The sequence below is a fragment of the Salmo salar genome, chromosome ssa23 (assembly GCF_905237065.1).
Source record: "Salmo salar chromosome ssa23, Ssal_v3.1, whole genome shotgun sequence".
Taxonomy (NCBI): domain Eukaryota; kingdom Metazoa; phylum Chordata; class Actinopteri; order Salmoniformes; family Salmonidae; genus Salmo; species Salmo salar.
In genome coordinates this window covers 13,784,254-13,898,474 of record NC_059464.1, presented here as the reverse complement: position 1 = coordinate 13,898,474, position 114,221 = coordinate 13,784,254, and the positions used below count along the sequence as shown (strand labels likewise).

General features: G+C 42.9%; 3 protein-coding genes and 1 long non-coding RNA gene across 8 annotated transcripts; 2 read left to right on the top strand and 2 right to left on the bottom strand.

The window, feature by feature from the left end:
• The first annotated feature begins 9,490 nt into the window (after positions 1-9,490).
• Positions 9,491-25,340, top strand: LOC100136418 (GDP-L-fucose synthase). Its single transcript, XM_014169198.2, has 10 exons — positions 9,491-9,791; positions 18,601-18,761; positions 18,908-19,022; positions 19,363-19,491; positions 19,597-19,670; positions 21,546-21,679; positions 22,243-22,374; positions 22,470-22,549; positions 22,694-22,793; positions 23,016-25,340. The coding sequence occupies exons 2-10, from the start codon at positions 18,601-18,603 to the stop codon at positions 23,069-23,071; spliced, it is 981 nt and encodes a 326-aa protein (XP_014024673.1). The 5' UTR covers positions 9,491-9,791; the 3' UTR covers positions 23,072-25,340.
• An 11,518-nt stretch (positions 25,341-36,858) lies between these two features.
• Positions 36,859-41,511, bottom strand: LOC123729863 (uncharacterized). Its single transcript, XR_006761543.1, has 3 exons — positions 41,133-41,511; positions 37,664-37,842; positions 36,859-37,215 (listed from the first exon to the last, which is right to left on the bottom strand). It is a non-coding gene; the product is annotated as an uncharacterized lncRNA (long non-coding RNA).
• A 14,821-nt stretch (positions 41,512-56,332) lies between these two features.
• Positions 56,333-68,404, top strand: LOC106584198 (elongation factor 1-delta). Of its 5 annotated transcripts, XM_014169201.2 has the most exons (11): positions 56,531-56,639; positions 57,149-57,158; positions 59,317-60,683; positions 61,164-61,284; positions 61,502-61,573; positions 62,148-62,204; positions 62,916-63,000; positions 65,561-65,670; positions 67,417-67,623; positions 67,807-68,001; positions 68,158-68,404. In XM_014169201.2, the coding sequence occupies exons 3-11, from the start codon at positions 59,317-59,319 to the stop codon at positions 68,194-68,196; spliced, it is 2,253 nt and encodes a 750-aa protein (XP_014024676.1). In that variant the 5' UTR covers positions 56,531-56,639; positions 57,149-57,158; the 3' UTR covers positions 68,197-68,404. The 5 variants fall into 5 exon arrangements, with proteins under 5 accessions (XP_014024679.1, XP_014024680.1, XP_014024676.1 ...); XM_014169205.2 differs by lacking the exons at positions 59,317-60,683; positions 62,148-62,204 and having other exon boundaries at positions 56,527-56,639; XM_014169204.2 differs by lacking the exons at positions 57,149-57,158; positions 59,317-60,683; positions 62,148-62,204 and having other exon boundaries at positions 56,333-56,639.
• Positions 68,405-76,668: 8,264 nt separating this feature from the next.
• Positions 76,669-93,304, bottom strand: LOC106584200 (leukocyte elastase inhibitor). The gene is made up of 8 exons (XM_014169210.2): positions 93,080-93,304; positions 89,648-89,686; positions 87,773-87,955; positions 86,493-86,630; positions 86,068-86,185; positions 81,746-81,888; positions 81,272-81,439; positions 76,669-77,255 (listed from the first exon to the last, which is right to left on the bottom strand). The coding sequence occupies exons 1-8, from the start codon at positions 93,128-93,130 to the stop codon at positions 76,848-76,850; spliced, it is 1,248 nt and encodes a 415-aa protein (XP_014024685.1). The 5' UTR covers positions 93,131-93,304; the 3' UTR covers positions 76,669-76,847.
• Positions 93,305-114,221: the final 20,917 nt, after the last annotated feature.

Genomic DNA, 114,221 nt, shown 5'->3' with positions numbered 1-114,221 from the left:
AATCTGACCAGCAATTGCATGGTTAATACTGATGACAGCAAGGCCACTAAGGCGTTCCTGTGACATGGTGGACCTGAGGTAGGATTTGATGAGCTTCAGCTTTGAAAAACTCCTCTCTGCTTCAGCTACGGTCACTGGAAGAGTAAGACAAATTCTGAGAACAGTCCACAAATTTGGATACATTTCTGAGAGCTCCCTTTCGTGTATAAATATCAGCAGCTCAAGTAGGGTCATGGTCTTCGATGGAAAGTCAGTTCTTCAGTTCCTGTGCAAGCTCTCTGCCATCCAAGTCGGAGTGTTCTTTATAGTGCAGTGTCATACTAAGGGCCTCACAATGTTCTGTCAGCTCCTCATTTGAGAGACTTTGGAGGCAAGCTGAACAGTTACTCTTGCGAGCTCGATACTGAGTGTATGAACAAGGCGACAAGGCCAGTAAACTCCTTGCACGTCAGATCCGTAAATCTGAGGCCTCACGTTTAATCCCACAAATAAGGACCCTGTCTGGTGCCACCACAGTTACACATAAAGAGATCAAGATCAATTCAAAAATTTTACTCTGCGCTATACACCTCTGAATCTCATCAAGACCCTTTTCTGAATGATTCATTCTTTAATGGTCTGAATATGCCTTCAATTGATACAGACTCCCATGACTGTTTAGAAGAAAAATTGACACCTGAGGAGATTGCAACAGCAGTGTCCACAATGAAAAGTGGTAAATCACCGAGTCTGGATGGTTTCCCAACCAGATTTTACAGGACGTTTTCTGGTCTGCTTTGCCCATTCTTGTCTCGATTATTTACAGAGTGCCTTAATACCTCAAAGCTACCGCCTAGTCTTGAAATCTTCAATTTCATTACTATTAAAGAAAAACAAAGACCCCCTGAAATGTGGATCCTATCGCCCAATCTCGCTTTTAAACTGTGATTACAAAATCCTAGCCAAGCTCTTAGCCATCTATATGGAAGACTTGCTGCACCAAGTAAGACACTCTGACCAGACTGGCTTTGTGAGAAATAGGCATTTGTTTTTCAATATTAGACGCCTTATGAATATACTGTACTCCCCAGCGTCGGGGGACCCGGAGGTGGTGGTCTCGCTCGATGCGGAAAAAGCTTTTGACCTTGTTGAGTGGGACTACCTAACAGCTGCCCTTTATAGATTTGGCTTTGGCCCCAAATTCATCGCGTGGATAAAGATTCTTTATTTTTCTCCCATGGCTTCGGTACAGACTAACAACTTGTCCTCTGACTATTTTCCCTTGCACTGCGGATCCAGACAGGGTTGTCCACTCTCCCCCTTGGTGTTTGCTTTGTTAATCGAGCCCCTCGCCATCACACTATGCTCTAATGATGCCATTCAAGGTATAATCAGGACGGGCTTGGAGCAGAAAGTCTTGCTATATGCTGACGACCTCCTTTTGTTTATCTCCAACCCTGATTACCTCATTGCCACATGCCTTATCTCTTCTTAAAAAAGTTTGGATCAATCTCAGGGTACAAGCTGAATCTAGGCAAGAGTGAGCTTTTTCCTGTAAATAAGGCTGCTTTAAAGTGCTCTTTTACAAGTTTTCAGTTTAGTATTGTCCGGGATCAATTCACCTACTTGGGATTAAAGTGACAAGGAAATATTCAAATTTGTTTCAGGAAAACATCAGACAGTTTGAAACGATCATTTACTTTTTGGAATTAGCTACCTTTTTCTTGTATGGGAAGGATTAATGTCATTAAAATGTATGTGTTGCCCAAATTTTTATATTTATTTCAATGTTTACTTATTTTTATTCCAAAATCTTTTTTTAATTCACTGGATCAAACATTCATGTATTTTATTTGGGATGGCAAGGTACCACGGATTGGTAGAACATATTTACAGAAGCCTAAAGCATCAGGTGGTTTAGCTCTACTTTCAGACTTAATATTGGGCTGCAAATTTCAGAGCCCTTTTGTACTGGCTGCAGACTGATCCTACTGGCCCTAGACCACTCTGGGTCCAGATGGAGTCTGAATCGTGTAAACCTGCTGCACTTTCTTCTGTGTTGTGCTCGTCTCTCCCAGTGTCCCTAGGCAAAAGGTGTGTCAACCCAATTGTAAAGCAGTTTCTTAACATTTTGAATCAGTTCCGTTTAGCCTTTAGCCTCTGAGGCTTTTCTCTATCAGGCCCAATCAATCAGAACATTGTATTTCCTCCATCTTTAAATGACGGGGCTTTTGGCATCTGGCACTCACTAGGCCTCTCCTCACTTGCCCAATTATTCTTTGATGATACATTTTCCTCTTTTGCTACAGGAAAAGTTTGAAATCCCCCAATCCCACTTTTTCCGCTATCTCCAGACTAGGAACTTTGTCAGAGCTAACACACCTGAATTTCCCCATAGGTCTGCGAATAAAGCTATAGAGAGCATCTTTGAGCTAAACAAGCTTCCCAGGAGCGCAATTTCAGATGTATATGCAATCATTAATGAATTACAGAACCCTTCTTTGGAGCCTTTAAAGACTCGATGGGAAAAGGATTTGGGGGAGGAACTTGGGGAAGACACCTGGGAATCTGTGCTGCACAGGGTGCATTCGTCCTCTTTTAGCACTAGACACAGCCTCATTCAATTCAAGGTGGTTCACTGTATCCATTGGTCCGGGGCCAAACTTGGAAGAATATTCTCTGATTTTGATCCTACCTGTGTCCGATATAAAACGGAACCAGCCACACTGTATCATATGTTTTGGGGCTGTCGTAAACTGTCAGGTTTCTGGGAATTAATATTAAAATGTGTCTCTGATATATATGACACTGTTATAGATCCGTCTTCCCTTACAGCTCTTTTTGGAGTACTGCCCATAGATACCCCCCTGTCAAGAATTCAGTTGGACACTGTTGCTTATACAACTCTTTTAGCTAGACGGCTAATACTACAGAACTGGAAGATGGCAGCTCCCCCATCTTATAAATATTGGGTGAGAGATGTGTTGTGCTCTCTGAAACTAGAAAAAATGTAATTCAATACACGTGGGAACCCCAAACTGTTTTATGAGGCTTGGGCTCCATTCCGGTCTTACTTTAAACAGGCCATCCTCTGATGGCATTCATATTAAAACAAAAATAAGTCTGTATTTGACTCCCCTGTGACTTAAGGGCTGGATGAGCATTGCTCTGTGTTTTTCTTTTGTGGGGGGCATTAAGGTTGATGATGTGGCTATTGTGACCTGCGGATGCCTTGTTCAACATCTCGCTTATTTATATTTTTTTAAGCATTGTAAACTTTATTTTTGGTCGAGCGGATGGTTGGTCTGTGGCCATGACTGTCTGTGAGTGGTTGCATTTCTCCACCCCCATCCCTTGTCTGTTTACAGGATCAATGGTGAGGTGTCTGCTCTGTCCCTATACTACAGATTGCCCTTTAACCTTGGTAGCCTTCTGCCCGGTGTGTTTAACTTGTCCAAAGTACGGTATCTTTAAAGCTATTCCTTTTTATTTGTATTTTTTCTAGTTGAGTATATTATTTATATTGTTTTGTGTTGTCTTGTGTGTAAAACTGAAAAAACAGAGTGTTCAACAAAAAAGATGTCTTACCACACCACTGTACAGATGCTGAAGCGGTATTATCCCACCTCCTCTGTGTAAGGGCTGTCGTCGGAAGAAGACCAAGGTGCAGCGGAGTTAGTGTTCATCATTGAATATTTAATAAAGAAAGAACACTATACAAACAAAACAAGAAAACCGACAGCCAAAACAGTCCTGTCAGGTGCAAAACACTAACAGAAACAATTACCCACAAAACCCAAAGGAAAAACATGCTCCTTATGTGTGACTCCCAATCAGCAACAACGAGCTTCAGCTGTGCCTGATTGGGAGCCACACACGGCCCAAAACAAAGAAATACAAAAACATAGAAAAAGGAACATAGAACGCCCACCCAATGTAACACCCTGGCCTAACCAAAATAAAGAACAAAAACCCCTCTCTATGGCCAGGGCGTTACAGTACCCCCCCCAAGGTGCGGACTCCGGCCGCAAAACCTGACACTGAAGGGGACGGTCCGGGTGGGCCTTCTTACGGCGGCGGCTCATGTGCGGGACGTGGCCTCTGTTCCACCCTTGGCGTCGCCCTCTTAGGTGGTGCACCTGGCCGCGCCGAAGGTCTGGTGGGCGACCCTGACTGCGCCCGGCTGGCGGGCGTCCCTGGCTGCGCCCGGCTGGTGGGCGTCCCTGGCGGCTCCGGCGGCACTAACCCAGGATTCACCAGGCTGGGGAGATATGAAGGAGGCCTGGCCCTGGGCGCAGGCACAGGACTCACCAGTCTGGCGGGCGGCTCTGGCGGCTCCGGCGGCTCCGGGCTGGCGGGCGGCTCTGGCCCAGGATTCACCAGGCTGGGGAGACATGAAGGAGGCCTGGCCCTGGGCACAGGCACAGGACTCACCAGGCTGGGGAGACATGAAAGCGGCCTGGCCCTACGCGTAGGCACAGGACTCACCGGGCTGGCGGGCGGCTCTGACTGCTCTGGACAGGCGGGCGGCTCTGGCGGCTCCGGACAGGCGGGCGGCTCTGGCGGCTCCGGACAGGCGGGCGGCTCTGGCGGCTCCCGGACAGGCGTGCGGCTCTGGCGGCTCCCGGACAGGCGGGCGGCTCTGGCGGCTCCGGACAGGCGGGCGGCTCTGGCGGCTCCCGACAGGCGGGCGGCTCTGGGGCCCGGACAGGCGGGCGGCTCTGGCGGCTCCCGGACAGGCGGGCGGCTCTGGCGGCTCCCGGACTGGCGGGCGGCTCTGGCGGCTCCTGACTGGCGGGCGGCTCTGGCGGCTCCTGACTGGCGGGCGGCTCTGGCGGCTCCTGACTGGCGGGCGGCTCTGGCGGCTCCGGACTGGCGGGCGGCTCTGGCGGCTCCGGACTGGCGGGCAGCTCTGGCGGCTCCGGACTGGCGGGCAGCTCTGGCGGCTCTGTACTGGCGGGCAGCTCTGGCGGCTCCGGACTGGTGAGACCCACTGGAGGCCTAGTCCTGGGAGGTGGCACAGGACAGACCAGGATGGGGAGACCCACTGGAGGCCTAGTCCTGGGAGGTGGCACAGGACGGACCAGGATGGGGAGACCCACTGGAGGCCTAGTCCTGGGAGGTGGCACAGGACGGACCAGGATGGGGAGATCCACTGGAGGCCTGGTCCGAGGAGGAGGCACAGGATAAACCGGGCTGTGGGGGAGCACTGGAGTTCTGGTACGGACGCTCTTTACCCACACTCCAGGCTGAATGCCCACTTTGGCCCGGCACGGGCGGAGAGCAGGCATTGTGCGAACTGGACCCTCCCAGCACTCTGGAGACACAGTGCGCAACGCCGGCGCAGGATAACCTGTACCGAGGAGGCGCACTGGAGACCAGACGCGCTGAGCTGGCACCATCTGCCCTGGCTCGATGCCTGCACTCGCATGGCACTTGCGGGGGGCTGGTATGTAGCACACCGAGCTTTGAACGCGCACTGGGGACACCGTACGCTCCACAGCATAACACGGTGTCTTACCAGTACCACGCTGCTTCCGGTAACCACGGGGAGTTGGCTCAGGTCTACCGCCTGACTCCGCCAATCTCCCCGTATGCCCCCCCCCCCAAAAAAAATTGGGGGCTGCCTCTCGTGTCTGCTGCGCTCCCTTTCCTCATACCAGCGCCTCTCAGCTCTCGCCGCCTCGATCTCCCACTGCGGGCGGCGATAATCCCCAGCTTGAGCCCATGGTCCACCTTCGTCCAGTAATTCCCCCCATCTCCAGGAATCCTGAACGATCCTCTCCATTTTCTCCAAAGTCCATGAGTCCTTCTCCTGGTGCCTCTCCTTCCCCCGCTGCTTGGTCCGTTTTTGGTGAGTAATTCTGTAAGGGCTGTCGTCGGAAGAAGACCAAGGTGCAGCGGAGTTAGTGTTCATCATTGAATATTTAATAAAGAAAGAACACTATACAAACAAAACAAGAAAACCAACAGCCAAAACAGTCCTGTCAGGTGCAAAACACTAACAGAAACAATTACCCACAAAACCCAAAGGAAAAACATGCTCCTTATGTGTGACTCCCAATCAGCAACAACGAGCTTCAGCTGTGCCTGATTGGGAGCCACACACAGCCCAAAACAAAGAAATACAAAAACATTGAAAAAGGAACATAGAACGCCCACCCAATGTAACAGCCTGGCCTAACCAAAGAACAAAAACCCCTCTCTATGGCCAGGGCGTTACACTCTGACAAGGACTGGACCTCAATCTTCATCACAGGGTCTTTGGTTTGATCCCTCACCTCAATCAGTGCCTCTCTCACCACTGCTGCCTGATACCTCAGTGGCTCGACACTCTTAACTTTACTTTCCCACCTTGTCTCAGTCCACATCTTCAAAGTGATGTCCACATGTTTTTTCAGGATGGCCCATTGCTGTCTGGAGGCTGAGAACAAGGTGTACAGTTTGTGTTAGATGCCAAAGTAATCTGTGGCATCGACAGACTTTTTAGCAGCATCAGCCACAACCAGGTTCAATGTGTGAGCCCCACATGGCACAAATAGAGCTCTTGGATTCATTTCCAGGAGTCTGGCTTGGACACCTTTCTTTTTGCCTCATTATCCTAAGACTGTCCTCTGCAGTCCTCAAAATGAATTTTTAGCTCCTCTAATCTTTTGAGAATCAGGGATGCCAAATGTTGGCCCGTGGTCTCCTCTGCCTCCAAAAACCCCATAAATTATTCCTTTATGTGGGGCTCCTCCTTCAGTGACACAATTCTAATCACAACTGACAAATGTTCCGTGTGGCTGACATCTGAGGTGCAATCTAGAATGATAGAGTAGAATTTTGCCAGTTTGATGTCACTCACCATTATTGAAATGACCTTGCTGCTCAACAAATCAATGAGTTCATTCTGTATTTGGTGGCCAAGGTAGCTGGTGGTGTGACTCGAGGTCCCTTTTTGAACACGGTTAACCTGTTTAGGATAGGGGGCAGTATTTTCACGGCCGGATAAAAAATGTACCCGATTTAATCTGGTTATTACTCCTGCCCAGAAACTAGAATATGCCTCTTTATCGAAAATACAGGATCTCTGCTGTAACGTGACATTTTCTAAGGCTCCCATAGGCTCTTAGAAGGCGGCAGAATGTGGAATGATAACTCTGCAGTCCCTGGGCAAAAAACAGTAGGGGTTTTGGAAAGTGGTCATTCTGAGAACAATGACACTGGTGCGCGCGTGCATGTGACGACTCCATTTTCTATTTTCAGTGTTTGAACGGATCCAATGTCTCCCGGTTGGAATATTATCGCTATTTTACGAGAAAAATCGCATAAAAATTGATTTTAAACAGCGTTTGACATGCTTCGAAGTACGGTAATGGAATATTTTGAATTTTTTTGTCACGAAACATGCATGTATTGTATAACATAATGTCCTAGGAGTATCATCTGATGAAGATCATCAAAGGTTAGTGCTGCATTTAGCTGTGGTTTTGGTTTTTGTGACATATATGCTAGCTTGAAAAATGGGTGTGTGATTATTTCTGGCTGGGTACTCTCCTGACATAATCTAATGTTTTGCTTTCGTTGTAAAGCCTTTTTGAAATCGGACAATGTGGTTAGATAAAGGAGAGTCTTGTCTTTAAAATGGTGTAAAATAGTCATATGTTTGAAAAATGGAAGTTTTTGCATTTTTGAGATATTTGTAATTCGCGCCACTCTGTACCATTGGATATTGGTGAGGCGTTCCGCTAGCGGAACGTCTAGATGTAAGAGGTTTAAGGTGCTCTTTCATGACTGGATCAAATTATGCCATCAGTTCAACCTCTGAGGAAATTTCCATTTGATGGAGAGTACAGTGTTTGTGTGTGTCCCCTTAGTGCCAGATTTCTAATTGCCAGAGACTGCACAATAGCAGTCAGACATGCCAACACTTCTCTTCATCTTATCCTCTCAGCCTCCGTTAGTGTCATCTCATGCTTATCAATTTTTTCCCATTTTTTGATCCTCATTGCCAGTTCTTTCCATGTTTTCATGCAGTTTTGGTGTTCTGGACTGCTGCCGTGTGAAGTCAGCAAAGAACGTGCGTGTTTCCAGTCTGTCAGTCCTGAGTTTGCTAAATTAATTTTCTTCTTAGAAAAGAGTTTGCAGCAGTAGCAGAAGAGGCTGTTGTTTCTTTCAGAATACACCAACCAACTACAATATGGAAATGTAAAACTTTGCAAAAGGGGAATTATCTATTTTGTTTATGTTATGCAGGGATGCACACATAAACACGTGTGCGTGTACCCACACACACACACACACACACACACACACACACACACACACACACACACACACACACACACACACACACACACACACACACACACACACACACACACACACACACACACACACCTGAAGAATCCTGCTGGGCAGAAGTGGAAACAAATGGGTCTTCATCCTCATCCTCAGACAACATTTGTGAAGACACCTGTGTGGTTGAGGAGGTGGATGGCTCCTCTTCCTGAGGCTCCGAGATCATTTCTGAAGAGGCCTGTGTGGCTGAGGAGGTAGATGGCTCCTCATCCTGGCCAGTGCCAGAGGGTGCTCCAAAATATTTCAGAAGTGCCCCTGAATTTGCATTGAAATACAGTATATGTGTCTGCAACTCTAAATGCATTTGTTGCACAATTAAATATACATGTCATTATGCACAATTGATCAAACTTTCAGAATAGGAACCAAATGAACCATACAACCTCCTTGGCTAATTCTAGGCATAAGACACCCCAAAAGACTCAATATATCACAAAATATACAAAATACCAGCATAATATAGACGTCTTTTAAGTTAGCCTACAGCATTGGAAATTCTCTTTACTGAGCTCAGGACCTGCAGGCTACACACATTATCATGATGAAAATGTGTTAAATTATATCCAATGTTATGTAAGCTAGTTGGACAGAAAACGGTATATTGTCACCCGATGTAAGCAACATAGCAACATAGGCTAACAAACATACGTGTTATACTAGCCTATTTCATTAAATGCGTAATATTATACTCATAAAGAGATAACATAGCTGTGTACCTTTATCTTTTTCTAATTTCTCTTCTTCTTTCCTCTTTTTCCTAAACTGGGAAACTGATGACTTAGACCTTTTCCTGGCCCTTTGTGTTGATTTGGCACTCGAGCATCAATACATTACTCATACCCAAACACTGTCAACCAAGAGTCAAGACTAAACCAATTCACCCTGGTGGTGTGCAGACTGGTTTTATATTATTCTTAACGATTTCGCACAAACCAGAAAAAAAATGCAACAATATGTCTGTGAAACTATATATTCGCAGTATTATGAATGAATTGTTGTTTATTTGGTAGCATTTCGTAGTGTTACTGATTTTACTAGTTGCGTTAGTACTGTACAAAGTTAGAGGTGCGCTATTTGAACGATTCCCCCGCTTCCCCTACCTCGGGCTTCCAGTGAGGAGACCTGAGGTCAACCTACCCCCACCCCGCTCTCCTCCCACACGGTAACGTGATGTTATTGACGTGACGTGCAAATGAGCGATAGAAAACCGATCGCGCAAATTTGTTTATGTATTTATTTATTCAAGCAGAGTATAAGAGAGTTGTACTCCAGTCTAGTAGGGGGCGGTAATACAACATCTAACAGATGCCAACATCCCTTAAACCTCATCGAAGAAGAAGAAGAAGAAGAAGAAGAAGAGACGTTCTTCCTTGAGACTGGTAGAGGGTTGACTGTTCAGAATCACAATTACATTTAATAGAAGCATCTAACTTCATAGCTAGAAGAAGAATCAAGCTCTGGAGTAACTGGTAAGTAAAACACGTTTTATGTAACTGTAGCTAGCTACCAGTAATAATTGTAGTTTCGATTACAAAGGTTGCTATGTAAAATGTACATTTGTTTGCTTTTCCTTCGAAAGCCGTTCGTGTCTAACTAACTATGTTAGCTAGCTAAGCATTCTCTTGCTGACACACAAGACAATAACATTGGTTCAGTTCAACCCGCTGAGAAAACGTTATAGCAAGATAACATTTTCTCTTAAATTGCAAAGGCTAGCTAACTATAACATTATGTTCCTCTATGGTCCATGCTATACAGAATCCTTGGGACGTCCTAGCCCAATACTGGACTAAAGGAGCCTAGGGGTTACTCCTTATTAGTCCAAGGACCTTACACGTTCTGTTTAAAGGGATAATAGAGCCCCACAGTTGAGGTGTCATAATCCCCATAAAACCCAGCTGTCAAACAGGGATATAGTATCAATCGAAATAGTTTTACCACCATTCATTTTTTTCCCCCCCATAGGGTATTTTAGACACTTAGCTATACTGAACAAAAATATCAACGCAACATGGAAAGTGTCCATCCCATGTTTCATGAGCTGAAATAAAAGATTCCAGAAATGTTCCATATGCACAAAAAGCTAATTTCTCTCAAATGTTTTGCACAAATGTGTTTACATCCCTGTTAGTGAGCATTTCTCCTTTGCCAAGATAATCCATCCACCTGACTGGTGTGGTATATCAAGAAGCTGATTAAACAGCATGATCATTATACAGGTGCCCCTTGTGCTGGGGACAATAAAAGGCCACTCTAAAATGTGCAGTTTTGTCACTCAACACAATGCCACAGATGTCTCAAGTTTTGAGTTAGTGTGCAATTGGAATTCTGACCAGGAAAGTCCACCAGAGCTGTTGCCAGAAAATTAAAGGTTCATTTCTTTACCATAAGCTGCCTCCAACATTGTTTCAGAGAATTTGGCAGTATGTCCAATCGGCCTCACAACTGCAGACAGTGTGTATGGAGTAGGGCTGGATGATATGGCCAAAATATAATATTATGTTATTCTTCAAATTTTTTATGGTGTTATGTTTTTTAATAATAAGTTCTAAATATATTTTGAGTAGTGTGCGTGACCCTCCGGTGGCAACACACTCTAAGTGATTTCAATGGGTCATAATCCATTCTGAATGTTTTTTGGTTGAATTGAACAGTATAAAACAATTTTCAGCATTTTTATAAATTTCTGCATTTCCTGCACTCATTTGAGATAATTTCCACACTGCAGCGTAGGGCTGCACGATATGGGCCAACAATAACCATATGTTGCGATTTGACTTACGATCTAGAGCAAAACACTTGGATGAACAGTTGGAATCATGTAAATATAATTGTTATTTAAATTCTGTAGTTAGAAAATAGTGGTGTAAAAATACTTGAAAGTACTACTTAAGTAGCTTTTTGGGGTATCTGTACTTTACTATTTATATTTTTAACAACTTTTACTTTTACTTCACTACATTTCTAAAGAAAATAATGTACTTTTTACTCTACCCTGACACCCAAAAGTACTCATTACATTTTGTATTATGTAACCACTCTCTCTCTCTTCAAATCAGTTTTGATTGGAAAAAGCTGTTCCAAAGCGGTCTTGAAGGTGTCTCTTTGTCCGTACAATGTAGAACACCTTGCACTGTGGACATTCCAATCTGTAGATGACATGCGTGGTTTTGCAGTTAATTAAATGCTTGACTTGATACTCCATTTTAGAAGCTGTGTCAACAAAATACTTTTTCTGTGCAATAAATGGTTGCACTGATTGCATTTCAAATCCAACTTTATTTGCCACATGAGCCGAATACAAGTGTAGACTTTACCGTGAAATGCTTACTTACAAGCCCTTAACCAACAGTGCAGTTCAAGAAGAAAATATTTACCAAGTAGGCTAAAATAAAAAGTAACAATAACGAGGCTATATACAAGGGGCACCGGTACCGAGTCAGTGTGCAGGGGTACAGGCTAGTTGAGGTAATCTGTACATGTAGTTGGGGGTGAAGTGACTATGCATAGGTAACAAACAGCGAGTAGCAGCAGTGTACGGGGGGGGTGTCAATGTAAATTGTCCGTTGGCGATTTTTATGAATTGTTCAGCAGTCTAATGACTTTGGGGTAGAAGCTGTTGAGGAGCTTTTTGGTCCTAGACTTGGCGCTCCGGTACCGCTTGCCGTGCGGTAGCAGAGAAAACAGTCTAACTTGGGTGACTGGAGTCTCTGACAATTTTATGGGCTTTCCTCTGACACCGCCTATTATATAGGTCCTGGATGGCAGGAAGCTTGGCTCGCACTACCCTCTGTAGTGCCTTACTGTCCATTGCCATACCAGGCGGTGATGCAACCGGTCAGCATGCTCTTGATGGTGCAGCTGTAGAACCTTTTGAGGATCTGGGGACCATGCCAAATCTTTTCAGTCTCCTGAGTGGGAAAAGGTTTTGTCGTGCCCTCTTCACGACTGTTATGGTACGTTTGGACCATGATAGTTTGATGGTTCGTATGAGGCCATAGCGGGATTTCTTATAAACGTCCGGATTAGTCTCCCGCTCCTTGAAAGCTACAGCTCTAGCCTTTAGCTCGATGCGGATGTTGCCTGTAATCCATGGCTTCTGGTTGGGATATGTACGTACACTCACTGTGGCGATGACATCATCGATGCACTTATTGATGAAGCCGATGACTGAGGTGGTGTATTCCTCAATGCCATTGGCTGAATCCTGGAACATATTCCAGTCTGTGCTAGCAAAACAGTCCTGTAGTGTAGCATCCGCGTCATCTGACCACTTCCGTATTGAGCGAGTCATTTAAAAGAGCCCCTGGGTTTGTGGTCTAGCCAAGTTTTTGAGTCAGCAGTAAGATAGCTGTAGACTAATTTGTAATTTAGGGTAGGACTTCTCTTAAACCTTATGACTGGTGGCTCTGGGAACACTTTACGTAGTAGCGTATCACTTTGGATGATTCCCCAATTCTTTTAAATTATTATTTTAATGTTCTCTGCTTCAGTGCTGTATTTTGTAACAAATTACACTCTCTGGTGCATCATGAGGCACTCCCCTTCGCAACAAGTCGTCCAGCCCTTATACCTGCATCTTTCAGGAACTGAGCTCTGTAGCCCCGATTTCAAGAAGCAATTCAACAGATTTGACACTGTAGTCTGTTTCCTGATCGCAAATTCTGCCGACACTGTGGAATTGGCCATATGGAATATTTTATTTTAGCTTCCACCCCAAAAGGCTATCTGCCCTCAGAATGGTATTCCCATCTGTAGGCTTCCTAAAGATTGATGTGTACAAACAATCTTGGTCATTTTTACTGATGTCAAGGTCCAAAAAATGATTATCCTTGCTGTACTCCATAGTTAGTTTGATTGGATTAATGCTGTTAAGGTATTGGTGGAAGCAAATAAGTTCTTGTGAGCCATACCAGAACAGGTAAACATCATCAATATAGCGTCCCCACCTTATAATCCGGTCAAATCATTTTTTAAAATTTTTTTTAAGAAGGATACATAATGAAGTCATTTTCCAATTTACCTACGTACAAACCAGTGTAGAAAAGGCTGTAGCAAGCTCCCATGGCACGTCCTTTGACTTGTTTAAAAATATGGTCCTGAAAGACAAAGATGTTATTATTGAGAGTCCATTCAGTCAGTGAGACAATGAATTCTGTGTGAGGCATCCATCTCAGGCCGGTTACTCAAGAAATGGTACATAGCTGCCAATCCTTGTTCATGTTCAATGGTGGTGTATAGAGACTCCACATCCATGGTGACTAAAAAGGAAGCTGTACCTATATTGTTAAATTCCTTAATTCTGTTCAATACATCTATGGTATCTTGAAGATGGGCTGGGAGTGACGGCAGAAAAGGCGTAATAGTAAAGTAATCAATGTACGTGGAGATTGGTTCTGTCAGACCTTTAATACCACTAATGAATGGTCTGACTGGGGGTTTTTCAAGATTTTTGTGGACTTTTGGAAGAAGATAAAATGAAGCCATATGCGGCCTGCCATTGAAAATAAATCTGAACTCATTGTCTGAAATGTAGCCATTCTCCTTTCTGTGAGGAACCCTTTCAATTCTGTTTTTAGGTCCTCTGTAGGATTGAGTGTAAGAGATTGGTAGAATTCATCGTTGTCTAATTGACGGTAGTGGATTTCTATTAAGCAGCGAACTGAAAACTGCATCGTCATCAACGTTGTTGCTTGTGCTGCATTGACCATGCAGACTGAAAGCAAGTGTCTCGTGGTCAAGCAACAACAAATGCGCTCCTTGAGTGACAGAGGGCGGGGCTAGGTCTGTGTGGAAATCTGCATGGAGAGGGAACTCCAGTAGTGGAGTAAACTATTTTAAAAAGTGCCATTACACACGGTGTATCGCATTTAAAAAACCAAACATTCAAGTACAGTTAGAAGGTAAAGTAAAAACTCAAACCGGTCCATGCATCTATACCGGTATATCCTAAAATACGGTATACCGCCCAGCCGTAGTATGGAGTTGTGTGGGCGAGCGGTTTGCTGATGTCAACGTTGTGAACAGAGTTCACCATGGTGGGGTTATGGTATGGACAGGCATAAGCTACGGACATAAAACACAATTGCATTTTATCGATTACAATTTGAATGCACAGAGATACCGTGACGAGATCCTGAGGCCCATTGTCGTGCCATTCATCCGCCGCCATCACCTCGTGTTTCAGCCTAATAATGCACGGCCCCATGTCGCAAGAATCTGTACACAATTCCTGGATGCTGAAAAAGTCCCAGTTCTTCCATGGCCTGCAGACTCACCAGAAATGTCACCCGTTGAGCATGTTGGGATGCTCTGGATCGACGCGTACAACAGCTTGTTACAGTTCCCGCCAATATTCAGCAACTTCTCACAGCCATTGAAGACGAGTGGGACAACATCCCACAGGCCATAATCAACAGCATGATGTGGCAAATGGTGGTCACACAAGATAGACTGGCTTCCTCATCCACACCCCTACTTTGATTTTATTAAGGTACTGTATATATGACCAACAGATGCATATCTGTATTCCCAGTCGTGAAATCCATAGATTAGGGCCTCAATTATTTATTTCAATTGAATGATTTTCTTATGAACTGTAACTCGAAGTATTTAGAAATTGTTGAATGCTGTGTTTACAGTATACATAACATAAAATGTATATTGTCTAGTTGTTGATTTTGGAAAATATTTAATTTGAAATCTACATGTCATTGACCCAAATACATGTATACAATTTTGAGGCACAGTCTTAAAGCCCAATTAGTTCTTTCGTTTGGGAAAGTCCAATCCAACAACATTGAGAAACAGAAAACCCATTGTCAGTGTTGTCTGCTTCCTCTTTCCTTCATTGCATTGTAGACTATTGGCTAATTCTTGAAACTAGAATAGGACCTTGGATCTAGAGACAAGATAAAGGACATGGTGTACTTTCCACTTAGGCTAAATCTTATCAGATACAATTTTACTTTTGTGGTTTGTTTGCTTTTGAAATTACATCCTTGAAGTTACATCCTCTACCTCTTCCAGTAAAAAGCCTAGGTTAATAGCCTATATTCAACCTAGTAAAAATCTACCCAGATCTATATAAATACTATTGTGTACTCTATTGCTGTCGTTGGCCATCCAAACATGACAATGAGTGACAGGGAGTTGTGATAGCACAAACAGACTGTTTGTTTAGTCCACTCCCTCTTGGATTCTTTCTTGGTGACTAAAGGAATTGAATATGTCATTTTAAAATGCTGGGACAATGCATCATCGTGTCTCACTACGTGTCCCGGAACCTGTAAGTGTAGGCAGGCGTATGTATCACACACCCACCCTTTGACAAACTGTAGATCATATTGCACCTTGAGTTCATGTTTTTTTTTCTATACTGTGTGTATACCTCGTCCCCAGGCTTCACAGAAAGAAAGAGCCGGCTGTTGGAGATTAGTCTGTTAGTGACTCTTGTATAATTGATTCTTGATTCCTATTTCACTAAATTCATCAATCAATTTGGGATAAGTAATTTCCCTGCCATTTGTATGAAATAACTTTGTAGCCTTCTTCCAAAGTACAGTTGAAGTCGGTAGTTTACATACACTTAGGTTGGAGTCATTAGAACTCGTTTTTCAACCAGTCCACAAATTTCTTGTTAACAAACTATAGTTTTGGCAAGTTGGTTAGGACCTCTACTTTGTGCATGACACAAGTAATTTTTCCAACAATTGTTTACAGACAGATTATTTCACTTATAATTCACTGTAGCACAATTCCAGTGGGTCAGAAGTTTACATACAGTCGTGGCCAAAAGTTTTGAGAATGACACAAATATTAATTTCCACAAAGTTTGCTGCTTCAGTGTCTTTAGATATATTTGTCAGATGTTACTATGGAATACTGAAGTATTATTACAAGCATTTCATAAGTGTCAAAGGCTTTTATTGACAATTACATGAAGTTGATGCAGAGTCAATATTTGCAGTGTTGACCCTTCTTTTTCAAGACCTCTGCAATCCGCCTTGGCATGCTGTCAATTAACTTCTGGGCCACATCCTGACTGATGGCAGCCCATTCTTGCATAATCAATGCTTGGAGTTTGTCAGAATTTGTGGGTTTTTGTTCGTCCACCCACCTCTTGAGGATTGACCACAGGTTTCCTGGCCATGGACCCAAAATACCAATGTTTTGTTTCCTGAGCCACTTAGTTATCACTTTTGCCTTATGGCAAGGTGCTCCATCATTCTGGAAAAGGCATTGTTCGCCACAACTGTTCCTGGATGGTTGGGAGACGTTACTCTCGGAGGATGTGTTGGCACCATTCTTTATTCACGGCTGTGTTCTTAGGCAAATTTGAATGGTCTCAGGATGCTTTACTGTTGGCATGACACAGGACTGATGGTAGCGCTCACCTTGTCTTCTCTGGACAAGCTTTTTTCCGGATGCCCCAAACAATCAGAAAGGGGATTCATCAGAGAAAATGACTTTAACCCATTCCTCAGCAGTCCAATCCCTGTACCTTTTGCAGAATATCAGTCTGTCCCTGATGTTTTTCCTGGAGAGAAGTGGCTTCTTTGCTGCCCTTCTTGACACCAGGCCATCCTCCAAAAGTCTTCGCCTCACTGTGCGTGCACATGCACTCACACCTGCCTGCTGCCATTCCTGAGCAAGCTCTGTACTGGTGGTGCCCCGATCCCGCAACTTTAGGAGACGGTCCTGGCGCTTGCTGGACTTTCTTGGGCTTTGCAATTCATCTGATCAATCTTCATAACATTCTGGAGTATATGCAAATTGCCATCATATAACCTGAGGCAGCAGACTTTGAAAATTAATATTTGTGTCATTCTCAAAACTTTTGGCCACGACTGTACACTAAGTTGACTGCCTTCAAACAGCTTGGAAAATTCCAGAAAATGATGTAATTGCTTTAGAAGCTTCTGATAGGCTAATTGACATCATTTGAGTCAACTGGAGGTGTACCTGTGGATGTATTTCAAGGCGTATCTTCAAACTCAAGTAAAGACTTGACATAATGGAAAATCAAAAGAAATCAGCCAAGACCTCAGAAAAAAAATTGTAGACCTCCACACACGTTCATCTGTACAAACAATAGTACGCAAGTATAAACACCATGGGACCAAGCAGCCGTCATACCGCTTAGGAAGGAGACGCGTTCGGTCTCCTAGAGATGAATGTACTTTGGTGCAAATCAATCCCAGAACAACAGCAATGGACCTTGTGAAGATGCTGGAGGAAACGAGTACAAAAGTATCTCTATCCACAGTAAAATTAGTCCTATATCACCATAACCTGAAAGGCTGCTCAGCAAGGAAGAAGCCACTGCTCCAGAAACACCATAAAAAAGCCAGACTGCGGTTTGCAACTGCACATGGAGACAAAGATTGTACTCTTTGGAGAAATGTCCTCTGGTCTGGTGAAACAAAAATGGCACTGTTTGGCAATAATGACCACCGTTATGTTTGGAGGGAAAGGGGGGGATGCTCGCAAGCCAAAGAACACCATCCCAACCGTGAAGCACGGGGGTGGCAGCATCATGTTGTGGGGGTGCTTTGCTGCAGGAGGGACTGGTGCACTTCACAAAATAGATGGCATCATGAGGGTGGAAAATGATGTGGATATATTGAAGCAACATCTCAAGACATCAGTCAGGAAGTTAAAGCTTGGTAGCAAATGGGTCTTCCAAATGCACAATGACCCCAAGCATACTTCCAAAGTTGTGGCAAAATGGCTTAAGGACAACAAAGTCAAGGTATTGGAGTGGCCATCAAAGCCCTGACCTCAATCCTATAGAAAATGTGTGGGCAGAACTGAAAAAGTGTGTGCGAGCGAGGAGGCCTACAAACCTGACTCAGTAACACCAGCTCTGTCAGGAGGAATGGGTCAAAATTCACCCAACTTATTGTGGAAGGCTACCCAAAACGTTTGACCCAAGTTAAACAATTTAAAGGCAATGCTACCAAATACTAATTGAGTGTATGTAAATGTCTGACCCACTGGGAATGTGATGAAAGAAATCCTTCTCTCTACTATTATTCTGACATTTCACATTCTTAAAATAAAGTGGTGATCCTAACTGACCTAAGACAGGGAATTTTTACTAGGATTAAATGTCAGAAATTGTGAGACTGAGTTTAAATGTATTCGGCTAAGGTGTATGTAAACTTCCGACTTCAAATATAGATTACCTCGAACTTCACTGATCTACAGATTGTAAGCAATTCACTGTTTCTCGCTCCCCTCCCCTGATTTCTCTCTCTGTGTGTGCGTGCGCAGATGGGAGATCGTACAGTGGATCAAAATGGTCCTATGCGGGTGTTGGTGACTGGGGGAACTGGTCTGGTGGGCAGGGCCATAGAACATGTGGTCAAAGAGGAGGGAGGGGCCAGGGAGGGAGAGGAGTGGATCTTCCTCTCGTCTAAGGATGCAAACCTCATGTGAGAGCTACACACACACACACCTGACCCAACATTCCCTCGCCTGCCTCAGTCCTTGCTCTGGGTGGCTTTGTAGCCCAGCCTCTGAGTTCCTGTGTCTTTGAAAAGTCAAGCTAACTTGTGTGTGTGTGTGTGTGCTCCCTCAGGGACATGGGTGAGACACGGGCAGTGTTTCAGAAGCACCAGCCCACCCATATCATCCACCTGGCAGCCATGGTGGGAGGGCTCTTCAAGAACATGAGGGCCAACCTAGACTTCTGGGTAAGTGGTTCAGGAGTTGTGATGAAACGGGCTGCATCCCGATTCTCCACACTGTTCCCGAAGTGTGCACTTGCACAATTTTCTCACATTACTTTTACAATGGTGGAAACTTTTACCAATCCTATGTCTTAAAATCCATGATGGGGAGTGTGCAAGTTGACACATCCCTATTGGCACCCTAATCACTAACTATAGTCCCTGGTCAGAAGTAGTACACTATAGTATATCGTGAATAGGGTACCAATGGGGACTCAAACTTATCCATCCATGTGTGATTTTGATCATGTATATTTACCAATGTATTCATCCATCCATCCATCCATCCATCCATGTTCTCCAGAGGAACAATATCTACATCAATGACAACGTTCTTCAGGCAGCACACGAGGTAGATGCTGTCAGGGTGGTCTCTTGTCTCTCCACCTGCATCTTCCCTGACAAGACCACCTACCCCATCGACGAGACCATGGTAACTGTGTGTGTGTGTGTGTGTGTGTGTGTGTGTAGTGACCATGGTAACGGCGTGTGTGTGTGTGTGTAGTCAACTACCATCATGTCTCTCTTTTTTTTCCAGATCCACAACGGCCCTCCTCATGAGTCTAACTATGGTTACGCCTACGCTAAGAGAATGATCGATGTCCACAATAGGTGTGTTCTTGTTTTATTTAAAGAGATTCTCCGGTACTTTTGTGTACTTTTTAGCCAGTTATGAAACTAGCGCTCACGAGACAAAAGTGGTCCCCGAAATGTGCGTACTATGTCACATGTGCAGATATGTGCACCACGTTGTTGCGATTTCTCTCGCTCTGCTGTGTGCATCTTCCTAGCTGTCACTCAAATGGCAAGGGGCTAAAGCTAATTGGCTGGAACTCGAATTGCAAGGGGGCTGGCCCACAGTAAAACAAATTGGGGGAAATGGCGCAGCACAGCTTCTAGAAAAGTCGCTTTCAAACTAGGGATGTCGTGGCTAATTGAGGTAAGACAGTAATTCTGCTCATAGATTATGCATGTAATAACTACATTAACACATCCAGCCCAAAGCGGGAGGTTTAAAAAAAATACTTAGTAGTCACCAAAGTTCCGGAGCATGTCTTTTACCTTTATTACAAGGGAGACCAGAAGGATATACTACGATTTGAAGCTAGATCTACTCACGGTTTTCTAAAGCTAGCCAGCTTCAGTTTCCTTCGTGTTCCAGCTCTGGCTTCATCCGTACTTCGACCATGGATATTGCTTGTCCTGCTAAAGCTAGCAGGCATGTCGCACGTGGCTAGTCGAACCTGGAACTCTTCGTTGGGATAATGCTGAAACATCAATCCAAGAGTTATTGCAAATTCAGCAGGCTATGGTGTGAAATTAGGCTTGATGAAGTGCCGTCTTCATTTTATTACTTTATGCCGATTTTTGATGTTCTTATCAATGTTAGTTCTGAAGGATTTCAAACCAAGTGCTTAGTATGGCCAAAAGTATGTGGACACCCCTTCAAATTGAATTAGACTATTTCAGCCACACTCATTGCTGACCAGTGTATAAAATTGAGCACACAGCCATGCTATCTCCATACACTTTGGCAGTAGAATGCCCCGTACTGAAGAGCTCAGTGCCTTTCAACATGGCACTTTCATAGGATGCCACCTTTCCATCAAGTTTCTGCCCTGCTAGATGCTACCCCTGTCAACTGTAAGTGCTGTTATTGTGAAGTGGAAACGTCTAGGAGCAAAAACTTGTCAGCCGCCATGTGGTAGGTCACATAAGCTCTCAGAACGGGACTGCCGAGTCCTGAAGCGCGTAGCGTCACCATGCACAATGCCAAGCGTTGACTGGAGTGGTGTAAAGCATGCTGCCATTGGACTCTGGAGTTGAGGAAACGTTTTCTCTGGAGTGTTGAATCCCGCTTCACCATCTGGCAGTCCGATGGATGAATCTGGTTTTGGCGGATGCCAGGAGAACGCTACCTGCCCCAATGCATAGTGCCAACTTTAAAGTTTGGTGGAGGAGGTATAATGGTCTGGGGCTGTTTTTCATGGTTTGGGCTAGGCCCCTTAGTTTCAGTGAGGGAAATCTTAATGCTACAGCATACAATGACATTCTATAAGATTCTGTGTTTCCTGTTTTAGCATAACAATGCCCCCGTGCACAAAGCGAGGTCCATACAGAAATGGTTTGTCGATCGGTGTGTAAGAACTTGACTGGCCTGCACAGAGCCCTGACCTCAACCCCATCTAACACCTTTGGGATGAATTGGAACACCGACTGCAAGCCAGGCCTAATCGCCCAATATCAGTGCCTGACCTCAATAATGCTCTTGTGGCTGAATGGAAGCAAGTCCCTGCAGCAATGTTCCAACATCTAGTGGAAAGCCTTCCTAGAAGAGTGGATACTGTTATAGCAGCAAAAGGGGGGGGACCAACTTCATTTTAATGCCCATGATTTTGGACGGGCAGGTGTCTAAATACTTTTGGCCATGTAGTGTATATGGCTCTGTGTGCATGTTCATGGATTAGTGGGTTGTGTGTGTTGCAGGGCGTATCACCAGAAGCATGGGCGGTGCTACACAGCAGTGATACCAACAAATGTGTTTGGTCCTCATGATAACTTCAACATTGAGGATGGACATGTACTACCAGGTCTCATACACAAAGCCTACATTGCTCAGAGTAAGATAACTACACAACACTCACTAATAGCTATAACGATATCTATTTCTTTATTCTCCAGCCAACTGTAGCCTGCTATCTTTTTGGGGTCTGTATACTGCAATTTGGTTTATAGCTCTGAATGTATATGTGTATAATATTTATTAAATGTATAAAACCTTTACAGTGTACCTCCCTACATCTAATCTCTGTTAATCCAGATTTGCAGAATTTGGTCAGCTGCGTGATTTAAGTTCTGTATTCATAGTGTTAGAAATTCATAGTTCTGCCATAAACGACATCTCCACCCTCACGAAAGGAAGCTCTCAGCCAAAGAACCTATTTTCTGATCCGTGTGGGCACATGCGCGAAGCACTCGAGGCAAAGCAGTTTTAGCACCACCTTCGCCCAGTCCTAATACATCCAATTAACCAGTGATTAAAAAAAATCAAAATAACTGAACTAATGCTGCTCGGATCTCACACGTCCCATTCATCCCTGGTAGATTCTCTCTGTCTACATGCAGAATCTGCCCACGGGAAATTATATTTCTCCTAACAAGCCTTTACTCATCCGTGTGTTAGAGGAGGGCAGTCCGCTGGTGGTGTGGGGCTCAGGAACTCCCAGAAGGCAGTTCATCTACTCATTGGACCTGGCTCGTCTCTTCCTCTGGGTGCTGAGAGAGTACCATGAGGTGGACCCCATCATACTGTCTGGTGAGCGCACACACACACACGCATAAACACACACATTAAACAAAAAATTATTTTCAGGATTCAGTTTTGTCTCCCTCTCTCGCTTTGTATTTTAGTTGGTGAGGAGGATGAGGTGTCCATCAAGGAGGCAGCCGATGCCGTCGTCGAGGCGCTGGGGTTCAAAGGTCAAGTGACTGTATCCTTTCACCTGGCTGCATGGCCAGATTACAGCGCTAACACACACCACACTCCCTCTCTCTTGTACTCATTCTCTCTCTATCACACACGCACAACCTGCCAGTAGTAGTGGCAGTTTGATTCCCTAACTCATGACCTCCAGTATGACACTACCAAAGCGGACGGTCAGTTCAAGAAGACTGCCAGCAACGCCAAGCTGCTGCGGTACCATCCCAACTTCACCTTTACCCCCTTCAAACAAGGTACCTCCTTCTCCAACACCGGCAATTAGAGAAAAAAAACAAAATTGATTGGGCTGATTTTTTTACAACTTTTTTAAATTATTATTATTTTGTTTGTTTTTTGCACATTGAACCATGTTGCACACTGTAGTTCAAAAACTATATCTGTATTCGGCCATCTTTTTATTAACGTTCGCAATTGCTGATTTTCCTTGTTGTTCTTCCCTCATCCCTCTGTCACAGCTTTGAAGCAGACGTGTGATTGGTTCGTGGCCAATTACGACAATGCCCGCAAGTGAATATTCCTTCAATATGATTGAGTCATGGGTAACTGCATACATGGAGTGTGTCTGAAAGTGGGAGGATCAACAGAAGCGGGTGTATGGAAAGCGAATCAGCTAATTGGGCAGATTTGTTGCCACTCAAGACCGTTTTGCGTGGCAGATTGGGCTGCATGACGAGTTGATTGTTGACAACTGTAGCATTTTAGCTAACCCTTTTCCTAACCTACCACCAGGGTTGGGTAGGTTACATTCTAAATGTAATGTTAGGTACTAGGTACCTGTCCAAAATTGTAATCAATGTGAGTGTGTTGCTATGGAATACCTAGGATAGGATAAAGTAATCCTTCTAACCCCCCCCCCTAAAAGATTTAGATGCACTATTGTAAAGTGGTTGTTCCACTGGATATCATAAGGTGAATGCACCAATTTGTAAGTCGCTCTGGATAAGAGCGTCTGCTAAATGACTTAAATGTAAATGTTATAGTAGTAAAAGCCAAATTCAATATTTTATCCCCCCCAAAAATTGGTGATACCTACAGGGGACCTACAATTCTAAATCAAATAGCTAAATGATCCATGGTATGACCGTCTTAAAACAATTCCATATGTTAGTTTAGTAAAATCCCCCCCTGATGTTACATCCATCACTGTTGATCCACTCACTTCTTTTGAAACTCCCACTATTCAGTCACACTTAAAGTATGCAGTTACCTATACTTGATCTGATTGGCTGTCAAGCAACCAGACCCAGGAAGGCAGGAGCAGGAAGAGGGGGTCATGGGGAGTCAAACCTTCAGGAGCTGAAGGTTCTAGAACTGAAGAATGTACTAATCAGACCTCACATGAAGAACGTTATCTGCCATTACATTGTCTTGTCAGATTGATGTGGGCTCGTGCTGGAGTGAGGGGAATTGACCGTGCACAACATGGCAGTGTAGCTTGTAGTGTCTGAGTTGATCTCTCAGTTTTGTGGAATAATTATAATGTTAAATGTAGGTGGTGGCATGCACTTTACATTTGTGCGAACGCCAATAAATTAGAGAAGATGTAATGTGGTCCTGATCATGTCGCTGAAATTCCTTGAAGAATGTGAAGTTTGGGCTTGTCTGAACGTTCTAAACCGCTTTGGAGGAGTCCCAAACTGCATCATATTCCCAATATAGTACACTACTTTGGACCAGAGCCCTATGGCACTATGTAGGGAATAGGGTACCATTTGGGACGCATCCTATCAATTTATGTCTGGAGTGACCAGCAGGACTCCACTGTCTCGTCTCCCCTGTCCCCCTCGCTATAACCATGCCTACACCATAGGAATAGAATTGTCCAAAAATAAACCACAATAGGAAGGCTCTGGTGAATTCTGTTCACACTACTCTCAATTTGTCTACTTTATCATCTGATGCATGTTGGGTTTATATTTTTGTTCAATATACAACAAATTCAAAGATTTGACTGAGTTACTTCATATAAGGAAATCAGTCAATTGAAATATGTTCATTTGGTCCTAATCTATGGCATTCACATGACTGGGAATACAGATACCTTAAAAAAAAGAAAACGGGCCTCAGGATCTCATCACAGTATCTCTGTGTATTGAAATTGCCATTGATAAAATGCAATTGTGTTTATTGTCCATAGCTTATGCCTGCCCATACCATAACCCCACTGCCACCATCAGGCACTCCGTTGACATCAACAAACCACTCGCCCGCACGACTCCATATACGTGGTCTGCGGTCGTGAGGCTGGTTGGACATACTGACAAATTCTCTAAAACGACGTTTGAGGCAGCGTATGGTAGAGAAATGAACTTGAAATGATTTGGCAACAGCTCTGGTGGACATTCCTGCAGTCAGCATGCCATGTGCACGCTCCCTCAACTTCAGACATATGTGGCATTGTGGTGTGACAACTGCACATTTGATTGGTCATATGTCTCCAGCACAAGGTACACCTGTGTAATGAGCATGCTGTTTAATCAGCTTCTTGTTATGCCACATCTGTAAAGTGGAAGGATTTTTCTTGGCCAAGAAAAATGCCCACTAACGGATGTAAACAAATTTGTGCACAAGATTTGAGTGAAAAGCTTTTTGTGCGTATGGAACATTTCTGGGATCTTTTATTTCAACACTTTACATGCGTTTTATTTGTCCAGTGGAGAATACTAGGTGGTTTGAGAGGTTCTTTTATATCTTTCTTTACAAAAAAAACTAATTGTTTTAAAGGGTGCAGTATGTATATTGGTGGCGGGCTGAGAATAAATGAAGAATGTTTATTTTAACCATTAAGTCTGGGTGTCATTGTACAACTACTTTCAGTCTTGCCTTGGTGCAGAACAGTGAAGCAGTGTTGTGGCTCCTGGGTGAAGTTCTCTAGGATCAGCTTACCCTACCCCAATCCAAACCTTAACCATTAGTGGGGGAAATTCACCCCAGACCATTGAAACTTCATTCTACACCATGTGGGGTGAGGTAAGGCATGTGGAACACCTGTCTGGTTGATCAGTGGTGTATAGATTTAAATTCTTAGCTAAATCTGTTGCAATGCATAATTTCAGTGCTCTGAGACCAATGTTTTTGTTGTACAGTGGTCCCCATAAACTTAAAAAATACTTGGGAGTGACCTACCAGGGGAGTATTCATTGGTGAATTTTCCAACTTGCTAACGCGTAGAACGATGTTCCTGAGTTTCCAATTTGGGAAGTATCAGAATGAGCCAATATGAAGCTCTACATAAATTTACATTCATTTCAACACGAAGGTTCCCAGTTTCTGATGGCATGTGAATGTGGCATAATTTCAAGTTGGATTAATAATGGATTCTAGAGCCGGTTTCCCAGACACAGATTAAGGCTAGTCTTGGACTAAAGGCAAGCTCAATTTAGAATCTCCATAGTCCAGGACTAGGCTTAATCTGTGTCTGGGAAGCCATCCCCTAGTCTACTAATATAGTCAAAGCGTGTCATTGAACTTTCTTTTCACGTAATTTACTTTAAGATATAACATTTACTAATTGAATGTGGTATGCAGTGTCCTGCTCTTCCCAGATGACAAGGGCACATAGAAATGATTATACTAACTTTGCTTTTCAGGCAGAAACATTTGCATAGGTGACATTCAAACTCAAAGTACCAAAATAGTTCAGAGAAGAAAAAAATAATTCCCAACATCACAGTCCAAACCTTTAGTAAAATCAAGAGTACCTTATTAGAGCGATTTAGTGCTTTATGGGCAAATCTTAACTGCTACATTGACATCAGTACATGACTAAGGGAAAATTCAACTTCAGTGAATGTTAGAATTTGCTCCCTAGTCCTCTCCATAACTCAAATGCAAACTACAAATCTACACAACCATAAGCAAAGAGACTGGTCTATCATGCCTATTGTACACACAGGGTGCAAACAATCCTGCCTCCATAATCCCTTGTAGAATATTGTAACTTTGTTTAGTACTGTAATAAAGCTTGAGACCACAGCTTTACCACAGTACTTTCACATTTGCAGCCAGACAGAGGCAAGTATCCTCCTATACGGGATGTCACAGGCAAGCGCTTTCATCCACACAGACATACGGTTAATACTCATGACAACTGGTCATTGCTTTAGAGACGGCAACAGAGAAACCATGGTAACTAAATTGGTTAAAAGAAAAATAAGAGTAGGAGAATAGCCCAGGTACTTACTGGTCCTCCTGGGAGGATGATCACATGACGGCTGTCGAGTAGGGCACACTAGCAAACATGTTTGCAAAGGAAAACATCAGTGTTCTTATTAGGAACATTTCAGGTAGTACCTCACCACTGGTCGGGGCAGGGTTTGCATCCCAAATGGAAGGCTATTCCCATAGACTTCCACATCGCATCTGTGCCATTCTGCATCTGAGAGAAAGGCAAGCGCCATTAAGGCCGTCTCTATTTTGAAGTCAATTTTCTTCTTACTACTTCTGAGTTGGCAAACAAACAAAGGGTGCACACTGCCACCTAGAGTTTGTTAAGACGGGTATAAAGCCAAAGTTGCCGATTTACTGCCGCCTGCCGTTATGGAACATTTCCTCACAAGTATAATTCATTGGCTGATCTGTCTTTGTGACCTGAATAGAATTATGTGATCCTTCCTTAACCCATAGGAAGTCCCACCCAGTTAACTACTTTGAAATGGTGGAAGTCTTCAATGGGCTTTTGGGAACTAGAGTGTGCCCTGGTCAAAAGTAGTGCCCTATGCATGGAATAGGGTGCCATTTGGGATGCAGCCATGGTGTTGTTCAGAGGCAGTTGTAGAAGATATACCCACCCTCGTGGACATGGCAGTACCCCAGTCCCAGCACCGCCATCTTCTTACATGGCTGTCCCGTCCTGGTAGTGCCATTGCACAGCTGCCCGCCAGACACAGAGCTACCAGGGGACAGGAGGAGAGAGGAAGAGAAAATGTGCATGTTTGAGGAGATCAGTTTGAGCAAGGTAAGGCACAGAATAGCTAATCTTGATCACATAATGAGTAGTTATTTGAGATACAAAGTGATTTGTAAATCAGGGGTTCTGTGCAGCCCGGCTGTAATGAGGTCAATCTGAAACGTGCACTTTGTATGTCTGTCCCTCGGTCTTGTGCCTGTCACAATGGTGAAAATGATATTTCTATATTAAATTAACAGGAGAAAGTGGAAGATGTTTAAACTCCAGTGAGAGTGGACAATTGTTGGTCATTTAAGGAAATATGTTTTTTTGACCTCCAGAGCTGGACCAACTTGTATCAAATACCTCTGATCAAATCAGTCTACTAGCCCACCACAGTACAAGTACAACACCACAGTACAAGTAACCATTTGTTCCTCTATAAACATAGTGCATGGGGTGTGGCATAAAGTGATCTTATATGATGTCATCATTGGTAGGGCTGTGGCAGTCATTTAATTTTGTCAGACGGTTATTGTCATGCAAAAGTCTGCCGGTCTCACGGTAATTTACAGTTAATTAACAAAGTTTAGCATCTCCAGGCCTCCCTCCACTTATACAAGCCGCTGATGCGTGCTTCTGGAACATGTACATTATTTTAGTCAGGTCTAAAGAAACACATGAAGAATGAACTATGCTAATGTCCATGCCATAGGCTGTAGGCTTGTTCATTTAGCTGACAAAATATTTTGTATAAGTCCCATTCCCTTTTATATTATATGATTTTATAGTAAGAAGAATATAATTGAACTTAGCTGAATAAAATAGAAAGGATATTTATCCCATTCCGGAGCGAGTGTGCATGTGAAGTGGATATGTTGAACCTAAAAGTGATCATTTGAAACAACTCTAAATCTAGCGTAATAGACGTATTTGGCAACTTTAGTTGTGAATGATACAAATCTTAATGTATTAGAAATAAAACATATGGGCTGCATGATGTGACTATAGGCTATTGATGCGAGCGAAACAGCGCCCCTCTGTCTCTGTAGGCCGTCTATCTGATGCTGTCTCGTTGCCACCCGTAGCATTGAATGCAAGGGAAGCCAGCGAGCATTTGATCTCCCTTGATACATTTTTTTATAATATAATAGTCGATACGCGTTGCTCTACACTGAGTGAGCTCAACTGTGAATGGTCGTAGCGTACCAAAAAATAAAAGTGTCAAGGGCTTCCCTCCAATCACATCAAGAGCAATACCTCATTGACAGAAACAACTTGAATTGTTGTCCTCCGGTGGCTAGTTAGCTAGCTAAAATGGTCCCTTTCCTAAATTAGCCATTGATGGAGATCGGGATTTGAACTTGTGGTTTTACTTAATTCTCAGTGCTGGCCAATGATTAACGGTGATTCTGATCCAACCCTAAATTCATACATTGTGCCCCTGGCCTAAGAGGATGGGGGTTCAATATGTAGCTAGATGTAGAAGGCTAATGTTGAAAAAGGCTAGCTAACTTTGCCCATGAAAGGAAGTTAGGCTAGTGAGCAAGCATTTTAACCTGTTATGGATAGGGAGCAGTATTTTCACGGCCGGATAAAAAAACGTACCCGATTTAATCTGATTATTACTCCTGCCCAGAAACTAGAATATGCATATAATTATTAGCTTTGGATAGAAAACACTCCAAAGTTTCTAAAACTGTTTGAATGGTGTCTGAGTATAACAGAACTCATTTGGCAGGCCAAAACCTGAGAAGATTCCTTACAGGAAGTGCGCTCTCTGACCATTTCTTGGCCTTCTACACTCTCTTTATTGAAAACTGAGGATCTCTGCTGTAACGTGACATTTCCTACGGCTCCCATAGGCTCTCAGAAGGCGGCAAAATGCTGAATGATGTCTTTGCAGGCCCAGGCTGAAAAACAATAGCGCATTTGGATAGTGGTCGATCAGAGACTGGAGGCGCGTGCACGAGGTGACACCATGTTTTTATTCTTTAGTCTTTGAACGAAAACAACGACTCCCGGTCGGAATATTATCGCTTTTTTACGAGAAAAATAGCATAAAAATTGATTTTAAACAGCGGTGGACATGCTTCGAAGTACGGTAATGGAATATTTAGAATTTTTTTTGTCACGAAACGCGTTGGGCGCGTAACCCTTCGTCACCCTTCGGATAGTGTCTTGAACGCACGAACAAAACGCCGCTATTTGGATATAACTATGGATTATGTGGAACCAAACCAACATTTGTTATTGAAGTAGAAGTCCCGGGAGTGCATTCTGACGAAGAACATCAAAGGTAATCCAATTTTTCTTATAGTAAATCTGAGTTTGGTGAGGGACAAACTTGGTGGGTGTCAAAATAGCTAGCCTGTGATGGCGAGCTATTTACTTAGAATATTGCAAAATGTGCTTTCACCGGAAAGCTATTTTAAAATCGGACACCTCGATTGCATAAAGGAGTTCTGGATCTATAATTCTTAAAATAATTTATGTTTTTTGTGAACGTTTATCGTGAGTAATTTAGTAAATTCACCGGAAGTGTTCGGTGGGAATGCTAGTTCTGAACGTCACATGCTAATGTAAAAAGCTGGTTTTTGATATAAATATGAACTTGATTGAACAAAACATGCATGTATTGTATAACATAATGTCCTAGGTGTGTCATCTGATGAAGATCATCAAAGGTTAGTGCTGCATTTAGCTGTCTTCTGTGTTTTTGTGACATTGTATGCTAGCTTGAAAAATGGGTGTCTGATTATTTCTGGCTGGGTACTCTGCTGACATAATCTAATGTTTTGCTTTCGCTGTAAAGCCTTTTTGAAATCGGACAGTGTGGTTAGATAAAGGAGAGTCTTTAAAATTGTGTAAAATAGTCATATCTTTGAAAAATGGAAGTGTTTGGATTTTTGAGGAATTTGTAATTTGCGCCACGCCTATCATTGGATATTGGAGCAGGTGTTCCGCTAGCGGAACGTCTAGATGTAAGTTAACCAGGTAGCCTAGGACAACAAATACTAAAAGTGTGTACTGTATGAGTACAGGATGGCATTGGCGTTTCTCTACAAGTAGGGTGAGTCAACATGTTTCTTCTACTTCCACACGTGCACAAAATCAGAACTATGGACTGTTTTTCTAGCACAGACTGGAATATGTTCCGTGATTCATCCAATGGCATTGAGGAGTATACCACCTCAGTCATCGGCTTCATCAATAAGTGCATTGACGACGTCGTCCCCAGTGACCGTACGTACATATCCCAACCAGAAGCAATGGATTACAGGCAACATCCGCACCGAGCTAAACGCTAGAGGTGCCATTTTCAAGGAGTGGGACACTAATCCGGACGCTTATAAGAAATCCCGCTATGCCCTCAGATGAATTATCAAACAGGCAAAGCATCAATACAGGGCTAAGATTAGTAATCGTATTCGACGGATTACCAGGGCATGTACTCAGAGCATGCACGGACCAACTGGCAAGTGTCTTCACTGACATTTTCAACCTTTCCCTGACCAAGTCTGTAATACCCATGTTTCAAGCAGACCAACATAGTCCCTGTGCCCAATAATGCGAAGGTAACCTGCCTAAATGACTACTGCCCCATAGCACTCACATCAGCAGCCATGAAGTGCAGTTGTGAACTACAGGAAAAGGAGGGCCAAACAGGCCCCCGTTAACATCAACAGGGCTGTAGTGGAGCGTGTCGAGAGTTTCAATTTCCTTGGTGTCCACATCACTAACAAACTACAGTACCATGGTCCAAACACACCAAGCAGTCGTGAAGAGGGCACAACAACACATTTTCCCCCTCAGGAGACTGAAAAGATTTGGCATGGTCCCCAGATTCTCAAGCTTTACAGCTGCACCATCGAGAGCATCCTAACTGGTTGCATCACTGCCTGGTATGGCAACTGCACTTGACCGTAAGGCACTACAGAGGGTAGTGCGTATGGCCCAATTCATCACTGGGGCCAAGCTTCCTGCCATCCAGGAGCTATATACTAGGCAGGTCAGAGGAAGGCCCAAAAAATTGTCAAAATCGAGTCACCTAAGTCATAGACTGTTCTCTCTGCTATCGCACGGCAAGCGGAATCGGAGCGACAAGTCTAGGTCCAAAAGGCTCCCTTAACAGCTTCTTCCCCCAAGCTATAAGACTGCTGAACAATTAATGAAATGGCCACCCAGACTATTTACATTGACAAATAGCTGTACAGTGCCTTGCAAAAGTATTCATCCCCCTTGGCGTTTGTCCTATTTTGTTGCATTACAACCTGTAATTTAAATTGATTTTTTTATTTGGATTTCATGTAATGGACATACACAAAATTAGTCCAAATTGGTGAAATGAAATGAAAAAAATTACTTGCATATGCATTCACCCCCTTTGCTATGAAGCCCCTAAATAAGATCTGGTTCAACCAAGTACCTTCAGAAGTCACATTATTAGTTAGATGATCTGTCACATGATCTCAGTATATATACACCTGTTCTGAAAGGCTCAAGAGTCTGCAACATCCCTAAGCAAGGGGCACCACCAAGCAAGGAGCTCTCCTAACATGTCAGGGACAAGGTTGTGGAGAAGTACAGATCAGGGTTGGGTTATAAAAAAAATATCCAAAACTATGAACATCCCACGGAGCACAATTAAATCCATTATTAAAAAATATGGCACCACAACAAACCTGCCAAGAGAGGGCTGGCCACCAAAACTCACGGACCAGGCAAGGAGGGCATTAATCAGAGAGGCAATAAAGAGACCAAAGATAACCCTGAAGGAGCTGCAAAGCTCCACAGCAGAGATTGGAGTATCTGTCCATAGGACTACTTTAAGCCGTACACTCTACAGAGTTGGGTTTTACGGAAGAGTGGCCAGAAAAAAAAGCTATTGCTTATTAAAGAAAAAAATAAGTAAACACGTTTGGTGTTCGCCAAAAGGCATGTGGGAGACTACCCAAACATTTAGAAGAAGGTACTCTGGTTAGATGAGACTAAAATTGAGCTTTTTGGCCATTAAGGAAAACGCTATGTCTGGCGTTAACCCAACACCTCTCATCACCCCGGGAACACCATCCCCACAGTGAAGCATGGTGGTGGCAGCATCATGCTGTGGGGATGTTTTTCATCGGCAGGGACTGGGAAACTGGTCAGAATTGAAGGAATGATGGATGGTTCTAAATACAGGGAAATTCTTGAGGGAAACCTGTTTAAGTCTTAGAGATTTGAGACTGGGACGGAGCTTCACCATCCAGCGGGACAATGACCCTAAGCATACTGCTAAATCAACACTTGAGTGGTTTAAGGGGAAACATTTAAATGTCTTGGAATGGCCTAGTCAAACCCCAGACCTCAATTCAATTGAGAATCTGTGGTATGACTTAAAGATTGCTGTACACCAGTGGAACCTATCCAACTTGAAGGAGCTGGAGCAGTTTTGCCTTGAAGAATGGGCAAAAATCCCAGTGGCTAGATGTGTGAAGCTTATAGAGACATACCTCAAGAGACTTACAGCTGTAATTGCCGCAAAAGGTAGATCAACAAAGTATTGACTTTGGGGGGGTGAATAGTTATGCACGCTCAAGTTCTGTTTTGTCTTATTTCTTGTTTGTTTCACAATAAAACATATTTTGCATCTTCAAAGTGGTAGGCATGTTGTGTAAATCAAATGATACAAACCCCCCCAAGAAATCTATTTTAATTCCAGGTTGTAAGGCAACAAAATAGGAAAAATGCCAAGGGGGGTGAACACTTTCGAAAGCCACTGTATACAGATAGCCTAGTGGTTAGAGCGTTGGACTAGTAACCGAAAGGTTGCAAGATCAAATCCCCAAGCTGAGAAGTTAAAAATCTGTCGTTCTGCCCATGAACAAGGCAGTTAACCCACTGTTTCTAGGCTGTCATTGAAAATAAGAATGTTCTTAACTGACTTGCCTAGTTAAATAAAGGTTAAAAAAAATTAATTATATATATATATATATACACATTACAATAAATGTTTTACTTTATTTTGTCAATGTTTTTTTTAACTCTTGTTGGTTAAGGGCTTGCAAGTAAGTATTTCATGGCGTATTTCATGTATTTAATTTGAAAGCCACACGCTATTTAGCTTATATTGATTGGACTAAATTGTTTTTGGTATCTTTTAGTTGTCACTGTATTAGACTAAGCATAGGTGATTTTATTATGTTGAAATGATGCTGGAATAGTGGAGACAGCTCATGTTTTCTTTGTGACTTGCGGTAACTCTCTGTGGTTCGAACTCAATAGTTGTTTAGTAGTCTGAAAATGTCAAACATTAACTTTCTTGACCATGCTGTAGGTAATATATCTGTTTGTTACATGCAATATGCTTTGTGGACAACACCAGACAGAGGTTGCTCTCTGGTTTTGTGATGAAACAAAGGTGTGGTTTGTTGCTTGCACTAAGATAAGCCAGGCAGTAAAGTCATTCCTTGATCCACTATAAACATACAGTTTGTGTGGTGTGGCATACTAATGCAATCTGATATTATGCATCGGTCAAGATAAACCATGCATTAAAGTTGATTTAACGGTCCATTTCTCACAAGTAATCCCTTGTCCTTCAACCCATAACCACACCTATAAATCTTAGCCACACCTATAAACATACAGTATAGGTGTGGTGTTGTACAAATGTGATACGGTGTGTGTCATTATTGGTTTTACTAAGTCAGGGGTCAGACACACACACAAGGATCATATACATTGTATTGCACATGGAGTTGACTTGGTTACATCTGAGGTGGGGTTTAGTTAGATTACCAACCTGTTGCTGACCAGGGATTGGTTAGTGCAGGCGCTGCATGATTCACTCAGTGCATCCATCATTCCTCCTAGGTTCCTTTGGTGCAGACCTTTGAGGACAGCCTGCCAATCAGAACAAAGCATGTCAAGAATAGCCCATCAATAAGAAAACAGGACGTCTGTGACGACAGCACCAATCATAATCCGATTGTGTGTGTGTGTCTGGTTTATAACTAAGGCCGGAATTCAATCAGAATGCAGGTTGTCAAATGCGGCATATAAAGGCAATTTCCGATTGAGATGACATCTACAGCGTTCCCTGCGAAGTTGATCTCAGCGAACACGGGACATTGCCTGTAAAATCTGCATTGTCGACAACCCATGATCAGATTTAATCGTGGCCTAGGTTCATCCCTGAGTATGACGACACTAATGGCCTCATCCCTCTTTCTCAAGGAAATTCATCTTCTAAATTCATGCTCACCGCAGAGAGACTAGTCCGGCCCTTGAACCTGGGAGTAGAGTGGTTCAGTGTGCCCATAACGGGCACAAACATTGCCTCAGCCATGTGGTGTGCATGGGAGGGAGACAGTGCTGTTATGCAGGGGTCACCTTTAAATAATGAAAGAAAGCAAAAACAAGAACAATGACAATGATTTTACATTCATGTTGAGGGGAATTCTGACACAGAATACAAAACATTAAGAACACCTACTCTTTCCATGACACTGACGTCACTTGTTAAATTCTCTTCAATCAGTGTAGATGAAGGGGAGGAGACCGGTTAAAGGATGTTTAAGCTTTGAGACATGGATTGTGTATGTGTGCCATTAAGAGGGTGAATGGGTAAGACACAAGTGCCTTTGAACAGGGTATGGTAGTAGGTGCCAGGGGCACCAGTTTATGTCAAGAACTGCAATGCTGCTGGGTTTTTCATGCTCAACAGTTTCATGTGTGAATCAAGAATAGTCCACCACCCAAAGAACATCCAGCCAAATCGACAACTGTGGAATCAATATGGGGCAGCATCGCTGTGGAACACTTTCGACACCTTGCAGAGTCCGTAGCCTGACGAATTGAGGCTGTTCTGAGGGCAGGGGAAGGGGAGGGGGGGGCGGCGGCTCAATATTAGGAAGGTGTTCCTAATGTTTGGTATACTCAGTGTATAGCGCATGTTACACACCAGTCATGAAGCTGTCCTGATCCAGCAGGTCTCCTGGTTTCAAGAGCCCATCTCTGAAAGTAAGGAGGAGGTAAGTGAAACCAATACACACACACACACACACACACACACACACACACACACAGCCAGAGAGAGCATCTAACATAAAGTTAATCTTACTCAGATCTCTCATTAAAAATCGAACAGTTGAGTGATTGACGAAACAGCGAGCGATTTCTGGATAAATGTACAACAATGCATTGCGTATTAGCTTAATCACTTAAAAACAGGCCATCAGACTCGACTCATACATACCAGAAACCACGATATCATGCCAGACACCCCAGCCCCACCACACGCTGGTGTCTACCATCTTAGTCAGACTCACCTCTGTGATGTGGATGAGGATGAATTTGCAGGAGTGGGGGTGGTGGTAGTGGGGTGGGGACAGGATGGCTCTCTGGTTCCAGGGTCTTCTGTGAGGGGGGAGCAGGCTGGAGGCCTCCTTTCCTCTCATCTGAGAACACACCCACAACACTAACCAATAACCTGAGGCAAAGGCATTACATAGATCACAACAGTAATCACACCACCCATAACAGGGCTAATCATGCATATCCCTGTCAAACAGACAGCCAGTGATATGTTGTGCAAACCACACACACGTCTGTAGTATCCGGTGATGGGGCAGAAATGCACGCACACACGGGAAAATTATATCTTAAAATATATTTCAATGAATTATGAATATATTTAAATATTGCGAAAATGTATTGATCACATATATACGGTGCATTTGGAAAATACTCAGACCCCTTGACTTTTTCCACATTTTGTTACGTTAGCCTTATTCTAAAATGGATAGCATTTTTTCCCCAGCAATCTACACACAATACCCCATACTTACAAAGTGAAAACAGGTTTTTAGAAATGTATTGAAAATTAAAAACAGAAATACCTTATTTTACATAAGTATTCAGACCCTTTGCTATGAGACTTGAAATTGAGCTCAGGTGCATCCTGTTTCCATTGATGATCCTTGATGTTTCTACAACCTCAGACTGGGGCGAAGGTTCACCTTCCAACAGGACAACGACCCTAAGCACACAGCCAAGACAACGCAGGAGTGGCTTTGGGACAAGTCTCTGAATGTCCTTGAGTGGCTCAGCCAGAGCCCGGACTTGAACCCAATCGAACATCTCTGGAGAGACCTGAAAAATAGCTGTGCAGCGACACTCCCCATCCAACCTGACAGTGCTTGAGAGGATCTGCAGAGAAGAATGGGAGAAATTCTCCAAATGCAGGTGTGCCAAGCTTGTGGCGTCATACCCAAGAAGACTTGTGGCTATAAACGCTGCCAAAGGTGCTTCAACAAAGTACTGAGTAAAGGGTCTGAATACTTATGTAATAGTGATATTTATTTTTATTTATTTTTTATACATTTGCAAAAAATTGTCAATGTCATTATGGGGTATTGTGTGTAGATTGATGAGGAAAAAATCAATTTAATCAATTTTAGAATAAGGTTGTAATGTAACAAAATGTGGAAAAAGTAAAGAGGTTTGTATAACTGTTGAAATACAGTATGTGAATATGTTATTTTTACGTATAAATGCACACAGCCATGTCTATACCCAGTGAGAGTGTGAGCAGCAGCATGCTGAGGCGGGCAGGTACAAGGCAGGTTGTTGGTTGACCTCGGCCACAGCGTTGAGCGGGACAGTGAAGAGCAGCATGGCTCGGGAGAAAGCGGACCAGCTTAGTAATGTCAGTACTACCGCCCACAGCAGGAAGAACCCAGCATGCACCACACACGTCCATACTGTAGCCAGGCTCAGACCTGTAGGAGAGGAACACAGTGAGGGACAGAACAATGGCATGTCAATTCTGCAAAATGAGTGTGTACCTGATAAATGCACTGTTAACTGAAATGTTGGTTCTTATTGCAATTAAAAAAATACACATGTTGACCAATGCAGTAAAAAGGCATCTAATCTGGTCTGAATCTAGGAGTGTGTACCAATCTACCTGATCTAATTCTAAAGGTGAGTCTACTGTATGTGTGGATGGTGGAAAAAGTACCCATTTGTCATACTTGTATGATGTAAAACTCATCATACCGGCTGTATTTCTGCCTGCTTGAACAGTAATGGCTCAGATACACATGAAATGACCCCGGGAATCAACAGAACATCGCTCAAAATAATATAACATTCAAAATAGGTGAATCTATCGTTAGTAGTACTTCAAAGTATTTTTACACCATTGGTGTGTGTACATATGCATACTCTTCCAGCACAGCCCAGGTAGCCCTGGATAACATAAAGCCTCCTCTAGTTCTGCATGTTGTCAAGGTAACGCAGCATGGTTCCCAGCATTCCATTCATGTGTTCCAGTTTTCCCATTAGGTCCGTGTAGTACTGAGCAGTCCGGTTCTGATACTGCAGGAACACAGTCATATTGTGGTCTGAGGAGAAAAACTGAAATTATACAACTGATAATCCGACCCCAAAACCAGAAGTACATTTTTTGACAGCTCCTGTTAGTTACAAGGGGACAGGGTTCAAGGCTTGAAGCACAGTTGACTGCTCCTACAGTTTTGCGTTGGTACTGCAGTTTAACGGACACCAGGCCCAGAAAGACAATTCCCATATATGGCCACATACTAGGAATTTTCTATGTGAATTCTCTAAGACACTTTAGTCATAATTTTTGTGCACAAAACATTCATTGAATTATTCAAATAATTGTGGCTGAAGCAAATGTATCCCCCCATCACTCACAGACGAAGATATTAACATTTTACATTCAGCCAATGTCTGCCATGTTTTTGGATGACGTGATGACGTTGTCGCTGCTCCCTGTGCATGTGATGTTGGTCTGTATACCGGATGCAACCCGGATATAGACAGTCCATGAATCTGCGTATTTGAACGTGAGTAGACTACCTTGAAAACAACGGTCGGTGTTACTGTTAATAAAACATTTTTTTTAAAGTATTGCTACAAAGTAAAAAAATAAAAACTATAAAAAATAAATAAATACGGTCGGACATTTTGGACGCAGATTCCAGTTATTATTATAGTGGTTAATTGGTTAATTGGCTTCGCTAGAATATTTTCATCATGGCAGCAACATTAGTATCCTGGCAGCAATATTACAACGTCTGGTTTTCCAATTTTGCCTTCAAAATAAAAGAAGTCTGCTGAAAAACGCAATGTTTATGATACAAAATCAATCATTTTGGCACTTTTGCATTGTGCATAATAATAAACAGCAAGTAGCAGCAGGGGGGAGGGGGGTCAATGCAAATAGTCCGGTTGGCCATTTGATTAATTGTTCAGCAGTCTTATGCCTTGGGGGTAGAAGCTGTTAAGGAGCCTTTTGGACCTAGACTTGGCGCGCCGGTACCACTTGCCGTTCGGTAGCAGAGAGAACTGTCTATGACTTGGGTGACTGGAGTGCAAAGTTCTTGGGCCTTCCTCCTTTAGCTGGGTTTACTAGAGTTCTGTTACACTACTTTACAGTACAGACAGTAACTATCCTGGTTTCCCTTAGAAACTCACATAACAGCTAGATTACACTGCTGGTCTTACATAGTGTGTAGCCGCGGTTGTCATATTTTGTTTTTCAGACATATTTAGTTCCTGGCGCCTCTAATGTCTCAGGGTCTCCTAGTGTTGACACCCTGGTTGACTGAATGTTTCTGAACGAGTTCAGATGAAAGGAGTGTCAACCTACATCTTAACCCCTCATTCCCCCCATGCAGATGAAGACAGAACCCAAAAACTCCTCCTGAGATGGACTCCAACCTGAGAATTGGCTTCATCGGGGCAGGCAACATGGCCTACGGGATAAGGGAGTCAACAGGGTCGGAATAATCTAGTGTGTGATTTAGTGTGTGTGTCAGGGTTGGGGTCAATTCGAATTGAAGTTGGTCAGCAAGCGATTTGAATATAACAGAAAAAAAATCTGATATAAAGAGCTTCTCTTTTTAAGTTTATTGAGAAGTCCTTGAAAAGAAACAGAAAAAGAAACGTCCCTTTTTTAGGACCCTTTCTTCAAAGATAATTCGTAAAAATCCAAATAACTCCACAGATCTTCATTGTAAAGGGTTTAAACACTGTTTCCCATGCTTGTTCAATGAATCATAAACAATTAATGAACATGCACCTGTGGAACGGTCGTTAAGACACTAACAGCTTACAGACGGTAGGCAATTAAGGTCACAGCTATGAAAACTTAGGACACTAAAGAGGCCTTTCTACTGACTCTAAAAAACACAAAAAGAAAGATGCCCAGGGTCCCTGCTCATCTGCGTGAACGTGCCTTAGGCATGCTGCAAGGACGCATGAGGACTGCAGATGTGGCCAGGGCAATAAATTGCAATGTCCGTAATGTGAGACGCCTAAGACAGCGCTACATGGAGACAGGACGGACAGCTGATCATCCTCGCAGTGGCAGACCACGTGTAACAACACCTGCACAGGATCGGTACATCCGAACATCACACCTGCGGGACAGGTACAGGATGGCAACAACAACTGCCCAAGTTACACCAGGAAAGTACAATCCCTCCATCAGTGCTCAGACTGTCCGCAATAGGCTGAGAGAGGCTGGACTGAGGGCTTGAAGGCCTGTTGTAAGGCAGGTCCTCACCAGACATCACCGACAACAACGTCGCCTACCGCACAAACCCACCGTCGCTGGACCAGACAGGACTGGCAAAAAGTGCTCTTCACTGACGAGTCGCGATTTTGTCTCACCAGGGGTGATGGTCAGATTCGCACTTATCGTTGAATGAATAAGCGTTACACCGAGGCCTGTACTCTGGAGCGGGATCAATTTTGGAGGTGGAGGGTCCGTCATGGTCTGGGGCGGTGTGTCACAGCATCATCGAACTGAGCTTGTTGTCATTGCAGGCAATCTCAAAGCTGTGCGTTACAGGGAAAACATCCTCCTCCCTCATGTGGTACCCTTCCTGCAGGCTCATCCTGACATGACCCTCCAGCATGACAATGCCATCAGCCATACTGCTCGTTCTGTGGGTGATTTCCTGCAAGACAGGAATGTCAGTGTTCTGCCATGGCCAGCGAAGAGCCCGGATCTCAATCCCATTGAGCACGTCTGGGACCTGTTGGATTGGAGGGTGAGGGCTAGGGCCATTCCACCCAGAAATGTCCGGGAACTTGCAAGAGTGGGGTAACATCACACAGCAAGAACAGGCAAATCTGGTGCAGTCCATGAGGAGGAGATGCACTGCAGTAGTTAATGCAGCTGGTGGCCACACCAGGTACTGACTGTTACTTTTGATTTTGACCACCCCTTTGTTCAGGTACACATTATTCAATTTCTGTTAGTCACATGTCTGTGGACCCTGTTCAGTTTATGTCTCAGTTGTTGAATCTTATGTTCATACAAATATTTACACATGTTAAGTTTGCTGAAAATAAATGCAGTTGACAGTGAGAGGAAGTTTAGATGCCCTTTTTTCAAATATTGAATTCGAATTTCAGTTTACTTCCTGAATTGACTGCCTTCAATTGGAATTCACCCCAACCTCACATGGTGGGTGTGTCTCTGTGTGTGTGTGGCTCTTAACTTGCCTAATGTTCATTTTCTTTCTATACCGACTTCTTTTCCCCTCCACCCCCCTCAGTCGATGTCCATCACTGTATTTGCATTTGTGAATCTATTGCTCTACATATTTGTGTGTGTGCGTGTGTGTTATGCACAGTGCACAGGGCTACCATTCACCTCTGTTTTCATTGTATTCAGGAGTTGGGGGAGTCGGCCACCCACTTCAATGCAGAGCTGGTCAATAGCTGTGACCTGGTGTTCGTGGCGGTCAAACCACAACTCGTCGCGACCGTTCTCAGCGAGATCACAGACCACGTCACCTGGAAACACATCATCATCTCCGTGGCAGCAGGTGTAACCCTGGCAACGCTTGAGGGGGTGAGTCCTGAGGAGAGGGTTGTGTTTTTAAACTATTGCACAGAAATCTGAGTAACTTGAGTTGCTTGATCAGATATCTGGCGATTATAATTTTTTGGCAAACAAGAAAAAGGCAACAAAATGTAATTTGATGTATAATTGAATGTTATGTTCTCTGTCACACTCCCTCTCTCTTTTGTCCTTCCTCCTTCCCTCCATCTTTCTACCTTCATCCCTCGCCCTCTGGGTTCTGATGGGGTAGGACAGTTGAACTAAACTCATGCGGCATTTCTTGAGTTATATTCTTCAAGAATCAACGGGTACATTTCATTAATTCAGAAGTGCAAAAATGGATGAAGCAACTGCAAATTGCCACTTTAAAGTTAATTAATTGGTCTTTTAAATGTTTGTGATTAAAAACAAATTACCTACCTGCTCTAAACTGATGCCTATGACAAGAAAGGAACTAAGGGCAACAGAGGACTGGAAGTTGTGATGGGGTTTATAAAACCTACTATTATTTAGGGTTGGGTATAATTCAGTCAAATGAATTAGAATTGACCCAAACATTCTTTCATTGGTTGTGACCAGGACTGTGATGATGAGTAATGGGTTGACGATGGGATACACACTACATGGCCAAAAGTATTTGGACACCCCTTCAAATTTGTGGATTCGGCTATTTCAGCCACACCCGTTATTGATAGGTGTATAAAATCAAGCACACAGCCATGTAATCACCATAGACAAACATTGGCAGTAGAATCGCCCGCACTGAAGCGCTCAGTGCCTTTCACCATGGCACCGTCATAGGATGACACCTTTTCGAACAAGTCAGTTCATCAGATTTATGCCCTGCTAGAGCTGCCCCATTCAACTGTAAGTGCAGTTATTGTGAAGTGGCAACGTCTAGCAACAAGGCGCAAATCGGAAGGCCACACAAGCGCAGAGAATGGGACTGGCGAGTGCTGAAGCGCTTTGCTCTTAAATATCATCTGTCCTCGGATGCAACACTCACTACCGAGTTCCAAACTGCCTCTGGAAGCAATGTCAGCACAGGAACTGTTTGTCTGGAGCTTCATGAAATGCGTTTCCATGGCCAAGCAGCGACACACAAGCCTAAGATCACCAATACGCAATGCCAAGTGTCAGTTGGAGTGGTGTAAAGCTCGCCGCTATTGCACTCTGGAGCAGTGGAAACGCGTTCTCTGGTGTGATGAATCACTCTTCACCATCTGGCAGTCCGCCAGATGAATCTGGATTTGGCAGATACCAGCAGAACGCTACCTGCCTCAATGCATAGTGCCAACTGTAAAGTTTGGTGGAGGAGGAATAATGGTCTGGGCTGTTTTTCATGGTTCGGGCTAGGCCACTTAGTTCCAGTGAAGGGAAATCTTAACATACAATGACATTTTACACGATTCTGTGATTCCAACTTTGTGGCAACAGTTTGGGGAATGACCTTTCCTGTTTCATCATGACAATGCCCCCGTGCAAAAAGCGAGGTCCATACAGAAATGGTTTGTCGAGATCGAAGCAAGTCCCCGCACCAATGTTCCAACATTTAGTGGAAAGCCTTCCCAGAAGAGTGGAGGCTGTTATAGCAGCAAAGGGGGGACCAACTCCATATTAATGCCCATGATTTTGGAATGAGATGTTCGACGAGCAGGTGTCCACATACTGTACTTCTGGACATGTAGTGTTGATGGTAATTTTCCATTAAGAAAAATTGGTGGGACTTGCTTCAGCACTTTACAAGCATTTTTGTGGTAGTGGAAGAAGTTTAAATGTTTTACTTAAGCAAAGCAGTTAAATATAGTCAATGTTAAATTTAGTAAAATAATTGGTCTGATTACTTTGATAGACTACACTATTAACCTTATGACTTTGGATTGTGGGGCAGTTAGATCACATATTTCATCACAAATAACTACACTCATACTAGCGTACTACACTTTTATACACTCTTCTAATATAAAGTACAGTCCGCACTTCTTCGGAAAGTGGTCAAAACGGCAGTTGTTTCAGAAAATGTTGACGTTTTTGATGTGGTTACTGAAACAGCTGTATCGTTACATCTGTACAATATATTTATGTTCCGATTCCAGATTTGAATAGGAAGGAAGTAGACCAAGATGTCATATGCTCTAAGTGGTCAAAGTAGCTGATTTGTGCCAAAAGTTACATTGTTTATAGGGAATGTTAAAGACATGATGTCACAATGGGGAGCTTTAGAACGATGAGGAAATCCTATGAAAGTGGATCGTGGAAAAAAAGTGTAATAGTTTAAATGTAAGCAACTCAAGCCAGACCTGTCCTCACATTTTAAAGTTTGAACGGCGTTTCTATCTTAAACGGTGTAAGAGGAGTAGCCTGCAGAATAATAAGAAGAAGTATGACGAAGATTTAAAGTAGGGACTTTTGCGCTCAGAATGTTGTCGTTGATTTTGTCAGGATTACCCTCATTTGCTGATGAGCAATAAACAGAGACACTCTCATGAACACCTGTGTGTGCCATTTCAAGTGCAACGTCATGTAATTTCTCTCTCAGGTATTGCCTATGCTCTTCACTGACCAGACTATGTCTTGGTTGTAATTGTTGTCCTTGCATGCCTCTCCTAATGACTTGAATTGCCCTGACATACATTTGAAGTCAGAAGTTTACATACACCTTAGCCGAATACATTTGAACTTAGTTTTTCACAATTCCTGACATTTAATCCTAGTAAACATTTCCTGTCTTAGGTCAGTTAGGATCACCACTTTATTTTAAGAATGTGAAATGTCAGAATAATAGTAGAGAGAATTATTTATTTCTGCTTTTATTTCATTCATCACATTCCCAGTGGGTCAGAAGTTTACATACACTAAGTTAGTGTTTGGTAGCATTGCCTTTAAATTGTTTAACTTGGGTCAAACGTTTTGGGTAGCCTTCCACAAGCTTCCCACAATAAGTTGTGTGAATTTTGGCCCATTCCTCCTGACAGAGCTGGTGTAACTGAGTCAGGTTTGTAGGCCTCCTTGCTCGCACACGCTTTTTCAGTTCTGCCCACCAATTTTCTATAGGATGAGGTCAGGGCTTTGTGATGACCACTGCAATGCCTTGACTTTGTTGTCCTTAAACATTGCTCAGTTTGGCCGGGCTGCCAGCTCTAGGAAGGGTCTTGATGGTTCCAAACTTCTTCCATTAAAAATAATGGAGGTCACTGTGTTCTTGGGGACCATCAATGCTGCAGAAATGTTTTGATACCCTTCCCCAGATCTGTGCCTCGTCACAATCCTGTTTCGGAGCTCTACGGACAATTCTTTCAACCTCATGGCTTGGTTTTTGCTCTGACATGCACTGTCAGCTGTGGGACCTTTATATAGACAGGTGTGCGCCTTTCCAAATCATGTCCAATCAATTGAATTTACTACAGGTGGACTTCAATCAAGTTGCAGAAACATCTCGGGGGGGGGGCTGGTGAGCAGCAACATGTGAAGACTCGTTTTCTCAGTGCTCAGATCCAGGGCGAACAATTTACTATTAATATTTGACCAACACCTCCCCCACCGGGTTCATTTTGTAACGTTTAATTTGGAATCGAACCCAATTTACTAATCTGGCTTTTTTTGTGAAATGTTTGGCCTTTTAATCGTAAAATGTCGAGACAACAACGGCCGCGGGCCACAAAGGAGCAGGCCTCTGCTGAAGCCTCGGGCTCACCTGACACGGACTCTGATCCCACAGACCTAGCCATGGTAATGGCGGCTATCATTAAATCTGAACACTGTGCTGGATAAGGTGGAGTCATTATCCACTGACCTGTTCGCACAAATAGCTATTCACGCCACCGAGATCAACATAAAGATTGACTCCGTTAGCGAAGACTTGGCGAGACAGATGGCGCAAATGTTTACTCCGACAAAGTGGTGACACTGGAAGAGCAAGTCACCCGGCTATCATCAAAAGTCGTCAAACTCACTTCCAAGGTTGAGGACCCCGAGAACAGACAGTGCCGGGGGAACGGTCGAATTTTCGGCGTGAGAGAGGGACTCGAGACCGTAGGCAGAATGCGGCCTACCCTGTCCATAGCTAAACTGCTACAGGAAATTCTAGGCCTCGATTAAACCCCCACCCTTGACCATGCGCACAGAAGCATACAGTCCGCACCGAAGAATGGGGAGCCGCCCAGACCCATAGTAGTTAATTTCCACTACCTTCAGGAGAAGGAGGATGTCTTCCGTAAGGCAGTGCGAGTGGCTCCCATCACCCACGACGGCCAGAATATTCGCATTTACCAGGACTACACGGCGGAAGTCATGAAGAAGAGGTCAGCCTTCAACGAGGTGAGGTGGCTCCTACACCGCTGTCTGGACACCAAGTTCGGCATTCTCTACGCAGCTGTACTGAAGATCACTACTTCCTCCAGTGAGCAGATGACATTCTTAGACCCAACCAAGGCCAAAGAATACATTGTCGTGCACCTACATCCACAGGAGGACAGGCAACATAATACTAACTAGCCATTGTGGGCTCATACTGTGACCCTGCACTAGCCGTGCTAATGCGACCAAGGACCAACAAGTGAATTCATATCTTGACTAGAAACGTGCCTCCACCCTGCTGTCAAAAAATTACAATTATTTATCCAGTAATTTAACAGTAATATTAGGCCTATGAGAATAATTATATGGAGGATTTGCTGTTTGTGTGTTAATGTATATTTTGAAGTGTATGTGTATTATTTTTTTCAAGGTGGGAACTAGGAAGGCAATTATGTTGGGAGAGAGTTGAGATATTGACTAGACTGTGTGTGGGCTGGGGGGGGGGGGGTCTAGCTGAAATTTGATAAAGAGGATGTCTGTATGTTTTCAATAGTTGTTCAATTGTTAGGCTATTGGTTAAAGGTGCAACACAATATTATTTAATTACCTTTGATCTAGTTCAGTCTTATTAATCACTTAAACATATCTAATAATGATCTCTTACCTAGCTTGATGACTGTGGGCATTGTTGCTTACTTTTTGTGCTAAATAGAGATTGTGTAAAAATGCAGGAAATGAGCTTTAGATGCCCCAAAAAATTATGGGTGAGGACACCTAGACTCCCCACCAGGTTATGTCCCCCCCACTTCTAAAACCAAAGTGGCACTCCTGCTGGGAGGACTCTGGTACACAGCAGGTGGGGGGCGACACCGTGTGCCAACTAGCTAGGTAGCTAGCACACGGTGTCGCCTCCTGCTGTGTACCTAAGTAGCTGGCAGGGGCGACCGGTAGACAAAGGCTTTCGCCCCCGCCTGCCTTGCACTGTTTTCACGCAGTTCTGTTAACGAGGCTGCTGAGGGGAGAACGACTCATAATAATGGCCGGTACGGAGCAAACGGAATGGCATTAACCACATGGACCCCATATGTTTGATGCATTTGTTACCATTCCACCAATCACGCTCCAGTCTTTACCATGAGCCCATTCTCCCCAATGAAGGTGCCACCAAACTCCTGTGACGGTGAGGGCAGGTGGGAGCAAAGGACACTATCTACTGGTGTCGCCCCTTCCTCCCACTAGCTAGCAAGGTAGACTCCGGTACACAGAAGACAGGTAAAAAAAACTCTGATAATACTTTTATTTCCTTTTTTGACCCACATTCAAAAGTGTCACACAAGCATGAAGATGTCATGCTGGGGGGGGGGGCAATCATGCAGGAACCACTGGGATGCTCTGAGGGGTGGGGAGAGAGGGTTCATGAAGGAACTAATGGGATGCTCGAGGGGAGGAAGTCCTGCAGATGCAGGACTGGCCACATACAGGAACGCCTTGAATTACGGGCCGCAATCACACACTATTGTTTGAAGTAAGCATAGACATTTCTATGAGCCAACAAAAGTTTCAGGAGTCCCGAAGACAATTGTGTATTCACCCTTAGCAATTTTCTCACCCTCCATCTCACTTTGACCTGCGTATGTGGCGGCGATTCCTTGAGATTTCAGATTTTTGTTGATGGTGGTGGAGACGGTCGACGATGTCACACACAACCATTGGTTGATGCATGCAACGTCAGAGCAGGGGAACGCGACCTCAGTGTGACATGGGGAGCATTCCTCTGCCCAGGCGTTGCTGACGCATGCCAGATCTTACAACACTTGGATAGGTATTTTAAGTATGAGCTAACCACATCATATATGTTATAGCAATCAGTCATTGACATAGCGCACAACTATTGGTTGACGCATGCAACGTCTGAGTGGGGGAACACGACCATGATTTGAGGTAGACTTGCATAGCCGGCTGATCGTGCGAGCTACCATACAGTGAATTCGTTAAGTATTCAGACCCTTTGACTTTTTTCCACATTTTGTTACATTACAGCCTTATTCTAAAATGGATTATATAGTTTCCCCCCCTCATCAATCTACACACAATACCCCATAATGACAAAGCAAAAACAGGTTTTTAGAATTTTTTTGCAAGTGTATTAAAAATAAATAACTATTCAGACCCTTTACTCAGTACTTTGTTGAAGATCCTTTGGTAGTGATTACAGACTTGTGTCTTCTTGGGTATGATGCCACAAGCTTGGCACAACTGTATTTGGGGAGTTTCTCCCATTCTTCTCTGCAGATCCTCTCAAGCTCTGCCAAGTTGGATGGGGAGGTTCTCTGAACAGCTATTTTCAGATTTCTCCAGAGATGTTCGATTGGGTTCAAGTCCGGGCTCTGGCTGGGCCACTCAAGGACATTCAGAGACTTGTCCCGAAGCCACTCCTGCGTTGTCTTGGCTGTGTGGTTAGGGTCATTGTCCTGTTGGAAGGTGAACCTTCACCCCTATCTGAGGTCCTGAGTGCTCTGGAATATGTTTTCATCAAGGATCTCTCTGTACTTTGCTCCATTCATCTTTCCCTCGATCCTGACTAGTCTCCCAGTCCCTGCTGCTGCAAAACATCCCCACAGCATGATGCTGCCACCACCACGCTTCACCGTAGGGATGGTGCCAGGATGGAAAGCGGGCTGTCGTCTGCCTTTTACTGAGGAGTGGCTTCCATTTGGTGGAGTGCTACAGAGATGGTTGTCCTTCTGGAAGGTTCTCCCATCTCCACAGAGGAACTCTGGAGCTCTGTCAGAGTGACGACGGCTCAGTTTTGCCGCTCGGCCAACTCTAAGAATAGAGTCTTGGTGGTTCCAAACTTCTTCTATTTAAAAATGATGGAGGCCACTGTGTTCCTGGGGGCCTTCAATACTGCAGAATGTTTTTGGTACCCTTCCCCAGATCTGTGCCTCGACACAATCCGGCCTCGGAGCTCTACGGGCAATTCCTTCAACCTCATGGCTTGATTTTTCCACTGACATACACTGTCAACTGTGGGACCTTATGTGTGTGCCATTCCAAATCATGTCCAATCAATAAAAATTTTCACAGATGGACTCCAATCAAGTTGTAGAAACTTCTCGAGGATGATCAGGATGCAGCTGAGGTTAATTTCGAGTTTTATAGCAAAGGGTCTGAATACTTATGTAAATAAGGTATTTCTGTTTTTTAAGGCTGTAACGTAACAAAATGTGGAAAAAGTAAAGGGGTCTGAATACTTTCCGAATGCACTGTATATATATATATATATATATATATATATATATATATATTTTGCTTAACGGATACAAAGCTTCCAAGATAAGGCAGCTTTGCGAGGCTTGATCAAAGATGGTGGATAAATGAAAAAGTTCACTCAGGCCATTTACCATTGGAAAAAATTGTCAGTTCCGGTCTACTTAACTGGGTGTCTCCCATAGCAGCTGGATCTAGCATACATCGTTCAATGAGGGGATTCGATTAATCTGGGCCAGGCGCCTGGGTAAGCGTGTTTTGCACTGGGTGAAAGTTGATTGCATTTTTTGGGGAAACTTGCTGCCTCCTGGGCGTGAGACAGGTGCCCCGTTCAAAGCCCATGGTGAAGTCGGCTCAAAACAAAAGTGGCGTAGGAGCATGTGGAGTAATGATTAAGATTCTTTGTTTTCACACGCAAAAGTGATCACTTTTGATAAAAGTGCTTTATCTGCCTTCCCAATAAAAACTAGTTTGAAAATTCAAACATATATTTTATGGAAAAGCGATGTATGTTTCTGGAGTATGTATCATGCTTCCTTGTCGACAACATGGCAGAGCGGCGCAAATTACTGGTCAATTTGAGAAGGGCACTCGTCCCTCACCACTTTTGCCCATTCACGCCACGGGCCAAAGACCAGTGCCCCGTGGCTCAGCAGAATCGAATCTGCCCATTGACTTTCAAACAGCGAGGTGGGGTGTCTCGCTTCCTATTCTGTCTCTGGCTCTATTTTAGGGTTCTATATAATACTGTACGCTTTCTTGAATGTGTTCTGGATTTGGGGACTGTGAAAAGACCCCTTGTGGCATGTCTGGTGGGGTAAGTGTGTGTGTCAGAGCTGTGTGTGTATGTTGACTATGCAAACAATTTGTGATCTCCAACACATGAATGTTTCTTATAAAAATAAGTGATGCAGTCAGTCTCTCCTCAAGTCTTAGCCAACAGAGACTGGCATGCATAATATTTATATCAGCCCTCTGATTACAATGAAGAGCAAAACATACCGCTCTGTTCTGGGCCAGCTGCAGCTTAACTAGATCTTCCTTGCAGTACTGGACCACACGACTGGACAATAATCAATATTAGACTAAACTAGAGCCTGCAGAACTTGCTTTTTTGAGTGTGGTGTTAAAACATCGGAGCATCTCTTTATTACGGACAGACCTTTCCCCATCTTTACAACCATTTAATATTTTTGTTTTGACCATGACAGTTTACAATCTAAGGTAACGCCAAGTAATTTCGTCTCCTCAACTTGTTCAACAGCCACACCATTCATTACCAGATTCAGCTGAGGTCTAGAACTTAAAGAATGATTTGTACCAAATACAATGCTCTTAGTTTTAGAGATGGTCAGGCCCAGTTTATTAGTGGCCACCCATTCCAAAACAGACTGCAACTCTTTGTTAAGGGTTTCAGTGACTTCATTAGCTGTTGTTGCTGATGCGTATATGGTTGAATCATCAACATACCTGGACACACATGCTTTGTTTAATGCCAGTGGCAGGTCATTGGTAAAAATAGAAAAGAATAGAGCGCCTTGAGAGCTGCCCTGCGGTATGCCACACTTTACATGTTTGACATTAGAGAAGCTTCCATTAAAGAAAACCCTTTGAGTTAAATTAGATAGATAGCTCTGAATCCACAATATGGCAAAGGCTGAAAAGCCATAACACATATTTTTTTCAACAACAGGTTATGGTCAATAATATCAAAGGCTGCACTGAAATCAAACAGTACAGCTCCCACAATCTTCTTCTTATCAATGTATTTTAACCAATCATCAGCCATTTGTGTCAGTGCAGTACATGTTGAGTGCATGCTGAAAGTCTGTTATTAATTTGTTTACAGAGAAATAGCATTGTGTTTGGTCAACACAATTTTTTCCAACAGTTGCTAAGAGCTGGCAGCAAGCTTATAAGTCTGCTGTTAGAACCTGTAAAGTCCGCTTTACCACTCTTGGGTAGCATAATTACTTTGGCTTCCCTCCAGGCCTGAGGACAAAGACTTTCTTCTAGGCTCAGATTAAAAATGACAGATAGGAGTGGCTATAGAGTCAGCTACCATCCTCAGTAGCTTTCCATCTAAGTTGTCAATGCCAGGAGGTTTGTCATTATTGATCATAACAATTTTCCACCTCTCCCAGACTAACTTTACAAAATTCAAACTTGCAATGCTTTTCTTTCATTAGTTTTTTATGCATGAATACAATTGCTCACTGTTGGCATTTTCTGCCTAAGTTTGATTACTTCATTGGCAAAGTAGGCATTAAAATAATTGCCAACGTCAAATGGTCTTGTGATGAATAAGCCATTTGATTCTGTGAAAGAATCTTTTTCTGCCCATAATTTCATTTAAAGTACTCCAAAGTTTTTTTCCCATCATTCTTTATATCATTGATATTGGCTTCATAATACAGTTTCATCTTTTTGTTGAGTTTAGTTACAGAATTTCTCAATTTGCAGTATGTCAGCCAGTCAGATGTGCAGCCAGACTTATTAAATCAAATCAAAATGCAAATAGTCTGGGTAGCCATTTGATTACCTGTTCAGGAGTCTTATGGCTTGGGGGTAAAAGCTGTTGAGAAGCCTTTTGGACCTAGACTTGGTGCTCCAGTACCACTTGCCGTGCGGTAGTAGAGAGAACAGTCTATGACTGGGGTGTCTGGGGTCTTTGACAATTTTTAGGGCCTTCCTCTGTGTAGAGGTCCTTGATGGCAGGAAACCTGGCCCCAGTGATGTACTGGGCCGTTCGCACTACCCTCTGTAGTGCCTTGCGGTCGGAAGCCGAGCAGTTGCCGTACCAGGCAGTGATGCAACGAGTCAGGATACTCTCGATGTTGCATCTGTAGAACCTTTTTGAGGATCTGAGGACCCATGCCATACGTAACCTTCGTTATATAGCACTATATTGGATCACCCCAATATAGTACCACAGTACCAGATTAAAATCAGTAAACTAGGTAAGGGCCAGACAGAGTCCCGTAGGACTGAGCTCAAGGCAGTCATAGTTGCTATGTCCTTCTGTCCCCACTCAGGGAAGCGGAGGCAACACCCAGCACAGCCGTTCCGAACTCATTGGCGGGGGCAACAATGACTCGATAGTACCAAGAAATAGGTGTTAGATGATGCCCAACTGGCCGAGGCGCAAATGTCATTGAGGGGACCTCCTTGGTGTAGTGCCCACAATGTAGCTACGTCTCTCAAGACAATGTCCACTACATTGTTCAAGACCCCGTGGGGTATGTGCTGCTCCCAGTGATGCCAAGCGAGTCTGGGCCGACGGCAAGACATCCTGTGCCATTGGATCAGGAAATGCTGTCCTACCAGGTAAGGCTTGGCGAACCACCCTGAGCTCCAGCACATTGATTTGTTGACCACTCCATGGGGGAATCCAGCAGCCAGCTGCCTTTGAACACAGCACCTCAACCCGTCAGAGAGGCTTCAGTGCACACCAGCTTTCTGCGTTGGACTCTGATCAGGCTCACCCCCTTTAACATGAAGGAGTGGGATAGCACTTCGAAAGGGTCCTCAAACATGCACTCATCATCAACAGTTTCCGGTGTCTGTGTTGTTTTGGGTGCCGGCCGTGGGAGTTGAACCATCACTGGAGTGGCCTGATGAAGAATGCCCAGCGGAACCAACAGTGAAGCCACCGTCATAAGCAGCAGGAAGCACCTCTGGGTGACTGCAGAGTGCCACCCTTCTTAGACACAGTCCGCTGCCTGTGGCCACGGACACAGTTTCTCCCTATGGGAAGAAGAGATGGGTAGCGTACCCTGCAGTATAACAAAAGAACATGGCAACCCCAGTTACACACTGCTTAAGAGCAGCAATGTAATCTAGTTGTTATGTGAGTTTCTAAGGGAAAATAGGACAGTTACTGTCTTAACTGTAAGCACAACAGAACTGGTAACCCCAGCTACACACTGTGCAAGACCGCAGTGTAATAGCGGAAAAGTGAGTTTCCAAGGGAAACTACGGTAGTGCTGTAAAACAGAGTTTTTGTTACAATCACAATCAAGCAACTGTGAAAAAAAACACTACATTACGCTACGGTTGGGCTAACAAACTCAGCCCAATACTAGAAAATGAAGCCAACAGTGTAATATTACTGCCTCTATAGTATACACTGCACAATACTGTACGATAGTATAGAATGGCACCTACAGTATCAGCGTTAGTCTCATACGCTATCTGAAGGAGAGGAGATGTGAATGGCTGTACCTTTTCCTTGTGGAAAAAAATGAACCCAGCAGTGTAATATACTATGTTTATAGTAAACACTGCGCAATACTGTATAATAGTAAAGATTACCATGGACACAGTATCAGCCTTTGTCTCATACACAATCTGAAGGAGAGGAGACACCAATGGCTGTAGCTTTTCGTTGTGGAAAAATAATTAAGCCAACACTGTAAACTGCCTGACCGTGAGGGGGAAAGGCATTCTACCTCACACACATTTATAACTTATTTCTTGCTTTATTCGCGTGGGTGGGCTGTATCTCACGCCACGTTTATAATTTATCTCTTGCTATATATGTGGGGGTGCTGGTTGGCAGGACTTGAGAGAAAGTGTGTTTATAATCGTACTTAGTCCTGCAATGCTCTCGTTAAGCTAGCTACTTTGCATAGCTTGTTTACCACGGAACACGCAAGACAGCTGTGCCCTGTGAGAGATGAAATGTGGTGTATGGGATCAATATCATGCCAAATGTCTTCACAGATGTAAATCACCAATCCACAAATGTAAATCACCAATCCACAAATGCAATTCACTATCCACAAACAAAACACCTTTTCCTTGTATTTGTAAATCAATATATTGCATTAGAATTTTTGCAGATATGCAGATATACAGGTCATTCCAAGGGTCTTAAGTAAAATGACTGCCAGAAAGACAAAAAGTTCTCACGCAAAGAAATCAATTTGTAGTCGTAGAAAAAAAGTTGATCCCGTAAAAGTTGATCCCATTGATGCTGTTGACCCGGATCACTGGTTGCTGCGGAAAAGGAGGTCAAAGGGAGGGAGTGTAAGCGGTGTGAAATGGCTAGCTAGTTAGCGGTGCGCACTAATAGTGTTTCAATCGGTGACGTCACTCGCTCTGAGACCTTGAAATAGTGGTTTCCCTTGCACTGCAAGGACTGTGGCTTTTGTGGAGCGATAGGTAAGGATGCTTCGAGGGTGACTGTTGTCAGTGTGCGCAGAGGGTCCCTTGGATCAAGCCCAGGTTGGGGTAAGGAGAGGGACGGAAGCAATACTGTTACAAAGTCTGATCCTATATCCTACACCTCCCCTCTACCTTTTGCATGCCTCTTCTGGGGAAATGGTTAGAGGCCTCAGGAATACTTATATATCCTTAATGCTCATCGTCTGTGCAACATGAGACAGTGGATGGATTATAATTACGTACGATCACGTACATCCTTCACATTTAGTGGTGCTATCACACTGGCCAGCTTATTCAACTATTTGGGTGATGAACATGTCTACACCACAATAGTGTTGCAAATATAGAGTAATCCAGGGTTTCGATTATTTACGTTGGACATACTATAGTTACACATATGGTTAACATATTATGGTTACCATACTATAATTTCTGCAGCCTTGAAAAGCAGGCATCAACATGGCCGAACGAGAGGCTGCCACCGATTGATAGAAATCGCTTTCTATGGGTAGAAACCTTTTTTCTATGAATACAAATCGCTTTATATGCGTGATAACTTTTTTCTACCGTGATAACTTTTTTTATACGTGTGAGAATCTTTTGGTTGTGGTCCAAACACTTAAAAGACACACCCTTAAAAACAACATCAATGGAGAAGTCAACATACAAGTGTAAGCAAAAACAAATGCAAATATGTTAGAAATTGTGCTACTGATGCACATGATGGCACAAACACGTCTCGTAAAAACTACATATGTTTTTGTTTGGTTATCTTTTGGAAATTGTATAAATGAAACATTCTCCTTCAGAAGTTCCAGCTAGGCAGGCTAACGTTAGTTAGCTAATTAATTTGCTAGCTATCATACAGTAGGCGTATATTAAATTATATATTTAATATAAGCAGACATGCACTCATAATTGACTGTAGCGCATATAAACAACAAGCTACCAGTGGCTGAAAACACAATCATCGCGAGTGACAAATTTCCGTCCAAGGGTGGTCCATTTAAAAATCATTCCTTCCTCACTCGCCCCTTGTCCTGCAAGAGTACACTCGTCAGATGTCATGAAACGTCAATAGAAGGGTCCACTTAATTTGAGGGCTGAGGGGATAGGGTGTGTCTTTTAAGTGTTTGGACTGCAACCTTTGTCTTTTTCTTGTGATCAATTGTCAAATCCCTGCCAAAAGTTCGGTGACTTAAGTGCCTCCAAGTCTGCAGTCCAAACACGTAAAAGACACACCCTATGCCCTCAGGGTGTCTTTTAAGTGTTTGGACTGTAGGCCGAATATGGAGTTGCAGGTTGACCTGCATATCTGCACTTATAAAAAATATTCTAATGCAATATATCGATATACAAATCAAAAAGGTGTTTGTTTGTGGAAAGTGATTTAAATTTGTGAATATATTTGGCATGATATTGATCCCTTTTGGTGCGCCTCGCGACACCTAGCTCACTCTCAGGGGAGAACTGCAAGCCCGCTGGAGCGAAACATACGTCTCCTGATCGATCGTGCGGGGTAGGCGAGGTCCACGATCCTGAAGTCATGCAGACAACTAAGACCAACCCTCAGCGCCGCAAAACTAGTAAACTAAACCGAGTATCGCCCAAGTTAGTATACTGTCACTAGGACGAAACCCAAACGAGATGGAACAAATCACACCGAGTGGGAGGACAGCAGAGCACCCTGATGAAGAGGCTAACTGCTCCGAGCTATTGAATATCTGCGGGTATTATGCACTCCAACATACAGCTCTTATCAAGCGAATCCTCTCTGGAATGAACAGAGAAAATTAAGAGGTGGAAGTAGTGCCCCGGTACACTGGACTAATCTGAAATGACTCGGAATGTATCCTGCCGCGCGGAAGGATACCCTATTGGAGTGATGCAATATAGTGCTACATAAGTGATACAGCTAATTCAATCTAGTTTCCGTTTCCGCTGAAAACTGGATGAGGAAAGTCTGCTCAGCCGTTTTCTTTTACGCCTGCTACGATAGGTTAGTGTGGTTCAAACAACCCCAATGATTGGTTGACAAATAGTGCCTCTCACAATGCAGAAGATGGCTGCATGGTGCAGTTAGTGAGAAGCAACTACAGCGACTTCATCAAAAACGGACCTTTGATCATATGATTTATGTAAAGTGCATGCAGTTGACATGTCGTCTCAAGTCTGACAATATATTTATATAACCATAATGACGCACTTTGAAAGATGGTGACAAACGATGGTCAACGTATTCAGCCTGCTGGCGAAATAATTTATGATTTAGTTCTTGATTCTGTCATGAGCAAGTGCAGTGGGAACATACCAACCCTAAATAAAACTGATGGACAAAAATAATGAAAAATTAAATCATTAATACACTGTTCTGGACATTCATAATATGTGGATAAAAAAATACAAATTTCAGCGGTTGAGTGTAAAATAACCGGGTGTTTAAAAGAGCAGGGCCCTTTCCCCCTCCCCTTCGGTTCACTCGCATTTTATTCTCCCACTCGTCACTCTTTCTGTTCTAGACTCCCAGCTGAACAATCGCACGAGGACCACCGGCCCGGTTAACCACCGACATACAGAACAGTAAGTAACTGACAGTTCACTTTTCGAGCCGGGGATTCTCGAGAAATTAACATGTGAGTCGTTAGTCAACTTGTTTGGTGGGAGGGAGAAATAATGTGAATGGTTAAGGAAAGAGAAATGTCGTGGAGCCATGATGGGCGCCCAAGACGGGGCCGACCGGCTAAAAATGAGTGTCTACATATACTGAGAACAAATATTAAAATAATCCAACTTTTTCAGTGAATTCATTGCTAATGAATATAGATGTGTATTAAGGCTTTAATTTGTCACACCCTGCCTCGATATCTTGAGAGCGATTGAAGATGTCGACACTGCAGTGGCAGTGCGAGCTGGTGACCTGAAATAGTTACATTGTAACAGCGATCAAACAAAGGAATAGCTCCGCGGTTGATACAATGTTGCTGTTAGTCAGCTAACAACAAGCTATAATGTATTACTGTTTCTTGTCACTGTTTACAATACGACAACCTCTAATAGTATGCCTCTGTCCCCTTTTCTATGTTCTCAAGAATTGGAAAAGTGAGTATGATTGCGACGTGTAGCCTAACATTAGTAAAATGTGCTTTAGGCATTTGATTATTCCTCTAATGACATACAAATCTAAACGTTTTCGTTGCAACGATGCAGTCTTTATAGCCTTTCCCACCCCCGCATGGCCCCACTCCAAAGGCAGGCATTGAATGAATACCTTAGATTTCCTCTTTCACACGTTGCTCTTGCATGCTCCATGGGGAGGATCCAAAAGGAAGTGAAGGCACTTTAGACTAATTATGAAACTGCCACCATTTAGGCTACTGTAAGCATACTGTACACGCCTATACTGTACCCTATTCCCAAAAGTGTTGCTTTTCCGGTAGGTCTGTATGGCGTATTAGGCTATAATGTTTGTTTGTTTGTTTGTTTGTTCATGGCTGGTGGCTGCTGAATGGATGAACATTCTAATCTAATCACGACAGTTTTTGGTCTTATGCTCACCAAGGAAGGTGAGTTACGTAGGGTTTCATATAGGCCAACTATACACACACCTGTCATGCACAAAATCATTTTCTGAATGGTGAATTCATCAAGATTTGAATAATTGTAACAATAAACAAATATTTTTAAATATAATTTAAATCACATTGCTCAGCAATAGTATCCTACAGCCAAGTTTGATATTAGTAGGCCTAAAAACAATTGGGGGGGAAAAACATGGAAATCGGTATAAGGAAATGTATTTCCTGTTTCACAATGCTACTGTATGAATCATGAATGATGCATGGATCGTCCTCCTTCATCAAAACCACAGCTGCATTCCACACTGCTAATGACTGTGGCAGGTTATGTTGTGTAGACTTACTGTATAGAATCTATGATTCTCTTTCTATGCTGTGTATACAGATCACACAGGATTTGTCCCACATTGCACCCTATTCCCTTTATAGTACACTACTTTTGACTAGGGAATAGGGTGCCACTTGGTCCGCTCCACAGTGCGAGTTGGTCTTACCTGCATTAGTTCTGACTGAGCATGCCAGTGCTGTTACTGTTATCACCATTCACCACTACACAACACGTCATTCATTCACCAAGGCCGCCCAGTAACCTTGCTGAGTGATCATATTACATGTTTTGCCCTTTAAGGTTATGCAGAAACCTTTTCAGTTTGCATGCAGAATTTGCATGTTGATATATGCTGTCATTATTGGCATTTGCTTGTGATAGTCATCTTTACAGTTTCACCATTTCGAAGTAGTCAACTGGGTGGGACTTTCTATCGGTTAAGGAGGCATCACATAATTCCATCCAGGTCATCAGGAGGACTCAGCCAATGAATTATACTCCAATTGGCTCATTCATCCCCCCCTCCTCTTCCCTGTAACTATTCCCCAGGTCGTTGCTGTAAATGAGAATGCGCTCTCTCAATTTACCTGGTAAAATAAGGGTAAAACAAATACATAAAATGAGCAAGCATTACATAACTGCAGGTGGCTGTATGCACCCTTTCAGTTTGTTTACTAACTCGTAGAAGTAATAAAATAAGAAAATTGACTACTTCAAAATGGAGATGGCCTCAATGGCGCTGCCCATTTTCTCACAGACTCCATAATGGGAAAGTTACAATGTTGTGTCCTCTACCTCTGTGTAGACCTGAATAGAAGTAGTCCAGAGACATGCTGGTTAAAGGGGTGTTTATCTACTATGGGTAGCCTCCGAAGTATGAGAATCCCAAGAACTCCAGATTGTAACATTGGACATCAGGAGTTGTGTTCATAAGGCATGAAATGGGAGTCAAACTTGTGAAAGAGGCACTAGCCTCTTACTTAGTGTACACTTTGAATACTTTTTTTCTCTTGTTTGTGTTCTTCAAACACAACCAGTGAAGTGGACATCATCCATCGTTCAGTTCATTTTTCATAATCTATTGGTCTGCTTGATCTGGTTCTTTTCACATTATTTTCCGCTCTCTTCCTTTCCTGCATGCCTAAAAGCATTCTGGGATTGGTCCGTTGAATCCTCTCTTAGCTCTGTTAAACTGAGAGTTGCTTTGTAAGTAAAATTTACAAAGATACTAAAATTAGAAGATTTTTAAAAGACATATAATCTATATGGATCAATCTGTCTCTCTAAATTCCTCTCTGTGTAACTAACCCTCTAGCCTGTCCCTGTCACTCTCTTTCTCTGCTTCGGATCAAAGATGATGCCTCAGAGGAACCCCTTGTGTTCAGCAATGGATCAGTCCGATCCTGATCTCCCTTCCAGACGCTGCCAGGTGGACTGTACCACTGAGGTGGCAGCGGAGGGAGGTCAGAGGAACGGGGGTGGTGCCGCTTCGTCCTCCCCAGAGAGTAGCAGCGTGAACGGAGACGGCAATGGGAAACGCAGTGGGAAGAGGCGTCGCCGTCGTAAACGCTCCGCTCAACCCGATAACCGCCCGGCTCCTGTTGCCATGGTGACTCAGCTGCCACCACCACCACCTGGCCAGGAGAAAGGGGAGGAGCCCCAGCTTTGCCACGGGAGAAGTAGCCGCACCTCTCCCGACCCTGCTCCTGACTCCGCCGGCGCGGTCCTGCTCGGCCTGCGGTCTGAGTGTGGTTCAGTGTGGTTTGACCGCAGTGTGTATGAGCATGCTGAGAGTCTGTATCAGTGCTGGTTGGCACACTCTGCCAACGGGGCGATGACACGGCCCAGCGGCTCACCCCCAACCCTGACTACTGACAACCACCCCACCTCCCCTCAGCCCTCACTATCACCCTCACCCCAAGCCCCGAACCACCCCAGCAACCATCCACCCATAGTCGCCAAAGAGCATTGCATTGTTGCAGAGCCCCTGCAGCCAGCGGCCCCAGATTTCCTAGCCCTCCCTGCCAACAGCCCCAGCACACCAGCCACGCCAGACGAGGGGTACCTGTCCCTGGCCCAGACCCCCCAGGCAGCCTCCACATCCCCACTGACCCCGGCCCCTGGCCAGCCAGTGAATGGGCTTCCCCGTCTCCCCATGGAGCTGCTGAGGGATGTGTGGCTGGAGAAACCTCTCTACGACCGGGCCGAGGCAGCCTTCTACCAGAGCCTCTATGGAAACAACCGTTCTCCCACCGGCAACAACCTGGGTGGTGGAGCTTCCACCTCACGTACCAACCCCAACGCTCCCTCAACCTCCAGAGGTAGTGGAGACCACCCACAGAGTCTTGTTGAAGAGGAGGAGGAGGAAGAAGTGGAAGAAGAAGAAGCCGTGGTCTCACAGGGGAAGCTCGAAGTCTTCCACGCTCTGCGCACCATTCAGGAGGAGGAGGAGCCTGCTGACGTTGCAGAGGAGGAAGGCGTGGCCATGTCGATGGGAGGAGTCTGTTACTTCCTGCATCCAGACAGCGAGAGGGTTTGGCTGGACCAGAGACGCTACGAGACTGCAGAGAGCCGTTTCTACAGTTACCGCCAGATTGTACCTGCTGAGTCAACAGTAGCAGACAGAGAGGAGGGGGCTCGTGGGCAAGAAGATGCTGTGGTGTCGGCAACATTGTTACCACAACCGTCATCGGTCGCCTGCACCGGCCCTCTGAGGGACAAGTATGACCCATCCCAGGAGACTGGACCTCTACAAACACAGACAGCTTCATTTACTCTTTCTCCTTTTTCCCCCCCCTTATTTTTTCCCCTCCTTTTTAGTGTTGTCTGTGTCTTGATTTGGTTCATTTGTTTGTTTCACATAATTTATTTAACTTTGTGTTTTGCATGCTCATTTGTCTCTTTGTTGTTTTATTTGGTTTTAGATGTTATCCTTTTCCATTTATTTTTTTGCATGCTTGATTTATTTTACTCAATGTTAGTGGTTTTGAAAGATGTAGCTTACTTCTAAGGATGATGTTAGTGTGGGGGTGACTGGGAAAGAGAAGTGGTCTTGTCTGTAAATAGTGGGACACAGATGGTTAAAACAGAGGGACACAAGCTTTCTGATGGACTGAATGTTACTTTACTAACCATTTGCTATCCTCTTTCTGTCCCTCTCTCCCTCCTCTCCTCTCTGTGCCTCTCTCTCTGTCCGTGTAGCACCATGAGTTCAGCAGTAGACTACTTTGTCCAGGAGAAGATCTGGTTTGATAAGCCTCGCTATGATGATGCGGAGAGACACTTCTACGAACGCATTAACAGCAGCTCACACCCAGCACAGGTAGGTAGAGAGCGTTTCTTTTAGTTTGTGTGGTTGTGTGCCAATGCTCTCCCCCACATTGTCTGTCTTTTCCTCACACGTGTCGCCACCTGATATCGATTACTGCATTGTTGGGAAGCAAGAAAGGCGTTTCACTTTACTTAAAACTTGATACGTCTCTGGTGTGTGTGTATGCCTACATCCTGTCAGACCTGGTCTCCTGTACTGTACCCTATAGGAGCTGGGAGCCAACACCATCCTGCAGGACATAGCCCGGGCCAGAGAGAACATCCAGAAGTCCCTAGCAGGAGTGAGTATAATATAAACCCATCCGAGCCTTCATACAACCCATATATCTCACATGATCTGTTTTTAAAGCTGCACTGAAAGTAAGATACTTTATTAAATGCCATTTTACAGGGACAGTGCACATCATAACTGTAAATATGCCAGTTTTAGCCAGCCGGCTAGTTTTCTACAGCAGTCCCTGTATGTTTAGTTTCTGTTACATGGTCAAAGACACACACACAAACGTGTAAGCTAGGCTGAACCAGCTATATGTGACCACATGGCTAAGGCTACATGTCACAGGGAAACGCAAGGTATGGATACCTTGACCCTGAACTGCTGCTAAGAGCATTGAATACCCTGGGTCGTATTCATGAAGGAAGATTTCTATTTTATTTTTCGAAAACATGATTTCTTGCATTGCTGGCTAGCCCTAAATTTCTCTGAATCCTCTTTAGACCAACCCTGGGTATACTTTAACTCTGCTTGATCCTTTTTGTAGCTTTCTCTCTCTTTATGCCAGTGTCCCTTCTGCACCTCCAACCCCATTCAACTCTCTCCCTCTTTCCCTTCCCCCTTCCCTCCCCACACCCAAGCTGAAGAATTCGCTGTTACCTAGCAGAGGCTTTGATCAACCCCAGAACCCCCATCCCGTAAGTGTCCCACCCTGTGTGACAGTAGCTAGACCCCCCCCCCTACACACACACACACACACTAAGAGCAATGTCACAGACTTGTGCACACATACACTCACACAAACAAACAAACAAACCCAACCACCCTCCTTCATTCTCCCTGTACGATGGTTCTGCTTCTCTCTCTGTCTATCTGTCTCCATAGTCTGCCCTATCCTTGTCCACCCTCCACTGAGCTTCCTCTCTCTCTAGGTGGTGCAGAGATGGACACTTGTTTCTTTAGTTTTTGAAGAGTTGTGATTGGTCAACTTCAGGATTCTAATATTTGGACACCTTCATGTATAATGCCCCAGAGGGGTTACCTGGATTTCCTGAAACTTTCCTCTGATCATCACCATGACCACAGACTCTAAAGTACCTTTTATTCCAGAGTGAGACAGCTTTGCATGAGCTGCAATTGTAGCTGTCGTTGTCCAATCTGTGCCTCTAGGTGATGGTGGTTATTTATGTGTACAGGGGATATGATGTGTTACTCATTCTATTCATGTCTGCCCTGTCTCCTCAATTTAACTGGTTGTGGTGGTACCTGAGTTTAGCCACTAGAGTTCGCTGGTGATATGCTTATAGTGATATGCTGACACTCTTTCGTGTGTGTGTGTGTGTGTGTGTGTGTGTGTGTGTGTGTGTGTGTGTGTGTGTGTGTGTGTGTGTGTGTGTGTGTGTGTTCAGAGTGCAGCTAATGGGGCAGGAGATCAAGGCGAACTCATCACACGGATTAAGAGCCTGGAGCTAGAGAACCACAGTCTGAACCAAGGTGTGTGTGTATACTGAACAAAAATATAAACGCAACATTTGAAGTATTGGTCCCATGTGTCATGAGTTGAAATAAAAGATCCCCAAAAATGTTCCATACACATAAAAATGTTGTCCACAAATGTGTTTACATCCCTGTTAGTGAGCATTTCTCCTTTGCCAAGATGATCCATCCACCTGACAGGTGTGGCATATCAAGAAGCTGATTAAACAGCATGCTCATTACTAGGGATGCATGATATATCGTATCGGTGAACATATCGGAATCGACCGATATTAGCTAAAAATACCGACATCAACATCGGCCCGATGTCTAGTTTAACACCGATGTTAAAAACCGATGTCAAGGCTACTGTGCATACCTATATAACGTAGCTACATGACGTAATAACGTCAATCGAGCAGTCAACAAGTCGAGCAGTCATTTCAAAGAGTATGTTACCCTTGACAATCAACCGTTCTCTGTCGTGGGTGATGTTGGTTTTCGCTGACTGGTCGAGCACCGGTACACACTACCAAGTGCGCTATTTTTCAGATGTTGCCCTACCGGAGTTGCACAGTAATAGCATCACTGCTATTAGCTTCATGACATACATACTATGGAACGCCGTTTGGGTCTTTGCGTGTCAAAAAAGATACAGTAGCACTGTCAAAGCTGTACAAAAGTCTGCAAACAAGCAAACACCGGCCACAAATGACGTGTTTACAATACTGCGTTGGTAATAAAGCATCATTTGTTCAACCGCAACTTCTGGGATAGCTATCTTTAGCTTGGTACCTAGCTAGCACCAATATAACCAGCCTGAAAACAATGACCAGTAGAAACTGCTGTCATTTTCATTATTCTTAGCAATGATTTAGGAATCATTGTGAGTAAGTATTAGCTAGGTTGCCAGTTGTTGTTCGCCTATTGAAATTGAACTTAAGTTCATGAAAATAAATAGCTAGCCAGCTACTTAACCCTGTTGCCCAAAGCCAACGTTGTAAGCAGCCAGCTAGCTTCATCTGGCGAGTGAGGCTGGACCGGAACGGGTTATGTGTTGTGAAGCTAGCCACAATAAGGATTAGGCACAATAGTGGAATTTGCAGTTTGCCTTCAAAATAATTGTCATTGACAGTGATGCAAATGAATACAAATAGTAGAATTATGCCATATTTTTATTTTGAAGGCTAACCGCAAATTCCACTATTGTGCCTAATCCTTATTGTGGCTAGCTTCACACAGATGGGTCCGACCACCATTAATAAAATAAGAACTGTCTTATAAATTAGAGTTATTTTAGATGACACCTAGCTATATAGTTAGCTAGCTAACTATATCTACTGAAACAGATTGTTGTTACTGGACACGTCAAATAGAAACAGCACAGCAAGTAAGTGAACGAAATAGGTTTTTATTTTGTTTTACTGGTATTGGGGACATACGTAAATGCCAACAAAATTACTTTTTGGTGTGTGTGTGTGTGTGTGTGTGTGTGTGTGTGTAACCTTTATTTAACTAGGCACATCACAAACAACAAATTATTATTTACAATGACGGCCCGGACGATGCTGGACCAATTGTGCGCCGCCCTATGGGACTCCCTATCACGGTCGGATGTGATGCAGCCTGGATTAGAACCAGGGACTGTAGTGACGCCTCTTGAACTGAGATGCAGTGCCTTAGTCCACTGCATCGGTGTATGTGTGTGTGTAAACTATTTAACTGTACTAGAATGGTTAAAGGCAGCTAAAATTCTAAATATCGGATATCGTTTTTTTTGGCAAGGAAATTATTGGTTATCGGTATTGGCCAAAAATGTAGTATCGGCGCATCACTAATCATTACACGTGCACCTTGTGCTGGGGACAACAAAAGGCCACTAAAAGTGCAGTTTTGTCTCAACACAATGCCACGGATGTCTCAAGTTGAGGGAGAGTGCAATTGGCATGGCTGACTGCAGGAACGTCCACCAGGGCTGTTGCCAGAGAATGGAATGTTAATTTCTCTACCATATGCCGCCTCCAACGTCATTTTAGAGAAGTTGGCAGTACATCCAACCCGCCTCTCAACCGCAGACTGTAACCACGCCAGCCCAGGACCTCCACATTCGGCTTCTTCACCTGTGGGATTGTCTGAGACCAGCCACCCGGACAGCTGATGAAATTGAGGAGTATTTCTGACTGTAATAAAGCCCTTTTGTGGGGAAAAACGAATTCTGATTGGCTGGGCCTGGCTCCCAAGTGTGTGGGCCTATGCCCTCCCAGGCCTACCCGTGGCTGCGCCTCTGCCCAGTCATGTGAAATCTATAGATTAGGGCCTAACGAATTCATTTAAATTGACTGATTTCCTTATATGAACTGTAACTCAGTAAAATCGTTGCAATGTTGTTGCATTTTCATATTTTTGTTCAGTGTATGTATGTATGTGTGTCCACATGTATAGAGATCAAATTACACTTCTGTAATGTCACTGAAAGGTGTTTGTTTCCCTATTTGTATACAGAATGTCTAATCTGTATTACAGATGTTATAACTAATCTGTAATCCTACTGACTTCCTCTCCTTTGTGTGTCTTTAAGTGGTGGAGGACCTGCGGTTGGCTCTGTCTAAATTGGAGTGTCGGGTAGCGGTGCTGGAGAAATCACCGTCGCCAGCTGCAGCCCCAGTCTCTGCAGCCCCCTGTACAAACGTAAGTCCCTCTCGCTCTGGTCCTATGTGACTTAGTCGGGAAGAGCATGGTGCCAAGGTTGTGGGTTCAATTACCGCAAGGATCGCATACACATACTAGAAATGCATGCACTCACTGTAGTCTGTCGCTTTGAATAAAATAATCTGCTAAATGGCCATTGTCTTTCGACAGATGTCATTCTTACGAGACAAGTAGCCATGGAATATATTTTTATTATGTTCACATGTCTACCCGTGTGTGTGGTACCAGTCAAAAGTTTGGACACACCTACTCATTAAGGGTTTTTCTTTATTTTTACTATTTTCTACATTGTAGAATAATAGTGAAGACATCAAAACTATGAAATAACACATATGGAATCAAGTAGTAACCAAAAAAGTATTAAACAAATCAAAATATATTTTAGATTCTTCAAAGTAGCCACCTTTTGCCTTGATGACAGCTTTGCACACTCTTGGCTTCACCTGGAATGCCTTTCCAACAGTCTTGAAGGAGTTCCCACATATGCTGAGCACTTGTTGGCTGCTTTTCGTTCACTCTGTGGTCTAACTCATCCCAAACCATCTCAATTGGGTTGAGGTCATGTGATTGTGGAGGCCAGGTCATCGGATGCAGCACTCCATCACTCTCCTTGGTCAAATAGCCCTTACATAGCCTGGAGTTGTGTTGAGTCATTGTCCTGTTGAAGAACAAATGATAGTCCCACTAAGCACACACCAGATGGGATGGCATATCGCTGCAGAATGCTGTGGTAGCCATGCTGGTTAAGTGTGCCTTGAATTCTAAATAAATCACTGACAATGTCACCAGCAAAAGCACCATCACACCTCCTTCTCCATGCTTCACGGTGGCAACCACACATGCAGAGATCATCCATTCACCTACTCTGTCTTACAAAGACACAGCGGTTGGTCCCAAAATTCTCAAATATGGACTCATCAGACCAAAGGACAGATTTCCACCGGTCTAATGTCCATTGCTCGTGTTTCTTGGCCCAAGCAAGTCTCTTCTTGGTGTCCTTTAGTAGTGGTTTCTTTGCAGCAATTGACCATGAAGGCCTGATTTTATACAGTCTCCTCTGAACAGTTGATGTTGAGATGTGTCTGTTACTTGAACTCTGTGAAGCATTTATTTGGGCTACAATTTCTGAGGCTGGTAACTCTAATGAACTTATCCTCTGCAGCAGAGGTTACTCTGTGTCTTCCTTTCCTGTGGCAGTCCTCATGAGAGCCAGTTTCATCATAGCGCTTGATGGTTTTTGCGACTGCGCTTGAAGAAACTTTCAAAGTTCTTGAAATTTTCCAGATTGGCTGACCTTTATGTCTTAAAGTAATGATGAGCTGTTCTTGCCATAATATGGACTTGGTCTTTTACCAAATAGGGCTATCTTCTGTATACCACCCCTACCTTGTCACAACACAACTTATTGGCTCAAATGTATTAAGAAGGAAAGAAATTCCACAAATTAACTTTTAACAAGGCACACCTGTTAATTGAAATACATTCCAGGTGACTACCTCATGAAGCTGGTTGAGGGAATGCGAAGTGTGCAAAGCTGCCATCAAGGCAAAGGGTGGTTACTTTGAAGAATATTAAATGTGTTATTTCATAGTTTTGTCTTCGCTATTATTTTACAATGTAGAAAATTGTAAAAATAAAGAAAAACCCTTGAATGAGTAAGTGTGTCCAAACTTTTGTGTGTGTGTGTGTGTGTGTGTATTCATCCACCTCTCCCCTTCTCTTCAGGGAACCTCTGTCCAGCAGCAGAAGACCAGCCCCCCAGTGGAGGATGAAGATGATGATGATGATGATATGGACTTGTTCGGCAGCGATGAAGAGGAGGATGCGGAAGCTGAGCGAATCAAAGAGCAGAGGCTGAAAGAGTATGCAGAGAAGAAGGCAAAGAAACCCACCCTCATCGCAAAGTCCTCCATCCTATTGGACGTCAAGCCTGTATGTCTCATAGACCCCACGCTCTTCCTAATACTTTCTCCAATCACTATACAGTATTTAAGAAATATGAATGGTATTTTGGTCTCTTCCTCTGTGTTTGTGTTCCTGACATTACTATCTTCCCATCCCTCTTTCCCCTGCCCTCTTTCTATACCCCACCTCCCTCCCTCCCCTCTCTTACAGTGGGATGATGAGACAGACATGGCTAAGCTGGAGGAATGTGTGAGGTCTGTTGTCGCTGACGGTCTACTTTGGGGTCAGTCTAAGCTGGTTCCTGTGGGTTATGGTATCCGGAAGCTACAGATCCAGTGTGTTGTCGAGGACGACAAGGTCGGGACAGACCTGCTAGAGGAGGAGATTACAAAGTTCGAGGACTTTGTGAGTACAGGCGCACACACACGTAATCCTTTGGTGGTCCACAATGAAATATACAAATGTTACTGACACACACTTTGTAGAGGTTAGCGTACCCAAATTAGAAATGGTTATGTACTTTATTTTGATGAATGTTATCTCTAGTCTCTTGTTCTGCAGGTCCAGAGTGTTGACGTAGCAGCTTTCAACAAGATCTGATTCCGACCTTCTTCCTCTTCATTGGGCCCATCCCACGTGGCACTCCATTCACTCGGTAGTGCTCTACTTTAAGCCCTATGAGCTGTTCAAAGGTAGTGCACTATATAGAGAATAGCGTGTCATGTGGGACGTAGCCATGTTCCCAGTCCGTCCCTTGCTGCTGTTTGTGTCACACGGTTAATAATAAAGAGCTTTTGGTGCACTTTAACTAGTTTCTTGTCTGTCTCTCTGAGTATTAACACATGTATGCAGCCACGTGGGGAACAATGCTAGGAAATAAAGGGTCAAATGTATCCCCTAGATGCATGAGGTAGCGGCATGCTCCTACAAGATATATCAGTCATTCTCTTTATAAAGAGAAGGCTCTGGACCCCTTTATCAAATCAACTTTTCTTACATTGTGTGCATTTCTGTATTCAAACAAGGTGAGGTGGATGTAGAATTGTTTTGGGGGGGAATTATTTTGAAAGTTGACAGCAAAATGGCATACAGTAGAAGTTACGGCTATACGAATGGGTAAAATGACTGGGATTTCCCAGCCCATTCCTTAGCGCCTATCTGTAAACTCATCCATCTCCTGCTAACATAATGATTATTCATTGTTCTACAACATCTTAATACTTATAATCTGTGTAACCGTGGGGCTTTGCTGCATGCTCTTTCTCCTTTTGTCATATCCCCACAGTGGATCCCAAACCAAGATAAAACACAGGGTAGAAATCCTCAGGGAATTCAGTCTTAACTGTATGGAGGAGTTTGTTAACAGAAAAATGGTACCTGTTCAAGAAAGAAAGAGCAGCAGGGATATTTTCACGTTATTGATGGCATTTGAGACATACTCATGGATTTTGTCAGCTGTGTTCACATTGGCAATTTGAAGTGACTCAAAACCTATTTGCATATCTGATTCAAATCTGCTTTTTCCTGCAGTCTGAACAGCCAAAACGCAAATGGAATCGGATATTTCAAACCAACTTCGTAGGTGGTTCATACAAATCTGATTCCCAGCCATGTGACTTTTCTCTAAATGGTTAAATCTGATTTATTTGCCCACAAGTAGTTTTAGACTTATTTGGCATATCTTGTTGCTTGCTAGCTACTCTGACAATTTGACAAGAATGTGGTAGCGAACTAGCTTGTTAATAGTTTACAAACAAATTGGTAAATGTGCTAGAAAGCTAAACCGCTGCTGTGGCTAGCTAAAAATAACTTGTTTTGAAAGTTGGATCATCTTATCCTTTGAGAATTTCAAAGTGTTCTTACACTATGATTTTGAACATTCAAAGCAACTGGGGAAATGTCCAGGGCAGGCATTATTGTCACCTTAGCTTGCTACATAACTTCTGAGTGATAGGAAGCCCGAGCACCACCACCAATCAGCCTACACCACCGTGCACACAACCGTCATTACAATGACAACTAGCGTAGCCATTTCAGCAAATGACTGCTGTCTGAACACGCATCCGATTTGGTCGCTTGTAACTTGCTGTTTGGACAGTCAGCAGTCCAAAACGGATTTGAAAAATGGCTGATTTGAGTATTAAGGCCTGCAGCGTGAACAAGGCTTAATAGCCCTCAAACTAAACTGCATTTTTTTTATTGTTCCCCTCGAATCAGGGACTGATTTTAGACCTGGGACACCAAGTGGTTGCAATTAATTATCAGGTAGAACAGAACCAGCAGGCTCCATACCTTATAGGGTAAGCATTAAATACGTCCGCCCTATAGTGTTTGCTTTTGGGAATACTGTCCTGTATACTGTAGTTGGAGGGAGTTGTGTAAATCAGGAAGCAACTCCATAATGCTGTATTGGATCTATTGTGAACACAATGTAACGACAAGTAATAATCACGATAAGACAGTGGCCAAAGCTGTTGCCAGCGACACAAAGTCTGAATGCTTCCAAACCCATCCAAGTGATAGATACTTCAAATCAAACTTTATTTGCCACATGCGCTGAATACAAGAAGGGTAGACTACCGTGAAATGCTTACTTTACAGGCCCTTAAACAACAATGCAGTTCAAGAAGAAGAAAATATTTACCAAGTAGGATAAAATAAAAAGTAACACAATAAGAATAACAATAACAAGGCTATATACAGGGGGCACCGGTACCGAGTCAGTGTGCAGGGGTACAGGCTAGTTTAGGTAATCTGTACATGTAGGTGGGGGTCGAAGTGACTATGCATAGGTAACAAACAAACAGCGAGTAGCAGCAGTGTACCGGGGGGGGTGTAAATGTAAATTGTCCGGTGGCATTTTTATGAATTGTTCAGCAGTCTAATGGCTTGGGGGGTAGAAGTTGTTGAGGAGCCTTTTTGTCCTAGACTTGGCGCTCCGGTACCGCTTGCCCTGCGGTAGCAGAGAAAACAGTGTATAACTTGGGTGACTGGAGTCTCTGACAATTCTATGGGCTTTCCTCTCATACCGCCTATTATATAGGTCCTAGATGGCAGGAAGCTTGGCCCCAGTGATGTACTGGGCCGTTCGCACAACGCTCTGTAGAGCCTTACAGTCAGATGCCGAGCAGTTGCCATACCAGGCGGTGATGCAACCGGTTAGGATGCTCTCGATGGTGCAGCTGTATAACCTTTTTGACGATCTGGGGGCCCATGCCAAATCTTTTCAGTCTCCTGAGGGGGAAAAGGTTTTGTCGTGCCCTCGTCACGACTGACTTGGTATGTTTGGACCATGATAGTTTGTTGGGGATGTGGACACCAAGGAACTTGAAAACTCTCAAACCGCTCCACTACAGCCCCATCGATGTTAATGAGGGCCTGTTTTGCCCGCCTTTTCCTGTAATCCACGATCTGCTCCTTTGTCTTGCTCACATTGAGGGAGAGGTTGTTGTCCTGGCACCACACTGCCAGTTCTCTGACCTCCTCCCTATAGGCCGTCTTATTGTTGTCGGTGATCAGGCCTACTGTTGCCACTGTTGTGTCATCAGCAAACTTAATGATGGTGTTAGAGTCGTGTTTGGCCACTCAGTTGTGGGTAAACAGGGAATACAGGAGGGGACTAAGTACACACCCCTGAGGGGGCCCAGTGTTAAGGATCAGCGTGGCAGACGTGTTGTTGCCTACTCTTACCACCTGGGGGTGGCCCGTCAGGAAGTCCAGGATCCAGTTACAGAGGGAGGGGTTTAGTCCCAGAGTCCTTAGCTTAGTGATGAGCTTCGTGGGCACTATGGTGTTGAATGCTGAGCTGTAGTCGATGAACAGCATTCTTACATAGGTGTTCCTTTGTCCAGGTGAGAAAGGGCGGTGTGGAGTGCGAATGAGATTGCGTCATCTGTGGATCTGTTGGGGCGATACGTGAATTGGAGTGGGTCTAGGGTGTCCGGGAGGATGCTGTTGATGTGAGCCATGACCAGCCTTTCAAAGCACTTCATGTCTACCGACGTGAGTGCCACAGGACAGTAATCATTTAGGCGGGTTACCTTCGCTTCCTTGGGCACAGGGACTATGGTGGTCTGCTTGAAACATGTGGGTTTTACAGACTCAGTCAGGGAGAGGTTGAAAATGTCAGTGAAGACACTTGACAGTTGGTCCACGCATGCTTTGAGTACACGTCCTGATAATTCGTCTGGCCCAGCGGCTTTGTGAATGTTGACCTGTTTAAAGGTTGTGATCACATCGGCTACCGAGAGTGTTATCACACAGTCATCCAGAACAGCTGGTGCTCTCGTGCATGCTTCAGTGTTGCTTGCCTCAAAGCGAGCATAAAAGGCATTTAGCTCATCTGGTTGGCTCACGCCACTGGGCAGCTCGCGTCTGGGTTTCCCTTTGTAGTCCGTAATAGTTTTCAAGCCCTTCCACATCCGACGAGCGTCAGAGCCGGTGTGGTAGGAGTCATTCTTAATCCTGACTTTACGCCTTGCTTGTTTGATGGTCCGTCTGAGGGAATAGCGGGATTTCTTATAAGTGTCCAGATTAGACTCCCACTCCTTGAAAGCGGCAGCTCTAGCCTTTAGCTCGATGCGGATGTTGCCTGTAATCCATGGCTTCTGGTTGGGATATGTACGTACAGTCACTGTGGGGATGACGTCATCGATGCACTTATTGATGAAGCCCATGACTGATGTGGTGTATTCCTCAATGCCATTGGATGAATCCCGGAACATATTCCAGTCTGTGCTAGCAAAACAGTCCTGCAGTGTAGCATCCGCGTTAGCTGACCACTTCCGAATTGAGCGAGTCACTTATACTTCCTGCTTTAGTTTTTGCTTGTAAGCAGGAATCAGGAGGATAGAATTGTGGTCAGATTTGCCAAATTGAGGGCGGGGGAAAGCTTTGTATGCATCTCTGTGATTGGAGTAAATGTGGTCTAGGATTTGTTTCCCCCTGGTTGCACATGCTGGTAAAAATTTGATAAAACTGATTTAAGTTTGCCTGCATTAAAGTCCTCAGCCGCTAGGAGCGCCGCTTCTGGGTGAGCATTTTCTTCTTTGCTTATGGCCTTATAGAGTTGGTTGAGAGTGGTCTTAGTGCCAGCTTCACCTTGTGGTGGTAAATAGATGGCTACGAATAATACAGATGAGAACTCTCTTGGTAGATAGTGTGGTCTACAGCTTATCATAAGGTACTCTACCTCAGGCGAGCAATACATCGAGACTTCTTTAATATTAGACATCGCGCACCAGCTGTTATTGACATAAAGACACACACCCCCACACCTCGTCTTACCAGAGGTAGTGTCTCTGTTCTGCCGTGCATGGAAAATCCCGCCAGCTCTATATTGTCCATTTGTTCGTTCAGCCACGTCTCGGTGAAACATAAGATGTTAGAGTTTTTAATGTCCCGTTGGTAGGATAATCTTAATAGTAGGTCATCGATTTTATTTTCTAATGTTTGCACGTTAGCAAGGAGAATGGAAGACATTGGGAGTTTACTTGCTCGCCTCCGGCTTCTCAGAAGGAGGTGTGGATCTGGGCCTGTTCCCGTGAAAGCAGGATATCCTTCTCGTCGGACTTATTAAAGGAAAAATGTTCTTCCAGTCCGCTGTGAGTAATCGCTTTTCTGATGTCCAGAAGTTATTTTTGTTCATAGAGACGGTAGCAGCAACATTATGTACCCAATAAGTAAAATATAAGTTACAAAAAAACACAAAACAAATTACAAAATTGCACAATTGGTTGGGAGAATGTAAAATGTCAGCCATGTTCTTCGGTGCCATCTTGATACCTTAATTGTAAACACATTTACATACATTTTCAGACCCTTTACTCAGTACTTTAGCAATTACAGCCTCAGCCAGCCTCGCCTTTGGCAGCAATTACAGCCTCGTCTTCTTGGGTATGACGCTACAAGCTTGGCACACCTGTATTTGGGGAGTTTCTCCCATTCTTCTCTGCAGATCCTCTCAAGCTCTGTCGGGTTGGATGGGGAGCATCGCTGCACAGCTATTTGCAGGTCTCTCCAGAGTTGTTCGATAGGGTACATGTCCGGGCTCTGGCTGGGACACTCTAGGACATTGAGACTTGTCCCAAAGCCACTCCTGCGTTGTCTTGGCTGTGTGTTTAGAGTCGTTGTCCTGTTGGAAGGTGAACATTCGCCCCAGTCTGAGGTCCTGAGTGCTCTAGAGCAGGTTTTCATCAAGGATCTGTCTGTAAAGAGTTCAATCTTGTTTTCTTCCAACCAGAGAATCTTGTTTCTCATGGACTGAGAAACAAGGTGCTTCCTTCCTTTTCCTGCCGAAAACAGGATGCACCTGAGCACAAGGTGCCGTTTGGCAAACTCCAAGCGGGCTGATATGTGCCTTTTACTGAGGAGTGGCTCGATCTGGCCACTCTACCATAAAGGCCTGATTGGTGGAGTGCTGCAGAGATGGTTCTCCTTCTGGAAGGTTCTCCCATCTCCACAGAGGAACACTGGAGTTCTATCAGAGTGACCATTGGGTACTTGGTCACCTCCCTGACCAAGGCCCTTCTCCCCCGATTGCTTAGTTTGGTCGGGCGGCCAGCTTTAGGAAAGAGTCTTGGTGGTTCCAAACTTCTTTCATTTATGAATGATGGAGGTCACTGTGTTCTTGGAGACCTTAAATGCTGCAGACATTTTTTGGTACCCTTCCCCAAATCTGTGCCTTAACACAATCCTGTCTCAGAGCTTTACAGACAATTCCTTTGACCTCATGGCTTGGTTTTTGCTCTGACATGCACTGTCAACTGTGGGACCTTATATCGACAGGTGTTGGCCTTTCCAAATCATGTCCAATCAATTTAATTTACCACAGGTGGACTGAGTTGTAGAAACATCTCAAGGATGATCAATGAAAACAGGATGCACCTGAGCTCAATTTCGAGTTTCATAGCAAAGGGTCTGAATACTTATATATCCTCTTACATCTAGACGTTCCGCTAGCGGAACACCTGCTCCAATATCCAATGATGGGCGTGGCGTGAAATACAAAGTCCTCGAAAATCCGAAAACTTCAATTTTTCAAACATATGACTATTTTACACCATTTTAAAGACAAGACTCTCCTTTATCTAACCACACTGTCCGATTTCAAAAAAGGCTTTACAGCGAAAGCAAAACATTAGATTATGTCAGCAGAGTACCCAGCCAGAAATAATCAGACACCCATTTTTCAAGCTAGCATTTAATGTCACAAAAAACAAAACCACAGCTAAATGCAGCACTAACCTTTGATGATCTTCATCAGATGACACTCCTAGGACATTATGTTATACAATACATGCATGTTTTGTTCAATCAAGTTCATATTTATATCAAAAAACAGCTTTTTACATTAGCATGTGACGTTCAGAACTAGCATACCCCCCACAAACTTCCGGTGAATTTACTAAATTACTCACGATAAACGTTCACAAAAAACATAACAATTATTTTAAGAATTATAGATACAGAACTCCTTTATGCAATCGCGGTGTCCGATTTTAAAATAGCTTTTCGGTGAAAGCACATTTTGCAATATTCTGAGTAGATAGCTCGCCATCACGGGCTAGCTATTTTGACACCCACCAAGTTTGGTACTCAACAAACTCAGATTTACTATAAGAAAAATTGGATTACCTTTGCTGTTCTTCGTCAGAATGCACTCCCAGGTCTTCTACTTCAATAACAAATGTTGGTTTGGTTCCAAATAATCCATAGTTATATCCAAATAGCGGCGTTTTGTTGTGCATTCAAGACACTATCCGAAGGGTTTCGTTACAAAAAAATTCAAAATATTCCATCACCGTACTTCGAAGCATGTCAAACGCTGTTTGAAATAAATTTTATGCAATTTTTCTCGTAAAAAAGCGATAATATTCCGACCGGGAGTCGTTATTTTCGTTCAAAGACAGAAAATTTAAACATGGTGTCGTCTCGTGCACGCGCCCCCAGTCTCATTGTTCTCAGATCGACCACTATCCAAATGCGCTACTGTTTTTCAGCCATGGCCTGCAAAGTCATCATTCAACATTCTGGCGCCTTCTGAGAGCCTATGGGAGCGTTAGAAAATGTCACATTACAGCAGAGATCCCCTGTTTTGGTTAGAGATTATCAAGAAGGCCAAGAAATGGTAAGAGAGGGCGCTTCCTGTTTGGAATCTTCTCAGGTTTTGGCCTGCCAAATGAGTTCTGTTATACTCACAGACACCATTCAAACAGTTTTAGAAACTTTGGAGTGTTTTCTATCCAAACCTAATAATTATATGCATATTCTAGTTTCTGGGCAGGAGTAATAATCAGAATAAATCGGGTACGTTTTTTATCCGGCCGTGAAAATACTGCCCCCTATCCATAACAAGTTAAATTAGGTATTTTAAAATATATATATTTTAAATGAATAAATGCTTTCACTTTTTCATCATGAGGTAGTGTGTGCAGATTGATAAGGAAAAACAACTAATTTAATTCATTTCAGAATAAGATTGTAACATAACAAAATGTGGGGTCTGGATATGTTTCGAATGCACTGTATAGCCATTGATTTTTGATTATAACTCATACATCCTTCTCATGAGTGTAGTTCAACTCTGTTATGGTATTGTGAACAAACACAGCTTCAAAACATGGTTAAAAATGTATGGTCAGTCCTTGCATCTATAGCTCTGCCTATGTATTTGAGTGGTTGCATTTGTTCAACCATTTCAGTGACCTTGTGTTTTGAGTGGCTCGATCCCCGGCCGAGTCATACCAATGACTGTAAAAATAGTACCCAGTGCATATCTGCTTAGCACTCAGCATAAAGTAGACAGATTGGGGTAAGTCCCTGCAATAGACTAGCGTCCAGGGGGTATACAAGTTGACTCACGCTACAGAAACAGAAGATAAGCTCCTGCTCCTATGAGCAGTCTATCGGCTTGTGCAAGGCTACTTTACTACATTTCTCCAGCCCCAACTCTCAGCTGTTTACTCCTCCCCCCTTGTTATTTGAATCCCAGATTGCTCTGTTGTCAAAATAAGTGTATAAGGGAACCAAGATCGCACACAATGATACTTTTCAAACAGACAAATGTAGACATTTTCCTTTATTTTATTTTATTTTTATTGCGGATTCAATCAAGGGCTGATGAAACTAGCTACTAGCTAGCTTGCTAAATCTGGCACATTTACAGAAATGTTGAATGATGTTCATTTGTCCCTGTCAAATAAATGTTATAAATATAATGAAATCCTCTCTATGCTTTTTTAACCAGTCTTCTACTGAGGAGAGGAGAATCTACCGAGGAAGAGGATGCTTTTGCTCTTGTTATGCCTGATGAAGAAGAGGAAGGGATGGTCAGCTGTGAAGTGTTCCTCTCGGATCATACAGAACGATATTATCCCAGCAGTGGCGGCGGCAGCCTCCGTCCCCTCCTCGTTCACCTCCACAAAGGCCTTATGGGCCACCGTAGATAGGAAGAGCCCCAGCTCCCCGTTCATCCCAGACAGGTCGGCCCTGCCCCCCTCAAACACGTCCTTCATGCCCAGCTGGGTCAGGGGCTCGTTCAGCTCGTAGTCCTCCTCCAGTTTAAACTTGGGCAGGTGAACTATGACCTCTGTGCCCGTGTCCATGTTGTCCCTGCTGGTCCACTCGTCCAGTTTCTCCATGGTCAGCTCTCTCTCCAGCTAAAATGGTACATACAGTTAAAACCCAGTCAGTATATAAAGAAGGTGAAACACACACAGTTAAAACCCAATCAGTGTAGAGAGGCGTAGCAGCATTGACACGCCAGATGATACTGTAGTAGTGTGATATTCAGCAGCCTACCCGGGCCTGAGCCAAGTCCACCACCTAGTGGCAAATGATGCGTGGAAAATGCTAATATAGGTACCATGACTTGCATTGGATTTTGCCATGCCAGGGAAACAAAACCAACGCATGGATTGCTGTCACAGTGGTTCTTCTTTAAAAGTTTAGAGCTTAGGCCGTGACCATTAGTGGTAGATTCTGTCATTGCGCCACACTATCACAAGGGGGAGTTAGGACGCTGATCTATTGGTAGTCTAAACTGTTGCACAAATTGACTATCTTTTCGTAAATTAATGGAAATATTTTCAGTCTGTGTCAGAGAATGATTAAGTCATTGAAGGCAGACCAGCAGAAAGAGAAACATTCTCTGTGGGCAGAAATACGGGCGACAGCTGATACATTGGTCCAGAGCCAGGCGGTATTGGCGGAGAGTCAGGTGGAGAATGACGCGTTGAAGAGGGCGAGGCACGAGATGGAGTCACAATCCATGCCAGGCACACCTGTGAGCTCTGGAACCCAACCTCCGACAGGCAGAGTCAACATACGTGGTGGGTTTGTCAGTTCGTCGGTTCACCCTGACATTTCCATTCCTCTTCTGACAAGAAAACTTGACGAACTGCTCACCAGGCACAAGCAAGGGCCATCCGGACCGTTATGCTGTTCTGCTATTCCAAGGATGTGTAACCAAAGAGAGATACCATGAGTGGACACAGAATACCAACTGGGATGGATCCCGAGACAAATGTGGCTTACCAGTGAACCTCCGGGTGTGTCTCAGAAGTTTCTGTCCATAACTGATGGAATCCGAAAAAGCATTAAAGAGAGTTAATGAGTACTTAAGGTCACAGAGAAAGTCTGGACATGGCCTGCTCTCCCTTATGTAAGGAATTAGGCACTTTACCATGTTTACTATGTACTGTTGGCTATGTTTACTTGTCAGACTGCACAGTAGCTTAATAAACATATATTTCAAAACATAAAAAAAAAAATTGAATTCAATAATATATTTGTACCACTGTAGATGCTGTTTTTATTTACAGTTGTTATGAACAGCTGGAGGAATTTTGAAAACATGTTTTCAAACACTTGTTTTTCACAAAAGGATACTCTAATAGCTCGGCTAGGTGTGAAAAATCCCCAAATTTGTGCCACAGTTTAGACTACCAATAGATAGTGCGGTCAGTCAGAGTTGAGTCCTGTTGTAATGTGTAGCCTAAAGGCCAAAATGGGCAAACTTACAATGTATTCGATGCTTAAGTACTCTAAAACCAGATTTGCCCCAACAAAAAAATGCATCAACCCCTACAAATATATACATTTATTATTAACCCTGCATTAAAATTGTATAAAAGCCCCTTAGATATTAATTTAGAATCCTCTAAATGTAATAAGATTTACAAGGACATTTTATTGATCTGCCAGTATATTTATTTCGAGATTCCGGTAAACTCTTTGAAGTTTCCTTTTATGTGTCCTACTAATTATTATTGGATTATTCACCATGGCAACAGACTGAATGTATTTCTTAGTTAGGTTGGCTTTTGTGGAGATCAGACTATTTTCATTTGCAGGGATATTTGTGCGTTTTTGACCAAATGTAAGTCAGAACAAATACTTATTTCACTTTTATAATATTCCTGTTGCTATTGTTATATGTAAATACAATAAATGTGTATGTAACTTTCTTTACCAGTTCTCTTACCATTTTGTACAATTGTGTGATTAGCCTACCGGTTGGTGTAACTGTAATGTTAATTATCTTGAGAGGAACTATGGTGTGCTATTTTTCTCTTATTGTCAATTGTGTATATAGATTGTTGATATTAGTGTTTAATGTAATATTGTTTATTGGATTTACATTGTAGTAATTTTCTATTTCTTTCATCCTGTTTCCCTCTGTACACAGACCACATGTATACTCTGGTTCATCATTAAACTCCTAGACTGGTCTTCTGTGTCTGTCATCACTCTTTGACCAGAGTGCAGTACAGTATCCGTTTACTCCCAGTGGCCTATCCACACATTAGAGAGCACCAGACGCTGTTTTAATAATATAACTTATTTTGAACAAAAGCCAGGAATGAGTAAGTCACTCAGCCCTATGCTGTTCCTGCTTCTGTTGTCTATTCTCATTGCCCTGTTGGTTTCGTCAGACTGCACAGTAGCCTAGTAAACAAATTCATTTTAAAACAGTTTTTTAAAATCCAATTCAATAATATATTTGTACCACTGCAGATCCTGTTTTTATTTTTAGAATACAGTTGGTTTACAGTTGGAGGCATTTTGAAAACATGTTTTCAAACATTGCAGGTTGTTAACAACGTTTACACTCCGAGAATGAGAATGGTAAATGACCCTAATTAAAAAATGTATTTAATACATTGGAATACAAAAGAAGCCATCCACTGAGGATGGTCCATTAGCAGGACAATAGGAAAGGAGGGTAGGGGGACCAATGTATTTAAAGACACTGCACACTAGCCTAAAAATGAATTCAATAACATATTTCTACCACCGTAGATGCTGTGTTTTGGTTGATGGCCAATATTAAAACAGTCAAATGCATTAGTGAATTCAATCGCTTTAGATGACATGTTGTGGTTTATTCATTGTTGAATTATTTAAGGGTCCTTTCTCTTTGTGCTGGAGTTCTTGAATGCAAAAGAAGCCTTCCACCCTTGATAGGCTATCAGACGGACAATAGACACTTGCCGAGTTTAGGGACTTTAAATGCATTAATGTATGTTTGCGAGGCATGTCACCTCTCCCATACTTTTGCATAGCCCACCAAATGCACTGTTTTCGAACCACATCTGGATGGATCCAAAACAAATTACTATGGGAATAAATATCACTGAATAACAGAAATATTGGAATAAAGTAGGCTAAAGAAGGCAACAAATTGTTGCTTACTAAAACTCCCAAAGTCATCCAATTGTTATAATAGGATTTGAAGCAATAGCCTACCCGTGTGTGGTCAACTATTTCAGCACTGTTTTGTGCTGCTCTAAGACAAGCATGGGGACTGGGCTTGATAAATCAATGAAATATTATTTTTTTATTTGATCTCCATTTGGGTATTGGTTAGCCTACAATTAGGGTGGGAAATGTTAGGATTATTTTGCTCTTCACTCGCAGTCACTTAGTAGCCTAGGCCTACTCCCGACCGGTCACGTTGTACAGCGCCATATTTTCTTAATATTAAAAACTGGCAAATGCATTCCTGAATTCAATCGCTTTAGCCGACATGTTGAGGTTTATTCATTGTTTAAATATTCATGGCTCCCTTTGTTATTTCATTTTATAACTAAAATGCTTGAATGTATTTAAAGACATGTAAGACTTGTATACTGTGTGATGACACGCACAAATGAATTAATGAATGATTCATATACTGTATATTGAAGTAGGCCTGTATGCCAATAAGTAAGTTACGCTATAACAGCTCTTAAGGACTCTTAAGTCTACAGCTCCATGTCATTTCAATAACATAACTTCTCAAAGATGCCCTCTGGTGGTCAAACTAGAATTAATGGCAACAACGGCTAACACTTAAATAACGTGCCATAGAATTCTGCAGCAGCCCACAAGCTGTGCTGCAGTATGACACAACTTTCAAAAGAAGAACCACTGTACCTTGTCCATAGTCTGTTTTCAGGGTAAGGAAACCAATGTAATTTTGTAATTTGGGTGAAGTATCACTTTAACTATAGGAGGTTTTGTAGTGTATCAAACAAAGGGACAGCGAAGCGAACCCGGGTTGCTGGCATGAAAGGCAAAACTCCCTACGCAACGAGCCAATAGGGTTAACCCACTTTGTGGGAATTGTAACATGGCTCATTAGTAAGGATTGCTTCAGTAGTGTGACAAGGTTACAGGAGGTTGTGTATACCTTCACTAGAGGATCAGATCCATCAGTGGCCTCCTCAGGTAGCAGGACAAACATACTGAGCTCCTCGTCCACATACGGAAGCTCCACGATCTGGAGGTTATAGTCTGGGACGTAGTTAAAGGGGAACTTTTTCATCTGGTGCATCATTTGAACTGGCTTGCTTTCATTCTAAAAAATCCCAGAATATAACAGACAAGGAGAATGAGTTCATCTGACCACCATATAATTCACAATAGGCCTATACAGTGTAACTTGAAGGTTTGTTTTGTCTCTTGGATGACACACAAATGTGTCAAATCTTTGCCTGTACCATTGTTAAAAATAAGGCCCATTTAAAGTGAGCTTTTGAATCCTTTTTGGTTTAATATACATTTTCATCATATCTTCTAGCAGTGTAGTATATAATTATATTATAATTCCATTATTTAATTACTGAGCATAGATATCTATCTAAATATTATTGACAATATTGACCTGGTTTAGTTTGAAGGGCATCTCTTTGGTGTCTTTTTGGTCAAATCGATTCAGCCAGTTTCCTTTGAAGTAGATGGCGTTGACTAGAGCCAACCTTGTCATAACACTGACTGTCCCCGGCTTCAGCAGATCTTTGATTTTATCTGTAAACACAAACACACATGCACGTACACACACAAAATGAAACAATCTAAACCAAAAGCAACTCTAAAACAAGAAGTACCATATGGTTATAATTATGTAATTTAAGCAAAGACACATTTATTAATCTTATGTTGAGTTCCATGTTAGCTGATCCTAGTTACAGATCTGATGGTTCAATCAATCAAATGTATTTATAAAGCACATTTTACATCAGCAGATGTCACAAAGTGCTTATTCAGAAACCCAGCCTAACACCCTAAACAGCAAGCACTGCAGATGTAGAAGCACGGTGGCTAGGAAAAACAGCCTAGAAAGGCGGAACCTAGAAAGAAACCCAGAGAGGAACCATGCTTTGAGGGGGTGGCCAGTTCTCTTCTGGCTGTCCATGGCCATTAAGGCTAGATTGTTCTTCAAGATGTTCAAATGTTCATATATTTGTATTTGTATTTATTATGGATCCCCACTCTTCCTGGGGTCCAGCAAAATTAAGGCAGTTATACATTTTAAAAACATTACATTCATAACAGATTTGACAACATATTAAGTGTGTGCCCTCAGGCCCCTACTCTACTACCACATATCTATAACGTGTATGTATGTTATCATGTGTTATTTGACCAGCAGGGCCAAATAATAATGGTTGCTGTTCTTTAATCTAATCTAACGTGTGTGTTTAGTGTATGCTGTTGTATTTATGTTGTGTTCTTTCCTCCCTGTATTGCACTACAAATTTCCCAACTTGGACAATATACAGTATCAGTCCAAAGTTTGGACACACCTTGTCACACCCTGACCTTTGAGATCTTTTTATTCTCTATTTTTGGTTAGGTCAGGGTGTGACTAGGGTGGGTAATCTAGATGTTATATTTCTATGTTGGCCTGATATGGTTCCCAATCAGAGGCAGCTGTCTATCGTTGTCTCTGATTGGGGATCATATTTAGGCAGTTTTTTCCCACCTGTTGTTTGTGGGATCTTATTTTGAGTTAGTGCATGTTGCACCGCTGTTGTCACGGTTTGTTATTTTGTTTATAGTTTGTATGTCTTGTGAAGTTTCACATAATAATAAAGATATGGAACAATACTCATGCTTCGCCTTGGTCCTTCTCTACAAACAATCGTGACACACCTACTCATTCAAGGGTTTTTCTTTATTTTTAAAATTTTCTACATTGTAGAGTAATAGTGAAGACATCAACACTATGAAATAGCACATAAAGAATCATGTATTAACCAAAAAAGTGTTAAACAAATCTAAATATTTTATATTTTATATTTGTCAAAGTAGCCACCCTTTGCTTTGATGACAGCTTTGCACACTCTTGGCATTCTTTTCCAACAGTCTTGAAGGAGTTCCCACACATGCTGAGCACTTGTTGGCTGATTTTCCTTCACTCTGCGGTCCAACTCATCCCAAAACATCTCAATTGGGTTGAGGTCATGTGATTGTGGAGGCCAGGCCATCTGATGCAGCACTCCATCACTCTCCTTGGTCAAATAGCCCTTACACAGCCTGGAGGTGTGTTTTGAGTCATTGTCCTTTTGAAAAACAAATGATAGTCCCACTAAGCGCAAACCAGATGGGATGGCATATCGCTGCAAAATGCATGATCTCTTATACACTATTTTAGGCTCAGCTGTTGAAACTTTGGCTTTCCGGAATGTAGCCACTATATCGTGATCACTGCATCCAATGGGTACGGACACAGCTTTAGAACAAAATTCTACAGTATTAGTAAAAATGTGATAAGATACATGGGGATGATCTTGTTCCTGTAGTGTTTGTAAACATCTTGGTAGGTTGATTAATAACCTGAACCAGATTACAGGCACTGGTGTTATTAGGCCCGAGACTTTGAAGCAAGTCTCTTCTTCTTATTGCTGTCCTTTAGTAGTGGTTTTGTTGCAGCAATTTGACCATGAAGGCCTGATTCACGCAGTCTCCTCTGAACAGTTGATGTTGAGATGTCTGTTACTTGAACTCTGTGAAGCATTTGAGGTGCAGTTAACTCTAATGAACTTATTCTCTGCAGCAGAGGTAACTCTGGGTCTTCCTTTCCTGTGGCGGTCCTCATGAGAGCTAGTTTCATCATAGCGCTTGATGGTTTTTACGACTGCACTTGAAGAAACTTTCAAAGTTCTTGACATTTTCCGGATTGACTGACCTTCACGTCTTAAAGTAATGATGGACTGTCGTTTCTCTTTGCTTATTTGAGCTGTTCTTGCCATAATACAGTGGCTTGCGAAAGTATTCACCCCCTTGGCATTTTTCCTATATTGTTGCCTTACAACCTGGAATTAAAATTGATTTCTGGGGGGTTTGTATCATTTGATTTAAACAACATGCCTACCACTTTAAAGATGCAAAATATGTTTTATTGTGAAACAAACAAGAAATAAGAAAAAAAACTGAAATTTTGAGTGTGCATAGCTATTCACCCCTCCAAAGTCAATACTTTGTACAGCATCTTTTGCAGCAATTACAGCTGCAAGTCTCTTGGGGTATGTGTCTATAAGCTTGGCACATCTAGCCAGTGGGATTTTTGCCCATTCTTCAAGGCAAAACTGCTCCAGCTCCTTCAAGTTGGATGTGTTCCGCTGGTGTACAGCAATCTTTAAGTCATACCACAGACTCTCAATTGGATTGAGGTCTGGGCTTTGACTAGGCCATTCCAATACATTTAAATGTTTCCCCTTAAACCACTCAAGTGTTTCTTTAGCAGTATACCTAGGGTCATTTTCCTGCTGGAAGGTGAACCTCCGTCCCAGTCTCAAATCTCTGGAAGACTGAAACAGGTTTCCCTCAAGAATTTCCCTGTATTTAGCGCCATCCTTCATTCCTTCAATTCTGACCAGTTTCCCAGTCCCTGCCGATGAAAAACATCCCCACAGCATGATGCTGCCACCACCATGCTTCACTGTGGGGATGGTGTTCTCGGGGTAATGAGAGGTGTTGGGTTTGTGCCAGACATAGCGTTTTTTTGATGGCCAAAGAGCAACATTGATTTCTCATCTGACCATAGTACCTTCTTCCATATGTTTGGGGAGTCCTATGGACAGATACTCCAATCTCCGCAGTGGAGCTTTGCAGCTCCTTCAGGGTTATCTTTGGTCTCTTTGTTGCCTCTGTGATTAATGCCCTCCTTGCATGGTCGGTGAGTTTTGGTGGGCGGCCCTCTCTTGGCAGGTTTGTTGTAGTGCTATATTCTTTAAATATTTTAATAATGGATTTAATGGTGCTCTGTGGGATGTTAAAAGTTTCTGATATTTTTTTATAACCCAACCCTGATCTGTACTTCTCCACAACTTTGTCCCTGACCTGTTTGGAGAGCTCCTTGGTCTTCATGGTGCCGCTTGCTTGGTGGTGCCCCTTGCTTAGTGGTGTTGCAGACTCTGGAGTCTTTCAGAACCCGGTGTATATATACTGAGATCATGTGACAGATCATGTGACACTTAGATTGCAGACAGGTGGACTTTATTTAACTAATTATGTGACTTCTGAAGGTAATTGGTTGAACCAGATCTTATTTAGGGGCTTCATAGCAAAGGAGATGAATACATATGCACGCACCACTTTTACGTTTTTTTTTTAAATTTTCATTTCACTTCACCAATTTGGACTATTTTGTGTATGTCCATTACATGAAATCCAAATAAAAATCCATTTCAATTACAGGTTGTAATGCAACAAAATAGGAAAAACGCCAAGGAGGATAAATACTTTTGCAAGGCACTGTATGGACTTGGTCTTTTACCAAATAAGGCTATCTTCTGTATACCACCCCTACCTTGTCACAACACAACTTATTGGCTCAAACGCATTAAGAAGGAAATAAATTCCAAATGAACTTTTAACCAGACACTCCTGTTAATTGAAATGCATTCCAGGTGACTACCTCATGAAGCTGGTTGAGAGAATGCCAAGAGTGTGCAAAGCTGCCATCAAGGCAAACGGTGGCTACTTTGAAGAATCTGAAATCTAAAATATTTGTTTAACACTTTTTTGCTTACTACACGATTCCATATGTGTTATTTCATGGTTTTGACGTCTTCACTATTATTCTACAATGTAGAAAACAGATTAAAAAAGATAACCTCCGGAATGAGTAGGTGTGTCCAAACTTGTTACTGTATGTGATTGATTAACTGAATGATTGATTGATATGTTGAATGATCATACTCGCTGTCTGCTGCTCCACCCAGCCGTTGATCTGTCCTCTGGTCTCCTCTGCTGCGCCGAGGAAATCTACTGCCATCATGTCTGCATGGTAGAACTTGTGGGTGGATTCTAAAAACTCCTACAGCAGAGTGAAACAGTTCAATTAGCATATAGAGGACAGTAAAACCCATACAGGAGAGAGAACAGTTCAATAAGCATATAGGGAAACACAGTAGAACTTCTGGGGTCAGTAATAACACAGCCAGTCTGTTGTCTGTTTCAATAAAGCCCTATTTGCACAGGACTAGTATTACTAGAGAACATCGGGTATGTAATTATTACCTCAGCATATCCGTAAATGTGATAAGACTGTATAGATTAGTAGACTGTAAAGTGGTAGTGTGGCTGTTACTTGCATGAAAAGTATAGTTTATAGTGAAACTCACAGTCAGGAAGTTGCAGGTCTTCTCTCCATACAGACGGTTGGCCAGTTTCATGATGTAAGATGCAGAGGGAGAGTTGATATCTCCATTGAGTGTCTGGAAATCTGTGTGGACGTCTTTAGTCAAGTTGAATGACAGAACCTGGGGAGAATTCAGAGAGGAAAGATGGTTAAAGTGATGATGATGGTGGTTAGGGTTGCAAAACAACTGGTAATTTACCAACGTTACCAGTTATTTTTGGTCATTTACAGTTAATCTATTGCAATTGATGGTAACTTTGGTAAATACTGTATACTTGAATAACTTTAAAAAAAAATATTCGTACAAAATATTCATTTTTATATCTGTGTCCATATTGTCCATGAGTTTCTAACGGATAAACTATGAGAAAATAGCGTAATTAATGAAAAAAACTAATTCTAATTAACAATGGAATCATTTTCAACTCTTCCAACTTTTTTCACAACTGCCACCAGTTAAGTGCCAAAATATTTACAACAAAGACATATTGACATAGCAAAATAAAAAAGAGTATAAAAATAATAAAATATTTCTTGCTGAACTCCTCATATTAAATATGAATGAATGCTATTAAACTGGGTTATATTTAGAATAATATTTTACAGCTTTGTAAAAAATTTTTTTAAACATTTTAAAATCCTCTTATTTTATATATTTTACGTTATAAAATGTCTAAATCATACCCAAGTTTCCTAAATTCTGGTAGTTTACTGGTAAACTTAGAAAGTTATCGGTAATATACCCTCCCTTTGCAACCCTTTGGGCGATGATGATGAAATTAATAAAGGTGACTAAATCAAGCTTGGACTGTGTGTAGATAAAGTGCAGTGTACATCTCACACAGAAAGAGATTGTTATGGTGTAATACGCTACTGTAAATGAACAGCTTTGATTGGACACTGACTGACTCTGGGTGTGCGTCCCAAATGGCACCCTATTATTCCCTGCCTATAGCCCTATGGGCCCTGGTCAAAAGTAGTGCACTATATAGGGAATAGGGTGCCATTTGGGAAAAAGTAACCTGAGGGTTTATAGCCCTCTCCATGGTAACTAGCTGGACAGTGTCTTCCCTGACGTAGATACTGCTGTGGTACGTTCCAAAGTACAAGTTGAGTAGCAATAGTCAGAGTTAGTCATGTCTTCCATCTATGTTACATGTAGCCTACTTTAAGGGTGTGTATGTGTGTCTATCTCTCTCTGTGCATATCTGTGTGTATGCGTGCGTGTGTCCATGTCTGTGTATCTGAGTATGTGTACGTTACCTTTGCCATCTGAGCAGCTGTGTCTCCTTTAGCTCCCAGGTAGACCATAGCCAGAGCTGAGCTGATACTGAAGGGGGAGATGAAGACATTCCCTGTGTTGGTCTGACCCAGAGTGCGGTACAGCTCCAAGGCAAAGGCTGTGTTAGAGCTGCTGAGAGAAGCCATGGCTGATGACTGATCTGTCTGAAGAAAGGAGATTACAGTATTGTTTGACATATGCAGACTAATCAGATCATCAGATCTACACTGATTTTGGTGTGACAATATGAAGTTTTGCAGCATCTTAAGTGACCAAAATCTACTCCACACATCTCCCCATCTATTTCATTTTGGAAATAAAGTTATCATTGATCCTGCATGAATTCCAATCCAATTCACTCTAGTTTGGGCCTGCACTGTATAGGCTACTCAATGACATTGACAATAGAGAAATAAATAGCTTCTAAGGCAGAATGTTATTGTTCATTTTAACCCAGTGTGCTTGCACCCTCACATACCAATTGCTACAGGTGTGTGCCTTTCTAAATCATGTCCAGTCAATTGAATATACCACTGGTGAACTCCAATCAAGTTGTAGAAGCATCTCAAATCAAATCAAATGGTATTAGTCACATGCACAGGATACAACAGGTGTAGACCTTACTGTGAAATGCTTACTTACGAGCCCCTAACCAACAGTGCAGATTCAAAAAGTAATAATATGGATAACAATAAGAGATAAAAGTAACAAGTAATTAAAGAGCAGCAGTAAAAAATAACAATATATACAGGGGGGTGCCGGAGTCAATGTGTGGGGGCACTGGTTAGTTGAGATAGTATGTACATGTAGGTAGAGTTATTAAAGTGACTATGCATAGATGACAATAGAGAGTGGCAGTGGTGTGGAGAGGGGAGGGGGGGGCAATGCAAATAGTCTAGTCATTTGACTAGATGTTCAGGAGTCTTATGGCTTCGGGGTTGAAGCTGTTTAGAAGCCTCTTGAACCTAGACTTGGCGCTCCGGTACCGCTTGCCGTGTGGTAGCAGAGAGAACAGTCTATGACGAGGATGGCTGGAGTCTTTGACAATTTTTAGGGCCTTCCTCTGACACTGCCTGGTATAGAGGTCCTGGATGGCAGGACGCTTGGCCCCAGTGATGTACTGGGCCGTTCGCAATACCCTCTGTAGTGCCTTGCGGTCGGAGGCCGAGCAGTTGCCATACCAGGCAGTGATGCAACCAGTCAGGATGCTATCGATGGTGCAGCTGTAGAACCTTTTGAGGATCTGAGGACCCATCTCCTGAGGGGGAATAGGTTTTGTGTGCTTGGACCATGTTAGTTTGTTGGTTATGTGGACACCAAGGAACTTGAAGCTCTTAACCTGCTCCACTGCAGCCCCGTCGTGGGAGAATGGGGGTGTGCTCGGTCCTCTTTTTCCTGTTTTTCACAATCATCTCCTTTGTCTTGATCACGTTGAGGGAGAGGTTGTTGTCCTGGCAGCACACAGCCTCACAAGAGTGATCAATGGAAACAGAATGCACCTGAGCTCAATTTCGAGTCTCATAGCAAAGGGTCTGAATACTTATGCATCGGTATTTCTGTGTTTCATTTTTTATAAATTTGCAAAGAATGTCTAACAACCTGTTTTCGCTTTATCATTATGGGGTATTGTGTGTAGATTGCTGAGGATTATTAATTTATTTTTTAAACGTAATCAATTTTATAATCAGGCTGTAACTTAACAAAATGTGGAAAAGGTCAAGGGATCTGAATACTTTCCGAAGGCACTGTATATTCAACAGCTGAAAGCAAAATGCATGTAGGCTACAAGTGTAGGCCTACAAATCATGCTACTGTAGTGTTGCTTGGGATTAGGATGACTAATATTTGTCACTTACCGGTTCTGCTTCTCTGCGTGTGAAAAGCTTCGATATGCACTGTTCCAGTGAAAGAGAAACAAAACAGACTTAAAGAAAGCAAATAGGTAATGCCTTCCTCAACAGAGGACTGCAAATAAGCCCTGGAAATTTGCCGCATGCCCAAGTAATTTGGTGTGTCCTTTAATATAGGCTATGCACTGCTCTACCGAGCCATAAAACTGGGTGGGGACTGAACATACAGGCCTGTCCACTTTGCGTAAGTCAGTTCGCCTATTGATATTGTCAGTAAGAGTGAGTTAATTTTCACTAGGCTACTACCTGCTGGACTTTGGTCCCTCTGCCATACCTGCCCTGCTAAGATAGAGGATGTCCAAGCAGGGAACCCACAATTCAGGATGACTTTAATGATTAACACATACACAACTTCAAAGCAGAGTCAGAGCAGACAGACACCATTACCAGTCACACCTTGAAATAACCCATCAATATTAAGCCAGGTGACTTTTGTTCTCTCTGATACATTCCTGTCTTCTTCAACAGCAGGCAGGTGAGTTTCTGTCTCAGTCCCGTTTCAGTTTCCACCCTTTTCTTTCTTATTTTGTGACTTTTTAAAATTTAACTAGGCAAGTCAGTTAAGAACAAATTCGTATTTACAATGAAGGCCTTATCAGTCACTCCAAATGGGGTAATCCATGGTGACCAATGCAAAACAAACATGACTGATTCTCACTATCAATACCTCGCCCCGCCCTCCCTTTCCGCCCCTCTCTCTCTCTCTCTCTTTTGGCTGAGGTCACCCGTCCTCCCCGACAGTACCAAAACGAGGGAACAGACAGAAAGGGGACATACAGACAGGGGGACAGAAACTGCCACACCTGATTCAGTTAGTCAAAGGCTTGATGATTAGTTGACTTATTGAATCAGGTGTGTCAGTTTAGCGTTACATTTTTGGGGGGAATGTCTGGGGGGGGGGCGAGGAGAAGGTTGGAAAACCCTGACGCTTCTGACCTTGACTTAATTCCCTAATAATTCCAGCACCTTCACGCGCGAAAATACAATGAATAGTTAGTTAAAAAGGTAAACAGCCCATAGTTAGTTAGTTAGCCCATAGTGCACGTCAGAGCAAAAACCAAACCATGAGGTCGAAGAAATTGTCCGTAGAGCTCTGAGACCGGATTGTATGATTGTAGAATTGGAGGTCCCCAAGAACACAGTGGCCTCCATCAAATGTTCGTTTTTATTTTTTATATTTTTTAATTTTTACCACTTTTTCTCCCCAATTTTGTGATATCCAATTTGCAGTTACAGTCTTGTCCCATCGCTGCAACTCCTCTACGGACTCAGGAGAGGCGAAGGTCGAGAGCCATACGTCCTCCGAAACATGACCCCGCCAAGCCGCACTGCTTCTCAACACACTGCTCGCTTAACCCGGAAGCCAGCCGCACTGTGTTAGAGGAAACACTGTCTATCTGGCGACCAAAGTCAGCTTGCAGGCGCCCGGCCTGCCACAAGGAGTCATGATGGGACAAGGAAATCCCGGCCGGTCAAACCCTCCACTAACTCGGACGACGCTGGGCCAATTGTGCGCTGCCCCTTTGGGTCTCCCAGTCATGGTCGTCTATGACATAGCCTGGGATCGAACACGGGTCTGTAGTGATGCCTCAAGCACTGCGATGTGGTGCCTAAGATGGCTGCCCCACTCAAGTTTGGAACCACCAAGACTCTTCCTAGAGCTGGCCGCCCGGCCAAACTGAGCAATCGGGGGAGAAGGGCCTTAGTCAGGGAGGTGACCAAGAACCCGATGGTCACTCTGACAGAGCTCCAGAGTTCGTCTGTGGAGATGGGAGAACCTTCAAGAAGGACAACCATCTCAGCAGCACTCCACCAATCAGGCCTTTATGGTAGAGTGGCCAGACGGAAGCCACTCAGTAAAAAGCACATGACAGCCCATTTGGAGTTTGCCAAAAGGCACCTAAAGGACTCCCAGACCATGAAAAACAAGATTCTCTGGTCTGATGATACCTGACAACATCCCTACGGTGAAGCATGGTGGTGGCAGCATCATGCTGTGGGGATGTTTTTCAGAGCCAGGGACTGGGAGACTAGTCAGAATCGAGGGAAAGATGAACAGAGCATAGTACAGGGAGAGCCTTGATGAAAACCTTATCCAGAGCGCTCAGGACCTCAGACTGGGGCGAAGGTTCACCTTCTAACAGGACAATGACCCTAATCACACAGTCAAGACAGCGCAGGAGTGGCTTCGGGGCAAGTCCCTGAATGTTCTTGAGTGGCCCAGCCAGAGCCCGGACTTGAACCCGATCTAACATCTCTGGAGAGACCTGAAAATAGCTGTGCAGCAATGCTCCTCATCCAACCTGACAGTTTGAGAGGATCTACAGAGAAAAATGGGAGAAACTCCCCAAATACAGGTGTGCCAAGCTTGTAGCGTCATACCGAAGATGACTCTAGGCTGGAATCGCTCCCAAAGGTGCTTCAACAAAGAACTGAGTAAAGGGTCTGAATACTTATGTAAATGTGATATTTCATAATTTTTTTTATATAGCAAAAATGTAAAAAAATAAAAATAAATCCTTTGTCATTATGGGCCATTATGGGTCTCTCCAGAGATGTTCGATCGGGTTCAAGTCCGGCCTCTGGCTGGGCCACTCAAAGACATTTAGAGATAGGGCTGTGGGATCACAAAATTTCGTCAGCCGGTGATAGTCAAGCAAATAACTGTCGGTCTCATGGTAATTGACCATTAATTAACATAAACACATTTGGCACCTCCTGGCTTCCACACATTTGGGACATCTACATATTAAAAAGTCTAATAAATCCATGTAATATAGCCTACATCTTCACAATAAATCCATTATTTATTTTAGACAGGTCTAAAGAAGCATGATATGCAGAAAATGTAGTCTATTTCAGAACAACAGAATAGCATACTCTTGAGTTGTCCTTATGTTAGGTCCTGATCTGGCTATGCCAAATGGCTGTGGGCTACACTAGTTAATTTAGCAGAAAAGATTTGCTTAGAATTCCGAGGCATTATTTTATAGTATGAAGAATACAATTAAACAAAGCTGAAAAAAATCTAAAATATTTGAGTGTGCGCCCATGCGGCTATTCTGTGTTGAGCGGTAAACAAAGTAATAGGTATTCCTATATGCTTAATTTAGAGTTATTAAATGTTACTTTAGTTGTTCTACAAATGTTGGGCTATATGTTTAGATTTTTAATACATTGTAAGGCTGCATGATGTGACTAATGATTATTTGAGAAAAGTCGCTTGAAAGTCATGAACTCTGCTTTGTTTTTTGTGCAGGCTGTACATGTACATCAGTCACTCATTCACAATTTGACAAGCACTTGATAATGCGTAGAATTTCACGGCGGCATTCCCTTTGCGTGTCGTAAAGCACCCTAAAACCCCAAAAATTGTACCTTTTGCGGCCAGTGGCGGTCATGCCCTTCTCCCTGAGTGCTGTGCTCCATCACATGATCGGGTCTTTCTCACATGCAACAAGTGGTGACAGACACATCCGGGACGCAACTGCACGTGGCCTTATCCAATTCCGAAGTGCATATTAAAGATATTGGAAGAACTGTCCACATTTACTTTTCGTCAGCCAACAAGATGAGTCGGCCTAACGAACAGCAAAAGCAATAGCCTTTGTCAATCTACTATCCCCCATAGTACAAAGGTCGACCTATTCTATTCTGTGCGAGAAATAAATATTCCAAACATAGTCTGGGACAATAGTGGGATGCGATAGAACCCAAATGAATACAACCACTAGCATCAAAATACTTATTTTACGCAATGTGGCTGACGCAACAGATCAGAATGTTTAGCTTAAAATGTTGATATACTATTAGACAACTTATTCACATTGTAAGCGCATCAATACGCACATGGTAGTAGGCTATAAGCGTGAATGTTCCATCAGCGGAAAACACCATTATCAAAAGTGAAAGCAAATGCAAATATGCATGTAATGCTTTTATTATAAAGGTGCATTTCTATGGTGAAAATGATCTCTCCCAAACTTGAAACTCACGCGCTGCTTATGTATGCCAGTTAAACACTACACCCATTGTAAAGCAGAATAATATGCTACATTTTAAAAAGTTATTTGGCCACTTTAGTTGTGATACAAACCTTATGAAAACATTTTAGCCTATGGGCTAGGCTACATGAGGTGCGACTATGATTCGAAGAACAAAATTGGTGTCCCTTCCCACAGGATGGTTAAGCAAATGAAGGCTAATGTGATTAGCATGAGGTTGTAAGTAACATGAACATTTCCCAGGACTTGGACACAGTTGAAGTCGGAAGTTTACATACACTTAGGTTGGAGTTATTAAAACTCGTTTTTCAACCACTCCATAAATTTCTTGTTAACAAGCTATAGTTTTGGCAAGTCGGTTAGGACATCTACTTTGTGCATGACAAGTCATTTTTCCAACAATTGTTTACAGACTGTAAGGGCTGTCTTCAGAAATGGACCAAGGTGCAGCGGAGTTAGTGTTCATCATCATTTAATAAAGAGCGAACACTATACAATTTACAAAAACAAGAAACAACCGACAGCCAAACAGTACCGACAGCCAAACAGTACCGACAGCCAAACAGTACCGACAGCCAAACAGTACCGACAGCATAACACCCTGAACAGAAACAATTACCCACAACCCCAAAGAAAAGCACACACTACTATATAGGACTCCCAATCAAAGGCAACTCAACACACCTGCCTTCAATTGGGAGTCCAACCTCAATTAACGAAACATAGAAAAACAAAAACTCTGCCACGTCCTGACCAAAACTAATACAATTACGCCCTCTGCTGGTCAGGACGTGACACAGACAATATTTCACTTATAATTCACTGTATCACAATTCCAGTGGGTCAGAAGTTTTCATACACTAAGTTGACTGTGCCTTTAAACAGAAAATGATGTCATGCTTTAGAAGCTTCTGATAGGCTAATTGACATAATTTGAGTCAATTGGAGGTGTACCTGTGGATGTATTTCAAGCCTACCTTCAAACTCAGTGCCTCTTTGCTTGACATCATGGGAAAATCTAAAGAAATCAGACAAAAAAATGGTAGACCTCCACAAGTCGGGTTCATCCTTGGGAGCAATTTACAAATGCCTGAAGGTACCACATTCATCTGTACAAACAATAGTACACAAGTATAAACACCATGGGACCACGCAGCCGTCATACCGCTCAGGAAGGAGACGTGTTCTGTCTCCAAGAGATGAACGTACTTTGGTGCGAAAAGTGCAAATCTATCCCAGAACAACAGCAAAAGACCTTGTGAAGATGCTGGAGGAAACAGGTACCAAAGTATCTATATCCACATTAAAACGAGTCCTATATCGACATAACCTGAAAGGCCACTTAGCAAGGAAGAAGCCACTGCTCCAAAATCACCATAAAAAAGTCAGTTTGCTGCAGGAGGGACTGGTGCACTTCACAGAATAGATGGCATCATGAGGGAGGAAAATGATGTGGATATATTGAAGCAACATCTCAAGACATCAGTCAGGAAGTTAAAGCTTGGTCGCAAATGGGTCTTCTAAATAGACAATGACCCCAAGCATACTTCCAAAGTTGTGGCAAAATGGCTTAAGGACAACAAAGTTAAGGTATTGGAGTGGCCATTCCAAAGCCCTGACCTCAATCCCATAGAAAATGTGTGGGCAGAACTGAAAAAGCGTGTGCGAGCAAGGAGGTCTACAAACCTGACTCAATTACACCAGCTCTGTCAGGAGGAATGGGCCAAAATTCACCCAACTTATTGTGGGAAGCTTGTGGAAGGCTACCCGAAACGTTTGACCCAAGTTAAACAATTTAAAGGCAATGCTTCCAAATACTAATTGAGTGTATGTAAACTTCTGACCCACTGGGAATGTGATGAAAGAAATTAAAGCTGAAATAAATCATTCTCTCTCCTTTTATTCTGACATTTCACATTCTTAAAATAAAGTGGTAATCCTAACTGACCTAAGACAGGGAGTTTTTACTAGGATTAAATGACAGGAATTGTGAAAAACTGAGTTTAAATGTATTTGGCTAAGGTGTATGTAAACTTCCGACTTAAACTGTACCTGTAAGGGGTGTTTAACTGGCGGCAGAGAAGTCAGACGCAGGAGAGAAATAACTGTGTTTCCAACGGCGCAGTTTATTACAAAAAACCCACCGGAAAACATAATAATAAAAATCAATGGGTTAACATAACCTGACGCACACCAGTACAGATGTACCCAAACACTTACAATAAACAATCTCCGACAAGGACATGAGGGGAAACAGAGGGTTAAATACACAACATGTAATTGATGGGATTGGAACCAGGTGTGAAGGAAGACAAGACAAAACCAATGGGAAATTAAAAATCGATCAGTGATGGCTAGAAGGTTGGTGACGTCGACTGCCGAACACCGCCCGAACAAGGAGAGGGACCAACTTCGGTGGAAGTCGTGACAGTACCCCCTTTATTTATTCTACGGTGCTGACTTGGTATACAGGGAGAATACGGTAAGAATGGCCCTTGTTCTGAATTCTCTCGCTGTACATTTCAAAAGTGCTTAACAAATAGTTATATTGACTACGTCTGTCCTAGCTTGCTCATTAATGTCTTAATCAAAATGACATTATGCACTCATCGTCCCCTTATACCATAGTTTGTACATCTCAATTGTCAGTAGAAACCACATTTGTTTAAGAAAGTCAGCCATATCAGCTATGTTTTTTTAAAAGACAGTAAATGAGGCTGAATGAACTGTTTCGCTGCCAGACAAGGCTCAGCTGATAGACAGGTGTAACAGTGGTAAGATGTTGGGACTGCTGTTTGGCCCTAACAGTTTGTGGTCACCGTTATAGTCCAATGAATGTATTGTTTAGTGTTGTGTTGCGTTGCGTTGTGTTGTGGCTTTTCTGGCATGCATCTATTAACAATTTGGGGAGTTTGCCCCACCAAGATTTACATGCTAAAATCGCCAATGAAAATGACTCAAGTAAAACTGAAGTCACCCAGTAAAATACTACTTGAGTAAAAGTAAAAAAATATTTGGTTTCAAATATACTTAATTATTAAACGTCAATGTAAATGCCTAAATATGCTTAGGTATCAAAAGTAAAAGTATAAATAATTAAAAATTCCTTATATTAAGCAAACCAGTTGGCACAATTTTCCATCACTCAGACATAATTTACAAATTAAGCATTTGTGTTATGTGAATCCTCCAGATCAGAGACAGTAGGGATGACCAGGAATGCTATCTTGATAAGTATGTGAATTGGTCCATATTCATGTCCTGCTAGGCATTCAAAATGTAACGTGTACTTTTGGGTGTCATGTATGGAGTAAAACGTTGATTATTTTTGACAAGTAGAAGTTGTCAAAAATATGAATAGTAAAGTAAAGTACAGATATTCAAAAAAAAGTTGTACTTGAAATTATTTTTACTTAACTACTTTACACCACTGATGTTAGTTTACCACATAACATTCTTGTTGAATACCCAGTTCTCTTTTTGAGTTAGCATTAAATAGTGTACACTCCCCTGTATTTTATATTTTGACAAATAAACATTATTTAGAAATATCTGAATGTCTACCATCTGTTTGATGCTAAAGAGCCCTGTACAGCTTATTTATATCTTCTGTGATTCCATAAAGGTAGACAAGTTTGGAAGATTAAATAAATATGGATATGTTCTATCAATGGTGTTCTATATGGTCTTATGCTGAGCCACACTGTCTGCAATTACACAGGCAGCCCAATTCTATATATTTTCCACTAATTGGTCTTTTGACCAATTACATCAGATCTTTTTCAGAACCAATTAGTGAAAAAGATATCAGAATTGGGTTGCCTGTGTAGACGCAGCAATAGTCCTTTATCCGGCTTCAATACACTGGCAGTGGTGTTTGGCATGGTGGCTTGTGAAAGCTGAGACTGTTTGTGCTTGTGGCGAATGGTCTTGTTTTGTAGACGTGTCTTTGTATTGTGTTTTGAGAATATGCAGAGAGAAGAATGAGGTGGTTGTGTCATTATTGTTCTAGTCTTGATTTTATACCTTTCAGTGCACCTTGCTGGTTTTTGGCCCACAATCTTTATGTGCTCCATAACCGCAAGGTGTGTCCCTTCTGTCACGCTCGTTTACCCAGAATTCTGCCGTTTGGTGTATTTTTCAGCAGGGCACGGTGCTCATTGTAAATAAGAATTTGTTCTTAACTGACTTGCCCAGATAACCAGAGTTTTACAAAGAGAAAATGGATAGACTAAATTGATTACATGTTCTGGAAGGTACTCTGTGGTCACCAGCCAAGCTTCTGGGAGAGCACGAGGGTCCCCTTTTGATTAGGTACCATGTGGTATTGGTATTTATTAAGCAAAAGCAGCAGCTACTTTTCTTGGAGTCCACATGAAACATGACATAATACGTAGTACAGAACATTATTAATCAAGAACTAAACTACATGAATGTTTAACGTCACACAGCCTACATATCCGTACATACACACAATATCTAGGTATAATATATAACAGTGCAAATTACAATACAATATATATAAAATTGCTTTCTCTTCACAATCCCCTTTGTGCAGGAAGGTGTTCTTTTGTCTGTTTTTTGAATCTGGTTGTATTGCTAGCTTGAGTTATCTGGGGTGGCAGAGTTACATGTAGTCATGGCTCTATTTAATACGGTGCACTTCCCAGCCTCTGTTCTGGACCTGGGGATTGTGAAGAGACCTCTGGTTGCATGTCTTGTGTTTTTCCGATGAGTATCTGAACTGTGTGCCAACTGTTTGAACAGACAGTTCGGTATCTTCAACACATCAATACCTTGCACAAAGACCAATAGTGATGCAGTCATTCATTTCTCAACTTTCAGCCAGGTGAGATTGACATGCATGTTACAGACACTTGCCCTCCATGTACATCTAAGTGCGATACATGCTGCTTTGTTCTGGACCAACTGCAATTTATGTCCCTTTTTGTCGCACATTTTTGCCGCCGTAGTCCAGGTGTGACAAAACTAGGGCCTTGGTCGACTGAAATATCAAGAAGGGAGATCAACGCCCTATCATGGACAGACCTCTTCCCATTTTAGCAATCATTGAATTTATATGTTTTGACCATGACATCTTTCTATCTAGGGTTACACCCAGCAGTTTAGTTTCCTCAACTGGCTAAATCACCACATTATTCAATAATAGATCTAAATGAGGTTCAGCATTGAGCAAATGATTTGTCCCAAAATGCTTTTTTGTTGTTGTTGATATTTAGCACTAGCATGTTGCTAGTTACCCATTCTAAAACTCACTGGAGCTCTATGTTAAGGGTGTCAATTATTTTACTGTTGCAGCCGACGTGTATAATGTTGAGTTGTCAGCATACATAGACACAAAGGCTTTATTCAAGGACAGTGGAAGGTCATTAGTAAAAACAGAAAACAATAATGGCCCTAGCCGACTCCCCTGTGGTACACCACACTCAACTGAATTTGCATGAGAGAGGCTTCCATTAACGAAAACCCTCTGTGTTCTATTAGATAGGTAACTCGCAAACGATAGCAAGGCAGAGGATGCAAATCCATAACACCTACGTTTTTTCAGCAATAGGTTAAGATCAATGACATCAAAGTCTAGCAGATTTCAGTGGTCTTCAGGTTACATTTAACCACCTGTAATCCCATAACACAAACAGAAATCCATACAAACACTACCCAATTCATGTTTATGCCATGCTTACTTTAAATTGCGCTATATTAGTCGTCAGTTGTAAATATTTTTGCCAACTTACATTCACCTTGTGCGGAGTTAGGGGTTGAAGGCACATGCAGATTCTATACCACCCACAACAAAATACACAACAATACACAATTGAATCACCCCACTAATTGTATTGATCTCTATTAGACTGGCTAGCTTAGCACACCTAACATGGACATTTCAATATTGTCAGCTTGCTGTTAGCTGGTGTCACTAAATTGGCAGCAAGACTGCTAGCCAGCTGAGAACCAACTAACCAACCATAGATGATTTATACACATTCATCATTGCTACCAACACACGAACAGAGAGTGAGTAAGCTATAGCGACAATTATATTTTTTAGTAACAGAGTGTTTTCCAGACCAGGGTGGAATAGATAGCTACCAGATTGAGCTACTCTTATTTGCTAATGTTAGCTAGCTTATGTTAGCTAATGTTAGTAAAAAAATAGAACGAACAAACAAACATCTTTACTCTGCTGAACGTACCAGTCTAGCAGTGACTACCATGGCATAGGCAAAATTGATTGACAGTGTGTATCCAAAAGACAGCTAGCTAGCTATTTGATTTAGCTGATGGCTTTCACAGTTCCATATAGGACTGTAATGTTAGCTAGCTAGCTAACTTACCTAGTCCAGCTAGGCTAGCATGCTAGCTAATGTTATGTTATCTCTAATCAAGAATCTTCTGTTTTGTTGTGAGGGAAAAAAATGATGGTATTGCATTACTTCTCTGCTATCGTCCAAATGAATTCCCCATCAGTTGGATGGCGGTCCCGTGTCGTGCAGCGGGCTAAGGCACTGCATCTCAGTGCTAGAGGTGTTACTACAGACCCTGGTTCAATTCCAGGCTGTATCACAACTGGCCGTGATTGGGAGTCCCACAGGACGGCGGACAATTGGCCCAGCGCCGTCCGGATCTGGCCGGGGTAGGCCGTCATTGTAAATAAGAATTTGTTCTTAACTGACTTGCCTAGTTAAATATTGGTTAAATAAATAAAAATCAGTTCACCCTGAAAATCCCTCTAATCTTTGGTCACTGTAAGCATTATTTTTGGTAGCGGCAAGCCACTGCGGCAGCATCGGGATAAATCTCTGGTAGGTATAACAGCGCTCGTTCTAGCTTGTGGTTTTGCTAATTTTGATGTTTCTGACCAAAAATGTAATGTTGTTAATATAGTAATGACTATATGTCGTGGCAGAACCAGGGTGAAATTCCCCCGTTAATCTTTGGTACTTCATTCAGCTGACTAATGTTAACTAGCTAGCATTTGATGTTGAGACACTACACTGTTAGACCTACTGTGTCAAATGTTCCCTTACCTCAGTTCTTTTAAAGTCCTTCATAGTCGACTTTGTTGAAAGTCTTGTTGAAGTCTTCTCATTAAAATCACAGCTACTGAGGACAGGCATGATTTTTTTTAAGGCCCTCTAAAAATGTATGTTACGGTGGTTCAAGGCCCTCTCCTCTTCTCTCTATACACCAAGTCACTTGGCTCCGCCATATCCTCACGTTGTCTCTTCAGCTACTTTTCTCCTTCCCCCCTTCTGTCACCCAGGTGACGACATGCATCACGTCAGACCACCACCTTAAGCTCAACCTTGACAAGCCAGAGCTGCCCCTTCCTCCCAGGGAAATCCTGCACACTCAAAGACCTTTCCATCATGGTTGACAACTCCACAGTGTCGCCCCCTAAGAGTGCAATGAACTGTGGCATGACCCTGGACAACACCCTGTCGTTCTCTGCAAAATCAAAGCAGTGACTCATGCTCTACAACATCCATTGAGTGCAACCTTACAACACACAGAAAGTGGCGTAGGTCCTAATCCAGGCACTTGTCATCTCCTGTCTGGACTACTGCAACTCACTGTTGGCTGGGCTCCCCCCTTGTGCCATCAAACCCCAGCAACTTATCCAGAATGCTGCAGCCCTTCCTGAATTCTCCCATGTCACCCTGCTCTTCCTCACACTCCACTGACTTCCAGCCGAAGCTCGCATCCACTACAAGACCATGGTGATTGATTATGGAGCAGCAAGAGGAACTGCCCCTCCCTACCTTCAGGTTATGCTCAAACCTCTGGTCTCTTGGCCTTCCCACCGTTACGGGAAGGTAGCTCCCACTCAGTCAAGCCAGTCCAAGCTCTTCTCTGTCCTGGCACCTCAATGGTGGAATCAGCTTCCCCCTGAAGCTAGGACAGTAGAAACCCTACCTCTTCAAATAGTATTTTAAATAATTCCCCCCCCCCAACACTTTCACTTGATCCCCTCCCTTTCTAGTTCTAGACTTTGCTGATAACTACTTTATTGAGGAGAAGTGTACTTACTATGGCTTTGATGTGTGGTTGTCCCAACTAGCTATTTTAAAATTAATGCACTTTAATGCACTGTAAATCGTTCTGTGTAAGAGCGTCTGCTAAACGACTAAAAGTAAACTGACACTGAAATTAAAATATTCCCGCCTCAACATGAGTTGTACTAGCTAGTTGGTCAACTGTGTACTGACATGACACTAAGATGTTTCCTCTTTCCAAACGCGAGTGTCACGCAGTTTACACACCACAAAAAATACAAATTACGTTAATGCACAATAATCGGTGTGCACGATCCCAGAAATCCTTGTTAATGTGTAATTGGGAGTGTCCAGTCCCGGAAATACTTGTGTCAGTGCGTGGTCAGGAGTGTGCAGCGATCGGCACACAAATTTGAGAAATTACAGCTTACCTCCTGCTCAAATTTCACAAAATGTGTACATTTGTAATAATGTGATTACGGTGTATGTTTTCGCAAATGATGCATACTCATAATGGGGGACAGCTAGTTAATCAGCTTCTGATAGATGTAGTGTATGTTGCTAGCCTGATCATAGTTCTGTTTGTGCTGTCTGCACTTGTGACAAGGAGTGACATTACCAAAACATCTGCGATCAGTCTAGTATGTTACTAGGGAGATAAGTGAATTCCAACAGGCTTTAACACATGTCCATTCTCAAATAATGTTTGACCTTTTAAAACAGTCCTCATTGCTATTATGGCTTATCCATGAACCTTCTGAGTCACATACAGTCCAGGCCTGTCAGGAAGCCAGCTTATCATGGAAAGCACAAGGGATTCTACCTTGTTATTTATCTACCAACGTCCTCTAACACAGGACATTTAGACACACACACACACACACACACACACACACACACACACACACACACAGTAGAGATGACAGGAAAGATATGAAGATATCGAGGCAAATGGCAGTGTTTCACATCTTGCATATGTGTGCTAGGGCCGAACAGGGTTAAGGTCAAGGTGCTGTGTGTACATTACTTTGGGAAACTATGGTGGCTGGAATTTTGGAAGCTGTAAACCCTAGTCCATGCATGCATGCACAAAAGATTACACATGATGGTCAGACAGCTTTCATGCTCAGACTCAGCCCAGTGTATCCAACACACACACACGTGCACGGGCAAACACACACACACACACACACACACACACACACACACACACACACACACACACACACACACACACACACACACACACACACACACACACACACACACACACACACACAAACAGCTGTGACCTTCTGAGGGATCCCACAGGAATCTGTCCTATTAAACTGCTAGTAAACTGTGTTAGGTTATACTGTTTATCATCTGTCAACACACAGACACACGCGCACACACACACACACTCAGTATATCATTCAAATTTAGTGATATATCTATCGCAGTTTACACACCATCTCAGGCTATGCATACTTCCAGAATACAGTACAGTTTATATGGAGATCTATAAATTGCTCTAACTAATTGTAGCCTACACAGCCCAGGACAGACCAGCCCTTTGAAGGCCACAATGTCTTCTGCTGCTGGTGCCTCTCACCTTTACATATTTGCTGTGGCCTAGGTTGGTCTAGCAGTCTTAAGCTGCTGTCTCTGGAATACTGCATCATGGGTTTGAAACCAGCCTACTGCTATTTCAACACCTCTTGCCACTGTCTTTCCTCTAGCTACTATCTTTCCTCTAGCTATCCTATCCAATAAACAGAAAATACAAGAGGAGTGGGACTGCCCCACTCCTTCAAAAAACAAACAGAATTGCTATCTCAGAGCTGGACAACAAGGTTATAGGACTCTCTCCAAATCGTGTTCTATGATGACCTGTATCATTTACAGTAAGTTCTCCAGAGAAATGTAACCCATCTGTCATAGCAGCCCTTTAGGACTTGACTTCAAAAGGATTTAGAAGACAAACTTAAAAACATAAGACGTATCATTCAATGAAGACGAAAGGCTCTATTAAATCTGTAAAGCTGAAGCATTATAGATTCCTCAATAAAAATGTGAAGTTAATTTCCGATTGAGCCGACATATGCAGCATTTACCGTGAATGCAGTCTCTGCTAAAGCGGAAACCTTGCCTTAAAATTTCAATCTCGCTGTATAGCCTTAACTTCTGCAAGGTGGATTGAACTGAGCCCGAAGAGTTTTATCCCATTTGTTTACAGAACATGTCATGGGGTTGTTAAGTGACAGACATGTATTTGTTTGAAACCTATCACTAGATGGTTTAATTTCAGAGAGACAAACAATCATGTTTTGTTGCAAAACGCTATATATCCACGCCACTCAAAGAAAAAAGTAGCACTGCAAGGTTATACACAGTCCAATGTGACTATGCAAATTAGTCATTTGTGACATCAATATTTAAAAATAAATATCTTTAAAAAATGTATCAATACAGTAATATGAGCTCTGTACGTAAAATACACAGGAGAACATTCCATTCCAGATAAACAATAGATACATAGCATCTTGTGGCAAACCCCATTTTAATGCACATCTAAAATCTAATAATAGAAAATAAAAAATAAAACCTAATATTTTACAGACACATTAAGCATTCATTTCTTATGAAAAAACACAAACTTGAAAAATGTGTCAGTATTGCATTTTTGGAAAAAAACTATTCAAACATAAGACGCATCCTTCCTGTCATAGATAGATGTGTAATTCAGGCCAAATTCAGGCAGTGCAGCCTATGATAAACTTGACACCTTAGGGGACTACTATCCCAGCCAACAACAAACGTTCCCACAACTTTAAAGAACTTTCCCTTAAGAGTCTCATTAGGTCATGACCTAACGTTTTCATAGAAATGTTCTAGTGATGTGCAAGGACTGTTTCCAAGAGACCATTCCCTAAATGTCAAACAGAACTTACACAGACCATGGTTACTATCTTCTCGGAATATTCAGTATTAATATTCTACACGTTTCATTGGAACATTGCAAGAATATTCCAGTTTGCAGTTTTCTGAGGGTTAGGAGAATAGTTCAACGTCACACCAAACACACACAGAATATGGTTTCAGAATATAAGACATTAATGTTCTAGACAGGTTTCATGGGAATATTGCAAAAACATTCCTGTGTCCAATTACGTTTAAAACATAGGACGTTCTGTCATGGTCCCCTGGAGGTTTTTGTCTAGTTCCCAGTTTGTTCCGGGGACATCCCTAAAGACTTTTTAGGACGTTGCCTGATTGTCCCAAAGAGATGCTATCCCCCAGGAAACGACTTGCTTCTCTACACACCTCTTGTTACTGTTGCAGAGCCCATCAGTGCCCTGATTGGTGAACCACTGATCCATTTACAGCTCACCCCCCCACACAGTGCTCTCAACATACTATACAATGTTTTCAACTTACATACGTGATTCCATTATGCATGTTTATTTATACAGTAATTATTATTCACAAATCTTGTTTCACAGCAATCCAATCTTCCTGCTACACCACCATGTCTGCATCAGGTATCAGTTAATCTGACTATTTTCTCATCATTTATTGAATTTACTTAGTACAGCAATTTTAGGGTTTCTATATACAACAGTTGCCTAATTTTGGTGGGGCATATTCATCTGTTTTAATGCTACTTCTTAATCACTTTGATAAATAAAATACTTTTTCTTGAGTGTACTTTTAACAGAGCTGAGATTTACTTCAAAGTGCAAAGTGTAGCAATACAGTAACCGGAAGCTTAGAATGCTGTGAACCAAGAGGTTGTGAGTTCAAATCCCAGGAGAAGACATGTTGAATAATAATAATCACTGTATAAATGAACATGCACAATGGAATCATGTGTGTCAAATAATGTATGTCAGATGGAAGAACTGTGTGTGGGTGTTCCTAACCATGCCAACAGACAAAGTGCTGTGAATGGATTACTCAAATCCAATTTTATTGGTCACATACACATATTTAGCAGACATTATTGCGGGTGTAGCGAAATGCTTGTGTTCCTAGCTCCAACAGTGCAGGAGTATCTAACAATTCACAGCAATACACACAAATCTTAAAGTAAAAGAATGGAATTAATAAATAAATTAATATTAGGATGGGAAATGTCTGGTTCACCAATCAGGGCTTTTTTCTTCTTCTTTGGGACCATCAGGCAACGTCCTAAGAACATCTTTAGTGTCACGGTTGTCGAAAGGAGGAGCGGACCAAAGTGCAGCGTATGTGTCGTTCCACATTTTATTTACACTGTGAAACTATGCAATACATAAACATAAACTAAAGAACAAAACAACAAACCGTGACGCAGAGGTTCCGGACTGTGGGCCGTCTCGGAAAGTTCCGGACTGTGGGCCGTCTAAGGAGGTTACGGACTGTGGGCCGTCTCAGGAGGTTCCGGACTGGGGACCGTCGCTGCAGGCTCCGTGCCATGGATCACCACTGGAGGCTTTGTACCACGGATCATCCCTACAGGCTCCGGGCCACGGATCATCCCTACAGGCTTCTTGCCACGGATTATCCCTACAGGCTCTGGGCCACGGATCATCCCTACAGGCTCTGGGCCACGGATCATCCCTACAGGCTTCGTGCCATGGATCATCACTGGAGGCTTCTTACGTGGAGCCGGAACAGGCCTCACCGGACTGGGGAACGTCGCTGGAGGCTCCGGACTGGGGGACGTCACCGGAAGCTCCGGACTGGGAACTGTTGCCGGAAGCTCTGGACTGGGAAGACACACTGGAGGCCTGATGCGTGGAGCTGGCACAGGTGGCACCAGACTGGTAACACGCACCTCAGGGCGAGTGCAAGGAGCAGGACACACCGGACTGGGCAGGCGCACTAGAGACCTGATGCGTGGGGCTGGCACAGGTGGCGCCAGACAGGTGACACGCACCTCACGGTAAGCACGAGGAGTTGGCTCAGGTCTCCAACCTGACTCTGCCAATCTCCCCGTGTGCCCCCCCCCCCCAAATTTTTTTTTGGGGGGGGCTGCCTCTCATGCTTCCCTTGTTGCCGCGCTCTCGCTGCCTCCACCTGTTCCCATGGGAGGCACTTTTCTCCTGCCCCTAAATCCTCCAAAGCCCTGGAATTACTCCTCCTTATCTCCTCAATAGTCCACTGGTCCATACCACGCTGCTTGTTCCTTTGGTGGTGGGAGATTGTTTTTGAGTAGTGTATGTTTCACTTCTGCGTCACGGTTTTTGTTTTGTTCTTTAGTTTATGTTTATGTATTGCATAGTTTCGCAGTTTAAATAAAATGTGGAATGACACACACGTTGCACTTTGGTCCGCTTCTCCTCACAACAGCCATGACATTTAGGGACATTTTCGGGAAACAAGCTTGTGGACTAGACAAAAACCTCCAGGGGACCATGACAGAATGTCCTGTGCTTTAAACGTCCATAGACACAGGAATGTTTTTGCAACGTTCCCATGAAATATGTCTAGAACAATAGTATCTCATATTCTGACAACATGACAACCATGTTCTGTGTATGTTTGGTGTGACATTGATGGAATATTCCCCAAACCCTCAGAGAACTGGACACATGAATGTTCTTGAAACGTGTCTAGAATATAAATATCTTATATTCTGAGAACATGAGAACCATGTTCTGTGTATGTTTGGTGTGACATTGATGGAATATTTTCCCAACCCACAGAAAACTGGAACATGAATGTTCATGCAAAGTTCCTATGAAATGTGTCTATAACATTAATATCTTAAGTTCTGAGAACATGGTAACATCGTTCTGGGTAATTTCTATTTGACATTAAGGGAATGGTCTCTTGGAAACATTCCTTGCACATCACGGGAACCTTCCAATAAAAACGTTAGTTGATGACCTAATGACTCTTGAGGGAACATTGTCTACACAGGCAGACCAATTCGAATCTTTTTTTCCACTAATTGGTCTTTTGACTAATCACATCAGATCTTATCACATAATGTTTTTTTTTTTTGTTGATCGGATTGGTCAAAAGACCATTGGTCATAGTGTTATGAAAACAGAGAGCGAGAAAGAGAGTGATAGAGAAAAGAGACATGAAGAGTGAGGGGAGCGCAGAGAGAAAGAGAGAGGGAAAGACAGAGCTGGACTAAAGAGATAGAGTAGATGGAACAGATATTTAGAAAGGGAGACAGGAAGGTGAGAGGAGAGCTAGAGAGGAGGGGATATAGAGTAGAGGTAAAGGGAGAATATATGGGTTGTATGGTGTATTTTCATAAGTGTAACTTGGTAATTTTTGGGGATTTCACATAATTTTAACATTCTATCATAAAGAGCATACCCTGAAGCCCAAGGCAAATACTTGGTATTTTGTTTGAACGACTTAGTATCTCGTTTGAACTACTAAGTCATTCAAAAGAGATAAATCGTTCTAACGAAATACTAAGTCGTTTGAACAACTTACTTGTTATTTTGTCTAATTAGGCCTCATTTGTTATGCAGTTATGCTTTTCAGACCGTTTCTGCAGCCATATATTCACTGACTCCATCCATCGATATGATTATTCATTGATAGTTTTTTGATAGGGCTGCTATTGAATGCCACAGCATGTAAGTGGACCACGGTTATCTCAGGGTTTTACCAATTTGACTTCAGATTCTGACGTTTATCCACATTTCTCCAAATGTCAAATTTCAAAGTGTTTTTGAATCTTTATTTGTTTACTAAGTCGTTTAAATGAGATACTAAGTCATTAAAACTTGATACTGTCGTTCATTTTTTTAAATTTGTTTCGCCTTTGGCTTCAGGGCACCTGTAAAAGCACATGTTCAACTTCATAAAAATCATGTTTTCCCATCTCAAGAGGTAAAATTAAAAAAAGACTATAGTAAGTGCCTATTATATAAAATATATAAATAAAGTAACAGGGTTGACCATAATAGGGTTGACGATTTAAATCCCCTTGTGACAGGAGGAATGGATGCTTGTTGTGTGCAACAGGGAGTGGCAATTGAATTTAATCTTCACCCCAAACATTTTTTTACGTTCTTACAACATTTCTAGCCTGTCTATCTATGGGTAACACGGTTGACGTGTTATCCTCGACTGGCTCAGTTTTCTACCACAAAACACCAGAACATTTCCTAAAATAGTAGAACCAGCTCACCTCCTTTTACGCTATGATTTGACTAATAGATGTTCAATGTTTCTTCTAAAAAAATATTTAAAAAGGAATACTTTTTCCATATTAAAAAGAGTTCAGCTCACGTTAAAAGGTTAACCTTAAAATGAGGGACAGACGTAAATGAATCACTAATCACATTAAATAAATAATAATCTTCAGAAATGACTTTGTCCAAGAAACCAAATAACCATGGCTTTACAATGATTGTGAAAACTTGGAGAAATGTTGGGGTTAAGTGGGTTCAAATCTTCAAAGAAGTGACACAGGGTTGATGGAGGGACATGTCAAAATGCTGAATTTTGGCACTTTAGCAATCCAGCTTGTACAAAATGTTCCAAGAACTATATGTTTCTTAGATCTTGGTATTTCTTGGAATTTCATTACTTTAACAAAACGTTTCCTAAAAGTTGAAACATGGTTAAATTTAATAAATGTTTTGGTAATGCTCTAGCATCGTTCTCCTGTTAGCCAGCCTGCCAGCTTAGTGGAGTCTGCCACTAGCACAGTCAGTGTAGTCAGCTCAGCTATCCCCATTGAGACCGTGTCTGTGCCTCGACCTAGGTTGGGCAAAACTAAACATGGTGGTGTTCGCATTAGCAATCTCACTGGAATAAAGACCTCCTCCATTCCTGCCATTATTGAAAGACATTGTGATACCTCACATCTTAAAATAGGGCTACTTAATGTTAGATCCCTCACTTCAAAGGCAGTCATAGTCAATGAACTAAATACTGATCATAATCTTGATGTGATTGGCCTGACTGAAACATGGCTTAAGCCTGATGAATTTACGGTGTTAAATGAGGCCTCACCTCCTGGTTACACTAGTGACCATATCCCCCGCGCATCCCGCAAAGGCGGAGGTGTTGCTAACATTTACGATAGCAAATTTCAATTTACAAAAAAAAAGAAGACGTTTTCGTCTTTTGAGCTTCTAGTCATGAAATCTATGCAGCCTACTCAATCACTTTTTATAGCTACTGTTTACAGGCCTCCCGGGCCATATACAGCATTCCTCACTGAGTTCCCTGAATTCCTATTGGACATTGTAGTCAAAGCCTTAAATATTCTAATTTTTGGTGACTAATATTCACTTGGAAAAGTCCACAGACCCACTACAAAAGGCTTTCGGAGCCATCATCGACTCAGTGGGTTTTGTCCAACATGTCTCTGGACCTACTCACTGCCACAGTCATACTCTGGACCTAGTTTTGTCCCGTGGAATAAATGTTGTGGATGTTAATGTTTTTCCCCATAATCCTGGACTATCGGACCACCATTTTATAACGTTTGCAATCGCAACAAATAATCTGCTCAGACCCCAAACAAGGAGCATCAAAAGTCGTGCTATAAATTCTCAGACAACCCAAAGATTCCTTGATGCCCTTCCAGACTCCCTCTGCCTACCCAAGGACGACAGAGGACAAAAATCAGTTAACCACCTAACTGAGGAACTCAATTTAACCTTGCTCAATACCCTAGATGCAGTAGCACCCCTAAAAACTAAAAACATTTGTCATAAGAAACTAGCTCCCTGGTATACAGAAAACACACGAGTTCTGAAGCAAGCTTCCAGAAAATTGGAACGGAAATGGCCCCACACCAAACTGGAAGTCTTCCGACTAGCTTGGAAAGACAGTACCGTGCAGTATCGAAGAGCCCTCACTGCTGCTCGATCATCCTATTTTTCCAACTTAATTGAGGAAAATAAGAACAATCCGAAATTACTTTTTGATACTGTCGCAAAGCTAACTAAAAAGCAGCATTCCCCAAGAGAGGATGGCTTTCACTTCAGCAGTAATAAATTCATGAACTTCTTTGAGGAAAAGATCATGATCATTAGAAAGCAAATTACGGACTCCTCTTTAAGTCGGCGTATTCCTCCAAAGCTCTGTTGTCCTGAGTCTGCACAACTCTGCCAGGACCTAAGATCAAGTTAGACACAAGTGTTTTAGTACTATATCTCTTGACACAATGATGAAAATAATCATGGCCTCTAAACCTTCAAGCTGCATACTGGACCCTATTCCAACTAAACTACTGAAAGAGCTGCTTCCTGTGCTTGGCCCTCCTATTTTGAACATAATAAATGGCTCTCTATCCACCGGATGTGTACCAAACTCACTAAAAGTGGCAGTAATAAAGCCTCTCTTGAAAAAGCCAAATCTTGACCCAGAAAATATAAAAAACTATCGGCCTATATTGAATCTTCCATTCCTCTCAAAAAAAATTGAAAAAGCTGTTGCGCAGCAACTCACTGCCTTCCTAAAGACAAAGAATGTATAAGAAACGCTTCAGTCTGGTTTTAGACCCCATCACAACACTGAGACTGCACTTGTGAAGGTGGTAAATGACCTTTTAATGGCATCAGACCGAGGCTCTGCATCTGTTCACGTGCTCCTAGATCTTAGTGCTGCTTTTGATACCTTCGATCATCACATTCTTTTGGAGAGATTGAAAACCCAAATTGGTCTACACGGACAAGTTCTGGCCTGGTTTAGATCTTATCTTTGGGAAAGATATCAGTTTGTTTCTGTGAATGGTTTGTCCTCTGACAAATCAACTGTAAATGTCGGTGTTCCTCAAGGTTCCGCTTTAGGACCACTATTATTTTCACTATATATTTTACCTCTTGGGGATGTCATTCGAAAGCATAATGTTAAATTTCACTGCTATGCGGATGACACACAGCTGTACATTTCAATGAAACATGGTGAAGCCCCAAAATTGCCCTCGCTAGAAGCCTGTGTTTCAGACATAAGTAAGTGGATGGCTGCAAACTTCCTACTTTTAAACTCGGACAAAACAGAGATGCTTGTTCTAGGTCTCAAGAAACAAAGAGATCTTCTGTTGAATCTGACAATTAATCTTGATGGTTGTACAGTTGTCTCAAATAAAACTGTGAAGGACCTCAGCATTTCTCTGGACCCTGATCTCTCTTTTGAAGAACATATCAAGACTGTTTGAAGGACAGCTTTTTTCCATCTACGTAACATTGCAAAAATCAGAGACTTTCTGTCCAAAAATTATGAAAAATTAATCCATGCTTTTGTTACTTCTAGGTTGGACTACTGCAATGCTCTACTTTCAGGCTACCCGGATAAAGCACTAAATAAACTTCAGTTAGTGCTAAATACGGCTGCTAGAATCCTGACTAGAACCAAAACATTTGATCATATTTCTCCAGTGCTAGCCTCCCTAGACTGGCTTCCTGTTAAGGCAAGGGCTGATTTCAAGGTTTTACTGCTAACCTACAAAGCATTACATGGGCTTGCTCCTACCTATCTTTCCGATTTGGTCATGCCGTATATACCTACACATACGCTACGGTCACAAGACGCAGGCCTCCTAATTGTCCCTAGAATTTCTAAGCAAACAGCTGGAGGCAGGGCTTTCTCCTATAGAGCTCAATTTTTATGGAATGGTCTGCCTACCCATGTGAGAGACGCAGACTCGGTCTGAACCTTTAAGTCTTTACTGAAGACTCATCTCTTCAGTAGGTCCTATGATTGAGTGTAGTCTGGCCCAGGAGTGTGAAGGTGAACGGAAAGGCTCTGGAGCAACGGACCGCCGTTGCTGTCTCTGCCTGGCCGGTTCCCCTCTCTCCACTGGGATTCTCTGCCTCTAACCCTAATTCAGGGGCTGAGTCACTGGCTTACTGGTGTTCTTCCATGCCGTCCCTAGGAGGGGTGCGTCACTTGAGTGGGTTGAGTCACTGACGTGGTCTTCCTGTCTGGGTTGGCGCCCCCCCTTGGGTTGTGCCGTGGTGGAGATCTTTGTGGGCTATACTCGGCCTTGTCTTAGGACGGTAAGTTGGTGGTTCAAAGTATCCCTCTAGTGGTGTGGGGGCTGTGCTTTGGCAAAGTGGGTGGGGTTATATCCTGCCTGTTTGGCCCTGTCCATCGGTATCATCGGATGGGGCCACAGTGTCTCCTGACCCCTCCTGTCTCAGCCTCCAGTATTTATGCTGCAGTAGTTTATGTGTCGGGGGGCTAGGGTCAGTCTGTTATATCTGGAGTATTTCTCCTGTCTTATCCAGTGTCCTGTGTGAATTTAAGTATGCTCTCTCTAATTCTCTCTTCCTCTCTTTCTTTCTTTCTCTCTCTCAGAGGACCTGAGCCCTAGGACCATGCCTCAGGACTACCTGGCATGATGACTCCTTGCTTTCCCCAGTCCACCTGGCCATGCTGCTTCTCCAGTTTCAACTGTTCTGCCTGCTGCTATAGAACCCTGACCTGTTCACCGGACGTGCTACCTGTCCTAGACCTGCTGTTTTCAACTCTCTAGAGACAGCAGGAGCGGTAGAGATACTCTCAATGATCAGCTATGAAACGCCAACTGACATTTACTCTTGAGGTGCTGACTTGTTGCACCCTCGACAACTACTGTGATTATTATTATTTGACCATGCTGGTCATTTATGAACATTTGAACATCTTGGCCATGTTCTGTTATAATCTCCACCCGGCACAGCCAGAAGAGGACTGGCCACCCCTCATAGCCTGGTTCCTCTCTAGGTTTCTTCCTAGGTTCTGGCCTTTCTAGGGAGTTTTTCCTAGCCACCGTGCTTCTACACCTGCATTACTTGCTGTTTGGGGTTTTAGGCTGGGTTTCTGTACAGCACTTTGAGATATCAGCTGATGTAAGAAGGGCTATATAAATAAATTTGATTTGATTTGACATTGGGAGTGTTCTCAAATAGTTCAGAGAACGTTAAGAAACAACGTTCTTATGTGGGTACCTCAGCATAATGTTTCCTATAGGTTTTCTCATGGTTCTATTTAAAGTCATGTTCTCAAATTGTTCAGAGAACGTTAAGCAATGTTCTCAGAACGTTCAGAGACTATACAGTTCTCCTTTATGTAATTTCTTGGCAATATTCTGGGAATGTAAAAAAAAAACAAGAATTCTGCACATTAACATCAATTAGCTCTCAATTCCGTTCCCAGAATATGGAGAAAAAGTTCCATAAAAACCACAAGAAAACTTTAGTAACATTCAGAAAAGAATGTTATTTAAAAACACTCATTCCATTCTCAGCGTCAACAGGGGTGTATTCATTTTGTTTTGCAACGAAACCATTTACCGTTTTAAGAACCAAACGGAATCAATTAGAGCAAACAGAACAAAACAGGTAGGAACCTACCTTCATTTATCCAATAGAAACTCTTAAAGAAACAGTTTCTGTGGAACAACCCATATAGAAGAACAGACTTGGGGGATTAGAGCAGTAAGTGTCAGTGACCCTTGGGAGTTACGAGTTGTTCAGCTGGACTATAAAAGTCCTAAATATACTGAGTCCAGGTGGAGAGGACCATCCCACTCATAGCCTTATGGTTAACCGACTGTTAAAC

Bases quoted from the DNA above. Each gene is read 5' to 3' on its own strand.
- LOC100136418 (XM_014169198.2), top strand. From the start codon at position 18,601: ATGGGAGATCGTACAGTGGATCAAAATGGTCCTATGCGGGTGTTGGTG. The intron at 19,023-19,362 runs GTAAGTGGTTCA...CATGTTCTCCAG, and splicing joins GGGCCAACCTAGACTTCTGG to AGGAACAATATCTACATCAA. The intron at 19,671-21,545 runs GTGTGTTCTTGT...TGTGTGTTGCAG, and splicing joins ATGATCGATGTCCACAATAG to GGCGTATCACCAGAAGCATG.
- LOC106584198 (XM_014169201.2), top strand. From the start codon at position 59,317: ATGATGCCTCAGAGGAACCCCTTGTGTTCAGCAATGGATCAGTCCGAT. The intron at 61,285-61,501 runs GTAGGTAGAGAG...TGTACCCTATAG, and splicing joins GCAGCTCACACCCAGCACAG to GAGCTGGGAGCCAACACCAT. The intron at 68,002-68,157 runs GTGAGTACAGGC...CTTGTTCTGCAG, and splicing joins TTACAAAGTTCGAGGACTTT to GTCCAGAGTGTTGACGTAGC.
- LOC106584200 (XM_014169210.2), bottom strand. From the start codon at position 93,130: ATGGAGCACAGCACTCAGGGAGAAGGGCATGACCGCCACTGGCCGCAA. The intron at 89,687-93,079 runs GTACAATTTTTG...TCACTGGAACAG, and splicing joins ACCGCCACTGGCCGCAAAAG to TGCATATCGAAGCTTTTCAC. The intron at 81,889-86,067 runs GTATGATCATTC...TTGTGTTTACAG, and splicing joins GGTGGAGCAGCAGACAGCGA to ATAAAATCAAAGATCTGCTG.